General features: G+C 37.5%; 1 pseudogene; it reads right to left on the bottom strand.

Moving 5' to 3' along the window:
* Positions 1-7,561: 7,561 nt before the first annotated feature.
* LOC119524383 lies at positions 7,562-84,546 on the bottom strand (annotated as a pseudogene).
* Positions 84,547-142,043: the final 57,497 nt, after the last annotated feature.

Consider the following 142,043-nt stretch of genomic DNA (forward strand, 5'->3'; position numbering starts at 1 on the left):
GGGCAGGGCTGGAAAGGAGGTGAAGCAGCCTTAAATGGCAATACTGAAGGGAGAGGGGCTAGGATTGGTTCTGAGAGGACGCAGGAGCCGTTGCAACGGGCGGGGGTTGTTTTGGCCACGGTGCATGCGCACTGGCGGTGGCAGGAGTGGCCTTGGCACAAGGGAGTATGTGGGTAAGATAAGGAAGTGGGGAAAGGGCAGTTGGGAGAAAGGCGGTTTCCTCCGGCAAGCCTCCCTGCCAGTGGCATTTTGGGTGAGGAAAAGGGAGCTGCCCTGACCTCGCTCCTCAGGCTCGGGGGGGCTGCAGAGGGCACTCACGCCCGTACCTACTACCCTCCCCAGGTGGTGATATCAGGTCCCCTGGCCCAGGCCTGGTAAGTCGAGGCACAAGCTCAGCTACCCGCACTACAACTCAATGACAATAGTACAGACAGCCCAATTATAAAATGGGCAAAAGATATGAAAAGACAGTTCTCTGAAGAGGAAATACAAATGGCCAAGAAACACATGAAAAAATGTTCAGCTTCACTAGCTATCAGAGAGATGCAAATTAAGACCACAATGAGATACCATCTGACACCGGTTAGAATGGCTGCCATTAAACAAACAGGAAACTACAAATGCTGGAGGGGATGTGGAGAAATTGGAACTCTTATTCATTGTTGGTGGGACTGTATAATGCTTCAGCCACTCTGGAAGTCAGTCTGGCAGTTCCTTAGAAAACTAGATATAGAGCTACCATTCGATCCAGCCATTGCACTTCTCGGTATATACCCGGAAGATCGGAAAGCAGTGACACGAACAGATATCTGCACGCCAATGTTCATAGCAGCATTATTCACAACTGCCAAGAGATGGAAACAACCCAAATGTCCTTCAACAGATGAGTGGATAAATAAAATGTGGTATATACACACGATGGAATACTACGCGGCAGTAAGAAGGAACGATCTCGTGAAACATATGACAACATGGATGAACCTTGAAGACATAATGCTGAACGAAATAAGCCAGGCACAAAAAGAGAAATATTATATGCTACCATTAATGTGAACTTTGAAAAATGTAAAACAAATGGTTTATAATGTAGAATGTAGGGGAACTAGCAATAGAGAGCAATTAAGGAAGGGGGAACAATAATCCAAGAAGAACAAATAAGCTATTTAACGTTCTGAGGATGCCCAGGAATGGCTATGGTCTGTTAATTTCTGATGGATATAGTAGGAACAAGTTCACAGAAATGTTGCTATATTATGTAACTTTCTTGGGGTAAAGTAGGAACATGTTGGAAGTTAAGTAGTTATCTTAGGTTAGTTGTCTTTTTCTACTCCTTGTTATGGTCTCTTTGAAATGTTCTTTTATTGTATGTTTGTTTTCTTTTTAACTTTTTTTTCATACAGTTGATTTAAAAAAGAAGGGAAAGTTAAAAAAAAGAAAAGAAAAACAAGGAAAGAAAAATGTAGTGCCCCCTTGAGGAGCCTGTGGAGAATGCAGGGGTATTCGCCTACCCCACCTTGATGGTTGCTAACATGACCACAGACATAGGGGACTGGTGGTTTGATGGGTTGAGCCCTCTACCACAGGTTTTACCCTTGGGAAGACGGTTGCTGCAAAGGAGAGGCTAGGCCTCCCTATGGTTGTGCCTAAGAGCCTCCTCCCGAATGCCTCTTTGTTGCTCAGATGTGGCCCTCTCTCTCTGGCTAAGCCAACTTGAAAGGTGAAATCACTGCCCTCCCCCCTACGTGGGATCAGACACCCAGGGGAGTGAATCTCCCCGGCAACGTGGAATATGACTCCCGGGGAGGAATGTAGACCTGGCATCGTGGGACGGAGAACATCTTCTTGACCAAAAGGGGGATGTGAAAGATATGAAATAAGCTTCAGTGGCAGAGAGATTCCAAAAGGAGCCGAGAGGTCACTCTGGTGGGCACTCTTATGCACACTTTAGACAACCCTTTTGAGGTTCTAAAGAATTGGGGTAGCTAGTGGTGGATACCTGAAACTATCAAAGTACAACCCAGGACCCATGAATCTCGAAGACAGTTGTATAAAAATGTAGCTTATGAGGGGTGACAATGGGATTGGGAAAGCCATAAGGACCACACTCCACTTTGTCTAGTTTATGGATGGATGAGTAGAAAAATAGGGGAAGGAAACAAACAGACAAAGGTACCCAGTATTCTTTTTTACTTCAATTGCTCTTTTTCCCTCTAATTATTATTCTTTTTATTTTGTGTGTGTGCTAATGAAGGTGTCAGGGATTGATTTAGGTGATGAATGTACAACTATGTAATGGTACTGTAAACAATCGAAAGTACGATTTGTTTTGTATGACTGCATGGTATGTGAATATATCTCAATAAAATGAAGATAAAAAAAAAAAGCAAATGAGAGATTTGGAAGCCAACAAATGGTGACAGACAAAATTATGAATTATAAATACTATGGTAAAAATATAACTACAATAATAAAATAAATCCTGGATACATAGAGGACAACAAGCATAAATTGAGAGTTCCTTAGAAGTCCAGGTAAAATCACAAAGTCACTCATGCAGAGGTAAATATCAGTCTGATCTCTGAATTTTCATTAGGACTATTAAATGATGGAAAACATAGAGCAATATTTACCAATGTTCTAGTGTAGCATATTCTAAAAAGTTTATATATTCTGCAAGTTTTAATGAAATAGAAAAGTAAATTCAAATGTGTGATGCTTTGGGAAACGTAGCACCCATAAATATTTCATAATAAAACTGACGACAAACCTCAGCCTTCAAGTGGTGAATAGAAAGACTATGTTAGAGACGTTCATGATGAGGCTTAGGTTCATTAAATAATAACACATGAGGAAATATCTCTACATATTACTAAATAAATGTAAGGATGACAAAAGATGGAATATAACTGTCACAAACCACACCAATGTGGAAATAATAATACTGTATAGCAAATGAGATTCCAGAATTTGGAGAGAGATCTGGGAATTTTAAATAATGACTACTCCTCCCACTAATATACACAAGCTTTCTTTTCTTTTGTATCTCCACAAAACCAATGTATTTCTGAGGAAGCAGTTCATTCACAATTTAAGCTAATGAATTGGTTAATAGAGATAACAGTATACATATATCATTAAGGTAATTAAGTATAAGGTTTTCAGATGAATAATAAAGCAAAAACAGACAAAAAAAAAAAAAATTCCATGCAATGCAAGCAAGGTGATAAAATGCATAAAGTATTAATTGTATTTTTCTTAAGGTATACTGAAGAAATGTTTTATGAAAATGAAAGTAGACATTTAAGTATATTATTAGAACTATAAAAGTAATCAAAAGACTAAAATTATGAGCTCTCAAACACATAAAAACACATAATATCATAATTAATTTTAAAAAGGAAGAGACAAGTAAAACCAAGAAAGTTAAAAAGATATTAGAGGAAGCATAGCACAAATAACATGACACAAAGGAAATGAAATATATTTATGATATACATAATGGAAATGGAATAAATGTACCTATTAAAAGGGAAAAGATGTTATAGTGGATTGGATCCAGACTCCAGTATAACTGAGATTTCACGTGTGATTTAAATTCTAATAATTAGATGCATTTGAGGAGATTTGGATGGTGGAGACTGTCTTGTACCAGGGCTTTTTCTTCCTCTATTAGCATACAGGCATTTTATTTTTCCTACGGCAGAATTACGTTGTTCATAGAATCAAGGGTCAAGAATTTCAGAAGCAGAATAACAAGAATAATAAAATTACAACTTCATATTGAGATTTCTTTAAACTTGTCAAATATTTTGAGTAAAATCTACATGTTTACAAGGTTTAGATTTCTATCCTTCTTTATATCCATTTGTAGACTGTGATAATGCTTCATTGCAGATACCACACATTTAGTGGATATTTATTTTTATGTATGTTGTGAAGTTTGCTTTTTGGAGGAGATTTACCTTTACTATATTTTATGATTGTTTAATCTGGCTTAGAGGGAAGCTTCTGATTTACTTTAATTGGTAACCTCCTCACTAAAATATTATCAGGTTGCTTTTTAAAATTTTCTTACTCCTGATATAATGCTTCACAGCAGATTTCTCATTTAATCCTCTCAACAATCCTATGTAGTTGAAATTGTTACTGTCCATAAAAACCCTTCTGGAGTCTGCCCTAGCCTACCTCTCCAAACATCTCTTGCTTTCTCTATACTACTCTCTAATCTTCCAGGCATATTAGACCTCCTTCTTACTGGATTTTTTCTCTCTTCAGAATCCTGGCAATTGCTATCCTATACTCCACCTTACTTCCTTGATTACTCCTTCCACCAATATTTACTAGTCTATTGTTTTCTTTATGTATACATGTTCCAGTTTGCTAATGTTGCCTTTATGCAAAATAAATGGATTGGCTTTTATAAAGGGCTTTACTTGGTTACAAAGTTACAATCCTAAGTCCATAGAAGTGCCCAAACTAAGGCATCAACAATAGGTACCTTCACTGAAGAATGGTCAATGGTAACTGGAACACATCTGTTGGCTGGGAAGGCAAGTGGCTGGCGTCTTCTGGTTCCGGGTAGTGTTTCAGCTCCTGTCTCAGCTCATGCATCCTTAGCTAAGCATCCCCAAACATCCTTCTGTCCACAACTCCAGGCATCTCTGAGCATCTTAAAAACTTGGTAATTTTTTTTAAAGTAAAACAAATTTATCTGGAAAGTGAAAAAGAAAAAAATATATATGTCTACAAAATAAGTACTGAAACTACTGTGGTTTCATCTCTTTTTTTCTTGATAGAGGAACTCCTTGGTCTTTGTGGAAAGAGAGCATTTTATACCTCACTTTGCTGAATTTGTCATTATTTTAGCAATTTGATCTGAATGGCCAAAGTTCAGGGGATAAAACTTTGGTGCAGGAATATAGGTCAATTTTCTTACTGTTTTATTCTCAGATATGTTATTTCTCATATATATTTGTGACTAAAGGATTATGTCTTATAACTATGAAAAGATGAGCCCTAATTTTCTGGCCTAAGTATTAACCTATGCTAAGACTTAGCTTTATTTTGGTTAATTTAGTTCCATAACATAAAAACCTCTATCTTCCATTATAGCCTAAAACCTTAAGTGAATCTTTCCTTATGATGAATAGGCAAATATAATTCTTTCCAGGCAACAGAACTAATGTTAATAGAGCAGCCTCTTACCCAGCCTTATTTATTCAAGCCCAAATCATGTGAAAAGTTCTGAAAGGCTTGTATGTCCAACTTTGGACAGCTGACTGCTATGATCATTAGATAGGGAGATTAGGTAAAGCAACGGCACATGTGACACCTGGTTTCACTGGGAAAATATAAAGTAATTCTATTGTCCACCACTTTACAACAAGCAGAATTGAAGTACTTTTGTTGATTCTAAAAAAAAAACACACACACTCCTTGGTTTTGTCAGGATTATCATCCTAAGGGAAGCTTAATATGCAGCTAAAAAAAGCATGAAAATCAGTATCTTTTAGCCTTCTACTTTTGCTTCAATGTGTATAGATGCCTAAAGATTATGTTATTTGAGAAACTTGTTTGAGACTCTGAACCTCAAATTAGCACATAAACCTTGCCTACTTAGGAAAATTCCTCCTCTAATTGTGAGGCAATATTACTAGGCTTATGGCCTCTAATTTTGAAGAGGCTTCATATCCAATCTCTTCCATATATTGCTACAAATAGAGGATATCCAGGCCTTCAAATGGGCATTTTTCTTAATTAATTCAATGAGTGAATATGTATTATTCAGTTACTAGTTCCTGAGATGTACCATTTGCAATATTTTACTGCATAGAACTTACAAGTAATATTTATTATTTATTACTGAGATAATGATGCCCTATTCAAATAATAGCAGTTATGGACCTTAAGAACTTTTAAAGGATTATAGGTAATTTCAGAAACTTCATTATTTTTTAAGCTTGTGAACACAAACTGAGTTTTATTAACTGTAAATATCTCAATGTACATACACATTTTTCCTCTTCCAAGTTATTTAACTGCCAAAATGACCCTTACAGACTACAAACATTGTAAAATGTGTTTGATTATTAGTTTATAAAATTTACCTTTCAAATGATACATCTTTATGGAGACTTTGAAATTATATTTTAAGAGTTTATTTACAATCATTGAAATAAGAAGGTTCCATAAATCTTACAAGTAATCATAATCACAGGCTCCTTAAACTCGCAACATACATATATATTTCAAGATTAAATAGAAGCCCATTTTCTTCAAAAGTAATTTCTACTTCTTTTTCATAAAAATATAAAAAAGACTTAGCATTCATAGTGTTTACATATTGAACCCAAACCAAGATTTTTCTACAAATGATATCACTTTCCAAAAAGTTTAAAAGACATCACAGAATAATATGGTGTTACAACAAATTTCCTCATTACCACAAAGTATTTTGCGTTTAAGAAATATTGTGCAGTATTTTCTTTTAAACCTGACTTTTATGCTAGATTTAAATTTTGTATATGCCATGCAAACACATCAGGTTTAATCCAAGTCATACATATTTATGCTATAAACTGTCATATGTGAGCAGTTACCATATTCGCTGACATACAGTAATTGCAGAAATGGCAAAAGACCATATTTATGAAAGAGAAAAAAATCTTTTTAATAAAAGGCAACCAACACTGCCCTAATTTTCTGCAAAAATTACCTCTTCCTCCCACCTCTTTTCTCCCTTTAATGGTAGCATGCCATTACTCAAAGATATTTATATCACTTTTATTTAAGATAGCTTTTTACATGGTTGTTTTTTTTTTTCTGATATGCTGAAGTTATCAAAAGGCACCAAGATTAGATTCCTAAATAGTTTCTGATTTTTTACCCCTTTTTAGATTCCTCTAGAATGATTTTCCTCACGCAAGTGTTACTCTGAGAACATAAGGAACCAGAAGATAATGAATGCTACAACAATGTGAGAATTGTACCATTCAAAAGGTGTAAATATATAATAAGTTCCTTGAACTTTTCATTTAGACCAAGAAATCAGAGAACCTTTCTGAATGTAAACATAAAAATAGAGCACATTTATCAACAGTAGGAAAACTCATAACCTTACAACAGCAAGGTATTAAATCTTACAGAATAACACATAGCCAAAAGCATTAGAAATTCATTGTCTGAAATTCTGGTACATTATTCTGAAAATATGTCTGAAAGATACATACCATTAACATATAACAAAATATGGCATTTATTTCACAGGGGAAAAAAAGATAAGTTTCATCACAATAACAGATATACTGGATTTCAGCTTTGATTTCAGAGAAATATTTTAAAGATAAAGCAAAACAAAATTTCTCTTAAAATAAAAGTATATGTGTAATCAATTATTAATACTTTTTATGCTCTTACAATGTAAAATGTAAAAACATTTGGAAAATTTTGAACTTTATAATGTTTGAACAGTTAATCTTTTTGGCCTTAACATATTTTAAATTCCCTTTAGAGAATCCCTTTAATGTTTTCAGTCCTCAAGTCCAATATGGATGGACCAATTCTATTTCTTTTTCTTCTTTGGTGGTTCATCCTCAGAGCTGCTATCTGAGCTGGTGCTATTGCTACTGGAGGAGCTGGAATCTGAGTCTGAATCAGAGGAGGAGGAAGAGCTTGTGGAGGAAGCTGAAGACTTTCTCCACTAGAAGAGCTTTCACCAGTGTCACTATCCTCTGAGGGGGATGAGGTAGAAGTTTCTTCACTTTCTGATGAAGAATCACTGGCTGAACTGTCCCTGCTATTGGTACTGGAACTGGTTACACTCTTAGAACTTGTTTCCTCAGTCTCTTTTCCTACGTTAGTTTCTCCAAAGCTTTGTTGTAATAATAATCTGCTTTCTTTTTCTTTTAAAGTTTTCTTTAGTTATACTGTTCTTGAAGGCCTCTGTAGGTGTTTTTTTCCTGTACATACATAAGTCCAACTGTCCAAATTCTAAGCATTTCTGACATCTTACATGTTGCTTATTTGCTTCCCATTTTTAGCTTGCAGGTGTACAAAATCAGGTGGCAGGCAGGATTCTGCAGGCTGTGGTTTGCTGAACTGCTTGTCTCTGGGCTATGAGATGGGCATGGGAGCTGCCATCTTAGCACAACTTCATGGGTTTTATTTTAATTTCACTAAAACTTTGTTGATCAATATCAACTCCCAGGAAATTGTAACTTCTACAGGCAATGCTGTCAGTTGTGGGCCAATCAGAAACAGAAAATAATTTCCATTGATGGGATCTCTATTAATTGTACCTGGTTACTATTTTTAGGAGAATACGTCAATAGAACCTTTTCCTCAGCATCCCATAAAAATGTGACAAACTCCTTTTAGCATACGTTTCCTAAGTCACCTATGTCTTTTCTGAATACTGTAGATGACTTGCCCATAAAAAAGAATTTTTCATGGATAACGATGGCTAGAAGAATAAAATATAAGTTTTGTGTTTAAAATCACACCAAATTAAATAGTAACCATTACCCTTATTGATAGGAATCCATTTTGATTGATGTTTTTGGGTATTTTCCCGTGAATTGAGATGATTTACGATAAGGTAACTGGTAGCATGGGAGATGGAAATAAAAACAAATTTTTCATAAGAATTTTACCACTTCCATCTCCCATCTAATGATAAAGAATGCAAAATCCTTGAAAGTGACTCTTCTAAGGGAAAAGAAAGAGATAGCATTTTTCACATTTATAGATATAAGTGATTCTTTCAGCTATTCTCTGCTGTCTCTTTTATCTGCTATAGGGCTGTTTTCCAGGATTACTAGATTTTTAATAATATATTAGATAAAGCACAATAATAAAATGTTTTCTTCTTTGATGAATTTTGGTTTCAGTATACTGTTCAGGGCAATATAATAAATGTACATACTGCAATTTCAGTAGATCTTCACCTTATTTCAACTTATATTTTTAAAATTTTCTACAGATTATTTACAATTTTATATTGATTCTACAATATTTATTCCCAATGTTTGATTTTTGGTATTTCTCTTTCTCCCACATAAACAGGCACTGGAAAAAAGAACATATTTGTCACACTGCCTGCTTTATATTAATTTTTAATTTAACTACACATAACATTTGCAATATTATGTGTTAAGTAATGAACTATAGCACACCAATTTACTATCGTTTTTATTGCACATTATAAAAATATGTTACCTTGTCCTACACAGACCACCAGATAAAAATTGGTCATCAAGTAAAACCTTCTTTATTATTAAACACATTGCATCAAGGGAGAACACGAACCTTTCAGACACTCAGAAGGAGTAATTTAGGGATGATATTAAGAAAGCTAGGTGGCTAGGATAAAAAGGGTTAAGGTAGAATTTTCAAAATAGGGAGCTGCTTGAAACTAGGCAAAGTTCAAAATATAATAGCTTTTTTTTATTAAACAGATATTTATTAAGTCATTATAATGTAAATGACAGCACTTTCCTAGGTGCTGATGAGATACTGGTGAAGGAAAGTGACACAAACCTCTGTCCTCATGGAAGTTTCATTCTAGTGGGAGACACAAGGCTAGGAAAAAACAGTTGACAAAATGAAGACTCAAAATCCATTTAAAGGGGGACTGAAACCAATAAAATTGAATTTAATGGACAAAAAATATAGCATTTTACATTAGAGTCCAATAAATTAAATGGACAAATGTGAATGGGAAATAGACAGATTTATTCATGCAGTGAACATTTATTGAGTCATAGACTGCTGGGCACTGGCACTTTTGAACACCTAATATTGAGAAGCTCATATTTAAGACAAAGAGATAGACAAGGACATTAGAGCAGTGTACAATGTAAAAAATAACCAAATTTTATACTGTGCATTACGGTACCACTTAGAAGAGAGACATATCCAGATGTGTCAGACACTCTTTCTTTAGAGTGACACCCAAACTATCTTGAAGGATTGACAGGCCTAAATCAAGAAGGTGATTGTGGAATGAGAAGAAGGAACATTCCATGTTAGAGGAAGTACATGTGCAGAATTTATACCCACAAGTTGTTCCCTAAGGATGCAGCGAGAATCACAGCAAAGACTTGTCTGTCATAATAAGAAATCTCAACTTGATCTTTAGCTGTCAGGAAGTATCATTAGGTTTCTTTTTGTTTGTTTCCTTGATTTATTTAAACTTAACAGTGGGTTTATTCAAAGAAAGGTGTTATACACATTTTTATATTCATCAATAAATGATTGTGAAAAAAATCACAAAGATAACTTTATAAATAACAAGGGCCTAGAAGTTGAAATTCTTGGTGTAAAACATAGAGTGGATTTTACCATGTCAACAACAGGTACCAGAATTCTTTAGCCAGGGGATGTCTTTTTTTGTCTTTATTTTATTATTCATCTGCCCATACACTGTAAAGGGACTGTCAGTCACAAAGTTTACATAATCACATGGTCACATGATAAAATGTATATAGTTATACAGTCACCATCAAGAATCAAGTGCACTGGATTACAGTACAACAGTTTCAGGTATTTCCTTCTGGCTATTCTAATACACTAGAAACTAAAAGAAATATCTATATAAGGCATAAGAATAACCTCAGGAATGACCTCTCAACTCTATTTGAAATCTTTTAGCCACAGAAACTTTATTTTGTATCATTTCTTTTCCCTCTTTTAGTCAAGAAGGCATTGTCCATCCCATGATGCCAGGGCCAGGGTCATCCTGGGAGTCATGTCCCACATTTCCAGAGAGACTTACACCCGTGGGAGTCATGTCCCACATAGAGGGGAGAGTAGTAGTGAGTTTACCTGCAGACTTGGTTGAGAGAGAGAAGCCACATCTGATCAAAAAAAGAGGTTCTCCAGGGGTGACACAGGCATAATTACACATAGGCTTAGCTTCTCCTTTAAAGGAGTAAGTTTAATAAGAGCAAGCCCCAAGATCGAGGGATTGGGAGCCCCTAATGCTTGGGAGAATATCAGAAATTCCCCAGGTGGGAAAGTTCATGATTTCCATATTTTCCCCCAGTCCCTCAAGGGGACTTTGCAAACACTTTTTAAATTTCTGCCCCAAATACTCTGGGATGTATCAGGGTTTTACATTAACCCATACAGAATAACAAGATCTCATTCCCTATTCCAGGTTCCATGAAATAATGTTGTATAAATAAACTGACCATACAGGTTAAATTATGTAGTATGCTACAGAGAATATCAATTTTGGTCCAAATAAACATCTCTTAAATAAGAGTTAAAATTCAGAAATGGATGTGACTGCTGTAAGAGCTTACAATCAAAGAACCTTTACAATAAGCCTTATTGAACATTCTGTACTCCTGCATTGTTGATAGCCCAATCTCTGCCCAATTCCATCTCCTGACAAGCTATGCTACCAAATCCAATTCTCAGCATTTGCTCATTATAATTAGTTTATATTAATGGGGGCTTACAATATTCCTTCTTTTATTTCTGGTTTATTTCATGCAACATAATGTCCTCAAAGTTCATTCACCTAGTTGCATGCTTCACAACTTCATTCCTTTTGCAGCCATTCAATATGCTGTTGAATTTATACACCAGTTTGTCCTTCTAGTCACACATTGATATACCCTTAGGCCACCTCCATCCATTGCAAAATGTGAATAATGCTGCCATAAATAGCAGTTTGAAAATGCCTATTCATGTCACTGCTTTCAGTCTAACAAGTATATACCAAATAACAGGGTTGCAGGATCATATGACAACCCTATATTTAGGCTCCCATGAAACCATCAAAGTGCAATCCAGAGGGGCTGCACCTTTCTACTTCCTTACCAACAGTGAACATGTATATCTCTCTCTCCACATCTTCTCCAGTGCTTGTATCTTTCTGTTAAATTTTTAAACAGTTTTACTCACCTACTATACAATCCATCCTAAGAGAATAAACAATAGCTCCTGGTATACCCATATAGCTATGCTTTCACCACTACAATCTATATGAAAATATTTCCATTTTTCTGAAAAGAAATAAGATAAAATTAAAAATAAAGAATAAAAAAAAATGGGAGAAACTACAACAAAAACAAAAACAATCCTATACCCCTCACTTTTATCCCCCTTTTTATTGGTCCTTTTTTTTCCAGATAATTTCATTCAACATAATGTCCTTAAGGTTTACCCACATTGTTGCATGCATCATGACTTTATTCTGTCTTATAGCTTCATAGTATTCTATCATATTCACTCATCAGTTAATGGAGATTTGAGCTGGTTTTATCTCTGGGAACCAGGAGTAATGCCAGTATAAACACCAATGTATAAAATTCTGTTCATGTCCCTGCCTTCAGTTCTTCCAAGTATATACCGAGAAATGGGATTGCTATTCTATACTTGGCAATTCTGTACTTTGCTTCCTGAGGAACCAAAAAAACAGCCTCCAGAGCAGTTGCACCATTCTACATTCCCACCAACAGTGAGTAAGTGTACCTCTTTCTCAACATCCTCTCCAGCACTTGCAAGTTTCTGTTTTTTTGATAATGGTCATTCTAGTAGTTATGAGATAATGGCTCCTTGTGGTTTTGGTTAGCACTTCCCTAATAGCTTCTAAAGTTGAGCAATTTTCATATGTTTTAAGTCAATTGTATTTCCTCTTTGGAAAAGTGTCTCCCCACATCTTTTGCCCATTTTTCAATTGGGCTGTTTGTCTTTTTGTTGTTGAGTTGTAGGATCTCTTTACATATTCTGGATATTAAACATGTATCTGATATGTGGTTTCCAGGTATTTTCTCCCTTCATGTAGGCTGCAGTTTTACTTTCCTGACAAAGTCCTCTGATGCAAAAATGCATTCAATTTTGAGGAGATACCATGTATCTCCTTCTTATTTCATTGCTCACACTTTGGGTATAAAGTCTAGGAAACCACCTCCTATTGCCAGATCTTTAAGATTTCCCTACATTTTCTTCTAAAAGTTTTGTGGCCTTAGCTCTGATGCTTAGGTCTTTGATCCAATTTGAGTTAATTTTTGTTTAAGGTGTGAGATAGGTGATCTCTAATTCTTCTGCATATGGATATCCAGTTTTCCAAGCACCATTTGTTGAAGAGGCTGCTCTGAACCACTTGTGTTGACTTAACCACCTTATCAAAAAACAATTGTCTGTAAATGAGAGGGTCTGTTTCTGCACATTCAATTCAATTCCATTGGTCAGTATACCTATTCTTATGCCAGTACCATGCTATTTTGACAACTTTTGCTTTATAATATGTTTAATATCAGGTAGTGTGAGAACTCCCACTACATTTTTCTTTCTCAAGATATTTTTAGCTATTCAGGGCAAACTTCTCTTCCAAATACATTTTATTTTTGGTTTTTCTATTTCTCCAGGTAAGTTGTTGGGATTTTAAATTGTATTGCACTTATTCTCTAAATCAACTTGGGCAGAACTGACATCCTAACTATATTTAGTCTTCCACCCCATGACCACAGTATGCCCTTCCATTTATTTGGGTCTTCCTTGATTTCTTTTATCAACTTTTGTAGTTTCTGTATATAGGCATTTTATGCCCTTCATTAAATTTTTACTAAATATTTGATTTTTTTGCTTGCTTTTGGAAATGGAATTTTTTCTTGAATTCCTCCTCAGGTTGCTCCTTACTAGTGTATATAAATACTCTTGAATTTGGCATGTTGATCTTTTGTCCTGTCACTTTCCTGTACTCATTTATTAGCTGTAGTAGCTTTGCTTTAGATTTTTTGGGATTTTCCACATATAGAAAATATCATCTGCAAACAGTGAAAGTTTGACTAACTCTCCAATTTGGATGCCTTTTATTTCTTTTCCTTTCCTAATTGCTCTAGCTGGAACTTCCAGCATAATGTTGCATAATATTGGTGATATGTGCCTACTTATCTTATTCCTGAATTTAGGGGAAAGCTTTCAGCCTTTCCCCATTGTGTGTGATGTAGCTGTGGGTTTCTCATATAATCCCTTTATCATGTTGAGCAAGTTTCCTTCTATTCCTGTCCTTTGATATGTTTTCATCAAGAAAGGATGTTGACTTTTGTCAAATGCCTTTTCTCCATCAATTGAGATGATCAAGTGGGTTTTCCCCTTTGCTTTACTGATGTGGTGTATTACCTTGATTTTCTTATGTTGAACCACCCTTGCATACCTGGAATAAAACACACCTGGTCAAGGTGTATAATTCTTTTAATATGCTGCTGGAATTGATTTGCAAGTATTTTGTTGAGGACTTTTGCATCTGTATTCCTTAAAGAGATTTGTTTGTAATTTCCTTTTCTTGTAGTATCTTTGTCTGGCTTTGGTATTAGGGTGATGCTGACTTCATAGAATGAGTTAGGTAGCTTTCCCTCCTGTTCAAATTTTTTGAAGAGTTTGATTGGTACTAATTCATTTTTGAGTGCTTGATAGAATTCACATGTGAAATCAGCTGATGTGGATTTTTCTTTTGGGGGAGGTTTTTGATGACTGATTCAATTTCTTTAATTGTGATTGGTCTGTTGAGGTTCTGTGTCTTCTCAAGTCAAGGTTGGTTGTTCATGCTTTTCTATGACACTGTCCATTTCATCTGATTTTTCTATTTTATCTTATGGTCACTTATTGCATTGTCTCTTGTCTCTTGTATTTCTGTGGGATCAGCAGTTATGTCTGCCTCCTATTTCTGATTTTATTTATTTTCATCCACTCTGTCTATGTTTATCAGCCTAGCTAAGGGTCCATTGATTTTCTTGATTTCCTCAAAGAACCATTTCCTGGTATTGTTGATTCTCTCTATTGTTTTCATGTTCTCAATTTCATTTATTTCTGCCCTAGTCTTTGTTATTTCTTTCCTTCTGTTTGCTTTGGGGTTCGTTTGCTTTTTGTTCTCTAGTTTTTCCAGGTGAGCATTTAAGTCCTTGATTTTGCTCCTTATTCCTTTTTTAATATAGTCATATAGGGCAATAAAATTTCCCCACACCACTGCCTTTGCTGCATCCCATAAGTTTTGATATGTTGAGCTCTCATTTTTATTTCCCTTGAGATATTTACTGATTTCTCTTGTAATTTCTTCCTTGACCTGCTGGTTGTTTAAGAGTATGTTGTTTAGCCTCCATATATTTGTGAATTTTCCAGACTTCTGCCTGTTATTGATTTCCATCTTCATTCCATCTTGATCTCAGAGTCTTTTTTACAATTTAAAACTTTTAAAATTTATTGAGACTTGCTTTGTGACCCACCAAGTCATCCTTCTTGGAGACCTATACATGAGCACTTGAGAAAACTGTGTATGTTTCTGTTGTTGTGAGCCATAAATATCTGTCAAATCTAGTTCATTTATCATGCTGTTTCATTTTGCTAAAGCTGCTGGAATGCAATACACCAGAAAGGGGTGTTTTTCTCAATGGAGATTGATTAGGTTACAAATTAATAGTTCTAAGGCCATGAACATGTCTGATTAAGGCATCAAGAGGAAGATACCTTCTCTGAGGAAAGGCTGCTGGCATCCAGGGTTCCTCTGTCACATGGAAAGGCACATGTTAATGTCTGCTTGTCCTTCTCTACTGGTTTCTGGTTTCAATGGCCTTGTCTCTCAATTCCTTGCTCATTTCTCTCAGGACTATTCTTTTCCAGTTCTCTGGGCTTTTATTCTCTTTTATCCTGTTCACAAATTACTCCAGTAAAGGATTAACACCCACCTTGAATAGGCTGTGTCACATCTCAATTGACGTAGCCTAACCAAAAATGTCCCACCCACAATATGTCTGCCCCACAAGAGGGGATAAAAAGTACTTGGCATTTTTCTGAGGTACATAACAGTTTCAAACAAGCACACTCCACAACTCTGGACCACAAAGACATGTTCTTATCATACACAAAATTCATTTATTCCATCACAATATCACAAAACCTTAAATCATTTCAGTAACAATAAATGACTGCAAAGTCTTATCAAAATCAGGATGGCGTGGTCAATCACAAGACAAAATTTTCCTCTGGTTGTGGACCTGTGAAACTTAGAACAAGTTATCTGCTTCCAATATATAAAAGAGGGAGAATCATAAGATAAATATTCTCATTGCCAGTATATAAAAGATGGAAAGTCATAAGATAAATTTTCCCATTTTCTGTTTGAAATGAAAATGGGTACCTGGTCCAAAACAGTTCTGAAAACCTTTAGGGCATACTTCATTTTATTTTAAGGTCTTAAAGTCATCTATAGAATGACCTTTTATCCTCAGAGCTTGAGAGAGCAGCAGTTCCACACTCTCCAAGGGTTTATGCTGTGGCCTTGCTGTCTCCAAAGAGCAGGGTGAGGGTTCCAACATCAAGCATTGGGGGACCATGTTGTTCTTGGTCCCACTTTCTTCAAGCATCTGGGTGGCAGTTAGACCCCCTGCCATCTTTGGGGCACACTCTCAAGCCCCTTAGAATAGTAGGGTGGTGGCCAGTCTCTGCCCAATCCCTGGGTAACCAAGGGACAGTCTTTGTATTACTTAATACCAGAAGTGCCAGTACATCACTTTTTGCTGTACTCTATTTCTTACAACAATGACTAAATTCAGCTCCCTTCAAGAAGAGGTGACAATACATGAATACCAAGAAATGAGGTTGATTGGGAGTCATGTTATAGTCTACCCACCACACCTCCCACCTATAACAATGAAAGTAACCCATGCTATGTGTCTGTCTCTCTATCTACCCACCTACCATTTTCTAGGTGTGCTGATTTGAATCTGTTTTGTACCATAGAGAAGACCATGTTCTCTTAATCTACTATTGTGGATGCAGACTTATTGTGTTTGGGATCTTCTGGTTAGGTCATTTCAATTTCAGTTAAGAGATGACCCAGCCTATTCAAAGTTGGTCCAAATACTTTCCTGGAGTACTTTGTGAAGAGGATGAAAGACAGTAAAATCCCAGAGAACTTAGAGAGAAACACCCTGGAAGAAACAAACAATAACCCACAGGAGCTGACAGAGAGAGAAACATTGAAACCAGAGAAAGACCAGCAGACATTGCAATGTGCCTTACAGTGTGACAGAGGAACCCAGATTCCAGCAGCCTTTCCTCAGAGAAAGTATCTTCCTCTTGATGCCTTAATTTGGACTTTTATATGGCCTTAGAACAGTAAATTTGTAACCTAATAAAACTCCATTGAAAATGCCAACACATTCTTAGTGTATTGCATTTCAGCAAATTTAGCAAACCAAATCACTAGGTATATACTTGGAAGAACTGAAAGCAGGGATATGAGCAGACATTTGCTCACCAATATTTCTAGTGGCATTATTCATGATTGCCTATAGATGGAAACAGCCCAAATGTCCATCAACTGATGAGTTGATAAACTAATTGTCTTATGTACATAGGATGGAATATTATGCAACTGTAAGATGGATTCAAGTCATGACACATGTAACAGTGTAAATGAAACTTGTGGACATTATGTTGAGCAAAAGAAGCCAGAAACAAAAGTAAAAATATTGTATGGTCTCACTAATATGAACTAAATTTAATAAGCAAACTCTGAGGGTTAAATTAGAGAACACAGGTTACCAAGATATAGAAAGAGAGCAGAAATTGGGCAAGCAATGCTTAAGGAGTACAAATGTTCAATAATGTTTATTGTGAAGTTCATAAATGGAGAGCAGAATGCTGTGTGATGGTAGCACAATACTGTAAGTGTAATTAAGCAAGCTGAGTGTGATTATGGTTGAAAACAGTAATGCTAGAGATATTTGTGTCACCAGAAGGCAAGCTAGAGGATAAAAACATGACTGTATAACTTAGCAAAACCTAGAGTGGAAAATGATGGTGGTTAATTGTACAAATACAAGAAAGTTTTTACATGAATGAGAGCAATGTACATCCCTATTACAAGATGTTAAAAATGGGAAGGTATTTGGAAAAAATATGATTGATATAAACTAAGACCTATAATTAACAGTAACACTGTAATATTTTTCATTAATTTTAACAAAGGCAAAACACCAAAGCTAAATGTAGATTAGAGGGGGCTATAAGGGAGGGGTATGAGATTTTCTTTCTTTTTTTTTTTTCTTTTTTTCTTCTTTCTTTTTGGAAGAAATAGGAATGTTCTCATATATATTGCAGTGGGGAATGCATAACTATGTGATTATACCAGAAGTCATTGATTGCACACATAGGATGGATTGTATGCTGTGTGAATAAAACTGTTTAAAAAAAATAAGCAGAAAACTGCAAGTATTGGGGGAGATGTGGAGAAAGTAGTATTCCTATTCACTGTTGGTGGGTAAGGGGAATTGTGCAGCCCCTCTGGAGGGTAAGGTGGCAGTTCCTCAGGAAGCTGGGTATGGAGTTGCCATGTTATCTAGCAATCCAGTTCCTAAGTATGTGCCCAGAAGAATTGAAGGTAAGGATATAAATAGACATATGCACACTGTTTTTCATGGTGACATTATTCACAATTGCCAGTGTATGGAGGTGGCCCAAGGGTATATTGACTGATGAGCAGAAGGACAAATTGTGGTGTATACATAAGATGGAATATTGTGTAACTACAGAAGGTAGTGAAATTGTGAGGCATGCAACAATGTGAATAAAACTTGAGGACATTATGTTGAGTTAAATAATCCAGAAACAAAAGGACAAATATAGTATGGTCTATAATATTTTCTGTATGTTAAAACTTCAACATCTGTGTGAGACCAAAAGGAAAAGACGTTTATTTTATCCAAATTTTAATTCTCTGTAGCACACTATCTAATTTATCCTGCCTGGTCAGTTTATTTAAACAACCTAATTACAAGGAACACAAAATAGAGAATGAGATCTTGTTATTCTGTACAGGTTAATGTAGTACTGTGATACATTGCAGAGTATTTTGGACAAAAAATAAAACAGGTATTTCCAAAGTCCCTTAAGTGACTAGAGAAAAGATAGGGAACTAGTAAACTTCCACACCTGAGGAACTCCTGAAACTCCCTCAAGCATTAGGGACTGCCAATTCAGTAAGCCAAGCCCTCGACCTTGAGGCTTGCCCTTATGAGAATTATTTCTGTAATGATAATACTAAGCCTACTTATAATTATTCCTAAGAGTCAGTGCAGAGAACACTTCATTAAAACTCCTCCCTCTCATGTGATCATTCTCTCAACCTTCAATGATATCTGGGCAATGACAATTCTAATTTCTTCTTGCTAAAAAGTGGTGTTGAGACATTATGGAGTAGAGGAGTGAAGCTGGCTGATGTTCTCTGGATTTGAGGGCTTATCTGGCATAGGGACAATCTGATGGCTTTAAGTTTTTAAAAATTAACTGAAGTAAAACTTTTATGGAGTCTTAGAGCCCACTGTATTCTTTAGGGTTTTCAGAAATACTGTTGGTTGGGGCTTGGCATGTGGTGGCAAATTGCAATATCTGGCTGAAACTTGCATAAGACTAACCTCCGGAAGGAACTCTTGACTATTTAAAATCTCTTACTCACTGAAATTTTATTTGGTTCATTCCTTTTCCCTTTTTTGGTCAAGATAGCTTTGTCAATGTCACAATGCCAGGGCCAGGCTCATCCCCGGGAGTCATGTGCCATGTGTCCAGAGCCTTGTACTCCCATGAGTCATGTCCCACACAGGAGGGAGGGTAGTGAGTTTATTTCAAGAGTTTGGCTTAGAGAGAGAAGCCCCATGTGAGCAACAAAAGAGGTGGTCTGCAGGTAACTTTTAGGCATAATCACAAGTAGGCTTAGCTTCTCCTTTTCAAGAATCAGTTTCAAGATCAAGGGCTTGATTTATTAAATCGGAATTCCTTGATGCTTGTGGGAGTATCAGGAATTCCCTAAGTGAGGATGTTTAATATATCCACATTTTCCCACTGTCCCTCAATAGGACTTTTGCAAATACATTTTTATTTTCTGCTCAAAGTACTCTGAGGAGTATTGGGTATCATATTAACCTGATCAGAATAACAATATCTCATTCTCCATTCTAGGTTCCATGCAACCATGTTGTTTAAATAAACTGACCATATGAGTTATGTTAGAAAGGCTGCTACAGAAAATATAAATTTACTACCAAATAAACCTCTCTTCACTAATAGTCAGAACTCAGGAATAGAAGTGACTGCTGTAAGAGCTTATGATCTATGGCCTTATACAACAAGCCTTGTTGAACACTCTGCACTCCTGCATCAGCAATTGCTGAAACTCTGTCCATATTCTATACCCTGTTACCTATGCTCTCAAATTCAATTCTCAGCATTTGCTCAATATAGTTAGTTCATATTAATGAGGCCATACAATATCTTTCCTTTCATTTCTGGCTTGTTTCACTCAACACAATGTCCTCAAGTTTCATTCATCTAGTTGTATGCCACATGACTTCACTCCTTCTTGCGGCCATTCAATATTCTGTTGTATGTGTACACATCAGTTCACCTTTCATTCACCTGTCAATGGGCCCTTAGGCCACCTCCATTCACTGCAAATGATGAATACTGCTGCCATAAGCATCAGTGTGTAAATATCTATTCTTGTTCCTGCTTTCAGTCCTTTGAAGCATATACCAAATAAAGGGGTTGAAAATCAAATGGAAACCCTATACCCAGCTTCCTGTGGAACCACCACACTGCCCTGAGTAGGGTCTGCACCATTTTATTTCCCTACCAACAGTGAATAGGTACATGTCTCTCTCCAAATCTTCTCAAGCACTAGTATCTTTCTGTTTATCTTTTAAACTGCTTTATTTTCACACTGTGCAATCTATCCTGAGTGAATAATCACTAGCTACTGGTATAATCACTTGATTATGCTTTCACCACCACAATCTATATGAAAATACTTCCATTGCTCCCACACACATACACACCAAAAAAAGAAAAAAAAAGAGGAGAAAAAAAGATAAAATAAAAAAGAATAAAGAATAAACAGTAAATAAAATTAAAAAAAGAAAAACAACAAGAATCCATACCCCTCCCTTATATCCCCTCTGTTGATTAATGCTGAGGAGCATTGTGTATTGTCCTTATTACAAATAATGAAGAAATATTACAATGTTATTTTTACTGTAGACCCTAATTTTCATTGATTGTAATTTTCCCCATATACCATCCCACAATCAACACCTTGCAATGATGAAATTCATTTATTCCCCCTCATGTAAAACTTTTCTTATATTTCTACATTTAATCACCATCATTCTTCACTCTAGGTTTTGCCAAGTTATATACTCCCAGTTTTATCCTCTATCTTTCCTTCTGGTGTCACACATGCCCCTAGCCTTCCTCTTTCAACCATACTCACACTCAGTTTTGTTCACTATACTTACAACATTGTGCTGCCATCACATTGTATTGTGCTATCCATTTCTGGATCTTTACAAGCAATCCTGTTGAAAATTCTGTACTCCTTCAGCATTAAATGTCCAATCTCTACCTCTTTCTATCTCCTGATAACTTGTGTTCTTAGCTCAAGCTTCCAGAGTTTGCTCATTATAGTTAGTTCATATTGGTTAGACCATACAGTATCTGTCCTTTTTTTCTGTCTAATTTCACTCCATATAGTGTCCTCAAGTTTCATCCACATTGTTATACATTTTTTATGTTGTCTTACAGCAGCATAATATTCTATCATATGTGTATACACAGTTTGTTTATCTACTCATCCATTGATGGACATTTGGGCTCTTTCCATCTCTTGGCAAACATGAATATCAATACTATAAACATTGGTTTACCTATGTCCATTTGCATCCTAGCCTTCTATACTTAGCTGCCTGAGGAACCACCAAACTGCCTTCCAGAGTGGTTGCACCATTCTGCATTCCCACAAACAGTAAATAAGTGATCTCTTTCTCCGCATCCTCTCCAACACTTGCAGTTTTTTGTTTTCTTGATAATGGCCATCCGAGTACCTATGATATCTCAATGTGGGTTTTGAGCATCTTTTCATATGTGTTTGAACCCTTTGATTTTTTTTTCCCCTTTTTTTTATCATCATTTTATTGAGATATATTCACATACCACGCAGTCATACAAAACAAATTGTATTTTCGATTGTTTACAGTACCATTACATAGTTGTACATTCATCACCTAAATCAATCCCTGACACCTTCATTAGCACACACACAAAAATAACAAGAATAATAATTAGAGTGAAAAAGAGCAATTGAAGTAAAAAAGAACACTGGGTACCTTTGTCTGTTTGTTTCCTTCCCCTATTTTTCTACTCATCCATCCATAAACTAGACAAAGTGGAGTGTGGTCCTTATGGCTTTCCCACTCCCATTGTCACCCCTCATAAGCTACATTTTTATACAACTGTCTTTGAGATTCATGGGTTCTGGGTTGTAGTTTGATAGTTTCACGTATCCACCACCAGCTACCCCAATTCTTTAGAACCTAAAAAGGTGAACCCTTTGATTTTAATTTGATTCATCATTTTAGTTTGAGTAAATTTGGACTTTTTCAACTTTTTCCTTCATTTATTATGAAGATCTTATCTGTCCCTTTTGTTCTGTAACAGTGATTAAAGACATTATTTATGAGTTTCCAATATTCCTTTCCAAAGATAAATACAACTTGATCATGATGTATTATTCATATTTATATATTTCATTAGAATCAATTTGCTTTATTTTGGTAAGAATATTTTCAGGTATGTTCTTCCTATATTTTTCCTTGTAATTTCCTAATGAAATTGTTTTTGTTTTTTTGTTTTTGTTTTTTACAAACAAACACAAACATTTCACCCCTCTCCATCAATCTCACCTCCTATAACCTCTAATCTGCTTTCTACCTCTGATACTTTATACAATTTTTTGTCTCTTATAAATGATGCCATGCTATTTTGTCTTTTTTGTCTTGATGATTTCACTGAGTACATTTTTAAAGTTATTCCACCTTGCAGTGTATCTCAAAAGTTCAATATTTTTTTCTTAAGGAAAAATAATTTTCCATTATGGTATGAACCACATTTTGTTTATAGATTAATTTTTTATGTACATTTGGGCTTTATCTAGGTTTTGGTTATTAATAATGCTTCTATGAATATTGGTATACAAGTCACTGCTTGTTACTCTTTCACTGTCTTTGAATATATTCTTAGAAGTGGGATTGTAGAATTTTTTATCATATTAAAAACATTTCATTCACTTTTCATGAGTGTTTTTAATTTTGTCTTTATCAATTTTTTCTTTTATAATGTGAAAATTTAATAATTTTTCTCCTTTATTCTGTAGCAGAGATTAAAGATCACCTTTTGTTTACTTTTAGTTCAGTTTTATTGAGATATATTCACATACCATGCAATCATCCATGGCATACAATCAACTGTTCACAGTACCATCATATAGTTGTGCATTCATCACCCCAATCTAGTTTGGGACATTTTCCTTACACTGGAAAGAATCAGAATAAGAATAAAAAATAAAAATAAAAAAGAACACCCAAATCATCCCCCCATTCCACCCTATTTTTCGTTTAGTTTTTGTCCCCATTTTTCTACTCATCCATCCATAAACTGGATACAGGGAGTGCTATCCACAAGGTTTTCACAATCACACTGTCACCCTTTGTAATCTACATTGTTATACAATCATCTCCAAGAGTTAAGGCTACTGGGTTGGAGTTTGGTAGTTTCAGGTATTTACTTCTAGCTATTCCAATACACTAAAAGCTAAAAAGTGTTATCTATGCAGCGTGTAAGAATGTCCACCAGAGTGATTTCTCAACTTCATTTGAAATATCTCAGCCACTGAAGCTTTATTTCATTTCATTTGCATCTGTCTTTTGGTCAAGATGTTAAAGATTACCTTTTAAATGTTTTTCAGTATGGCATTTCAAAAATTACATACTAGGTCATGATGCATTATCATTTCATCTTTCATTACATTCAATTTGTTTATTTATTGGCTAGGAATTTTTTTCCACATATGTTTTTCTATACATTGTTCCATGTAATTTTATTGTGTAATTATGATAAAACATGTTTGGAAAATATTCCTCTTTCTTAATCTGTGTAACATTTATGTTATTCTTTCATTTATTTTTTGAAATAATTTTCCAATTTGCTATTGAAGCCATGAAGACTTCATTGTATTTGTGGGTAGATATTTAACTGTGGGTTCAAAATTCTAATACATGTAAAACTACTTGGAATTTCAACTTCTTTTCATATCAACTTAGCATTTTGAGGGTTTTCATTTTATTTTTGTAGAATTTGTATATTTTCTGTAAATTTTATAGTAATATCTAATCTTTAGTACTTGATATTGGCAGTCTGTCTCTTTTTTTAGTCATTTTGAGAGTGATTTATATTAGTCAGGATTCTCCAGGGAAACAGAGCCAATAGTTTATCTATCTATCTATCTATCTATCTATCTATCTATCTATCTATCTATCTATGTGCTAGTCTGTCTGTCTACATACTATGCAAATATTGTGAGACTTATTATAGGATTTGGCTCATGAGATTGTGGAGATGGGGAGTCTGATTAGTTCCTTAGGGCAGGCTGCAAGCTGGGAACACCAATGAAGATTTCCCATGAATCCCCCAGGAGGAGCTGGCTAGCTGAAGTAGAGATGGAAATTCTTCCTTCTGACTGCTGAAATCATCAGTTCTCCTTTACAGGCACTCAACTGATTGGATGATACTTCTCTCACTGTGGAAGGTAATTGTCTCTGTTGAGTGTAATTATAATCAGCCATTTGTAATCAACTTACTGATGATTTAAATCTATGAAATATCCTCACAGTAACAATTAGGCCAGTGCTTGTTTGACCAAACAACTGGACACCGTAACCTTGCCAAGTTGACACATGAATTTAACCATCACTTGGTTTACTGACATTACCAATCATTTCAAAGAACCAACTTTTATCTCTGTTGATTTTTTTCTATTGAGACTATTTATTCATTTTATTAGTTTATCCTCTTTTTAAAATTGTCTCCTCCCTTCAATTTTTTTTTTGCATCTTATTTGCTCTTTTTAATTTTCTCCTTTAGATGGGACTTTGTTCTTTCATTTTTCATCCATTTTCTTTTCCCAAATATACATTTAAATTTATAAATCCCTCTCAACACTGTTTAGCAGCATCCCAAGAATTTGTGTATTTTGAATTTTCATTATCATTTGGTTGATAATACTTTCTAAATTCCATTGTATTATCTTTTTTACTCAATTTTTATTCTAGGAATGTGCTCCATGATTTCTAAACATTTGAGAAATATTTAGATACTTTATTGTTTTGCATATTTGGCTCATTTACTTTTGGCTATGAGATTGGCCTTGTGTGATTTTAATGCTCTGAAATCTGTTGAGTATTGGTGTAGTGTTTAGGCTACTGATTTATTTTGTATATTCTCCAGGTACAGTTGAAAATAATACTAGACACTGTTTTAGAATATAAATTATTTCACTTTTTAAAAGAGTTATTTCATCTTATATAGCATTATCAAATTTTATCTGCTTCTTATTTCTCTTGAAGAGATATGTCTGTAAATATATTTAAGTATGTTTGTGGACCTCTCTTTTTCTCAATTCAGTTTTCTCAATTTCATTCATTTTATATTTTGAAGCTCTCTCCTTATGTAAATAGAAATTAAGTACTGTTATATTGTCATATAAAATTGAATTTGTTAGTCTGACAAGGCCCACTTCATCTTGTAATACTTTGTCTGATCATTTACTCAATTTGTTTTCTTTTCTACATAACTCTTTGACTCCTTTTACTTTCAGCTTATCTTTGACATAATATGGATTTGGCTTTCTTATAAAATGTCTATAGTTGGGTCTTGTGGTTTTAGCCACACAGACTATCTTGACTTTTAATCATAGCATTTTTTCCATTTATACTTAATTCAATAATTGATATAGTTTATATCAGTAATAAGCTAACCATTTTGATATTTTTGGTATTTGTCCTGATTTTGTTAGTTCACTTCTTTTTGTATTATTTTTTTAGTCAATTTGCTATTTCATTTTTCATCTTCTTTCCTCATTTAGCTTTTGTTGTTTTTTGTTTGTTTGTTTGTTTATAACAATGAGTATCATTATTTACTATTCTGCAAATTATAGAAATGCATCATTAACTTTAATATAGTCTACTCACCTTAGTTTGCCATTGCTTCTAGGATGAACACCAAAAACTGTCTGGCTTAAATAACAGGCATTTATTGTCTCAGATTTTTGGAGACTAGAAATCTAAAACAATGGTCCCAAATGTTCATGCTGTCTCCCTAAGACTGTAGCATTCTGGTGCTGACTTGCAGCAATTCTGCGGTTTCCTTGGTTTTCACCCTGATGACACCTTGATTGTGGACTCCTACCCAAAATGGTGAGGCAATAAATTCTTACTGTTTAAGCCAAACAGTCTTTGGAATTTGTTATAGCAGTCATGGTGAACTAAACAATCAACAAAATTGTAGTCCATGGGTTCACATGACTCACAAGAAAAAACAAAAAGTAGCACTCACATACCAATTCAAATATCTTAAATCTCAGTACACCTGTAAAAATGTTTTGGGAATTTTATGACTATCCATGTCATAGTGCATCCTCCCAATTCCTCAAAAGCACATCGTTGTCATATTAGCTTTCCTGGATGGAAAATTCTGTCTTGGGTGGCCTCAATTTCCACCTGTGCATTTCTTAATTGTTGTAATCCTTTTCAAAAACTAATTATCCAGGAGGAGGAAGAAGGCAGTGACATAAAGAGGAGTGGAAGTTAGTTAGTCCACCTGGAACAACTAAAAAACAACCAGGAACAACTAATAAATAATCTTAAATAACTGCTGGGGGACAACCATGACTGTCCACACATTGTACACCTACCTGGATTGGGAGGAATGCCCAAGATTGCAGCATAAAATCTGTAAGTTAAAACTGCAGGAATGAGCCAGGAGCTGCCCCCCACCCTGCATGGCAGCATGAACTGCAAAACCTCACTGTGGTAGAAAGCATCATTCCTGGAGTGAGCAAATATAGCTCAGTGCATCCCAAACTTGGGTTTTAACAAATGTGGAGTGCTCAATACCAGCTATGACTCCCAAAAAGAGGACAGAGGTTTTTGGTGACAACTGACCTTGGAGAGCCAAAAGACCACTCTGGGAGGGAGGGGGAGCCCAGAGAACCAGGTGCTATCTCTGGCCAATGGGTAAAACTGAGGAGGGTTGCAGACTGGCCCTAAAGGGGGGCTTTCTGTCCATTTTTTCAGTTCAGTGGAGAAAGCCTCAGCATTTTCAGTTCCCAGCACTCTGACCCAGACAAGGATGGAGATAGCAGAGTCAGAGAGACTATTCAAATGCAGTTGATATCTCCCTGGGGGCTCTCTGCTAAGAGGAAGGAGGTGGTGCCGAGCTCCGTGACCCATATTCCATTCAGAACCAGACCCCAGAGCCTGGGGAAAAACAGCCATGGGCCACACCTCATTACACCAGTCCAGAGTGACAGGCTGACAGGCACCACCTGCTGGGCAGAAAAGCAAAATGGCTTGAGGCCTCACAGGGAGAGTCAATCTTCTAAGACACACCCTCATGGAAACCTGATACTACTGCCTCCTTCTGAGACCTGATCTGGTTCTGGTCTGGGAAAACCTGATTGGGGTATCCAAGGACACCAGATACCTTGACAGCAAAAAACTACAACCTACACTAAGAAAAATGAAGTTATGGCCCAATCAAAGGAACAAACTTACACTTCAACTGAGATGCAGGAATTGAAATTAATGCTAAATCAATTCAAAATGTTTAGGGAAGATATTGCAACAGAGATAAAGCATATAATGAAAACATTGGCATACATAAGATAAAAATTGAAAGTTTGAAAAAAAAACAACTGGAAGAATCTACGGAAATGAAAGGCACAATACAAAAGATGAAAGACACAATGGAAACATACAACAGCAGCTCTCAAGAGGCAGAAGAAAACACTCAGTAACTAGAGAACAAGACACTTGAAAGCCTACAAACAAAAGAACAGATAGGGAAAAGAATGGAAAAATAGGAGCAACGTCTCAGGGGATTGAATGACAGCATGAAATGCATGAATGTACATGTCATGTGTGTCCCAGAAGGAGAAGTGAAGGGAAAAGGGGCAGAAGCAATAACAGAGGAAATAATCATTGAAAATTCCCCATCTCTTATGAAAGATATGAAATTACAGATCCAAGAAGTGTGGCATACCCCAAACAGAATAGATCTGAATAGGCCTATGCCAAGACACTTAATAATCAGATTATGAAACATCAAAAATAAAGAGAGAATCCTGAAAGCAACAAGAGAAAAGCAATCTATCACATACAAAGGAAGCTTGATAAGACTATGTGCAGATTTCTCAATAGAAACTATGGAGGCTAGAAGGCAGTGGTGTGATATATTTAAGATACTAAAAGAGAAAAACCACCAACCAAGAATCCTATATCCAGCAAAACTGTCCTGCAATTATGAGGGAGAGCTTAAAATATTTTCTGACAAACAGACAATGACAGAATTTGTGAGCAAGGTACCTGCTCTGCAGGAAATACTAAAGGGAACACTACAGACAGATAGGAAAAGAAAGGAGTGAGAGGATTGTCAGTATGGTTGAAAGAGGAAGGTTACGAGCATTTGGGACACCAGAAGAAAAGAGGAAAGATAAAGACTGGGACTGTACAACCCAGTGAAACATAGAGTGCTCAACAATTGTGATAAAATGCACTAATATGTTTTTACATGAGGGAGAACAAATGAAAGTCAACATTGCAAGGTGTTAAAAATAGGGTGGGATTGGTTGGAAAATACAATGAATGCAAACTAGAGACTGTAATTAACAGAAACATTGTATCATGCTTACTTTAATGTAACAAAGGCAATATACCAAAGCTACATGCATATATGAGGGGGACATAGGGGAGGGGTATGGTATTCTTCACATTGGTGATGTTGTCTGACTCTATTCTACTTTAGTTTAATGCTATCTTTCCTTTTGTTGCTTCCTTGCTGTTATGTTTTGTGTGTGAGTGTGTGTGTGTCTTTTTTTCTCTTTTTTTCCTTTTTCTTTTGTCTCTCTACCTTCTTTGACTCTTCCTCCTTCTTTGTGGAAGAAATGGAGATGTCCTTATATAGATACTGGTGATGGTGGTTAAAACATAAATATGTGATGATACAGGAAACCATCAATTCTTTACTTAGGACAGAATGTATAGTGTTGAAAAAAAAATCTTAAAAAATGGGCTGATGAAACCTTGAGTGCACTATATTGAGTGAAATAAGACAGACATATAAGGACAAATATTGCAGGGTCTCACTGATATGAACTAATTATAATATGTAAACTCACAGACATGAAATATAAGTTACCAGGATATAGAATGAGTCTAAAGAATGGGGACTGGTTGCTTATTATGAACAAAATGTTCAACTAGGGTGAACTTAAATGTTTGGAAATGGACAGAGGTGATGGTAGCACGTTGTGAGAATAACTAACAGTGCTGAATGGTGTGTGAAAGTGGTGGAAAGGGTAAGCTCAGAGTATGTATGGCACCAGAAGGAAAGTTGGAGGTTAAAAGATGGGAATGTATAAAACAGTGAATCTTGTGGTGGACAATATCCATGATAAACTGTACAAATATTAGAAATCTCTTTCATGAACTAGAACAAATGTATGACACTATAACTAGAAGTTAATAATGGAGGGGCATACCAGAAAAAATATACCTATTGCACATTATATACTACAGTTAGTAGTATTTTAACATTCTTCCATCAACATTAACAAATGTACTATAGCAATACTATGAGTCAATAACAGAGGGGAGCTGATTATGAGTATGGGAGGATTTGAGTTTTCCTTTCTTGTCTTCATTTTTTTTCTGGAGTAATGAAAATGTTCTAAAAATTGAAGGAAAAAATTGTGGTGATGGATGCACAGCTGTATGATGGTACCATAGGCAATTGGTTGTACACTTTGGATCTCTGAATAATTGTATGGTATGTGAACAGTCTCAATAAGAAATTAAAGAAAACTAATTATCTAAATTTGACATCATAACCTGTTTTGAAGACAAAGCTGGAATTTTTGCTAATCGCCATGTAAAGTTCTGCAGTATTTCAAAGGGAAAAAAGTAATGTCAGAATTTATTGAGAATTGGAAAAGGTAGAAATTAGGATGCAATAGGAATCAGGTGCAGCAGTTTAGGATTGATGCAAACAGGAAGGCATATATTTTGATGTGACATTTGAAGAATCACAAGGGATAAATTATATGCTGATATTTTCCATTGAAGATTTGATGGGCTTCTCAGGAATTTCACATTAAAAAATGATGAAACCGTTTCCTTAGGCAGAAGATTCCAAGAAAAATAAGGTTGTGGCAATGAAGACATAGGAATATCAGTCATTTCAATGTAGATAGGAGAGTAGCAGAATTGGACAGGAAGGGGTGGTTTTCATTCTTAGTGCCAGCTTGAGCTTGATGGCAGAGAGTTTAAGTTCTCACAGCCTACTTGATTTTATCTTACCAATAATTTATAAAAAATGTTTACTTCATGGTACAATATGTTTTTGGTTTGAAAATTATGAAATGGTCTACTTCCATCGTATGTAACAAGAAGTTGAAAACATTATTTTAAGTTCAAATTAATTCCTCAAAATTATAGGTCTAAACAATGAGAAATATGGTAGTATATTTTCCTAATATAGCATATTCTGAATGTTCCAGTGACTAAAATATAGTAAAATAACAGACATTTTGTTCTTCAATGACATAAACCTGATTTAGTATTGCTTCAAAGTATAAGAATTAAATTAGTATAGGCACATGGACTATTTCCAAAACCACAGATAGCAAAAACTAGATTCTAACTATTAAAAAGTTGTGTTTTGGCTACCAAGGACAAGCTCCATATTTTATTCCTCTATTATCCTTCTAGTCCTCTTACCCTCTACCTCTGTCAATATTAAGGCCAGAATACAGGGGATTTCTCTGTCTGACCCCTCTCTCCCTTTCAGCAAGGAGACCAATGTAATTGGGGAAATCTTGGCTTTTCTTCCTCAAATTGTGTCCTAGGAGACCTGGTATCTAGTGGATAAACTAGAAGTGAATCTCCTGGGCTGGATAAAAATAACACGTTTCAATTCTCCTAAGAATATTTTTGTTCCTAAAATATTTCACCTGACTATCATCCCATGATTAAATATTACATACTTGGCTTTCAGACTGTGAATTCTTTCCGGATCTTCTATCTGAATATTGCAGTGCTCTGGCCACATTAGTCAGGGACTGTTGTTTCCTTTTCAGTGTTTCAGGACCTCTCATATGAGTAGTAGGTAAAAGAGTAATAATGGAAACACAACTCAAAAGTCAAAATGCCTAGTGATATTAAGAAAGGTTGAAGCTTCTGATCAACATTTAATGAAAAATATCTGAGGTAAGCCAAGAAAATTATGCTCAAGAGATAAGTAAATTCTTCTTTATCCATAAGCATTTCTGAATTGAAAACCTTATCTACATGGTGCCTTTCATTTCCTTTTTCCCATTCATGGTTTATGTATTTAACTGTTTTATATTGCTTTTGTGCCCACAGGTATTTGTTTTTCACTATAACTCATACTACAGAAATCACTGCCTCCATTTTTCATTATGATATTAAAACTTGTGATTAAATGTCTTTTCTAAAGTCCTGTGCAGCTACTAACATGGTCACTATCAATATATGCTGTCTCGATTAATTTATTATTTCAAAATGTGAGTCCACATAAACTACTGCATAAAGAAAATCACTTAATTCCAACAAAATGCCAAATCATTTTGGAAATTGGTGGTACAAGGAATTCCATCCCTTCTTGCTATAGTGCTACCCTTAGCACAATGTGTTCTGAATCTCTTCCTTCAGATATTCTCTTGTATTCTGCAGAGGGAGGATGTGAAAATCTGATGGATGCAAATGGAGAGTTATGATACTCCTTAGTTTGTAAAATGACTAGTTCTTGGCCTGATTGTGAAGTTTTCCTGAACCCTCAAACTCCATCTCCTCTTTCTCACAGCGTGAACTCACTGTGTAACCCAGAGATGGTTGCTTCCTAGGGGAAGCAATGTCCCAATCCCCCCTGTCACTTAACTGTGAATTCCAAATTCATTCCTCTCAGCTGAGATTGACTTCACTCTCACTAAGTTCCTTGTCTTTAAATGTGTAAATTAGGTCACTTCCTATTTTCTCAAATTGTGGTTTTCCTTCATATGAACTCTTCTTCATCATAGTAATTACTGCTAGCTTGTTACTCAGTTACTCATTATTCAAGGCCAAGTACAAAGTTCACCTTCTTCACTATGGCCAAGTTTCCTTCTTCATCCTTCCAATTATTACACTTATTATTCTTATTTTTAATAGTGTTCCCAAACTCTTTGGTTTGTTTGTTTGTTTGTTTGTTTGTTTTATCTTCATTTTATTGAGATGTATTCACATACCACGCAGTCATACAAAACAAATCGTACATTCGACTGTTTACAGTACCATTACATAGTTGTACATTCATCACCTAAATCAATCCCTGACACCTTCATTAGCACACACACAAGAATAACAAGAATAATAATTAGAATGAAAAAGAGCAATTGAAGTAAAAAAGAACACTGGGTACCTTTGTCTGTTTGTTTCCTTCCCCTATTTTTCTACTCATCCATCCATAAACTAGACAAAGGGGAGTGTGGTCCTTATGGCTTTCCCAATCCCATTGTCACCCCTCATAAGCTACATTTTATACAACTGTCTGAGATTCATAGGTTCTGGGTTGTAGTTTGATAGTTTCAGGTATCCACCAACACCTACCCCAATTCTTTAGAACCTAAAAAGGGTTGTCTAAATTGTGCATAAGAGTGCCCACCAGAGTGACCTCTCGGCTCTTTTTGGGATCTCTCTGCCACTGAAGCTTATTTCATTTCCTGTCACATCCCCCTTTTGGTCAAGGAGATGTTCTCCGTCCCACGATGCCAGGTCTACATTCCTCCCTGGGAGTCATATTCCACATTGCCAGGGAGATTCACTCCCCTGGGTGTCTGATCCCACGTAGGGGGAGGGCAGTGATTTCACCTTTCAAGTTGGCTTAGCCAGAGAGAGAGGGCCACATCTGAGCAACAAAGAGGCATTTGGGAGGAGGCTCTTAGGCACAACCATAGGGAGGCCTAGCCTCTCCTTTGCAGCAACCGTCTTCCCAAGGGTAAAACCTATGGTAGAGGGCTCCACCCATCAAACCACCAGTCCCCTATGTCTGTGGTCATGTCAGCAACCATGGAGGTGGGCTAGGCGAATACCCCTGCATTCTCCACCGGCTCCGCAAGGGGGCACTACTATTTTTTTTTTTTTCTTCAGTTTTTTTCTTTTTTTTTTTTTTTAACTTTCCCTTCTTTTTTAAATCAACTGTATGAAAAAAAAGTTAAAAAGAAAACAAACATACAATAAAAGAACATTTCAAAGAGACCATAACAAGGGAGTAAGAAAAAGACAACTAACTTAAGATAACTGCTTAACTTCCAACATGTTCCTACTTTACCCCAAGAAAGTTACATAATATAGCAACATTTCTGTGAACTTGTTCCTACTATATCCATCAGAAATTAACAGACCATAGTCATTCCTGGGCATCCCCAGAACGTTAAATAGCTTATCTGTTCTTCTCGGATTATTGTTCCCCCTTCCTTAATTGCTCTCTATTGCTAGTTCCCCTACATTCTACATTATAAACCATTTGTTTTACATTTTTCAAAGTTCACATTAGTGGTAGCATATAATATTTCTCTTTTTGTGCCTGGCTTATTTCACTCAGCATTATGTCTTCAAGGTTCATCCATGTTGTCATATGTTTCACGAGATAGTTCCTTCTTACTGCCGTGTAGTATTCCATCGTGTGTATATACCACATTTTATTTATCCACTCATCTGTTGAAGGACATTTGGGTTGTTTCCATCTCTTGGCAATTGTGAATAATGCTGCTATGAACATTGGCGTGCAGATATCTGTTCGTGTCACTGCTTTCTGATCTTCCGGGTATATACCGAGAAGTGCAATCACTGGATTGAATGGTAGCTCTATATCTAGTTTTCTAAGGAACTGCCAGACTGACTTCCAGAGTGGCTGAACCATTATACAGTCCCACCAACAATGAATAAGACTTCCAATTTCTCCACATCCCCTCCAGCATTTGTAGTTTCCTGTTTGTTTAATGGCAGCCATTCTAACCGGTGTTAGATGGTATCTCATTGTGGTCTTAATTTGCATCTCTCTAATAGCTAGTGAAGCTGAACATTTTTTCATGTGTTTCTTGGCCATTTGTATTTCCTCTTCAGAGAACTGTCTTTTCATACCTTTTTCCCATTTTATAATTGGACTGTCTGTACTATTGTCATTGAGTTGTAGGATTTCTTTATATATGCAAGATATCAGTCTTTTGTCAGATACATGGTTTCCAAAAATTTTTTCCCATTGAGTTGGCTGCCTCTTTACCTTTTTGAGAAATTCCTTTGAGGTGCAGAAACTTCTAAGCTTGAGGAGTTCCCATTTATCTATTTTCTCTTTTGTTGCTTGTGCTTTGGGTGTAAAGTATAGGAAGTGGCTGCCTAATACAAGGACTTGAAGATGTTTTCCTACATTATCTTCTAGGAGTTTTATGGTACTTTCCTTTATATTGAGATCTTTGGTCCATTTTGAGTTAATTTTTGTGTAGGGGGTGAGGTACGGGTCCTCTTTCATTCTTTTGGATATGGATATCCAACTCTCCCAGCCCCATTTGTTAAAAAGACCATTATGACTCAGTTCAGTGACTTTGGGGGCCTTATCAAAGATCAGTTGGCCATAGATCTGAGGGTCTATCTCTGAATTCTCAATTCAATTCCATTGATCTATATGTCTATCTTTGTGCCAGTACCATGCTGTTTTGGCAACTGTGGCTTTATAATAAGCTTCAAAGTCAGGGAGTGTAAGTCCTCCCACTTCGTTTTTCTTTTTTAGAGTGTCTTTAGCAATTCGAGGCATCTTCCCTTTCCAAATAAATTTGATAACTAGCTTTTCCAAGTCTGCAAAGTAGGTTGTTGGAATTTTGATTGGGATTGCATTGAATCTGTAGATGAGTTTGGGTAGAATTGACATGTTAATGATATTTAGTCTTCCTATCCATGAACATGGAATATTTTTCCATCTTTTAAGGTCCCCTTCTATTTCGTTTAGTAGAGTTATGTAGTTTTCTTTGTATAGGTCTTTTACATCTTTGGTTAAGATTATTCCTAGGTACTTGATTTTTTTAGTTGCTATTGAAAATGGTATCTTTTTCTTGAGTGTCTCTTCAGTTTGTTCATTTCTAGCATATAGAAACATTACTGACTTAAGTGCATTAATCTTGTATCCTGCTACTTTGCTAAATTTGTTTATTAGCTCTAGTAGCTGTATCATCGATTTCTCAGGGTTTTCTAGATATAAGATCATATCATCTGCAAACAGTGACAGTTTTACTTCTTCTTTTCCAATTAAGATGCCTTTTATTTCTTTGTCTTGCCGGATTGCCCTGGCTAGCACTTCCAGCACAATGTTGAATAACAGTGGTGACAGAGGGCATCCTTGTCTTGTTCCTGATCTTAGAGGGAAGGCTTTCAGTCTCTCATCATTGAGTACTATGCTGGCTGTGGGTTTTTCATATATGCTCTTTATCATGTTGAGGAAGTTTCCTTCAATTCCTACCTTTTGAAGTGTTTTTATCAAAAAGGGATGTTGGATTTTGTCAAATGCTTTTTCAGCATCTATTGAGATGATCAATTGATTCTTCCCTTTTGACTTGTTAATGTGTTGTAATACATTGATTGATTTTCTTATGTTGAACCATCCTTGCATGCCTGGAATGAACCCCACTTGGTCATGGTGTATGATTTTTTTAATGTGTCTTTGGATTCAATTTGCAAGTATTTTGTTGAGGATTTTTGCATCTATATTCATTAGGGAGATTGGCCGGTAGTTTTCCTTTTTTGTAGCATCTTTGCCTGGTTTTGGTATTAGATTGATGTTAGCTTCATAAAATGAGTTAGGTAGTGTTCCATTTTCTTCAATGTTTTGAAAGAGTTTGAGTAAGATTGGTGTCAGTTCTTTCTGGAAAGTTTGGTAGAATTCCCCTGTGAAGCCATCTGGCCCTGGGCATTTATTTGTGGGAAGATTTTTGATGACTGATTGGATCTCTTTGCTTGTGATGGGTTTGTTGAGGTCTTCTATTTCTTCTCTGGTCAGTCTAGGTTGTTCATATGTTTCCAAGAAATTGTCCATTTCTTCTACATTATCCAGTTTGTTGCCATACAGTTGTTCATAATATCCTCTTATAATTTTTTTAATTTCTTCAGGATCTGCAGTTATGTCACCTTTTTCATTCATTATATTGTTTATATGGGTCTTCTCTCTTTTTAATTTTGTCAGTCTAGCTAGGGGCTTGTCAATCTTGTTGATCTTCTCAAAGAACCAATTTTTGGTGATATTTATCCTCTCTATTGTTTTTTTGTTCTCTATGTCATTTATTTCTGCTTTAAACCTTGTTATTTCTTTTCTTCTACTTGGTTTAGGATTGGTTTGCTGTTCATTTTCTAGCTTCTTCAGTTGATCCATTAGTTCTTTGATTTTGGCTCTCTCTTCCTTTTTAATATATGCATTTAGTGCTATAAATTTCCCCCTTAGCACTGCTTTTGCTGCATCCCATAGGTTTTGGTACGTTGTGTTCTCATTTTCATTCGTCTCTATATATTTAGCAATTTCTCTTGCTATTTCTTCGTTAACCCACTGATTGTTTAGGAGTGTGTTGTTTAACCTCCAGGTATTTGTGAATTTTCTAAGTCTCTGATGGTTATTGACTTCTAATTGTATTCCATTGTGGTCAGAGAATGTGCTTTGAATAATTTCAATCTTTTTAAATTTATTCAGGCTTGTTTTATGTCCCAGCATATGATCTATTCTGGAGAAAGTTCCGTGAGCACTAGAAAAGTATGTGTATCCTGGTGATTTGGGATGTAATGTCCTGTATATGTCTGTTAAATCTAATTCATTTATCAGATTGTTTAGGTTTTCAATTTCCTTATTGGTCTTCTGTCTGGTTGATCTATCTATAGGAGAGAGTGATGTGTTGAAGTCTCCCACAATTATTGTGGAAACATCAATTGCTTCCTTTAGTTTTGCCAGTGTTTCTCTCATGTATTTTGTGGCACCTTGATTGGGTGCATAGACATTTACGATTGTTATTTCTTCTTGCCGAATTGCCCCTTTTATTAGTATGTAGTGGCCTTCTTTGTCTCTCAAAACATCCCTGCATTTGAAGTCTATTTTATCTGAGATTAATATTGCTACACCTGTTTTCTTTTGGCTGTAGCTTGCATGAAATATTTTTTCCATCCTTTCACTTTCAGTTTCTTTGTGTCCCTGTGTCTAAGATGAGTCTCTTGTATGCAACATATTGATGGTTCATTTTTTTTTGATCCATTCTGCGAATCTATATCTTTTAATTGGGGAGTTTAATCCATTTACATTCAACGTCATAACCGTGAAGGCATTTCTTGAATCAGCCATCTTATCCTTTGGTTTATGTTTGTCATATTTTTCCCCTCTCTCTATTAATATCCTTTATTGTACCCATACCGAATCTCTTTCTTACTGAACCTTTCTCCAAGTCTCTCTGTCCTTTCTTTGTTTCTCTGTCTGTAGGGCTCCCTTTAGTATCTCCAGTAGGGCAGGTCTCTTGTTAGCAAATTCTCTCAGCATGTTTGTCTGTGAAAATTTTAAGCTCTCCCTCAAATTTGAAGGAGAGCTTTGCTGGATAAAGTATTCTTGGCTGGAAATTTTTCTCACTCAGAATTTTAAATATATCATGGCACTGCCTTCTTGCCTCCATGGTGGCTGCTGAGTAGTCACTACTTAGTCTTAAGCTGTTTCCTTTGTATGTGGTGAATTGCTTTTCTCTTGCTGCTTTCAGAACTTGCTCCTTCTCTTCTATGTTTGACAGTGTGATCAGTGTATGTCTCGGAGTGGGTTTTTTTGGATTTATTCTATTTGGGGTTCGCTGAGCATTTATGATTTGTGTATTTATGTTGTTTAGAAGATTTGGGAAGTTTTCCCCAACAATTTCTTTGAATACTCTTCCTAGACCTTTACCTTTCTCTTCCCGTTCTGTGACACCAATGAGTCTTATGTTCGGACGTTTCATATTATCTATCATATCCCTGAGGTCCATTTTGATTTTTTCAATTGTTTTCCCCATTCTTTCTTTTACACTTTCATTTTCCATTCTGTCATCTTCCAGTCCACTGATTCATTGTTCAGCTTCCTCTAGTCTTGTACTATGAGTGTCCAGAATCTTTTTAATTTGGTCAACAGTTTCTTTAATTTCCATAAGACCATCCATTTTTTTATTTAGTCTTGCAATGTCTTCTTTATGCTCTTCTAGGGTCTTCTTGATTTCCTTTGTATCCCGTACTATGGTCTCATTGTTCATCTTTAGTTCTTTGAGTAGCTGCTCTAGGTGCTGTGTCTCTTCTGGTCTTTTGATTTGGGTGCTTGGGCTTGGGTTATCCATATCGTCTGGTTTTTTCATATGCTTTATAATTTTCTGTTGTTTTTGGCCTCATGGCATTTGCTGAACTTGATAGGGTTCTTTTAGGATTTGTAGACCAATTGAAGTCCTTATCTCTAATTTATCAGATCTACAGCTTCATGGGGTACACTTTCTCTAACTAACCAGCAGGTGGCGTCCACGAGCCACCTGTTCTCCACAAGCCAGTTCTCCCCTGCTTAGCCTTTTTGGTGAGTGGGGGAGTGAGTCTTGTGGGGTCCAATTGGTGTACCAAGCTTGCATGTGTAGTTGGTGTTGCCTGCCCTGTATATGGGGTGTGTTTCTGGGCAGTCAGGGAGGGGGGGTGGCCCTAACAATCAAATCTCCCTGGTGATCCTAGAGTTTTAAAGCTGCTGCAATAGTCTAATCCTTCAGTTCAGTCCTGCCACAGTTTGTCTCTGCCACTGACCCACAAGTCCTTGGTATTGGCGTATGGCTCCTGAGACTTGCAAGTGGGCCCCTCTTCCAGGCTGTGCACCCCGGGTCCTCTGTTGAGGGATGACTGTGCTATGTCACAGGTGAGTGCCATCCCCTCAGGGCAGTTCTGGGCTGCTGGGCTGTGTAGGGAGGCTCCCAGTCTGCTGAAATGATGGCTGAATGGGGCTTTGTTAATTCACACTGCTCCACCTTACCAACTCTGGGACAATCAGCTGAGGTTGCAGGGAAGGCTAATGTCCACGCCCAGTTTTGTGGTGTGTGCCTGTTATTTGAAGCACTTCCATCACACTGGGTTCTCTGGGGCAGCTCTGGGCTATGGGGCTGGTGATGGGCTGGAGTGTTTCCTGTCCACCAGGATGATGGCTGTGAGCGGACACCCCCCTTTTCTTGGGAAGTTGTGGTGTTTAGTGAATTTTCTCAGCCACTGGATTATTGCCTTTTGTCTCAGAGCTCTCTTAGTTCTGCTCTTGAATTGACCGGCCCAAATTGCAAGTCTTTGAAGCTTTCTGTATTGGGCTTCTTAGAGTAATTGTTTTAGAAGAAGAAAAAAGGTTTTTTAAAAAAAAAAAAGGGCCCTCCTCAGAGATCTAATGGGTTATTGAAATGCTAAGAGACAAAGCAACCAGGGCCATTAAGGAAAGGTCCACAGGGCAGAGAGATCAGCGTTTCTTCGGGATTTGCATATGCACCTCAGGGCCTGAGCTCTGCCCTTCCCCTTTCTATGTTCACCAGAACTCCAAAAATACTCTGCTTTTATTTTGGAGTTTTTCGTGTTGTTTTTTTTTTTCTATGCCTGTCTCCTCTCTGCTGGGCTGGCTGCTCTCAGATTCTCTGGTGTCTGGTCTCAGTCTATCTATGGTTGGAGTCTGTATCAGTAGAATGAGTTTCCGATAAGAGCAGCCACTGCAGTTCTCCCTTCTCCTTCCCGGAGCTGACAGCCCCTCCTCCCACGGGACTGAGCCTGGCAGGGAGGGACGCGGGTCCCCTGGCCGCAAAAACTTACAGATTTCGCTGATCTCAGCAGTTCCACGTTTTCATGAGTGTTGTATGAAGTATGCCCAAAGTCAGATCGCTCTGTGGTGTCCAGTCCACGCAGTTCCTGGCTTTCTACCTACTTTCCTGGAGGAGTAACTAAAACATACAGCTCACCAGTCCGCCATCTTGCCCCGCCTCCTCCCAAACTCTTTTAATAGAAAAAAAGCAACTATGTAATTGATATTTTTAAAAATGGATAACACTGTTAGTTTTCTACTCCTCCTTTCTCTCAGCATGGGAAAAATTTCCTGGTATCCCTGGATTTCCAATCATTGAGAATTCTTGCAAAATGCAAGTAAGTATTATGCTTTTGGCTCCCTCAGCCATGCACTTGCACGCATACATGAACACATATACACACTTGCACACAGCACAGAGGTATAAGTGCTATGTGTAATTTCTTAGTTTTCTCTGGAATGATTTATCTTATGGAGCAAAGATTCTCTTAATCATGTTTATGTCTGCTAATATCACCAAAGCAAGATGACTGATTAAGGAAAATCATTGAATTTTTAAAATCTGCTCAATGCACACATCTTAAAGCATTTATGAACTCTCCAAAAAAGATGATACTCTTTTCTATTTGTAAAGAACATGGTAATTTAGTAATATATTTTAAATTATTAAAGACCAGTTGATCATCACATCATGTCTGCTATGTGGGCAGAAATTGATATTTGACTTTTATGGATGAAGTAATGGATTTCAAAAAGATGATAATCCAAATCCAAATTACCACTAAGAATAGGAATGGAAAAAAGATACACTACATTTTAGGACACCTTTTTTAAACTTTTTTTGTATTCGTTACTTCTTGCTGCCTCTACATATGTGCCTTCTCATAATGAATACAGTTAAGAATATTCTTTTTCAATTACAAAAGGAGACAAAATGAAGAAACTAGTAATGAAATGGTCACACATAATCCTAATATTTAGGATATTCATCATTAGCTATTCTATTTCTTCATATATTCTATTTTAGTATATTTTATATATTCATGTTCATAAAACATGGGACAAGGAATGAATTAGATTGCTTTTCAGAACCATAGAGCATTTTTTTTCCATAAACATGGTAAATTCCACAGGACCATATGGCAATATTAAGATAAAATTAAAAATCAATGAGAAATCTGTCATTTAAACTCACCACTGAATAAAATTTGCTTTATACTTCATGGTCTTTTAATCACAGATTTCTTTTACTTCATTGTGATCATGTTGGAAATATGGATATTTATGTGTAAGTAAAAAGGAACAATTTTAGCTTTTGACTAGAAAATTACATAAAAATATAAGAAATCCTGCTTTAAAACATCTACATGTGATGATTCAAATAAAGTTTTTTGGTTTTCAATACAATTTTTTGAACTAAAACAGAAACAGATGAATAAACATGTATATCCAGTATCACTCAAGAGTTCTCTCTTTGTCTATATACTTGTATAATTTCAGAGAGAATGAAAGTTGGAAAGAAAAAAAAAATTGTGAGAGGAAGTACGGTAGGCATATAGAAGAAATTCTGTACGCTACAATTCATTTTATAAACAAATATGTAACAGGAATGTGGGACAAGAATCAATTGAAGCTAAAACAAAAGAATTGACACAGTTTGTAAATCAGTTACTAATCTTTATCTCCATGTGTAAACAAATGTATTATGAAATAAATGCTTAAAAAAAGTATTCTTTTGACTTTTTAAATATTTCAAATCTATTTATTCTGTTATGAGGGATTAAAGAAAAAACTTTCAAGTTATAGTTTTCATCTCCTTTTCTTCCACCTAAAATTATATTATTATTTGAATATCATATAAATAATGTTTAATTTCCAATTTATTGTAATTTATATGATTACTTTGTCTTCTTCCTATATTAAAAATAAGTCAATATGCAACAACATTTACCAAAAAATATAGGGATTACTGCCATTCCTTCATAAATAACATTTTTTTTTCTTCTAGATTGAATGAGTACTGAAAACCCTGATTTTAATACCTGAGGATTTTCTAACCTTGGCTGGTAAGAAAATTACTGGAGGAATTTGTCACTTTCCTTCATTAAATTTTACATAGCGAACATAGCTATTACCTTCTCTCAGATATTTTTTCTTTCTTTCTTTCTTGTTTTTTTTTTTTTTTTCCTGTTCCTTTTGTGGAGTTCCTTAATCCCAATGTAACACTTGCTTGAGTGACTTGGGTGATGTTTCATGAATTATTTCCACATCCCAATGTTGTTTTATTTAAGTAATATTTTGCATTTTTTCCCATTTCTTTTCTGAGCTCTACTTTTGTGAGCTGGAATCCATCTTATTCTGTTGTCCCCAGATTAAAAGGTTGACCACCTATATCTTTGAGTATTATATTAGTTGTTATCCCTTTCAGAGATCATGTAAGCCATAATTTATTTTGACTGTTTACAATTATTTGACTGAAAACTTCCCATGTCTTTGATATTTTTCTTGTGGTGTGTGCTCCCAGAGATATCACTTGTAGCACTATTCACCCATCCCAAGCAACTGAATAGTGTCATATCTCATAGGCAGGCTTTGGAGCAGAATGAATGAGCACACTCCAACACCGTCATTCACTTATTCCCTGATTCTGGGCAAATTAACTATCCCATCTGTACATATCTTACTCCTCTGTAAAACTGACATAATACTTATACCTGATTCTTAGGAGAGTTTTGAATATTGATTCTAGTGATGCACTTATAGTGCTTAGAACTAGTATCGAGACTATTGCAAGCAAATCATGTCATCTGTTTTTATTCTTCCCCCTACAGAAGAGAAAATCCACATGTCATATCCAAGGGAACTAAGAAAGGTCCTGTTGTCTGAGGTAGAGGATTGGCTACAGACATATGGAAACATTCTTTGGAGAAGGAGGATGGACTAAAATTAAAACTGCTGTGCAAGTGAATCAGTAGCAATACTGGTAGAGATAGTTCAGAGATTTTGGTGTGAGGATGGATTTTAATCATCCCCAGCTATAAACTGGCATACTTTTGGTTATTGTTTGTGCCAGAGAAGCAAGCAGATGCACATTTCCAAAGTTCCCAAATTAGAACTTGAACTTCCTGCCCACATATTTGCTGAGACAATTTCTGCTTTAGCATTTTAAAAACTGTTTCTGATAATGTATACATTTATTTAAAGAAGGCCACATGCAAACTTTGAGAAAATAACAATACTTTCATAACTAACATTAATGTATTCTTGTGTGTGCAGAAGTGAGCATAAGACTTTGCATCCCACCTTTTCAGATAATAATAATGATGAATGCAAAGGTTATATATCTTTCACAGCTCACCCATCTAAGTGAAAGAGAAAAAAATTAACCAAGGAAAAAATTAATCTGAGGGCATTGATCTTAATGACTGCAATTTCCCTTTTTAGACTTCCCATTTAGATAATCAAAATGCATATTATCCATATTAAACCCTCACTTAGACAAAATGAAAATTATATTTAAACTCAGATTACACCTGTATAAAAATTTATTATTTTTATTAAGTCCAGTATTTATCAAGTTTATTTCAGCACAAAATTTTTCTTCAAGAAATACATATTAGTATACTCCAAGGAAGTTATCTATAGATTGTAAATGAGTAAATGCTTTTTCAGCTTCTCTGTGAAAGGACATATCCATTTAGAATCTAATGGCTCTATAAGCTGAGGTAGCAAGATCCCTTTTAGAAAGAGTGTCCCTGGATAGAATATTATTACATATTAATCAATTCTTTTGTAGTCCTGAGTATTGTATGGATTTAAAAAACCTGAGAGGGTCTATGTGTTTCATCTTCTTGTCAAAGTGATTCAAGTTATCAGACTTCCTCTCTAGTTTCAGAAAGTGAATTAAGCCCTAATGTCAAAAGATCTCCATTGCGTGTTGTGAATGAATCTCCTACATATATAAAATGGTAATAGTTATGTAACATCCTTATAGGATTTGAGATAGTTGTAACCCTAATAATTTTTGCCTCTGTGATTCAGATGATGTAACACACAGGTGCTCCCATATTTTGAAGATGTTATTTTGTTAGGGTGAAGATTATTCTCCTACTTTGTTTCAAACTCTTGGCAGTTTACAAATATGCATAACTAAAATTGGGAAACTAAGAGATATTGGTTAATTTGTATTCATACAGCAATTTTGATTTATGAAATTCAACAGAAATAAACAAGTTTCAAACTATAATATTCCACAATAATTAGTTGCAGAAAAACAATCTCACAATTTCTTTCCTTTTGTCCAGCTTATGGAGAATAATGTCATGGCCAATTCCACAAAATTGTTGACTGAATTCATCCTCATGGGATTTTCAGATATCTGAGAGTAGCAAATCCTCCATGCTGTGCTGTTCTTAATCATGTACTTGGCAGCTCTGATTGGCAAATTTCTCACCATTACACTTACCATCTTGGACCACAGCCTCCACAGCCCCATGTACTTCTTTCTGAGAACCCTATCATTGTTAGACCTTTGTTTCATCTCTGTCACAGTTCCCAAGGCCATCATTAAAATCCTAACCCAAAACAGTTCCATATCTTTCATGGGGTGTGTAGCACAGGCCTTTTTGATTGTTTTGTTTGCTTGTGTAGAGCTGGCCTTGCTGACAGTGATGTCCTATGACCGATGTGTAGCCATTTGCCGCCCCCTCTATTATCAGGCCATCATGAGAAGAGCTTCTTGTGAACAGATGGTGGCTGCATCATGGCTCAGTGGGGTTATCTCTGGGTTCTTGAACACAGCTGTGACCTTCTCGTTACCATTTTGTGGGTCGAATGCTGTCCATCAGTTCTTCTGTGAGATTCCCTCATTACTCAAACTCTCTTGCTCAGAGAAGAACCTTGCTGAGATTGGAGCTATAACGGTCACAACATCCTTAGCTTTTGTGTGTTTTATTTCCATCATAATTTCCTATATCCAAATCTTTTCCACAGTGCTGAGGATCCCATTGGTGGAAGGCAGGTCAAAACCCTTCTCCACCTGTATTCCTCAACTCATGGTTGTCACTGTTTTCCTCAGTACAGGGTCCATTGCTTCCCTAAAGCCAATGTCAGAGTCCTCTTCTGTTTGGGATCTACTAGTGTCTGTCTTCTGCAGCATCGTGCCACCCACCCTGAACCTCATCTACAGCCTGAAGAACAGGGAAATGAAGGCTGCCTTCTGGAGACTTCTGAGAAAAACTGTCTTTAAATAACAACAGCACAGATATTTTATTCAGTTCAGAGAAGCAAGAGGCCAATTTGATTAATGATAACAGGCTTTCTGTTGTTTAAAAAAGACTTGAACATTTACACTTATATAGGCTGGTTGATTTCATGCTTAACATTTCTTTAATCTAAAATAAAATAGATTTTCCCCAAATCAATGGGTTTTAGGCAATAGAAAGTTTTTTTAAATAAGTTTTATGGACATATAGTCACACTCCATTCAATTGATCCAAGTGTACAATCAATGGCTATTAGTGTAAACACAGAACTGTGAATTCATCACCACGATTTTAGAACATTCTCATTACTCCAAAACAAACAGAAAAGAAAGAAAGAAAAACAATAGAAAGTTTAATCTGGGAAGCTATGATTTTCCTCTTATAAGTGTGTGTTTTAAACTTAAACAAATGGATTCATTATATAGGTATATTTCTGCAATTCTTTCATTCAGAAATATGTGTTTGAGATCTATCCATGTTATACTCACTCCATGATGGACATCATATTGTTTCCAATTGTTCTTCTTTTCAAACTTCAAATAATTATAATGAATATTCTTCCACTGTTCTTCCTATGCAAAAGGAAATCAAGTTGGTTAACAATATTCACCATTTTCAGTTCTATAATTTGGTCAGTTTGTTCTTGAGTGTATATATATATATATATATATATATATATATATGCTGACTTTCATTCCTAAGAATAGTGGATAAAAGTGTATTACATATTTTTTTCAGTTCCACTTGAGTATTTAATATATTAAGAATATTTTTCAAAATATGCACCCCTTTGAATAGTAAAATAAAAAAGGTAACTTGACATACTATTAATTTTTATTTTCTCAGGTTTCTAATTAAGATGAACCTCTTTCTATGCAGTTAGATTAGTAAAAAGATAATAGATATAAAATCCAGTATTTCTCATCTATAAATTCACCTTCCATATGCTTTGCCCATATTTCAGTTGGTGCTCTCATGCTTTTATATTTAATAGACATTCATCAATTCTTAATTCTAGACTGTTTCTTCTGTATCATGCAAAGATTTCTCAGACTCTCATTTGGTATTATTCTGTTTTATGGTGTATTTTATAAAATTAGGAAGAATTACTCTGATCAGCTTACATTTATTCATGTTTCTTTATATGGATTTTGCTTTTTATTTACTTGTAAAAACCATTAATGTATTCACTAATAAAATCTTCTATCAATATTTTACTTGTTTTATATATATATTGTCTTTGCCCAACCTGATATCACCACAGGAAGTCTGAGAAAATAAGATGTAGGAATCCATTATCATAAGGGAGATGGCACACAGAAGATCAGTCAGGCATCTCACCAAAGGAGGAAAAGAGAATTATAGGATTTAGGTAATGGGATGTATCTAAAGGGGATAGACATTAGGTCTGGACAAAAATAGGACCTGGGTCCTGCTTCCTTGGAAAAAGCAAAGTTAAAAAAAGATATGAACAGCTGAACAGAAATCCGTTACTTGCCCCAGGGGAGGAGACTGAGGCTCATTCTGTGCATCAAAGTGACCAAGTTCTCTAGAAAGGAAGAGAATGTTTCATTCTTACTGATGAAATTCCAATCAGAAAAATGTCTGCTAATCTAGGATTTTAGTCAGCGAGGCTTCTCCATGAGTGAAAAAGCTATAACCACTGAAAAAAGAGGGTTGTATGATACTTAAAGCTGGACAGTGTCTTTGGGGAGAACCAAGGCATTCTGCTAACTTTGCATCTGGCTTTATCTGTATCTGTCATCCCAGTCTGATGAATGGCCAGGCGATGTTTACTTCCTCATTATTAAAGTCTTTAATTTACCTGAATTAATGGCACAAGGGGATATTTTCATGTTAATTTTAATGTGAAGAAACTGACGAAATTACATCATCATCTCTTAATGCTACTCTCCATTTTCAATGCTTTGTGATGCTGCCACAATTGTATTACCTAAATGTTTGTCTGGTCTTCTTTGTTTTCCATTTTTCTGTAGTTATTCAGCACCAGCCCATGTTTTCCCCCTATTAGGGATTCATAGCAACAATTAGGATCTCTAAGACAAAATTCCCTTCTGAGTTATTTTCCAATATGGCCTTAGCTATTATTTTACCTTACTTGAGGACTCTTCATCTTTAAACAAGCATATACATGGCTAAAGATAACATGAAGAATGCTGACTATATAATGACGAAGTCAACAGTTACTATATCCCACTCTCAAAATATTTGATTACTTGCTCCTCACCTTTTGCACATGTTTCTGGCACCTGGTCTCACTTTCTCCATTTATTTATTTATTTATTTATTCATTCATTCATTCATTCATTATCAGAACATCAAGTGCTCTGGATTAACAGGAGTGTTACCAGCCCCTTTTGTGTTTTCTCCATTAAAGCTAAAATAAAAGACTCTGAGGTTTCAAAGAAAAGCACTCAGGTGGATGGTCAAATAACAATTTGTCCAGGCCAAGTGACAACTTATTGAGGGCAATGAGTGCAGAAGGCTGCTTTCTTCTATTTTCATGGCCTGAGTTACACCAGCTAAGAGGGAGATGAGTAGGTCTCTGACTTTAACTCTCCAGAAAACTTTATCAATTCCATCCATTTTTTTAAAGATCAAATTGTATTTTCTTTCCATTTTAAATTGTCTAAATTCTCTATTTTCATTAACATGTCTGAAATACCTTACTCTTTACACCCTTCTTAACAAATATTTTGGGTCCATTTATATATATATATATATATATATATATATATATAAAATAATATGTGCTAATATTATATATATATACAGTGTAATATGTATGTATGTATTATACTTTTATTATTTCAGTTAATTCCCTAAATAGTCTCTGTGTTGTAGATTTTATTTTACCCATCTAGTAGATGAAACTCTAGCGATAAATGGAGTTCAAGTAACTTGATCAAAGCCACACCTCCAGAGCCTTGTAGAACCAGGTTATAAACCCACGCTGGTTTTGCTTCAAAATTACCATGTGGAGCAGTACGAGAACCTGCAGTTCTCTGAAACTAGTTCAAGTACAAATACTTTTGAATCCCCCTTGCAGTGACATCTTCAGAGAACTGTCTCAATCTTGAGCTCTACCTGTATAGAGGGTGGCTGTGCTTGCTGAATGCTGGGCAAATACATTGTCCGGTGGCTTTTTTATTTGTGGACATGGCTATTGCATCTCATTTAAAACATTGTCCGTTGACACTCAATGTCTTTATGTATGGGTTTAACAAAATAATTCCTTTTTGAATTTAATTATAGTAAAAATCATGAACTTGCCACAAAGAGGAATAAGCATTTTCCATTCCTAGTAGGTGAAGGCTGTGCACCCCAGCATGTTGCCATTTTTGCCTTCACTAAAACTAGTATTTCCCAATTTTATGCCTCCAACTATGTTCTACTATTGCATTCCTCAGGATGGCTCCATTTACCTTTCTCTTCCATGGTTTTATTTCTCATAAGCTAATTGGGGCCAAGAGGCAATGGTCCAATGAAACAAAACAGGGACTAGTGAACTGACATGGGTAACACTGGAGAATTCTGTACTGGAAGGTAACATTGCCTGCTTCGTGGAAATAGGTCCAGCCAAATTTAAGGAGCCAGAGAGAAGTCACTCATCAGATTTATGTGCTAAACTGTTAGGTAGACAGGTAAGACAGGGAGTTTAATCAGAGGATGCAGATGCAAAGCCAAATAAAAACCACAATAACACTTCACATTATTTAACAAAAGGAAAATAACCAGTTCTGGAAAGGATGCAGATAAATTGGAACTCTTGTGTATTGTTGGTGGGAATGTAAAATGGTGCAGCAGTTTTGGAAAGCAGAATGGATGCCCCTTCAAAAATTTAAATATAGAATTTCCACATGATCTGGAAATTCCATTCATAGGTATATACCAAAAGAATTTGAAAACAGAGATGCAAACAGTTACTTTTACACCAGTGTTCATAGTAGCATTGTAGTCTTTGGATATATTATGTCCCCCACAAAAAGCCATGATCTTTAATCCAATCTTGTGGGATATTGGAATTAGGTTGTTTCCATAGAGATGTGACTCACCCAACTGTAGGTGAAAGTTTTGACTGGATTATTTCCATGGAGGCATGGCCCTGACCATTTGGCATGGGTCTGGACTGGCTTACTGGAGTCCTTTAAAATTGCTGGTGCAGACCCAGACGCTTGCTTGCTTACCTCAGGGATGCTTGGAATTGTGGACCCCTGATGTGGCTACAGCCAAGAGAGACATTTTGGAGACAGCCGTTGAAAGTAGACTTTTGCTAGTCTGGAGTTTGCCTGGGAGAAACTAAGAGAACACCCCCAGACACCTAGAGAGAAACATCCTGGGAGAAAGCCATTTTTAAACCAGAACCCTGGAGCAGATGCCAGCCACATGCCTGTCTTTTCCTGCCTAATGGAAGTTTTCTGGTTGCCATTGGTGTTCTTCATTGAAGGCATCCTATTGTTGATGCCTTAGTTTGGACACTTTTATGGCCTTAGGACTGTAACTTTGTAGTCGAATAAGCCCGTTTTAACAAAAAAAAAAAGCCAATCCATTTCTGGTATTTTGCATAACAGCAGCATTAGCAAATTGGAATAAGCATCATTCACAATAGCCAAAATGTAGAAATAACCCCAATGACCAGAGATGAATGGGTATATATACATATAATGGAACATTATTCTGCTATAAAAAGGCATGCAGTTCTGATGCATGCTACAACATGTATGAACTTTGAATGCATTATGCCGAGTGAAATAAGCAAGGCACATAAGGATAAATTCTGTATGGTTCCACTTACATGATATAATTAGAAACAGCAAATTCACAGAGACAGAAAGTAAATCAGCATCTATCAGAAGGGGGAACAGAGGGAAGGGGAAGTTGTTGTTTGATGGATACAGAGAACTTGTAAATTTTAGAAATTTAGAAGTAAAAAAAAAAAGGAAAAATAAAAAGGAGAAGGCAGAGAAGGATCTAGAGTTGTTGCATCAGTTGTTGGATGATCTGAAGCCAAAAGAAGGATTTAGCACATGTTTTGTCAATAGAATGATTGAAAAATTCACCTCCCTTTCACTCTATATAGTCAGGCATTTGGGACACTGACCTCTGATTTTTTAGCTCTGGGGCTAAATTTTACATCTGTGAGCAACCAAAATGCTTTTTCTACTTGCTGCTGTTTAGATTCTTTTTTTAAAGAAGGATAGGTAAAGAGCCTTCTTTATATCCATTTGCATCTATACCACTTATGAAAGGTAAGTATGATTTGTTTACTGTCCCAAACCATCTGATCCCAGAATCTCCCATTAGATGAATAAAACAGGCATTTTCTTATTCTATATGTACATTTTCTCTGTCAAAAACAAAACTGGTCCTTTTCTGGGAAACACAGAGGCAAAAAGATATTTTAGAAGGCAAGAGATATAAATTCTGGGCTAATTAACCATATCTGGGACTATATGAAAAGTATAAAATGAGTGCAAATATACTATGTTCTCAGTAGTAGTAAATGATCATCATTTGAAAAAAAAACAAACTTGCAGATTTTTTTTTGATAAGGGAATGGAATTAGGGAAGGATGATGGTGAGTTATATTAATATTTCCAACAGACAGTCTTTTCTCCCAAATTGTAGCAATTCATTTTTTTAAGCAAAGCATTTTAATAGATTTTTCTAACTCCTTGGTTGCACTTTTATTATCTAAACATTACAGGACTAAAAAATTATCTTTGTCCAACTCCATATCCTTTAATTCATCCATGTTGAGTATGATTCTACTCCCAAAGTTTTGCAAAAGGAAGTGTTTGTGGGTGATAGAGGGGCTCCTCTAGGCTCTCAGGACCCACTGACATGGTACAACTGCTTCACTCTATGGGCAAAAGAAGCCTAAAACCTCTCCATGCCCAGCTTGTAGTGAGGTGTTGGGGTCAATGGGGAGCCCAACATAGTAGCCCCTGAGCTTGGAGCTTGAAGTCAGGTGGGAGACAGGCATTAATCAAATATTCACACTGATGAATGTGTGACTATGAAGGGAGAGGGACAGGAGCATGTATGTGTTTGAGGGGCATGTGAGCCGGGAACTGAGACCAGAAAGAAGACTCAGGGATTGCCTTTGTGGGAAATTAATAGTTGAGAGCAGACTTGCTCCCTCACCATCTGAAAAATCAAGGCTTTGGTTTAACATGGTAAGGCTGTAACCTGTATGAGATGTGATTGAATCCACTAAGGGTCCTTGAGGTGGCTGGGCTGTCTGTCTGGAGGCTGCTGTCAGTTCAGGCCAGGTGGCCCTGTTCAGTGGCCCAGTCCTTAGCTGACTCAGCCACAACCTGACAGCCCCTTGCTCCATGCCCAAGTCTCGTGCCTCACACCTCTTCCCTCCTGTTCCTGAGATACAGTCTGTGCTCTCAAATTCACAACCTGAAAGCGTGGGGTGTCAACAGATTGTGGGAGTTAACAACTGTGATCAATGAAATTCTCTCCTTCCTTCCTCAACACTCTGTTAGAAAATGCAGTAGCTTCATAAGGTCAGTCTGAAGCCATTTGAAGAGGTCCCAGTAACTGGCTTAACCTGAAGTTCTGGCCAGCTAAGGAACCTCACCCCTTATGACAGCTTTCCATGTCTCCCTTCCTTCCTTCCCTCTTCCATCACTCCCACTTCCTTGGGATTGCATTCCCCAAAGAGTGCTACTCTGGGCCTTTATTGTTGAGACCACACTGGCTAAGACAGGAGGGCTATTAACTAGACTCAAATTTGACCCCCATTCTACTTGTTTTACCTCAAGGAACAAATTCAGGGTTTAAAAAAGAAGAAAACTCAGGTAGGAGTAACAGCTGCTAAGAAAATTAGCAATGGGGGTTAGTGGCCCAAACCGCCAGCACATGGCTGTTTTGTCCCCAGCAGGAGAGCAGAGAAGATGACAATTCCCTTGCATTCAGCACTCATCAGGATCCATTTGGAGTGTGGGGTGGTGGCACATATTTAGGGGAACACCTACAGAGCATGATCAGAAGAAAGAACAAGCCCAAAAAGACATTTGGAAATGATCCATGAGGAGCACAGAAGGAACAGAGGCAGGTTGTACTGTGTTAAACACACAAAGCATAGGGAAGAGTGAAAGGGAAGACAAAAATTACCATAGAATAATTATTGAAGACAGATACAAGTTCTTTCTGCCTGGGATTAAACTATAGAACTTGTCCAAATTGGAAGAAGTTAGTATGAGAATGATTGCACTCAGAACAATTTAAATGTTTTCTTCGGAGTAAGTGTTGTTCAATGGAGGAAGAGACTGCTTGATAAGGTAGCCACATCATCATGCTGTGAGTTTTCAAGTCTTTGCAAGGATGTTACAGAGGAGAAGATTCCTGCAGGGCATAAGAACTGGGTTGGAAGATTGCCAAGGTCACTCACAATGGGAAGAGCCTATGAGTATGGTTTTCTCACAAGATTGGTGCCTCATTTAGAGGAAACCTGTATTGCAAGCCACTTCAAGTCATGGACCTCAACCCCTTATGAAAAATGGCCTTCACACAATGGAGAAGGTATTTGAATAGCATTGTTCTTGAGCCTTAGGGAACTCTGAGCAGCTATTGCACAAATGCAGGTTTTTTGTTTCAGGAGATGGGATGAGAGTTGAGGACAGTGCAGTATAATCCATCACTGCAATTCAGAGCCTGCTGTCAGCTGACAGTACATCTCCTGGTGCATTCACCCCAGACAATTCACATGCTCACTCACTCATTTATTCATTCTACAAACACGGACACTGTGTGCTGGACACCATGGAGATACAGGTGATTTTCTATGAATCCATAGCCAAACAGAAGGAAATGGACAGGTAAAGATGCATCATCAAGGTGCATGATAAAGAGGATAGTGGAGACTGGGCATAGCACTGAGCCCCCATCAGGGTGACAGGGCTCAGAGGACACTTTTTTGGGAAGGAGCATACTGACCTGTCTCAAGGTGTCTATGAAACTGTTTTGGTTCAAGAAGATGCACAGGTTTGTTTATTTTAGCATTTGAAATGCTTAGGGAGACCTGAATTGTATCCTGATCCTGTCCCTTAATTGCTATTTAAACACTAGTAAAAGCAGATTGACTTATTTAATATATGTATATTTGAATGCTTACTCATGCACTAAGCATTGTGCAAACAGAGTTATGACAAGAAAGACACGGACACTGTCCCCATAGAGAATCCACTCTTGGATCCAGTAGTCATTAATGGCAGATTTATTTGCTTAAATACTTACCTAGTGCACCTGTGAAAAGAATGTGGGATCTGACCTGGCCAAGCTGCCAAGACTAATGTAGGAGTCAAGTGAAATGAGACATGCAAGATGCCAAACCTGCTGCTTGGTTCACAACAGGTGATGGATACATGTCCATCATTTACATAATGCCAGTGATGATGAAGATGCTTACTCTTCTCCCTTCAATGCCGCCACAGGGAAAACAAACACAAACACCACCTCCCCACATCCACCAACAGGTCTTTTTCCCTGATTTTCAAGCTGAACTTTACTTGTGCATGTACGAAACTAATTCATTCCTGAAGCCCCTGTCCAAATGAAAATCTCTTGTAACAAAGACTGATGTTGGATCTCTGCCTTGGCAAAGTTACCTCCAATCTTTTGCTAAGTACCAGTTGCATCTGTGGAAATCCTCAAGCTAGCAAGGCAACCATGTCCCACACTGGAGTTCATATGGCACCCGTATCTTCTGGATTCTTCACCTGTCCACATCTCACCTGTCAGGACTGGAGCCATGGGTGGGAAGGTAGCCAAGGAGGGGTGGACAGGGAAGGATGGGCAGGGCAGCTTTGCACCTGAGCTCATACCTGCCTCCTCTCCCTTTGTGGTTATAAGACTGAGGAAATTAAAAAGCAGAGGAATAACAAAGCTGAGCAACAAGAAATACATGGCTTATTCAATATGCCTTTTACTGTTTTTCTACTTAATCAGAGGAAAGAAATAGGTTTTGCATTCTGACAGACTTGAAATGAAATCTGTATTTAATCTGTAATTAAGTACATTTTATGACTTTAGGGAATTTCCTCATATTTTCTAAGCCTCAGTCTCCTCATCTTCAAAATGAAGACACTATGTCTTTCCCTAAAGGAGATTAAGATACAACCTTTAAAAGGAACTCACAAATGAGAGTTACTCAGTAAATGTCTTCTCCCTTCCTTACTGCCCAATGTTTGCTTCCTTTTGCTATTCTCTAGCTTGCATTTTCATTAAAATATATCTTTCTAAAACAACTAAACTTAACTTCCCAATTTTCCACTATGACAACACATAAATATGGAATTAAGTAAGAGTAGAGCATGAGATGATGAGTTTTATGCAAGTGAAAATTTTATTCAATATGACCATGTAAATCGAGGATAGTCAAGAAAACCCATTTTTCTTCAGTACACTTGGAATACTTATAAAAATCAATTCTGCCTAAGGCCATAAAATAGCCCTCGATGAATTCCAAAGAATTAGCCACATGCAGACATATGTTCTTTGACCACAATGCAAAACAATAAAAATGCATTAAAAAGAATACATTAAAAATAAACATCTGGAAACTCAATACTCTTTTAATAAAAAACTATATTTTAAAGGATGATTAATAAGAGAAATTACAATATTTTAGAGCTGATCACCAAGTAAAAGACTCCATATGAAAGTTAAAGCATCATTTAGAGGAAAATTTGTAGCTTGATTCAGAAATGTGACAGCATGAAGATGAGTGAGCTAAAGCCAAACCTAAGAATTCAGTTCTTATAACGTGATGTCAGTCATATCCTGAAGGACCTAGTTATTCTAAAGGAAAGAAGAGGAAATTCACATGAAAAAATTAGCAAATGGTAAAATACAGGTTGATTATAACTCATGGGTTATAATTCATCAAGTGCCCATACCTCAAATTAGGTATGTATTTTATGCATGGTAGGGACTATGCCTATGAGGCAGTTTGTGTAAATTAGCCTTAACCTTCACAACAGCTCTGCCATAAGGAAATGGAGGCTCAGTGATTTTAAATAAAAGCTAGAAAATGGTGAGGGGTGCTTGAAGCTCAAGAAGCTGATGGGAGTTCTTTTCATTCTATGGGGCCACACTGCCTCACCCTGGGCTGGGATACCAAAGTGCACAGGGCTCTCAGGGATGTCCGCACCCAGGGATCAGAAGCAATCAGCACTGTGCTTCTCAGGGAAGGTTCCATTGGTGCAGGGAGGCTGCGATGGGCCTCCAAGACTGCTTGAAGCTACAGTGCGAGGAAGAACATCAAAAGCAAATAATATGGCCGTGCTTGTAAATCCTGAAGACCTCAGTTTCCCTGTCCATGAGTCTAATTCTAATGTTTGCATCAGGACATGGCTGGGAGAGCAAATCAAGTAATATGAATGCAGATCATAAGCTCCAGGGAACACTGGCACTCTGCAAACCTAAGGAACTGTTATTAGTACTCCAGAGATAATGTTTGCCAAGTGCTCTAAACTCCTTGAAAGAAAGGTGACATGGAAATATGCAGGACCATTGTGATGGAGGAATTGGAATGTGGGGCTGGAGCTAGGAAGTCTGGTGCTTAAATGAAGGTGTGTGTGCAGAAGGCATGAAAGCAAATGGGGCGACTTTGCAGCTGGTCTGCAGGAGAGGAGTATGTTTGAAAACTTAACATTTCAAAATACATACCTAATTTTATTACATGAAAATGCCGAAATTGGTGGAATGTTCTGCGCACTTTAAAAGAATAGGAAAAAAAAAGGGGGGGAGGGGAATGGCAGTCTTCTCTGTATTAAATATCTTGTTTTGCTTTAAAAGAAACACAGGCTCAACTGCCAAACTTCAAATATAGGAATTAAACCAGAGGGATCCTAAGCAGCAAACACCAAATGGTTTAAGCTAGGTGTTTGAGTTTGCTAAAGTTGCTGAAATACCATATACCAGAAATGGGTTGGGTTTTACAATGGGAATTTGTTAGCTTACAATGTACAGTTCTGAGGCCATGAAAATGTCCAAATCAAAGCATCAATAAGCAATGCTTTCTCCCCAAAGACCAGCTACAAAACCTCTGTTCTTCTGTCATATGGCCAGGCTCATGGCGACACCTGCAGGTCTCTTCCTTCTCTCCCGGGTCTTGTTGCTTCCAGGTTCTGGCTTCAATGTCTTCCTGTCTGTTTTTGTGGTTTATCTTTGTTTCCTGGATATCCTTTCTCAGCTTCTCTGGCTTTTCTCTCTGCAATTCTCTGTGTGTTTTTCAGAATTTCCTTCCTTATAAAGGACTCCAGTAAGAGGATTAAGACCCACCTGGGACATGACTCAACTGAAATAATCTAATCAAATGGTCCCACCCAAAATAGGTCCACTCCAACAGGAATGAACATAATCTTAGATTAAGAACATAATCTTTTCTGGGGTCCATAAAACATCAAACCATCATTCTAGGTTTTACAGCTAAGGATACTAGTAGCAAAGTATTTTAAGTGCCTAGTTTCAATGCCCATTCACATATATCTCTCTCTGTGTGTACATGTATATACATATATATATATAAATACAGTTCCTCCAAATAATTTCCCTTCTAGTAGCACCATTAGCCCTATTTTCTAGGTTAGATAGGAGGGTATATAGGAAGGTGCCTGCCATCAACAAAACTGGTATATAAAGGTGCTCAGTAATTGTTATTTTAATTCTACTGATGGGGAAACTGAGTTAAAGGGTTTAAGCAATATGTTCAAGATAATGGAACTGGGAAATACACTAAACCTGAGTTTCATATCTGTTGTTCAGATTTTTAAAGTAACCCACAGATGCTTCCCTAGGTAAATTTACTCTCTTGCTATCCAATAAGACATTCTCATGCCATCTTCTCTCTCCACAGATCCCCATTAACTCCTCAGCCCCACAGTTAGATGATGGCATCCCTCATGGTTTTAGACAGAGAGAAACTGACCAGAACTACTGCACCTACTTAACCCCAAAGCCACTTCCCTGCCTGATCCTGCACGCACATGCTACCTTCCCCCAAAAGCAGAGAGTAGGGACAAGCACCCCTACTTCATATGGCAGGACCAACCTATCCACTTTTGTGGCTTATCTTAAGCCCCTGCCTGCTCTGCTCTGCTGTTACCCCTTCATCATCAATTATTTTTCACAAGTATGCTTCCAGAATGCTCATCTCATAATACAAACAAAAACACAAGCAAACAGGAAAAATAAGCTCGATCCCACTTCCCCTTGCTGCTACAGACCTGTTTCTCTGCTTTACTTCATTGCTTTCTTGAGACCACAGACATCTTCCATGCTTTCCTCCTCCTACACCGTCTCTCCTTCTCAGCTAGCTTCATGGCTGTGCCACTTCTGTTTCTAACTGGTGGAGGCCCATGGCCTCTTAATTCAGAAGAAGGCCTTTTCTGAGGTGAGCCCATTTGCACCTGTGACTATAACTACCATTGATATTCTCGAAGTCCCCTACTTCTATCTCTTCTTCCCTCTAGTCCCTTAGTGTCCCTTAACCAGTGACTGCCTTAAAACCCTCCATTTTACACAGCCTGAAGCTATCACCTCCACTATTTGAATCCTATACTTTGTTTTTCATATACAAGCACAATAAAGTATCTGGCTCTAAGTGACCTCTCCCTTTGGATTTCTATTACTTGGATCAAATATTACAGAGCTGAAACACAACTTCCCTCCTCCCCCTGACAAAACAGCTCTTGCTCAACAATTCTCCATTTCAATAAATGGCACCATCACGCACAGAGAAGATTCCTGGAGAGGCTCAGTTTTAGGAGCCATCCTCAATTTTAATCTTTCCTCATACCCCAGAGATAATCCATCAGCCTGTCACATTGGCTCTATTCATACCTGTGATGGTTAATTTCATGTGTCAACTTAGCTAGGTTATAGCATCCAGTTTGGTCAAGCAAGCACTGACTGATCATTACTGGGAGGATACTTCACAGACAGATTTGCATCTATAATCAGTTGACTGCATCTACAATCAACAAATGAGATTGCCCTCAACAATGTGGGGAGTCTCTTCATTCAAACAAGTGGAGGTCTTAAAGCCAGAACTGATTATTTCAGAAATCAGAAAGAATAATTCCTGCCTCTACTTTAGACAGGCATCTTCCCCTGAGGAATTCAACTTGATGTTCATCAGTGTTTCCAGATTATGCCCACCCTACATTCCAGCTCGAGGTCTGCTGTATGGAGTTCAGACTTGCCAGACCTGACACTCAACTTTATTGGAATTTCCAGCTTATATCCTGCTCATAGGAATTTGGCTTTCCCATGCATGAGCTAATTCCTATAAGTCTCTCTCTCTGTATATAATATATATATATATGATCTCCTGATGGTAATGTTTATCTGGAGAACACTGAACAGTATAATATCTGATCTTTTTTTATTTACTTTAGTTTATACATGTTTATAACCCTTGTCCAAGCCATAATCATTTATTTCTTACAGCATAGCAATGGCTTCCTAACTTATATCACTTCTTCCATTCTTGTTCTGACTGCAGTCCATTCCTACAAAATCAGTATAATTGTTTCAACAGGCAAAACAGATCAAAACACTTCTCCATGTAAGAAACTGCATTGGTAGCCCATTCCAGTGTGAATGAAGTTCCAGCTCCTATCTCCTTACCAGGTCCTACAAGATGCCTATATTATTTGGTAGCTACATCGCTCTCTGACTCTGTCATTACCATCTTTCTGCAATGTTCACGGTCTCCAATCACCTAGCTATGTCAGTCACTAAACACACCCAGCTTGTTCCCATGACGGATTCTCTGTACTTTATGTTGCTTCTAGGTAGAATCCACTCTCCCTGATCCTCCCATGACTTCCTGTTCTGAAGAGTCAAGTCTCAGCTCAACTGTAACCTTCTCATGGATTGCAACCCTTCCATCCCTGGTGAAATACTGTCCCAACCTATCCCATGTTGTTTTTAATCACATTGACCAGTATTTTACTTTCTGCATGGCATATATCATTGTCTATAATTATTTTGTTTATTTATATGATGGCATGTTTATTTTCTCTTTTCTTTACAGTAGAATGTGAATTTCTGGAAGGTAGATGTTCTGTTTTGATTGATGCTCTCTCCAGACTTCACAGCAGTGTTTTGTACCTTGTAGATGCCCAAAGGGGAAAATATTTATTAGATATAGTCTTCATTATGTATTTAGGAAGAGACAATATAAATCCATGGAAAGGAAAGCAGTGAGTACAAGGATATGTAATTAAATGCTTAAATACATGATATGTATGGCAGTGTTGTAAGGAATATGCTAATTTGATGGAGATAGAAAATGGGCTGAAGTCTAGGCTTCTGTGATATCCAAAGGATCACAGCAATTATCTGTGCCTTTCAAACATAGTATGGAGACACTATTTTCCCCATAAGCCCCAAGGACAAATTCAATAAAGAATGAGCAGTTCAGGAAGACAAACCCGAACACTAGCTCAGCCATGTGCCAGCTCTAGAAATTTTCATTCTCTCTCAGATCTTTAGTTTTCTTATCTTATAAGATTATTGTTAGGATTAAACAGGATGCTATACAAAATGCTTAGTGCAATCCCTGTCACAAGGTTAGCTCCAGTAAATTGTAGCTATTCATAGATGGCATAATTCCTTCAAACATTGAAATGCACATGAAATTCACATTAATTTCAACAAATGGGAGAAGTGTTTTGGACATACAAGATGAATGAACTGTGTTAAGAGAGATAGAAGATTAGTTTTAAGGAAAACAGTAAAACAAACAGATATGTTATCCCATGTCCTAATTCTTTGCATAAACCCTGATCCATGTGTCGAATATGGGAAGAGTTTCCCACAACCAAATTTCCAGGAACAATGTATTTAAATTCTAATAGCCCTGACTATCTACTGTCCCTGTGTATCTTTCTGGTATCCCATAATATATCACTTATGTTTCTGCCCAATGATGTATCCATTTTCAGAATGGACTTCATTAAGGAAGCTGCAATTTTACTACCAAGAGGAGAGAATCCCAAGGCCAGATGCAACATCTGACAGGTGGAGAGTTTTCAGGGCAGCCAGTGACAGCATGCTGTGCTACCTCACAAAGAAGCTATGCCAAAGTAATAAAAAAGTAGCAGCAGCTATTTTAACAGGGCATGGGAGGAAGCAAGCCTCCTATACAAAATAATTTGAATGGAAAATGAAATTTCTGAGACGGAATGTCCTTTCCCTCTATTGAAATGAAAACAGGGACAAACAAATGTCAACAAATGGTAATGATAACTGAAATCATCAATACTTCAATTCAGAACAATGTAAACAAGACCAGATACATAAATGCACTCACCCTGTCCCTCAACATTTCACTGCTGGGAATTGATCAATGGACTATTCTCACACAAGTATGCTGCGATAAATGCACAAGGACGGCAACGACACTATTTTTGAAATACAGAAACATAACTGATGTCAACCTGACTGTCCAAAACTCAAGGGCTGACTAAATAAAGGGGGTAAGACCATAAAATGGAATTCTAAGCAACTGTTGAAAAAATTAGGCAAATGTACATGCAGTAATAGGAAAGCTCTTTAAAAAGTTTTATACTTTTATATTTATATTTGTATAATTATGTTTGTATATCTGGAGGAAAAACTATGGAAAACCATATGCAATACTAAAAATGATGACCTTCATAATCCTACCTATAGGAAATAGGGGCATAGGAGGTTATGCAGAACGGGAAATGGAGAAATTTACATTCTCTTATATTATTATCTAATATGTGCTTTAAAATTCTTCACGTTACTTTCTCTTAGTACATATGTAGTATATGAGTATATTACTTTCTTTTAATATATATGATATATGGTTTATTCCATAGTGTGAGTTCAGTCCTTTTCAATGTTTCTGGTCTTCATGAAGTTCTTCATATACACACACACACACACACACACACACACACACACACACACACACATATACATACTTGGACTTGGATCCCAGTTCAATCTTCTCATCTAGTAAAAATTCTGACACCTCAAGTGAGCCACACTAAGTAAGCATTGGTCCTCACTTACAAAATCCTGTGAGCCTACGATATATGATGGAGCTGAAAAAGGTACAAAATAAATTGAAACCCCAAAATAACATTTGCAGAAATTAGCATTGGCTACTAGAATCACTAGTGGCAAAGAGTATGGATCCAGAAGCTAGCTATCTACCGGCTCAAACAAGAAGACTCTCATGAATCAACATGGCACTTAAGATTTGCATTCAAAGTGGATATGAAAGCTTACTCTCAAAGTCCATTAACAAATGTAGAGTAGAATACCCTGCATTTCCTTGAATTAAAAAAAAAATAATAAAAAAATTAATTTGTAGATACTGCATTCTCTGGTAACCATGAATTTTTCCAAAATCAATTCCATTTTTTTCCCCAGTAAATTACATCACTATTCTTAAGATACATTATCCCCATTTTTTGTTGCAGATATTATCAATGGCTCTTACTATGATTTCTCTTTCCAATTCTGTAGTTTCCACACACTACCACACTCCTCCTACTTTCTATCTAGTACTGAGTGACCCATGTGCTAGCTTTAAAATTATGGGATGAGACCCTTTTTTGAAGACTAAATCCTCCTACTAAAGCAAATAATTATTTTTCAAGTGAAAGAAGTTGCTCATAATGTAAATAACCAGTGAGCTTGAGTTTTGCCTACCACATTATCATTGAAAGCTGAGGCAGTTACTGCCTCTGAGGTTGCTTTAAGGCTATTAGCAAAGATTTTTTTTCCAGCCTCATTCTCCCTAAGGCCTTTTATTTTTAATCCCTCACGCTTCTTACTTTAATGCCATAAAATCCAAATCTTATTTTAATTCAAATACAAGGCACAGCCTCACATCCCCGAAACCTCAGGAGAAACCTGTTACAGGTATCAATATTTCCATTTGAATACAGGAAATGAGTTGAAGAAAATAAATTGATAGTGCTTTCCCCAGCAGTTCTCTCCAGGCATGAAGCCTGACTCATCAAAGAACTCTAATTCATTTCTCATTACTTTCTTAAGCCTAACAGAAAAAAAGGTTGGGCCATCTGGACCCTTTGTGGAAGGTCACACCAGAGTAAATATCTTCATTAAAATAGGAGAAATTGGATATTAACATGGAATGGCATGCTTATAAAAAGACATTTATGCAATCAGTACTGCTATGGCTACTTCCAACAATGTTGGCTCCTCAAATGCTGAATTTTTAATACTAATAATGCTAGTACATCCAACTTTGTATTACAGAAAAATAAATAAAACAGTGTATACTCTATTGTCCCAGCATCATGGAATTTTAGTTTAGATGGATTCTTAGGAATCATGGAAAACTCAACTTAGCACAGTAAATCTTGGCTGCATTAGTGCCAACAGTGGCCTCCCTAGTCTTCTTGAATACCTGCATCTACCTGGAACTTGGCATTTCATCAATATCCATGGCAATGGTTTCTTATTCTGAACCAACATTTACTACCCAGTAACCTCTACTCTCATTCTTACTTTTTCCTTTGAAAATAATAGGGGGAAGAGAATGCTCCATACTTCTCAATATAGACTTTTCCATCAAGCAAGCTCAGTTTTGTTAAATGCATAGCACCTGTCACTCATGCATTTTATTTCATCTGAATTCATGACAGGCAGCTTCCTTCCATTTCTATACCAGTGTGGATGGTTGTTTGAAAACTAGGAGCAGCATTTCCCTTAATTCCTCTTAAAGTCAATTTGTTTTTATGAACCCAACTCTTTCAGTTAATGAATTTTGGCATCCAAGGATCCTTTATATACTGTATTATGCCTCCTTCCCAGTTTATGGCATGTGAAAAACTTGCAAGTTTTATACTTGTTCCCAACCTGATTATGAAGTGGAGCAAGATGCCACACTCTGGAATAGCCTGCACCTCCTTCTTGAGGACTGCCCTAAAGGTGAGGCACCCAGCAAAGCATTTTGAGAATTCCATGGTCAACAGTTTTGAATTTATCAGAGGTACTGTCTAGGACATTACTTCATTTGACCTCCATGGGTATATGAGAATATGTTAACCTCAACTGATCTATTCTCTTTTTTTCAACTCTTTATTTTGAAATAATTTTAGACTTACAAAAATGTCACAAAAGCAGAACAGAGAATTCCTGTACACCATTCAGCCAGTTTTCCCTAATGTTAACATCTTGCATAACCATGGTATAATTATTAAAACCACAAAATTAACATTGCTGATTCTTATTAACCACAGTATATTTCACATTCAGATTTCACCGGTTTTCTCACTAGGTTATTTTTTGTGATTCAGGATCCAATTCAGGATTACACATCCCATTATTTATCAGGTAACCTCCAATCTGGGACAGTTCTTCAGTGTTTCCTTTTCATGACCTTAAGACTCTTATGGGTTACATATTGATGAATGATTTTCTAGAATGCTTCTCAATTTTGGATGATCTGATGTTTTCTAATAGTCAGATTGTGGCTATGCATTTTTGTCAAGAAAGCCATAAAAGGGAAGTCACATGTGGGTCAGTGCATTGTATTGTGGGATCAAGACCCCAATATGTTTTATTACTGGTGATGTTAACCTTCTTTATTTGCTTATGGTGGGATGTGTGAGTGTCTTCACTAATTTACTATTTTCCCTTTGTAATTAATAAATACCTTTGGAGAGATACTTTCAGGTGGTGCAAATATCTCAATGTAAATGGGATGCAATTTCTCAACATGATGTAAATATCTCAATTCAAGAGATGATGCTCCTGAAAATTTTACCCACTAATTCCAACATTCAGGGATATTCTCAGCTGCAACAATCACTACTGTGGCATTCTCAGGGTGATTCTCTACTTCACTCACTTTTTCTACATTTTGATAGATGTAATATTATTAATATACAATTCTTCTTTAAGGAAGAGCTGTCCTTTCTCCCACTTTTAGTTATTTATTCAATTATTTATTTATATCAGGAAAGAGTCGTGGCTATTTAGATTATGGGTTATAATCTAATATGGTCACATTTTTTGTTTCTCAAATTGTTCCAGCTTTGGGAGATTTTTTAATCTGATTTCTGTGGTCTCTTGATATGCACTTCCTTACTTTTCTGCATCATAGCATGTTTCAGGCTCATGTTTTCTCCCTGCCCCAGCCATAATTTCAATCACTTCTCCCAGGATGCCTGGTTCTCTTCATTGGAGGATGGTGTTTAGAAACCAAAATCTTTCCATTAGATGTGCTCATTCCTATAGGAGTAGGATTGACCTCTTGCTTGACTGTAGTGATCACCATTTCACTTGATAAATGCTCACACATCATTTATTAAGTCATTCAATAGTTTGGGCCAGGAAAAGTATTTCACTCACTTTCTCATATTTTATTAACTCTAACATCTTTACTTTACCAGAAATTAGGATAATTTGGGGCCATTTCCAGTATTCCAGTCAATTTCTTCTCTTTTCTTCTCAGAGAATGTTATTGATTTCTTCTATGGGCACCCAGTGATGTAATGTATCTGGAGAACTGGACCCAGGAGATAAAAACTCATTTAGAACAATGAGAATTGTTTTTTGCAATCTATCTACCATTTAGGAATCAATTCCCTGTTGACTATGTTGGTTCTACTCTTTCCAATTTGAAGAAAATTCTCTTTGATAGGAAACAAGAGATATTTTGCTTTCTATTTATTTGTTTTTTGAACTTATTTATCCTCTTTATATAACCACATTTTTCCCTATTGTAATCATTTCTTAATATAACAAATCATAACTTCATTTTATATTAAAATTTAGGAATTTAACTTCATTTAAAAATAGTACCCTATTTTTTAATTACAAAAAGTAGTATAAGGTCACTGTAGAATTAAAAAAATCCCATAATTTGACGGCCAGAGGTAAATATACTCTACTTACTATATACACAAAAACACATATACACACATACACACAAATATGAGATTACATTGCATATATATTACTATACCTTTTATTTTCACCTAAAATATAATGTAAAAATTTTCACATATAAATTACATGTAGCTATAATTTTAGTAATAGCATCATAGGCAATTTTATGTGCTCATTTAAATTCATTTAAATCTCTTCTGTTAGATCTTACTTTTCTTTTAATGTGCCATTGTAAGTAACACTGTAATAAACATCTTTATATAAAAATACTTGTCCACATTTATAATCTCTTCCTTAAGATAGATGCCTAGAAATAGAACCACAGCTATATTCAGAACCATTGATCTAAATATAGCTGAAAACATAGTCAACATAATTCTAAGTATTGGCTTTATTTTGTTTTTCTTTGCACATTTTTGTAAACCTCCATTATTCTGGGCTTTGAGCTTATGAATAGTATTCTTATCATCCTCTACCATGCTCATGTATTTATCCTTTATTACATGCCTTTCATGTCTATGTAATTTGTAGACATCCTCCTAAAATCTGAATTTATCCTCATCCAGTCACTTCAACCACTTTACTTCGTCCTTGTCAATTCATTTTACACAATCATAGAGGATCTTTTTTTATTAAAATGGCTTTATTGAGATATAACTCACACCCATACAATCCACCCACCTAAGTATTCAGTTCAATGGTTTTTAATATATTCAGACTAGTGCATCCATCAACACAATCAGTTTTAGAACATTTTCATCACAACCCCCCCCCAAAAAAAACTGTACCCAGTAGCAGTTACATTCCATATCCCTGAAAACCTTCTATAATAGACAAACATGGATCTATTTACTTTCTCTAACCATTTGCCTATTCTTGGCATTCCATATAATGGAATCATACAGCATGCAACCTTTGTGACTGGCTTGCTCTAATTAACATAATGTTTTTTGGATCATCCATGTTATAGCATGTATCAATATTTCATTTAATTTTTTATTTTTTTTACTTTTTTATTATGAAATATACAGAATAGTGATAACTTTCAAAGTACAACTTACAAGTAATTAGAGAGCAAATTTTGAAGAATGTTATAGGTTACAGATCTACAATTTCAGTTATTTCCTTCTAGTAATTCTAATAACCTTGCATCTAAAAAAAATTTATATGGAGATTTAGTATTTGTAATCCTTTGTTAAGTCCTATTTTGTCTGTTTTTACCCCTTCCTTTTGTTTAATCAGTTTCTCAATCTTCAGGGATGCCTAGGCAGTGACCACCCTAACTTGTTCATATTTAAAAGTAGGGTTGGCATTATGGGGAAGGGAGCTGAATCTGATTGATGTTCTTGAAGAGGCTATTGCCTCTGATTTGGGGGACTTATCTGGCATAGAAGCTCTCTGGAGGATTTAAGTTTTGGAAAAATAAACTTAGTGAGTGAAATTTTTATAGAGTCTCAGATAGGGACCTAGGTATTTTGAGACTACTGTTGGTTAGGGCTTGGCATATTGTGACCATTTGGGATATCTGGCTGGAGCTTGCATAAAAGAAATGTCCAGGATAGCCTCTTAACTCTATTTGAATTCTCTTAGCCATTATAACCTTATTTTGTTGATTTTCTATTCCTCCTTTAGGACAATAAGGCATTTTCAGTCCCTCAATTCCAGGGTCAGTCTCATTCCTGGTTATCTTGCCCCATGTTTCCAGGAAGATTCACTCCCCTGGAAATCATGTCCCACATAGGGGAGAGGTTAATGGCTTTATTTGCAGAGTTGGGCACAGAGAGAGAGAAAGGCCACATCTGAGCAACAAAAGAGGTTCTCTGGAGGTGCCTTTTAGGCATAATTATAGGTAGGTCTAGTCCCATTCTCACAGCAATAAGTTTCACAAGAGCAAGCCTTAACATCCAGGGCTTAAGTTATTAAGTAGGGGGTTCCTAATTTTTCATAGCATATGTTATGTGAAAGATAAACAATCAGTGTCTCACATTATCTTCACTTAGTTGTACTATCATCATAACTCTCAATTTTAAAGAATTATCCTAACACCAAACGCCCCAGAGCTCTTATCAGCCCCTAATTATTTATTCTTAGTATTAGTGTGGTACTGGTAAGGTACCTGTATAAATCATAGTCTATAATATGAAATGGGTAGTTTTTTCCCATATACCACTCTGTTGTTAACTCTTCATACCAGTGTCACACCATAGAAGAAGATTATGCAAGCAAGTATTTATATTTGTAATGCTAATCTGTGGGATAGATGCTTTTAAACAACCCCTTTCAATGATGTTCACCTTCAATGTGGCACTGATACTTACAATCACATTAATAAACCATATTCACCCCTGTCCATTCCCATACCTTTAAGTTCACCACCATTAACATGTCTGTACTTATTAGGTAATTATTCCCCCTTCACTAGCTTCTGTCTACCTCTAGGTCCATTACATTCTACATTATAAAACACTGATTTTACATTGTTCAGGGAGTTCATATTAGTAAAAACATACAATATCTCTACTTTTGGTCTGACTTATTTCACTCAGCATTATGTCTTCAAGGTTCAGCCATGTTGTCATGCATTTCAGGACCTCATTCCTTCTTGCTGCTGCATAGTATTCCATCATATGTACATACCACATTTTGTTTATCCACTTGTTTGTTGAAGAACATTTGGATTGTTTCCATTTCTTGGCAATTGTGAACAATGCCACTATGAACATTGATGTGCAAATGTCTGTTCGTGTCTCTGCTTTCAGAATTTCTGGGTATATACCAAGAAGTAGAATTGCCAGATCTTAGGGTAACTTGATATGTAGTTTCCTGAGGACCCGCCAAACTGTCTTCCACAGAAGTTGTACCATTATGCAGTCCCACCAACAATGAATAAAAGTTCCAATTTCTCCACTTCCTCTCCAGTGTTTGTAGTTTCCTGTTTGTTTAATGACAGCCATTCTTATTGGTGTGAGATGATAACTCATTGTGGTCTTAATTTGCATCTCCCTAATAGCTAGTGAAGATGAACATTTTCTCATGTGATTTTTACTCATTTGTGTTTCCTCTTTGGAAAAATGTCTTTTCATATCTTTTGCCCATTTTATAATTGGGCTGTTTGAACTGTTGCATTTGAGTTGTAGGATTTCTTTATATATAATTGAATATCAGTCTCTTATCAGATATATGGTTTCCAAATATTTTCTCCTATTGAGGTGTCTGCCTTTTCATGTGGTCAACAAAGTCATTTGAGGCACAGAAGCTTTTAGCTTTCAGGATTTCTCATTTAACTATGTTTTTTTCCTTTATTGCTTGTGCTTTGGTGTAAGGTCTAAGAAGCTATCTCCTATTACCAGATCTTGAAGATGTTTCCCCATATTATCTTCTAGGAATTTTATGGTGCTGTCTCTAATATTGAGGTCTTTGATTCACTTTGGGTTAATTTTTGTTTAAGGTTTGAGATAGGGGTCATTTTCATTCTTCTGGATATGGATATCAAGTTCTCCCAGAACCATCTGTTGAAGACTGTTCTGTCCCAGTTCAGTAGATTTTGGGGCCTTATCAAAAATCAGTTGATCATCTTTCCAAACTCTTGACTTGCTTCTTTCAACAATACATCTATCTTTGTGTCAGTACCATGGTGTTTTGACAACTGGGGCTCTATAGTAGGCTTTAAAGTCAGGAAGTATAAGTCTCCTCACTTTGATCTTCTTTTTTAAAACACTTTTGATAATTTGAGGCACCTTTCCTTCCAAATAAATTTGATAACTATCTTTTCCAAGTCTATAAAGTAGGTTGTTGGAATTTTGATTGGAATTGCATTGAATCTGTAGATCATTTTGTATAGAATTGACATCTTAATGATGTTTAGCCTTCCTCTCCATGAACAAAGAATATCTTTCCACCTAATTAAGTGCTCTTTGATTTCTTTTAGTAAAATTTTTTAATTTTCTTTGTAAAGGTCTTTTACATTCTTGGTTAAGTTTATTCCTACATACTTGATTTTTTTTAGTTGCTATGGTGAATGGATTTTTTTTCTTGATTGCCTCTTCAATTAGGTCATTACTAGTGTATAGGAACATTACTGACTTTTGTGAATTAATCTTGTATCCTGCCCTTCTGCTGAATTTGTCTGTTGGCTCAGGTAGCTTTGTCATTGATTCCTCAGGATTCTCCAAATACAAGATTATATCATTTGCATACAATGACAGTTTAACTTCTTCCTTTCCAATTTGGATGCCTTTTATTTCTTTGTCTTGCTGAATTACTCTGGCTAGAACTACTAGCACAATGCTGACTAACAGTGGTGACAGTTGGCATTCTTGTGTCATTCCTGATCTTAGGGGGAAAGCTTTCAGTCTTTCACCATTGAATGCTATGCTAGCTGTGGGTTTTGGAAGGTACTTTTATTTCCTGCCTTTTGAAGTGTATTATCAAAAAGGGATGTTGTATTTTGCTGAATGCTTTGTCAACATCAATCAAGATGATTGTTGGATTTTTCACTTTTGATTTGTTAATATGTTGTATTATATTGATTGATTTTCTTATGTTGATCCACCTTTGCATGCCTGGAATGAACCCTATTGTTCATAGTGTATAATTCTTTTAATGCACCTTTGGATTCAATTTGCAAGTATTTTGTTGAGAATTTTTGCACCTATATTCATTAGGGAGATTGATCTATAGTTTTCCTTTATTGTAGTGTCTTTAGTTTGCATGGAATATTTTTTTTTCCATCCTTTCATTTTCAATCTCTTTGTGTCACTGGATCTAAGATGAAAATTTTGTAAACAGCATATTGATGGATCATATTTTTTAATCCATTCTTCCAGTCTGTATCTTTTAATTGGGGAGTTTAATCCATTCACATTCAAAGTTATTTCTGTAAAATCAGTTTGTGAACCAGCCATCTTATCCTTTTGTTTTTAACTGATGGATCCATTTTTCCCTCTTTCTCTCTTTCTCCTTTAAGTTTCTCTTACTCATATTTTTCAGTTCAGTGCCCTTCTCCAGACCTCTCCTTTCTTTTATTCTCAGCTGGTAGAACTCCCTTTAGCATTTTTTGTAGGGCAGGTCTCTTACTAACAAATTATTTTAGCATTTGTTTATATGTGAATGTTTTAAACTCTCCCTCAATTTTGAAGGAGAACTTTGATGGATAGAGAATTTTGGGCTGGCAATTTTTTTCATTCACAATCTTAAATATGTCATATCACTGCCTTCTTGCCTCCATGGTGCCCACTGAGTAGTCAGTACTTAGTCTTATGTTGTTTCACTTGTATGTGATGAATTGCTTCTCTCTTGCTGCCTTCAGGACTTTCTCCTTCTCTTCAGCATTTGACAATCTGATCAGAATATGTCTCAGTGTGGGTTATTTGGATTTATTCTATTTGTTTTTTTTTGGTCTTCTTTGATTTGCATATTTATGTCATTTATAAATTTCTCAGAGTGGGTCTATTTGGATTTGTTCTATTTGGATTTATTTGATCTTCTTTGATTTACATATTTATATCATTTATAATGGTTGGGATGTGTGACAGTTTGTATATATATTATTTCCCCAAGGAAAAGCCGTATTCTTTAATGAAATCTTGTAGGGGCAGATTGATTAATCTTTTTGATTAGAGTGTGACATCTTGATTGAATTTTTCAGTGGAAATTTGACCCCACCCATTAGGGGTAGGTCATGAATAATTTACTGGAGTTCTTTAAAGGGAGCTCTCTGAGAGAGCAAAGAGAGGAAAATGGGATATGCTAAGCCAGGACACACAGATGTTAGACTCTTGGGCATTGACAGAGTTGCTAGCTAATGCTTTGAGATGCCAGCCCAGAGTTTGCTCTGGAGAAGCTAAGAGAGCAAAAATGCCCCAAGAGATGCTTAAAGATGCTTAAAAGATTATTGGAGGGGTGGGGCAAGATGGCGGACTGGTGAGCTGTTTGTTTTAGTTACTCCTCCAGGAAAGTAGGTAGAAAGCCAGGAACTGCGTGGACTGGACACCACAGAGCAATCTGACTTTGGGCATACTTCATACAACACTCATGAAAACGTGGAACTGCTGAGATCAGTGAAATCTGTAAGTTTTTGCGGCCAGGGGACCCGCACCCCTCGCTGCCAGGCTCAGTCCTGTGGGAGGAGGGGCTGTCAGCTCCGGGAAGGAGGAGGGAGAACTGCAGTGGCAGCCCTTATCGGAAACTCATTCTACTGATCCAAAATCCAACCATAGATAGACTGAGACCAGACACCAGAGAATCTGAGAGCAGCCAGCCCAGCAGAGAGGAGACAGGCATAGAAAAAAAACAACACAAAAAACTCAAAAATAAAAGCAGAGGATTTTTGGAGTTCTGGTGAACATAGAAAGGGGAAGGGCAGAGCTCAGGCCCTGAGGCACATATGCAAACCCCGAAGAAAAGCTGATCTCTCTGCCCTGTGGACCTTTCCTTAATGGCCCTGGTTGCTTTGTCTCTTAGCATTTCAATAACCCATTAGATCTCTGAGGAGGGCCCTTTTTTTTTTTTTTTAATCCTTTTTTATTTTTCTAAAACAATTACTCTAAGAAGCCCAATACAGAAAGCTTCAAAGACTTGCAATTTGGGCAGGTCAAGTCAAGAGCAGAACTAAGAGAGCTCTGAGACAAAAGGCAATAATCCAGTGCTGAGAAAATTCACTAAACACCACAACTTCCCAAGAAAAGGGGGCTTTCCGCTCACAGCCATCATCCTCGTGGACAGGAAACACTCCTGCCCATCACCAGCCCCATAGCCCAGAGCTGCCCCAGACAACCCAGTGTGACGGAAGCGCCTCAAATAACAGGCACACACCACAAAACTGGGCGTGGACATTAGCCTTCCCTGCAACCTCAGCTGATTGTCCCAGAGTTGGTAAGGTGGAGCAGTGTGAATTAACAAAGCCCCATTCAGCCATCATTTCAGCAGACTGGGAGCCTCCCTACACAGCCCAGCAGCCCAGAACTGTCCTGGGGGGACAGCACTCACCTGTGACATAGCACATTCATCCCTCAACAGAGGATCTGGGGTGCACACCCTGGAAGAGGGGCCCACTTGCAAGTCTCAGGAGCCATATGCCAATACCAAGGACTTGTGGGTCAGTGGCAGAGATAAACTGTGGCAGGACTGAACTGAAGGATTAGACTATTGCAGCAGCTTTAAAACTCTAGGATAACCAGGGAGATCTGATTGTTAGGGCCACCCCCCTCCCTGACTGCCCAGAAACACGCCCCATATACAGGGCAGGCAACACCAACTACACACGCAAGCTTGGTACGCCAATTGGACCCCACAAGACTCACTCCCCCACTCACCAAAAAGGCTAAGCAGGGGAGAACTGGCTTGTGGAGAACAGGTGGCTCGTGGATGCCACCTGCTGGTTAGTTAGAGAAAGTGTACCCCATGAAGCTGTAGATCTGAGAAATTAGAGATAAGGACTTCAATTGGTCTACAAATCCTAAAAGAACTCTATCAAGTTCAGCAAATGCCACGAGGCCAAAAACAACAGAAAATTATAAAGCATATGAAAAAACCAGATGATATGGATAACCCAAGCCCAAGCACCCAAATCAAAATATCAGAAGAGACACAGCACCTAGAGCAGCTACTCAAAGAACTAAAGATGAACAATGAGACCATAGTACGGGATACAAAGGAAATCAAGAAGACCCTAGAAGAGCATAAAGAAAACATTGCAAGACTAAATAAAAAAATGGATGATCTTATGGAAATTAAAAAAACTGTTGACCAAATTAAAAAGATCCTGGACACTCATAGTACAAGACTAGAGGAAGCTGAACAATAAATCAGTGACCTGGAAGACGACAGAATGGAAAATGAAAGCATAAAAGAAAGAATGGGGAAAAAAAATTGAAAAAATCGAAATGGACCTCAGCGATATGATAGATAATCTGAAACATCCAAATATAAGACTCATTGGTGTCCCAGAAGGGGAAGAAAAGGGTAAAGGTCTAGGAAGAGTATTCAAAGAAATTGTTGCGGAAAACTTCCCCAATCTTCTAAACAACATAAATACACAAACCATAAACGCTCAGCGAACTCCAAATAGAATAAATCCAAATAAACCCACTCCGAGACATATACTGATCACACTGTCAAACACAGAAGAGAAGGAGCAAGCTCTGAAAGCAGCAAGAGAAAAGCAATTCATCACATACAAAGGAAACAGCATAAGACTAAGTAGTGACTAATCAGCAGCCACCATGGAGGCGAAAAGGCAGTGGCACGATATATTTAAAATTCTGAGTGAGAAAAATTTCCAGCCAAGAATACTTTATCCAGCAAAGCTCTCCTTCAAATTTGAGGGAGAGCTTAAATTTTTCACAGAAAAACAAATGCTCAGAGAATTTGCTAACAAGAGACCTTCCCTACTGGAGATACTAAAGGGAGCCCTACAGACAGAGAAACAAAGAAAGGACAGAGAGACTTGGAGAAAGGTTCAGTACTAAAGAGATTTGGTATGGGTACAATAAAGGATATTAATAGAGAGAGGGGAAAAATATGACAAACATAAACCAAAGGATAAGATGGCTGATTCAAGAAATACCTTCACGGTTATGACGTTGAATGTAAATGGATTAAACTCCCCAATTAAAAGATACAGATACGCAGAATGGATCAAAAAAAATGAACCATCAATATGTTGCATACAAGAGACTCATCTTAGACACAAGGACACAAAGAAACTGAAAGTGAAAGGATGGAAAAAAATATTTCATGCAAGCTACAGCCAAAAGAAAACAGGTGTAGCAATATTAATATCAGATAAAATAGACTTCAAATGCAGGGATGTTTTGAGAGACAAAGAAGGCCACTACATACTAATAAAAGGGGCAATTCAGCAAGAAGAAATAACAATCGTAAATCTCTATGCACCCAATCAAGGTGCCACAAAATACGTGAGAGAAACACTGGCAAAACTAAAGGAAGCAACTGATGTTTCCACAATAATTGTGGGAGACTTCAACACATCACTCTCTCCTATAGATAGATCAACCAGACAGAAGACCAATAAGGAAATTGAAAACCTAAACAATCTGATAAATGAATTAGATTTAACAGACATCTACAGGACATTACATCCCAAATCACCAGGATACACATACTTTTCTAGTGCTCACGGAACTTTCTCCAGAATAGATCATATGCTGGGACATAAAACAAGCCTGAATAAATTTAAAAAGATTGAAATTATTCAAAGCACATTCTCTGACCACAATGGAATACAATTAGAAGTCAATAACCATCAGAGACTTAGAAAATTCACAAATACCTGGAGGTTAAACAACACACTCCTAAACAATCAGTGGGTTAAAGAAGAAATAGCAAGAGAAATTGCTAAATATATAGAGACGAATGAAAATGAGAACACAACGTACCAAAACCTATGGGATGCAGCAAAAGCAGTGCTAAGGGGGAAATTTATAGCACTAAATGCATATATTAAAAAGGAAGAAAGAGCCAAAATCAAAGAACTAATGGATCAACTGAAGAAGCTAGAAAATGAACAGCAAACCAATCCTAAACCAAGTAGAAGAAAAGAAATAACAAGGATTAAAGCAGAAATAAATGACATAGAGAACAAAAAAACAATAGAGAGGATAAATATCACCAAAAGTTGGTTCTTTGAGACGATCAACAAGATTTACAAGCCCCTAGCTAGACTGACAAAATCAAAAAGAGAGAAGAAACATATAAACAAAATAATGAATGAAAAAGGTGACATAACTGCAGATCCTGAAGAAATTAAAAAAATTATAAGAGGATATTATGAACAACTGTATGGCAACAAACTGGATAATGTAGAGGAAATGGACAATTTCCTGGAAACATCTGAACAACCTAGACCGACCAGAGAAGAAATAGAAGACCTCAACCAACCCATCACAAGCAAAGAGATCCAATCAGTCATCAAAAATCTTCCCACAAATAAATGCCCAAGGCCAGATGGCTTCACAGGGGAATTCTACCAAACTTTCCAGAAAGAACTGACACCAATCTTACTCAAACTCTTTCAAAACATTGAAGAAAATGGAACACTACCTAACTCATTTTATGAAGCTAACATCAATCTAATACCCAAACCAGGCAAAGATGCTACAAAAAAGGAAAACTACCGGCCAATCTCCCTAATGAATATAGATGCAAAAATCCTCAACAAAATACTTGCAAATTGAATCCAAAGACACATTAAAAAAATCATACACCATGACCAAGTGGGGTTCATTCCAGGCATGCAAGGATGGTTCAACATAAGAAAATCAATCAATGTATTACAACACATTAACAAGTCAAAAGGGAAAAATCAATTGATCATCTCAATAGATGCTGAAAAAGGATTTGACAAAATCCAACATCCGTTTTTGATAAAAACACTTCAAAAGGTAGGAATTGAAGGAAACTTCCTCAACATGATAAAGAGCATATATGTAAACCCCACAGCCAGCATAGTACTCAATGGTGAGAGACTGAAAGCCTTCCCTCTAAGATCAGAAACAAGACAAGGATGCCCGCTGTCACCACTGTTATTCAACATTGTGCTGGAAGTGCTAGCCAGGGGAATCCGGCAAGACAAAGAAATAAAAGGCATCCAGATTGGAAAAGAAGAAGTAAAACTGTCATTCTTTGCAGATGATATGATCTTATATCTAGAAAACCCTGAGAAATCGACGATACACCTACTAGAGCTAATAAACAAATTTAGCAAAGTAGCGGGATACAAGATTAATGCACGTAAGTCAGTAATGTTTCTATATGCTAGAAATGAACAAACTGAAGAGACACTCAAGAAAAAGATACCGTTTTCAATAGCAACTAAAAAAATCAAGTACCTAGGAATAAACTTAACCAAAGATGTAAAAGACCTATACAAAGAAAACTACATAACTCTACTAAAAGAAATAGAAGGGGACCTTAAAAGATGGAAAAATATTCCATGTTCATGGATAGCAAGGCTAAATGTCATTATGATGTCAATTCTACCCAAACTCATCTACAGATTCAATGCAATCCCAATCAAAATTCCAACAACCTACTTTGCAGACTTGGAAAAGCTAGTTATCAAATTCATTTGGAAAGGGAAGATGCCTCGAATTGCTAAAGACACTCTAAAAAAGAAAAACGAAGTGGGAGGACTTACACTCCCTGAATTTGAAGCTTATTATAAAGCCACAGTTGCCAAAACAGCATGGTACTGGCACAAAGATAGACATATAGATCAATGGAATTGAATTGAGAATTCAGAGATAGACCCTCAGATCTATGGCCGACTGATCTTTGATAAGGCCCCCAAAGTCACTGAACTGAGTCATAATGGTCTTTTCAACAAATGGTGCTGGGAGAGTTGGATATCCATATCCAAAAGAATGAAAGAGGACCCCTACCTCACCCCCTACACAAAAATTAACTCAAAATGGACCAAAGATCTCAATATAAAAGAAAGTACCATAAAACTCCTAGAAGATAATGTAGGAAAACATCTTCAAGACCTTGTATTAGGCGGCCACTTCCTAGACTTCACACCCAAAGCACAAGCAACAAAAGAGAAAATAGATAAATGGGAACTCCTCAAGCTTAGAAGTTTCTGCACCTCAAAGGAATTTCTCAAAAAGGTAAAGAGGCAGCCAACTCAATGGGAAAAAATTTTTGGAAACCATGTATCTGACAAAAGACTGATATCTTGCATATATAGAGAAATCCTGCAGCTCAATGACAATGGTGCGGACAGCCCAATTGTAGAATGGGCAAAAGATACGAAGGGACAGTTCTCTGAAGAGGAAATACAAATGGCCAAGAAACACATGAAAAAATGTTCAGCTTCACTAGCTATCAGAGAGATGCAAATTAAGACCACAATGAGATACCATCTAACACCGGTTAGAATGGCTGCCATTAAACAAACAGGAAACTACAAATGCTGGAGGGGATGTGGAGAAATTGGAAGTCTTATTCATTGTTGGTGGGACTGTATAATGGTTCAGCCACTCTGGAAGTCAGTCTGGCTGTTCCTTAGAAAACTAGATACAGAGTTACCATTCGATCCAGCGATTGCACTTCTCGGTATATACCCGGAAGATTGGAAAGCAGTGACACGAACAGATATCTGCACGCCAATGTTCATAGCAGCATTATTCACAATTGCCAAGAGATGGAAACAACCCAAATGTCCTTCAACAGATGAGTGGATAAATAAAATGTGGTATATACACACGATGGAATACTACGTGGCAGTAAGAAGGACGATCTCGTGAAACATATGACAACATGGATGAACCTTGAAGACATAATGCTGAGTGAAATAAGCCAGGCACAAAAAGAGAAATATTATATGCTACCACTAATGTGAACTTTGAAAAATTTAAAACAAATAGTTCATAATGTAGAATGTAGGGGAACTAGCAGTAGAGAGCAATTAAGGAAGGGGGAACAATAATCCAAGAAGAACAGATAAGCTATTTAACGTTCTGGGGATGCCCAGGAATGACTATGGTCTGTTAATTTCTGATGGATATAGTAGGAACAAGTTCACAGAAATGTTGCTATATTATGTAACTTTCTTGGGGTAAAGTAGGAACATGTTGGAATTTAAGCAGTTATCTTAGGTTAGTTGTCTTTTTCTTACTCCCTTGTTATGGTCTCTTTGAAATGTTCTTTTATTGTATGTTTGTTTTCTTTTTAACTTTTTTTTCATACAGTTGATTTAAAAAAGAAGGGAAATTTAAAAAAAAAAGAAAAAGAAAAACAAGGAAAAAAAAGATGTAGTGCCCCCTTGAGGAGCCTGTGGAGAATGCAGGGGTATTCGCCTACCCCACCTCCATGGTTGCTAACATGACCACAGACATAGGGGACTGGTGGTTGGATGGGTTGAGCCCTTTACCATAAGTTTTACCCTTGGGAAGACGGTTGCTGCAAAGGAGAGGCTAGGCCTCCCTATGGTTGTGCCTAAGAGCCTCCTCCCGAATGCCTCTTTGTTGCTCAGATGTGGCCCTCTCTCTCTGGCTAAGCCAACTTGAAAGGTGAAATCACTGCCCTCCCCACTACGTGGGATCAGACACCCAGGGGAGTGAATCTCCCTGGCAACATGGAATATGACTCCCGGGGAGGAATGTAGACCCGGCATCGTGGGACGGAGAACATCTTCTTGACCAAAAGGGGGATGTGAGAGGAAATGAAATAAGCTTCAGTGGCAGAGAGATTCCAAAAGGAGCCGAGAGGTCACTCTGGTGGGCACTCTTACACACACTTTAGACAACCCTTTTTAGGTTCTAAAGAATTGGGGTAGCTGGTGGTGGATACCTGAAACTATCAAACTACAACCCAGAACCCATGAATCTTGAAGACAGTTGTATAAAAATGTAGCTTATGAGGGGTGACAATGGGATTGGGAAAGCCATAAGGACCACACTCCACTTTGTCTAGTTTATGCATGGATGAGTAGAAAAATAGGGGAAGGAAACAGACAAAGGTACCCAGTGTTCTTTTTTACTTCCATTGCTCTTTTTCACTTTAATTATTATTCTTGTTATTTTTGTGTGTGTGCTAATGAAGTTGTCAGGGATTGATTTAGGTGATGAATGTACAACTATGTAATGGTACTGTGAACAATCAAATGTACGATTTGTTTTGTATGACTGCGTGGTATGTGAATATATCTCAATAAGATGAAGAAAAAAAAAAGAGTAGGTGGGGAGATAAAGGTGTATAAAAACAACAACAAAAAGTTATTAAGGGCATGTGTCTTCATAAGCTCTAGATATTGAATTTTGTTTTTTAAGGGTCAATGGCTTTGGGTAAATTTGTTTAAGAAGCATAAAGAAATAATAGCATTTTATAAGTGTGGAGGTTTATGAACTGATGATAAAGAAATGATGGATTGTTAACAAATAAGCAGCAAACATTTATAATATTGACATAAATAACTCTATATTTATACATATGTATGTAAATGTATCAGAAAATACAGTGTTTATTTTAGCATTCTAGTAGCCATATTGGGGAGGAATTCAATTTTCCCAGTAATGCTAACCTTGCTTAGAAGAGTTTGTGACTCTTTTTCTTTCTAAAAAGTTAATTTTACAACTAAGATCTCATTCTTTCGAATACTATCAATGTCAGCAAATGTTTACCCCTTGAAGGTGGATTTAAGTATAGAAACAACCAGAGTCATTTCAAAAGTCTGGGGAATAGGCTAGTGAAAAAGCAGAACTGGGTTTATGATGTCAAAACACACTGGTTTAATTTTATGGCTTGCATTAAGCTCTTAAGAACCATCCAGAATAAAAATATCTCACAGTATTTTAATACATTTAACATCATTAAAATAATTGCAATTTCCTATTGTGACCCTTTGTAAAGAAATACTACTTATTGCATGTCATATTTATTTAAAAAAGAATCCATTTTCTTATAGGTGTGGGAGACAAAGGATTGTTTTTATTACATAAAGAGCCCAAAAAAATAAAGGTACAGGACTAATAACCTAACAGATAGATATGTAAAACCCATGCACAGCAATTCACAAAGGAAGAAAAACAGATGTCTCACACAAATGGGAAAATATTTGGCTCAAAATAATTTTTTAATCTGGAGTTGTCAAACCAAACCAATGATTGCTTATAATATCTACTATTTAAATTAACAAATAGTAAATACAAAATTTCAAAATTTGGCAAAATATTAAAAGGAAAACACACACTTTGGGAGAGTAGACATTGAAACAAGAATTCTGGGAAATCAATTTTAATCTTGTATGCATATTTGCACACACACACATAGAAAAAGAAAGCAAGCAAAAGAAAGAGAATTTTATACACTGATGGACACAGAGAATGAGCAAGATTGACACACACCTACACATACACGTATACATATGTGCTATATTTATTTCCTTTAACTCCATAACACGATTTCTAAGAATTTTCTTTCAGAAAATAATCTTTAATAATGGAAAAAAATGGTTACTCAAATACAGTAATCACAATACCTACAAAGTGAAAACTAGGGAACCAATTTTAAAATCTAATATCTTACTCTGGATATCTCCCATACTAAATACTTGCAATGGTTTTGTTTAGATGATGTGTTTATGGCTTCTTTAAAATCTTCTTTCTACCCAACTGTCTTTTCCAAATTTAATATAGTGATCATATGTTCTTAATACAATCAGCACAACTAAGCTTTATTATTAGAATGCCCCTTAAAAAACACACTTCTTAAACTTCCTCAATTTGATAAAGGGCATCTATGAAAAACCCATAGCTAAAATCATATTTAATGGTGAAAGACTAAAAGTTTTTCCTGAGCATGAACAAGACAAGGATATCCACTCTTACCACCTCTATTCAACATATAATGGAGGCTCTAACCAGAGGAATTAAGCAAGAGATTCAAATTAAATGCATCCAGATTGAATAGGAAAACTACTTCTAATTGCAGATAACGTATCTCATATATGGAAAACCCCACAGGAATACAAATACACACACACACACACATACATACACACACACACAGCTAATAAATGCATTCAGCAAGGTTATAAGATACAATGTACAAAAAAATAATATATTTCTACACATTAGCACAGTAAATAATCCAAAAATGAAAAAAAGAAAGTCATTTTTTCATTTAAAGTATCATCAAAAAGAATAAAACAATTAGTAAAAATATAACTGAGGAAAGACAAGAAGTGTTGACTGAAAAGTATAAAGTATTATCAGGAGAAATTAAAGAAGATCTAAACAATGGAAAGACATCTGGTATTCATAGACTGGAGGAGAATATTGTAAAGCTGGCAATACTCCCCAAATTGATAAGCAAATTCAATGAAATTCCTATTATAATTCTATCTTTTTTTCCAAAAATTGACATACTGATCCTAATATTCACATGGAAATGTAAGGTATCCAGAGTAGCCAAAATAATCTTGAAAAAAGAAAAACAAAGTTGGAGGACTCTCATTCTTTAAAACCTACTACAGAGTTACAGTAATTGAAACAATATGGCCAGACAATAAAAATATAAATAGAGATAAATGGAATAAAACTGAGAATTCAGTAATAAACACTTACATTTACATCAATTGATTTTCAAAGCAGTCATAAGACAATTCAATGGGGAAACAACAATCTTGTTCAATCTTGTTTCAAAACAAATTGTGCTGGGACAACCAGACAGCAACATGCAAAAGAATGAAGTTGGATCCCAACCTCATACCCTGTACACAAATTTACTCAAAATGGATCAAAGACCTAACCCAAATAGCAACACTATAAAACTTTCTGAAGAAAACATGTATGCATATCTTTATAGGTTTGGATTAGTTAATAGTTTCTTACCTATAACACCAAAAGCACAAGTGACCAAAAAAGATAAACAAGACCTCATCAATATTAAACACTCATGTATTTAAAGGGCACTAATGAAGGTGAAAAGACAATCCATGGAATGGGAGAAAATATTTGCAAATCATCTATCTTAAATGGGACTAGTATCAATTGTATATAAAGAACACTTACAACCCCAAAATAAAAAGACAAACAACCCAATTTAAAATGGACAAAGGATTTGAATAACCACTTAAGCAAAGAAGATAAATGAATAGCCAATAAGCACATGAGGAGTTGTTCAACATCATTCATCATTAGGGAAATGCAAATAGAAATGCAAAAAGAAACCACACCAAGTTGCTGCCTAATGGTTAAACAACAACAGATATTTACATGTGTTTGACAAAGATTAGATTACATTGCTGGAGGAATGTAAAACAATGCAGCCACTGTGGAAAACAGTTTTGCAGTTCCTCAAAAATTAAACATGGGGTTACCATGTGGCCTGGCAACTCCACTCTTAGGTGTATGCCCAAGAGACTTGACAACATAAATTCATGCAAAATCTTGCAGTTGAATGTTCATAACATCATACATAATAGCCAAAAAGTAGAAAAAAATCCAAGTTTCCATTAACTGATGAATGGATAAATAAACACGGTGTGCCATGCCCTGGAATTCTATTTGGTCACATAAAGCAATGAAATACTGATAAATGCCACACCATGGATGAACCTTGAAAACATTATGCTGAGTAAAATGAGCCAGACATAAAGCGCCACATATTGTATGATTCTATTTATATGAAATATCCAGAGTAGGGAAGCCCATAGAGAAAGAAAGAACTTTAGTGGTTCCAGGTTATGGGGCTAGAGGAATCTGGAGAGTGCTGCTAAGAGATGTGGGTCTTTGTTCTGGAGTAAGGGAAACATTCTTCATTTAGCAGGTGTTGATGGTTCACAACCTTGTGAATCTACAAAAACACACACACTGAATCATTTACTTTAAAATGGTTAATTTTATGATATGAGAATTACATCTTAATACAAATCATATGTACCATTTCAAAAAATAAAACTAGTTCTTATATATTCACACACAGACACAGATACACAAGCACACACGCGCACACACACTTATATATTCACCTTTTTAACCACATAAGGTGTTGGTGGTGAAGGACATTATCTATAATGTTAGCTATAAGTTATCAGCTCATAAAGCATCTGGATTAAATAACATGTAACATTAAATAGATATTTCAATCAAGGTGGGGAGCTCTGAGTACAAAGAAGTTGTGTAAGTAGAGGGAACCACATGTCCCCTATCCTTGGAGCACTGCAATTCAGTCTCCAGCCGCTGCAACCCAACTCATAGCTATACTTATATTTAAGTCATGGAAAAGCACCTTGAGGGAATGACCCCACACAGGGGAGCTGCATAGTTTTCTTCTGCTCAATTCTGCAAGCCTAGTCCTCCCCCTTGTCTTCTGCCTCTGAGGCCAGGACTCCTCTTGGAACTGTGCTTCTGCCTGGGAAAAGCTTCCCCAACACCCAGCAATCAGCCCTTAACCCTGAGTCATCAAAAAGGTCAGATGCTCTCACCCTCTACTCTTCCAGAATCCTTTGTGTCCTCCAGTTATAAAGAGGTAGGAAGGTATGGAAACTATAAACTTCAGTCAGATAAGACCCAGCCTGTCTCTATCAGACGACCCCAAAAGCCTGCCTTGGAAGAAAGCCAGGAAACCATTCAGACTTGCTGACTGCATTAGTTTCCTACCACTGCTGTAATAAATTACCACAAACTTAGTGGCTTAAAAAAACACAAATTCATTATCTTACAGTTCTGGAGGTCAGAAGTCTGAAGTGAGTCTTACCAGGCTAGAATTAGGTGTCAGTAGAGCTGGTTCCTTCTGGAGCCAGCTAGGAAAAATCTACTTGCTTGCTTTTCCAGTTTGAGAGGCCGCCTGGTGGTTGCTTCATCCATATTCAAAATATGTCACTCCAACCTCTGCATATATCACCAAGTCTCCTTTTGCTGACTGCTCCCCATGCCTCCCTCTTATAAGGACCTTTGGGACTATATTGACTAACCTGGGTCATCCAGGATAACCTTCCAATCTCAAAAACTTTAACTCAATCACACATAAAGTAACATGTACACAGGTTTTGGGGACTGGGACATAGACATTAGAGGGGCTATTATTCAGTCAACCACAGTATTCAATTGAGATGGGGCAATGCTGCCAGCAGTAACTTCAGTGTTTCCTGAAAGAATACTTTCAACCTACTTTATATTTTTCACTCCTCTACTATGATATGTGGCGATGACTGAGGATACATTTCTTCACACTATATTGAGTTCAGACTGATGACGTCCAGCACTAGACAATGATTTTTCTTTTTTTAGGAAGCATAGAATGGCCACTGACCTATATTAGGAAAATAGAAGGAAACCAAAGCAAACAACTGACAGGGTGGAAAGTATAGGTGTTTTCCGGTTGGTTTGGAGTTTGGTGTTTAAAAATTCAGTCATCCAAAAATACCCGTGCCCTCAAAGAGTCCCTGAACATTAATTAGTGCTTGATCAACCATGTTATTTATTTACAGTGGGTGTTAATGGTAGTTCAGAGGGAGGACTGGAAGAGATCAGTAACTGTGTCATTCAGGAGTTAAATGATGATAATAAAAGAAACTCCAGTAGGTATTCTTATTTTTACTAACATTTTATAAGTGATCAAACTGATGCACAGAGCACTTAAGTGACAAGCCAACATATCAACAGCAGAAGTAGGCTTTGATCCATGCCAGCCTCTTAGGTTCCTTGGTCCTCTCCAGCCTGGCCTATGCCCCAGTCAGTTTCTGAGTGTCTGGTCATATGATTAACCACCCACTCACCTCTGCATCAGGATCTGGCCATGCTTCTCTACTTATCATGTCCTCCTGAACCTCCCTGCTGACCTTCACCAACATTTTCCTTGGATGCATGTTCTTCCTGCACATTCAATCCAAAAGAAGCCACACAGGCTGCTATTTATTTGCTGCCAATATGAGCATGAAGGTCAGGCAGACCTGAGATCAAATCCCAGCTCCTGACCATGCTCTTAGGAAGGATGCTTCAGCATTCTAAGCCTCATTCACCCTTATGTTTAAAATGAAAGAATCTGGAATACAGATGAGGTGGGTATATGGAATAGGGATTTAAGACTTAAAATGTACAGTTTCTATCTGGGATGATGAAAATGTTTTGGTAATGGATGGAAGCACAATGCTGTGAACGTGATTAACAGCATTGAAATATATATCTGAGTGTGGTTAAAGGAAAAATGTTAGTTTGTATATATAGTACTAGAATAAAAGTGTTTTAAAAAATTCCATGGTACTGCACTCCACAAAGAGCGAACCCTAAATTAAGCCATGGAGTATGGTTAATAGCAGAATTATAAAAAAGAAGCTTTCATCCATTGTAACAAATGTTTCACATGGAAGCAAGGTGTTAATAATAGTATGGTGGTATGGGAAACCTGCATTTTATGCATGATTGTTCTGTAAACCTACAACTTCCCAAAAAAAAAAAAAAAAGAAGAAGATAAGGCTAGGCTATCACTTAATTCTCCGTAGGAGAAATGAAAGTTATAATCATAATCCCCTGCATTTGTAAATCCCCCACAGAGCTGTTTTGCAATATGTCTTGTTAGAGAGGAGGGGAATCTGAGGCTCAGAGAATAAATGTGGCAGACCAAAGGCATAGAGTGGTACAGTGAAAGCTGCAGCCTAGGACAGACTCCAGGGTGAGGCTAATCCCACCCACTACTAGTTGAGCAATTTACACAAGTTCATTCACCATTCCAAGCTCCGGAGAACTCTGCTTAGGGAGGGTGGTAGCTAACAACAACAACAAAATCTATCTATGGTTAAATTGAAAAGAGCAAAGAAACCTAAGTAAACCAAAACAGTCATGAGTCACAATCCATGCTAATGGTTTTGAACTTTGCAACTAATAATATGTATGAGTAACATTACTTATACACTGCTGGAGCTTTAAGCAGTTCCCCATTTTCTACTTTTCCTGCAAAGCTTTTGTTCTTCCCACCCAAGACATCACATGGAATTCACTTGAAAGTGATTCAGAATAATATTCTTGATATATTATTGAGATAAACTTGAATCTATCTTAGTTTTAAATGTAAATTATTCCCAAACTTTAGTGCTCTATTATGATAACAAAGTATGTGCGGGACACTTCAGAAATAGTTTCAACTCACTGGTATTGCAAATTGATTTAAAACCCACACTGAGATTCACACAGTTAGGCCTTGCCTCTTGTTTCACCATTCTCAGAAAAGAACAGCAAGGTCAAGCAAATTTTTCTTATTGTTACTACTGAATTTTAGCAAGTGGTTCAAACCAATTGGAGCTTTGGATAAATGTAAGGGAGTGGGAGGAAAATGGCTGGAAACAGGAGGGGCAATGATAATTTGGATGAATATAGTAAGAAAACAAGGCCATGCTGAAGCATGAAGAGGTTTGGCTGCACAAGGGTGAAGTCACCTTAACACTGGTCCTTGTTTCCTCCTCTGCTGGGTCTAGTTCAATAAGTTCTGCTGAACAAATTGAGGTATGAAAACACTTTGAAAACTAATTTCTACAATGCAAATGTCAGCATATATGAAGAAAGTTAAAATGTAAGGACATATTATCATTGCATCCACTTTATTATTTTATTTATGAATGCTGACAATAAAAATGTTAAATTTCTTTGTCTATGTTCACATTTTCATAAGTACGTCTTTCCATTTCTCTTCAGTTCTCAACTCTTGCTCAATTTTGCCACATAATTCCTCTTTGGGAAAGTCAGAATTTCAGCATCTGTCTTCCCCCATGCTAATGACAGCAGTCTCCACCTCCACACAACAGATAATGAGCTTGCCATGATGTTGTCCTGGTTTCCACTAAGTTTTTATTTGGGTCCCAGTGATAGAGGAAATTATGAGTGAGAGGAAAACTGTTTCTCAGAAGCCTGCCTGACGATCCTATCATGGAGGTGGTGAAAATTCATGTTCTGACATGGTTAAATATTTTAGAAGGAAGAAATTTAAACCCTATTAGTTATAACAAAATGTTCTGTGGCTTGAAGTCAAAGGACTTTAATGCCTTCCACCCCAAGCCTTTGTAACTTGTTGATGCTTCTCACAATAATCTTTGACATCTGCAAAAGTAGTTCAGGCCCAAGGTGCCATATGCTTGTCTTACAGTATTATTCTTTACTCTGGTCTCCCCATTACTTCTCTTTCTCTTCTCCAACTCAGTCTACTAATTTCTACCAGCTCAATCTTCTCCATTCATAACTTTAATCTTATTATACTCCTGTTTAAAAATTGTCAAATACTAACCATGACTTACTATTGAACAAAGTCCAAACCCCTTCCTGACCTTTTATGGTGGATGGAGGCCAAAGAGATCTACCAATTTCTAGCTGAGTGATCTTTGGCAAGATTTTTAATACTCTGAGGATTTCCTTCATGTAAAATAAGTATAAATCTTATCTCTCAAATTTATGGTGTGATTGGATAAAAGTAATTATAAAGCACTCATCTCAGCTGACAGTTCTCCTCTCTTTCTTGCCAACCCACCTAATTCCATCCATCTCCATGTATCCCAAGCCCCGGACCAAAAGAATTATTGATTCTTCAGTACACATGATACCTATTATGCTCCACACCTCCTCTTGCCTTGTTCATGATGTTTTGCCTGCCTGGCAGACCCTCCTCAGAGAAAACATCACCTGACCAAATCATGTCCATCTCCAGGACATGGTTTCAGCACACTCTTTTCCATCCAGTTTTTCTTTCTCACCTGATCCAGGGTAAGTCTTTCTTCCTTGAAGCTCTCTAGCATTTCTCTTGTACCTCTCTTATAGAAACACTTGCCTAAGCAAGTTGTTCAGCCAAAGTTTTATTCTCCCAGTGAGATTGCACACTTCATTCTTCTCTTTATCCTCTGCGGTGACCAGCATTTCATCGAGGAGAGGTTTTGCAAGGGAACAATACTCATAAGTATTAAAGGAAGTAAAAGAGAAGGGACCTCTAATCACCCTCCTGGGATGGGAGGAGGGGGGCGAAACTAATTTATGGAACAACAGGAGAGGGTTGGGATGGAGCTTTGGGATAAGAACAAGAAATGAGTAAGCTCATACAACTATGAGGAAGAAAATAATTAGCCCAGCCAGATGTTATAAGTAGTACCCATGATAAGGACAGAATCAGCTGTGAGCTCAGAACCAAATGGAGTATGGGAAAGAAAACAAAACTACTGATTTGAAAAATGGAGAACACCATAAAATCTGATATTTAGAAATCATCCCCCACCATGACCTTCTAGCTCATTCACTTTGCATATGATATAAGAAAAAATGAAAGCAAAGTTTCATCCCTCAAAATAGATATATTTTTGGACTTAAAATTAAGCATAAGTGAAAAAAGGGCTTCTTTGTTTCTGCTAAATTTCTGCTTTTTAGTTTTCTTTAAAACTTCCTTTCCATAAAACTTTTCAGTTTTGAGTGCTTAATATATGGCAGACCTTATTCCAAGTTTTTTTGTTTTTTTGTTTTTTTATCTGCAATAACTAAATTCTTGCAACAATCTTATGAGATAGGCATTTCTATAATGCTCATTTTACAGATGAAGAAATTGAGGCACAAAAAATTTAAGTAACATGTCCATTGTCACACAATTAATGTTTGTCAGAACAGAAATTAACCCCCCCAAAAAAAACTGCCTGATTTTAACCACTTTAATAAGTTTTATTTCAAATATAATATTATGTAAATTGACTCACATTCTCTCCTTCTCTCTCAAGTATAGAACTTATCCTCATTGATTAGGGCCATATAAAGTTAAGAAAAAAATGTAATGCTTTACTTTGGATTTTTGCTCTTTGCCAGCACATATGTGTGCACACACACACACACACACGTGCACACACACACACACACCACTAGCTCCTGGCTGAAAAGCAACCATGGTGCTTTAAAAATCATTCTTGAAACTTCAGAATGATAGCATTATTTTAAGGAGAAAGCACATCTTGCACAAGCCATACACATAGTTTATCAAGAGTTTTAAGCCCCACGAAAGATTCCTTGGGGGCGAATTCTTCATCATGAGCAAAGAAACATCATTCTCACAAACCCTCCTGTCTCTAAACTTAATGTTCTCCTGGCTCCCTCTCATGACTGCACTCACCCTGGTACATCCTGCAAATATTTGCTCCTATTTATTACTTATCTGTTATCTGCATTTATCCTCTTTAGACTCATTTAAGTTTTACTTTGTTGGAGCCAGAGTGGCTACACTTGAATCTTAAGCTTCTGGGTGGTATGGTTCCTAGATCAGGCTCCCAGTACAAAGCCCTGGAACATTCCTTCCACTTTACAGGGATGTAAGCCAACTCACCTCCCCCTCTGGTATAGGTTTACAGTCTCAATGTCTCTAGACATATTAGATTTGAGGCAGTCAGTCTCCTAGTTAGAAACTCTCATCCTTATTTGCAATATGAAATAGTTAGAATGTAAAATATTCAGTTGGGAAGGGATCTTAGACATGACCGCAAGTCACTCTCCCATTTTGGAGATGGGAAATGGAGTCCCAGGCATTAGAAGTGATTTGAGCACAATCCTGAATTATGCTAATGAGTGCCAGAGTTGGAGCTTGCGGCCAGTGTTTTTGGCTACAAGATGTATGTTTTTTAACAAGTTTCACTGTATGCCAAAACAAAAAATAGTAATGCTTCATGGAGACACCATATATGTCAGATACTTCATTGATGAGATTAGGCTTTTATATGATTCCATAATATGATTGCATATTGGTCTCTTCCTTTATGTATTAGTAGTCATGATACTGGTTCAAATTCTGAGCTGAGTTCAGAGGTAAGTCAGCACCAGGCCAAAAAGGATGTTCTATGCTGCCCAAAGGGAGCTGTCCATTTTATATAGATCATTCTGTACCGAGGTGGAAGATGCATAGAGAGACACAGGAGGTAGGAGCTCAGAGCCCAGGGATAAGAAACTCCACCCATTCAAGACAGCAGAGGGATTATTAATATTTACTGAATGGAAACTTTGGAATGGAAATCTATAAAACACTAAAAGTTCTGTACCACAGAATTCTTGCATTAATTTCCACTTCCTCTCTGCAGTGAATACTGGGACCCTTGGTTGAGAGGAACTAAGGGAAATAAACAGGCTCCCTCTGACTCCTTCATCTCTGGTTCTTTTGTTAACTCTTGTCTGGAAATTTCTCAGCCTGTGGCCTCCATGTCCCTGTGTGCATGATTATTTCCTTGGATCAGATTTTTTTATAATTCTCATTTTCAAATAATGATTCGTCTTTCTATTGATTTGCTTGAAGTATGGGCTTTGAATAGGGTAACTCAAAGAACTCTATTCTTAATCAGATTGAATTAAAGAAAAAATGATGTGACTGACTTCTGGGGAGTGCTACTCTAAGTATGATCTGCAGACCAGAGCAGGTCCAGCCACCCTTAGTCAGCTGTCCATGATAAGTGCAAAATGAGATAGTAAGCATCAAGGTTTCTGGAACAACTTGACAGTATAATTTTATCTGTGTTGACTCTAATAATGACAATCTGGCTTGTATGGTTCATGTCTTTGGTATTTTCTTCATTCTATTTTTCTAGTAGTTCATTTAATTTTACTTTACAAAAGTATTAGTCTGTGATACATGGGGCCAGAGAGAGAGGGTCAGGAAGGGGTGGTCCATCCCCAAAGATAACTTGAGAAGCACGGCTCTAGCTTATGTTGCATAATGACTGTAATGAGAACAGAAAACAAAACAAGCAACTCTAGCATTCTTTGAGTGCCTTCTATGTGACAGGCAGGTAAACATGATGCCTTAGTTGATCTTTACCAAAACTCTACGATACGGACTTTCATAAAGTCAATTAGAAAATGAGGAAACTGGGGTCAGGAGAGTCATTTGATTATTCAGGTTGGAATTTAACCTCAAATCTAAGCCCATACTTCAAGAAAATCTAAGTAATCTCAAAAGCAGTACTCTTATTAATCCTCCTGCATACTCCTGCTACAAAACATATAATTTGGGATGAGGCTTACCTTCTCTAAGTGATGATAATTTCAGTAAGATCAGCATCCAGATCATATGCCAATTTTAATGTCTGTAATCCCTAGCTTAGCACTAGAGGCAATTTCCAATTTTCAATATATTCTGGGTAATTGGTGCTACACGAGAGTTACCCTTGCTGTTAAAATGCTTCATTTCAGGTAAAAGGAACCAAGTATTCTGGGATGAACCAAGCAAGATCCACTTTCCAGTTGCTCACAGCTTCTATCAGGGAGGAGTCTTTGCATAATATCTTTATCTAGAAGCAATTAAGCCTTAGACCATCTCTTTGCATCCAACAGGATGTTTTGTTTGTATCTATGAGCTCTGTGTTTGTACATGCTTGTGTAGTTTCAGGAAAAGAGGGAAGAAAGGGAAATAAACTAGCCAGGACTTGTAATTTTTAAGGCCTCAGATTACTACAGATGAACTCAAAGGAATAACAGTACTGCAATATCACCAGGAAACATTTTGTCATATGTCATTATCTCTGATCCCAGTCCACCTCTGATATCTGTAATGCTAGATGAACCAAATGATTGAGTGCCATTTTATTTTAGATTTTAAACGTGAACATTTAACACACCACAGTGCAGGAGAATTCTCCAGACCGCTAAGATTAATCGCTGTAGATTTTCTCCCTGTGTCTATTTCATTCAGAATGAACGCACTTTGAAGAGAGTTTATCTCTCTGCTCTGGCCCCTACTATAAACTATATTTCAGCACTTACCAGCACCCCAAGCAGAGTATGCTAAGTGTAACCAAAGCCGTAGACAGTTGGTGAGATTGATATTTCAGAGAAATTGAAATTCAGTAGAATGTATTTTTCATCAAAGTGCAAAGCTATACCCTGGGATCCCAGAGGAATCAGGAACCTGAAACTGTGCAACTTTTTTGACAGCATGTCAAAGGCACCACTACAGATGAAAGAGCAGTGCAAAGGTAAGAATGAAGAGAATGGAGTGAGACCCCATACCCTGGGGGATTTGAAATCAGGGCAGCCCTAGAAAATCCAGATGTCTAGTTACTTATCATTGTGACATGCCCTTCTCCCCAATTTACCTTTCCCAAATGCTGCCATCTTAGCCTAGTTACTGCAATGTTCTTAAGAATCATAATCTCACTAAGAATATCCACCATTGAGTGGATGCCCAATGGATATTAAGTAATATGCTTTAGGTGTAATATAAAGGTTAGCTCTTTTTACTCTCCCCTTCATCTCAGAAGGTAGGTACTTTTACCATCATCTTTTAGATGAGAAAACGGAAGCTCAGGGTGGGTAAGTAACAAACCCTGGTCACAGAACCAGTGAGTTACAGAGCCTGTATTTAGAGTCAGACTCAATGAATGTCTAAACTGCTGTCTTTTTGCCATTACATTTTCCTCTAACAGGAAGTCTAGTGGACCTGATAACAATATTCTGGCTGGAAAAATGCAGAGCTTTACACTGGAAAGTCAAAATCGTATGTCAAACTTTTGGCTTCTCAGTTTGAGAATGGGCGTTGGAGTATTCTTTGCAAGAACATTAGCTTTAAGATTTGCACAGGCACTCCCACACCTCTGTTTGTTGCAAGGGGATGCAAATAAAGCACACAGCACCCGCTCCTTGAACATGTGGCATTGCTTCCCTTCAAAGTCCAAAGGGCAAGGTAAGGGTTCATAGATGGTAATAAATGTCCTACTCCATCCTCTTCCAAACCACTGCAGAACATTCAAAGGCAATAAAAGACAATAACCCAGAGGTTCATGGTCACACCAGACAAAGGCAAGTACAGGGACAGGAACAGCTACATCAAAAAGCTCGCAAGTCGCTATTTCTCCAAGTGTCCTCTGCAGTGCAGCCATCCTGGCAAATGAGATATTAGGCTAAGCCAATGGGGGAAGCACTGCTCTACCCATATTTTAGAGATTCACTTTTGCAAATTAATATACCAAAAGCTCTGGGAGACTCTACCATTGAAGAAAAAACAAGCTTTTATTTGATGTAGCCCAACACCTTGCATAATGCCCATAAATAAATATATTTGCTTTAATGATATGTTGTAAGGAACAACAGCTTCACTTTCTCCTATAGGCTTATTAGACCACTCAAAAAGCTGTAGGTTCTTGGGGTACCCAAAGGAACATGGGTTTTGCCATTGATCGCCATCTCCTTCTCTGGATATGTACACTAACATCATTTCTATCCAGGTGAACCAAGTGAAAGGAGAAATAAAAGGCAGGTTAAAATGGAAAATAAATGTAAAAACATAAATGATAGGGGCCTATTAACCATCTCGTTTTTGGACCTGTAACACTTTGAAAGTATGATGACTGAAACAGGACATGCAAACTATTTTGCAAATAATTTAAGGAAATTTATGGACATCCAATAGGTGTCCATTGGCACTCCATCCCCAGCTAACAAACCCCTAAAGAATCATTAGAGGCATATAGAGTATTAAGACTTTAGCTCTCAGTTAATACCTTGGAAAGAATCAGCACTTACTAACTGCAGAAAGAAAGGAAAGAGCAACCAATTAAAGAAATATGAGTATTGTGCCTGGTAGTAATATGCACAATAAATATTAAGAAAAGAAGACTACTTATTTACTGACAGGATGGGGGGCAGTTAAGAGATTTCCTAAGGTTATAATCCTATGACAGAGCTAGTATTTAAGTCTAGCTTTGTTTGAGTTTCAAAGCATGCCCTTGCTATACCATGTGGCCAGTTTAATGAAAGATGGGTATGCAGTGGTTTCTAGTTTCAAGGAGTAATCTATCAAGGGGAGTTAGAGGTATGCATATGACAGGAAAACTAAGAATACAGACAGAAGAATACACTAGTGGCCCAATGAGACAGTATGGTATGAAAGAGAAAGGAAGGTTCAGTTCATGCTTTAGGAATGAAAGAAGAATTCTTTGATGTGTGTGTGTGAGGTGTATACGCATGGTTTGTGTTTATGTGTACATGGTGTGTGTGTGCATGTGTGTGTGTGATACAGTGGCACAGCCGGTATGAGAGCAATGAGAGCACCAGAATCTTCCATGGGTGTCCCTAACCATGGCCTGTAAGGGTCATGTGGACAGGAGCTGGACTCTTTACCACTGTCTACCCTGCACATGGCTGCACACAGTAGGAACTTAATAAATGCACACTGAGTGCATGAAGTGGCGTGGCTGAAAAGAGGGGCCAGCTTGTAGGAGACTGTATATGCCTACTGGCCATACTTGAATGCACCACTAACCCAGGAGAACACTAGATAGGAGTGAGCAGGAGTCCGTGGGATGTTTCCCAAGCGACAGTCTTAACATACTGAGTCCAGTCAAGCTGTAGCTTTTCTCTTTGATGGGTGCAGTCACCAGAGTTAGAGACCAGTGTCCTTCCCAGGGCTGAAATCCAACTCCCAGCAGATGCAAGATGGAGCTTCTGTGAAATGGTGTAGAATAGGGAAAGTACCATGGGTTTTGCAGACAAACAGACAGACCTAGAATCAAGGCCAAGTTCTGTGGCACCAGTGATGCACCTTGGGGATAGTAGGGTTTTTCCCTGGCAGAGTTTCATTTCCTTCATTTTCCTTTTTTTTCTTTTTTTTCTTTTTTATTTTTAACTTTTTTTTTTTTGAAATAAATTCAAAGTTATACGAACAGTTGCAAAAACAATACTAACCCCATACAAAGAATTCCATCATACCCTGATGCCCCTCCCCCGATAGCTCAATCCACCAACCTTAACATGCTGTCACATTGCTATTTCTTTCCCTCCCTCCCTCCCTCCTTATCTATCATCCATCATCTATTGCTCTGTCTTCTGAACATATGAGAGCTAGCTGCACACATCCTTGAACATACACTATAATTCACGTATACACTTCCCATGAACAAGAACATTCTTTTATGCAATCCCATTAAGTGCAGCTACGAAGTACAAGAGATTCAACAATGATACAAAGCTTACATTCTATATTTCCTTTACCTTATGTCTCAATTGTGTCCCTTTGAGCCACCTGTCCTCTATCCTCCAATCCCATCCAAGTTCATCCTTGGCATTCAATCATCATCTATTTAGAGTTTTTTTTATTTTTATTTTTATTTTTTTCAGTTGTGGAAACATATATACAGCCTAACTCTTCCCATTCCACCCCCTTCCTAGCCTTCCATTAGTGGGATGAATCACCTTTAGAATGTTGTAATTCTCTTTCCCACCATCCATTACTAGAAATTTCCCTTCACCTCAAACGGCAACCCCACCCTCATTTCTTAACTCCCCATTGCCCCTTCCCCCATTTCTCTTAACCCAAACTCTACATTTCATCTCTATGGTTATATTCTCTGATAATTTCTTTGTGTTTACCGTGGGGATTAAAATTAACCTCTTAAATCCATATCAATCTTATTTTTCTTTGATACCACCTTCACTTCAATAGGACACATAAACTATGTTCCTATACTCCTCCATTCTCCCACCTTTATATAGTTGTCTAAAATGACATATTTTACATTGAGTTCAAAATCACTGATTTGTCATCAGAGTTTGTGTAATTTATATGATGTAGGAAGTAAATAGTGGAGTTACAGTTCAAAAATTATTGACTTCTATTTGTATTCCATTGTGGCTGGAGAATGTGCTTTGAGTATATTCAATTTTTTATTTATTTATTTATTTTAATTTCTTGAGGATTGTTTTATGTCCCAGCTTATGGTTACTTCTGGAGAAAGATCCGTGACCACTAGAGAAAAAAAAAAAAAAGCACATTCTGGTGCTTTGGGATGTAAGGTACTATATATGTCTGTTAATATTCTCTATATCTCTTTCTCCTTTCTGTTGTTTCTCTGTTGGTAGGGCTCCCTTTAGAATCTGAAGTAGGGCAGGTCTTTTATTGGCAAAGTCTCTCAGCATTTGTTTGTGAAAAATTTAAACTCTCCCTCGAATTTGAAGGAGAGTTTTGCTGGATCAAGTATTCTTGGTTGGAAATTTTTCTCTCTCAGCATTTTAAACATGTCATGCCACTGCCTTCTCGCCTCCATGGTGGCCACTGAGTAGTCACAACTTAGTCTTATGTTGTTTTCTTTGTATGTGGTGAATTGCTTTTCTCTTGCTGCTTTCAGAACTTGCTCCTTCTCTTCAGTATTTGACAGTCTGATCAGAATATGTCTCAGAGTGGGTTTATTTGGATTTATTCTATTTGGAGTTCGCTGGGCATTTATGCTTTGTGTATTTATATTGTGTAGAACGTTGGGGAAGTTTTCCCCAACAATTTCTTTGAATACTCTTTCTAGACCTTTACCCTTCTGTTCCCCTTCTGGGACACCAATGAGTCTTAAGTTTGGACGTTTTATTTTATCTATTGTATCCCTGAGATCCATTTCAATTTTTTCAATTTTTTTCTCCATTCTTTCATTTTTTCATTTTCTGTTCTGTGGACTTCTAGGACTTTGAGTCTTTGTTCAACTTCCTCTAATCTTGTATTGTGAATATCCAGAATCTTTTTAATTTGGCCAACAGTTTCTTTTATTTCCATAAGATCTTCTATTTTTTTATTTACTCTTGTAATGTCTTCTTTATGCTCTTCTAGGGTCTTCTTTATGTTGCTTATATCCTGGGCCACTGTCTTCTTGATGTCCTTTAAATCATTTGCCACATTTTCATTCCTCGATTGAAGTTCTTTGATTACTTGAGCTAAGAATTGGGTGTCTTCTGATATTTTGATATGGGTGTTTGGACTTGGATTCTCCATATCATCTGGTTTTATCATATGCATTGATATTTTCTGCTCTTTTTTGGCTTCTTGGCATTTGCTTTGCTTGATAGGGTTCTTTCGAGTTGTTAAAAAAAAATGCCAATCTAATTTTTCAGAAACACAGGTTGGTGGCGTACACTTTCTCTAGCTAACCAGCAGGTGGCGTCTGTGAGTCACCTATACCCCTCAAGTCAGCTCTCCCCAACCTTGTCCCCGCGGTGTGTGGGGAAATGATTCTTGTGAGGGTTCAGCTGGTGAACTCAGTTTGGGTGTGTTGCTACAGCCGTCTGCCCTGAATGTGGGGCTTGTGTACGGGTGGCCAGGGAGGCAGGGCAGTTTAAATATTCAATCCCCCCAGGTGTTCCTGGAGATTCAAGGCCATCACAAGAGTCTAAGCCTTCATTTCGGATCCGCCCAGAACTCTCTCTCACTGACCCACAAACCACTGGACTTGGCGCAGCGTCCCTGGGTTTTCCGAGTGGGCCCTCTTTCTCAGCTGTGATCTTGCAGGAACTCTGCTGAGGGAGGGCTGTGCTACATCACAACTGTGCACCGTCCCTCAAGGGAAGCCAGGCTGCTCTGCCGTGTTGGGGCACTCTCAGCCCGACGCAAAAATGTTGAACGGGGCGTCTCCACAACCCTCTCTCTTCACGCAGTTCCTCCTTCCCAGCTCCGGGACAACTGGCAGGGCTCTGGGCTGTGGGGCAGGAGTTTATCCAGCCCTCCCGGGAGTGAGCTGCTAGCCACGGGGTTGCTTTCAGCTTCTGGCTCTTCCCTCTGTTCCCCCGGCCCCAGGGATATCTGCAGCGGGCTATCTTCCAGGCCAGACACCGAGAGGCCAGCCCAGCCCCCTCTTGCTGTGTTTTACTGCTCCTTCATTTTCAAATGGGGCTCATAACACCAACTTTCTGACATGAAAATTGTGGGCACTGGGGCCAGACAGACAGTGGTGACCCTCCTTACTTTCCAGCCAACTGATTTTACCTCTCTGTGCCTCTGTTTCCTTATCTGTAAGGTGGGTTCAAACTATACTTACCACTTAGGGGTATTATGATGATTAAATATGCTGATAGATGTAAATGCTTAGCATGCTTCCTGGACTGTAATAAGAATCATCAAAATACCAGAGGTCCTTTGCAATTATTATCCTTGCTATTATGGCTTTTCAATAATAGGCACTCAATCATACATTCTTAGGTCATGGTTGATACACAGCAAGGGTAATTTGTACAAGCCACTCACTCTCTACAGCTCAGTCTTTGGGATTTTCGAGATATCAGTATCAAAGGAGTTTCTTAGAATTGAGACTCTAAATGCCAGCCCAGTATCAACCCAACAGTAAACTTGTGATCAAGATTCCTTCTCCCTCCCTATGCAACTTCAGCTTCCTTCTGGAAGAAGCATTGGATTATGCAGGTAGTTTCAAAGCTGACCAGTGGAGCCTTCCCCTATTGTGAAATCCATTTTCATCTCTCTAACTTCCCCTTAGCATTTCACAATCCAATTATATTCTTTTCTCCTATAAAATGTGCCTCTTCTTATAACTTGACCTGATAGGGGTGTGATTAGTTAATTGCTGTGAACACCTGACAGTTGAAGGAAAAAAATGGATACCTCAGCCATCCTTCTTCTGATGCAATAGAAAATGATTAAGGTTCAGTGGGTTCTCAGTAGGGGGCAGCTGTTTGCAGGTGGATATTCAGAGACTTGCAAATTGTAGATATTAAGATGTCCTTTTCTGTCTTTTTATTTTTTTTTTTTTTTCTTGAGGGGATGGCAGGAGAGCAGGAGGAAAGGACAAAGGGGCAGGCTCTGTATAACTTTTTAAAAATGTCTACTCTTTGTAATGAAAATGTTCATCCATTTTAATTCTAGATTGTTTGCAATATGCAGACTGGGCCACTGGCAAAACTGTGAAAGTGCCAAACTTTCCCTTTCCAGCCCTTGACCTTGGCATCCTATATGCCATTTCCCCTTTTGGGGGCTCTTTCTTACTCCCTTCAGCCCCCCAGAGCTCACAATCCACCCTTGGAGGAGCTGGGAAAGGCTATGCTGAACATTCACATGTAGGTAAAAATCACTGGCATTTAAAGTAGGACTGTCCCCTCCTCCCCTCCTTTAGGACACGCAGGGTGAAGTAGCCCCTGGAGACTTCCCATCATCATCTTTTTTGGGTCATGGGCCTGCTTTGGAAACCAGGTGAAATATAAGGACTTTTACCTATGAAAAATGCACAGATGCACCTATGTCCATGGAGATTCATGCCAAATTTCAGGAGATTCTCAGCACCTCTGAAACCCAGAAAGGAAATCTCATGGTCCTAAAGCATCAGACTTTCAGTCAAAACCTGAGAAATGGGGGGTGGGGGTGGGGGAGGTATGAGGAATGGACTTTCTATCAATAGCACTGCATTCCACTTTCTGCCCCAGCACAAAAAGCCAATACTAGTGACGTGCTTAAATAATTGGAATTCAAATAAAAGAGAGGTAGGTATTGATATTACCATTGCCCACACAGTACCTTTTAATCAGAGGATGTTAAGAAATAAGATTCGCATACCAGGATAACAACATTCTGGGTTCTAACACTATCTTTTAACTGCTTTTTGCAAAAATGTTGAGAGAAGAGCATTTTAAACCAGAGGCCAATCTGAAAGGCTTGCTATAGGCCCGTAGAAATTCATTCAAGTCTACTCTTTACAAAGTTTTCCCCCAGGTGTCCCTAAGTCAGAGAAGAATGAACTCATTAACCTCGAACTTCTGGTTATTTTGAAAGAGAAGCCAGAGACGTGTTCAAAATTTCATGTTTTATTTGAAAATTCTGTAGGATTTTTCTACTTTGGAATATATTTGTATTTGGGTTAATATTAAAATAATGTGCATTTCTTCACCTCTGTTTGAAACCCATGCCCCAGGGAGATGTGCCTTGCCCATTATTCTCTCTGCATATGTTTGAGTGTGTGGGGGCATATGGGTGCATTCCCTGATCACCCTTGCTCAATTCCTTGTTATGGGAGATTCTTGGGTTCAGAGATGAGGCCACCCAGAAGGATATGTGTCCCCAAAACATGCTGTGATAATTCCATAGCCTCCAACCTCATGAAAGTTGAAGGGAAATGAGCAACCATATGGCTTTAGGAAAAATTTAAACAACAGTAAAAGCAAAGAGGGGAACTGCTGATTAGGGGCCAATATAAATCATCATCTCTCCATGGCCTTGGAGGTAGAATCCCAGGTCTGTGGAAACTCTGCTTTCCACTAAGAAAAGTAGCCATGGCTCATAAGATCAGTTTCTGTGCTGCAACAGGTACTCAACACATATTTGCAAAATGAATGCAATTTCCTTTGATCAACCAGAGAGCTATATTGAGAGTGAAGACAGGTGGCTTGATGGTACTTGGACACCGACTTGGGTACCATGGAAAAAAGCATGTCCTATTAATTAAAATTTTTGTTGATGAAATGGGCTGTCCTGTGGGATCATATTTCTGAACTGAAAAGAAGTTAAGCAGAATGGAGTAGCCGACTGTCTGGAAGGCTTTTAGAGGATGTGGAGACATACACGGTTATGTAGATCATGACTGGACTACATAACTTCAAAGGTCCCTTTTCCAATTTGGTTCCTCTGACTTCTGATCTTAAAACCTGCCTTGTTTAAGAGGCAGACATCCAGTAGAGGTCAAATTCAACCAAGCCATTTCCACTGAAAAGACAAACTAAAGATTATATTTATGATTTAATTGATTTTAAAATTTGAAGATTGGATTGGGGCTGATGGATAATCAAATCCAGGGTCCTTATATTACTGATCTTTGAGATGCTAAATGAAGCAGAACATGTCATCAGAATAATTTGTTCATGGGCCATGGGGCTATGTCACTTCAAAAGTCCTTGAATAGCCCACTTTGACAACTGTAATTTTATCCCAGAATTTCTAATGTGTATAGGGGGCCCATGGAAAGAAAAAATGGCAAATCGTCAGAAAATGCTGTACTATAAAACAGACTTTAGCTATTGCAAGGCGGCACATGGTTCCCTGCCAAAGGTGGCCTGGGCAGTTGATTTTCAAGAAGAGATTGAAAGTTGAACCTCAAGGGACCTAGGAAAAACTGAAACAAACAGTGTGAAATTTATCTTTGCAGTTGCCAAACCAGGAGAAGTCCCTCAGTCACTCTCCACAGCATGCCCATGTCATCTGTGTGTGTTACCCCCTGACAATCTCAGGTCTTATAAGGCCAGTACAGCCAAATCATTATTCTCCAAATAATAAAAATTATACTGAATATCAGTTCACCACTATATATATATATATATATATATATATATATATATATATATATATATACACACACACACATACATACATATAGCTTCCTACAAGAGACTCCCTATCACACTTATTATATACACCAGCTGATAGGGTAGGTATCATCACTCTCATTTGGAAAAAAAAATGTAATATGGAATGATGTGCCCAATGTCATATAACCAGTAAGTGGCAGAATCAGGAATCACAACTTATTTCTTCAGAAGGCTCTATCTACAAGGCTAGATGCTAGAAGGAAGGCTTTTTTTTTTTTTTTTTTTTTTTTTTTTAACTCATGATGTTGCATAAATGACCAAGAGGTCCAACCCAGAATGTCTCAAAGCTTGGCAATCTTGACATTTTGGGCCAGATCATTTTTTGTCATGAGGGACCACCAAGTTCATGTTAGAGAGCTTACAAGCACCTCCGGATTCTTTGCACTAGATGCCAGCAGCAAACTGCCATTTTGGATGAACAAAAATGTCTCCAGATACTCTCAAGTGTCCCTTGTAGCAAACTTTCTTCCAGTTGAGGATGCTCATTTAACCCAGGTTTAATTTCTTTTAAAAGAAGAGCACAAACCAAATTAACTGACAGTGTGGGTGAGTGTGCTGTGTGCTGTGTATAGGTATGACTGCACAAGTTCAGGTAACTGATGGATAAGGAAACTACCTGATTCCATTGGGCTCTTCTAGTAACCCACCCTTCCTGGTGAGGAAAACAAAAAACAGTGGTGCCATCTTGGCTTTGATTTCTAATTTAGGATAAGGATTGGATGGCATGGAAAACAAAACTTTCATTGACCATAAATTGAGATATTTTTATTCCCTCATATACAAAATCATGTCATAAGTCCCAAAGAAGCCAACAAACACTCAGCTATAGGAACCCAATCAGTCAAATTGAATTTGCCAACAAAAATTGATATTTGTGCAGAAAACAGAAATCTTTACCCCAAACAGTGTATCAACAAGGGTGAGAACATCAATAGTTATACATTCTCCCCTTGAATTGATTTCGTTTCACTTACTCAGATGTTTCTTGGATTAATTTTACTAATGAATTTTCACAGTGGTTTAGCCACTTGACTACTAAGCCACAGTCTGTGCTTAATTATGATATTTTTTCCTTTAAGTCTAGGACTTTTATCAGACCATTAATGCCTAGAGAGGATTTGCTGAGAAGACAGCTATTCTTATCTATCTTGTTTGTATGGGGCAAAATCAAAATGCAATACATGTGTCAGTATCTTTATAGAAAAGTATATACACATTCAATGCACGTATAACATGTAGTCCCTGTCACTGACATACTTTTATTTAAATATCTGATCAGCTCTTTTTCAGCTGGAACATGAATCAGTGCATGTTGCTACTCAGTATCCAAAATTGATACAGAATTGACTAAGAGCAACAGGAAATATTTCTACATGGACTCATAGTTTTAGAAAGAATTTTTCATCCCAATTTGATATACTACAAGATCTCCAAACATGCATTACCAACTTCTGCTAATAAAGAAGTGAACACAGTTGCAAACACACACACACACACACACACACACAGGCACATGTACTATGATTTCAAGACACACGACATACCATAAGGTTGTTTCAAAACAAAAAAAAGATCAATATCTCCAAACCAAAAGAACCACTTTGTAATTTTATGTCTCTTCCTGTATTCTTCATTTAATTAGATCATTGTTGAAGGAGCTTTGTATTTCTCAGGTAACAGCATCTTGGCCTAAATAGATTGCAAGGCCAAGGTGCTCATTAACCCAATGTACTCGTATTATTCATATGCTCAAGTACCTCTGTCTCTGATTATATTACTGAAATGTCAAGTTGAATATACTGGAAGTTTTGCATTCTGTCCATTAGCTAAAAGAGCACTGTGAATGAGCTATAAAAAAACAACCACTGTAAATCAAAATGCAAAGGATGCTTCCTAAACACCACCCTGAAACAGGGGCAGCCATGGTAGAATGTTCCCACACACCTCCTGGCAGCATGTATGCCAAAACATTTAATTTCAGAAAACAGATATTAATTTCCATCCAACTGCCTATTTCAATTCATTATCTCGGAGGTAACTATTCACAAAGGTGACTCGCAAGTCAATATTGACCTTGGGGGATAATAAATCTTGACATTCACCAGAACAAGCAGCTTGCATAGAGGGTTTACACATACACAATTCTACCAGCCATATTGACCAAAATAGAATAATAAATCATTACCATTAAATATATGCATATATTCTCATGCATATATGTATATATACTGTCTTAAAGTATTTATTCTATTAAATTCTATTTGAAATGCAAAGCAGGGGTATTTGGGGTCCATTAAGGGTTTATTTTCATATACGAGAACAAGCCAGGTTTTTCTGATGTCTGGTACACAAAGTGAACACACAGAGATGCAATTAAAATGAACAGTCCATCCAGAATCAGAAACCAAGACCAAATCCAGGCATGCAAGAGTTTTGTTTGATTTGTGTACCTCCCCTTTCCTAGTCACATTGATTAAGATCAGCAGTCATTGAGAAAGCCTCACTGGTGGAGGATCATCCCTCTCATAAAGATCAGGAGGTGGTAGCCAGAGATCGTAGGGGGTGCACTGAACTGGGAGCCTACGGGGTCCCTAAATCCAGTCTTGCTGCCTGTGTCTGGGGTCACATAACCTCTCTAGGCTTTACTTTAATCCATCAAGCAGGTATTCTGCCATTCACTGTGCTAAACACTGGCAATTTTACCATAACTTAACATGAGACCTCTTCCTTTTAGGATGTCCCAAGGGAATGTCTTAGATGACGGTAGATAATTTAAAAGCCTCCACAAGATTCTTCCTCTTTAAAATAAAAATAGCTGTTGACTATGAGTGAAGGAAATGAAAATGAGGAGACTTGTGTTTAAATCAGTAAAAACTGATGAATTTTTTTTTGCCCTAAGATGCATACATAATAGCAGCAAGGAACCCCATGATTACAAAGGGTTAGACATCAGCACCTGTATATTAATTGTGATTTAGGACAGAGGTGACATTAAAAATATGGACAGCAAAACAAACCAAACAGATATGGGTGGGAACACCCAGTGTTGCCTAGCTGGCACATGCCAGCCAAGCACTGGCTTTGACTGAGGGCACATCCCCACCCCTCATCAAAATCTTGTTATGATTAATCACTTTTGCATAAAATCATAAACTTAGAAAATCCTGCAATTAAGAATAAAGCAGGGATTGCCCCACAATTCCCCTTGAAGAATCAGAGTGGGGGAATAAGCTAAGGAGTAGAATCCTGCACCACCTCTCCCTGTAGTCTCCAAAGCAACTCTCTTTGTAATTTTTGAAATTTTTTATATACTGAAATTCTATGTAAGATTCTACCCAGGAAACCAAGAGGTTCTGATCCTAAATTAAAGTTTAAATATCTCAGGCCTCATTCTTTAATTCGATCATTTTAAAGAGCTTATACTTTGCACAGCATTTAACAAGTGCATCAGTGTGAATGAATTCAGGACCCTGTATTCCCTGTCTTAACAGCAGCCACTGATGGGGAAGAAGGACAAGACTTTCAGAGCACTGGGCAATTGATGGGTGTTGTAAAAAGATCCACTGAGTCAACAATATAGCTCAGCAAGAGGACACAGGAGACACAAAGGCTAGAACTCACTCCGAGTCACACCAAGCAGTAGCTCAGGTTGAAGGAACAAACTCATGAGAGCTTGAGAACAAAACACAGAATGCACCAACCTGCCCTTTCATACAGCTTAGGATGAAGGGAAGTCCACATATAGGATGCTCCTCCTCTACCAAGTGCATGCTCTGAGAACAGCAGGGTAGGAGCTCATCACTGCTCTTTGTCAGTGGTATTGAGTATGCACTTACTTGTCAAAACCCACTCTCCTAACTATCTCCACTGGACGACAGGATGAACTCTAAATCCCAAAGATAGAGGACCTCACAGACAGGTTGCTTCCAGATCCAACTGTCACCCAATCCTTGCTTTGCCCGACACTATGATTTATCTAAGTACCAAGAAGAGAGATTTCCTCATTAGCACTATATATATATTAAAGGCAGAGCATCCATTCAACAAAATCTAGGGGGAGAGAAAAAATGATGGATTGATGAAAACACTGTCCTTAGCGAGGGTCTCAGTGGAACATAAAATGGGAACAAACACACCGAGTGGGCACTGAACCTGGATTGCACAAGGCCATCACAAGGACACTTGGCCACAATTCATATAGCCTGACCTGGAAGAGTTGAAAGAAAACCAAGCTTGAATGAATAACACCACTAAAACTTTAACAAAGGGTTAGACCTAACAGTTAAATAGTTAGGCACTGGTTGCCATAGTGACTTCTAAAAATGGGGAAAGAAAAAAGACCACATGCAAGGTTAGGATAAGATGATCTGCACACTGCAGCAGGAATCTGTGGGTCTGAACAGATTAGGCTTTGCTCGCCCTGGATCACAGAAAATGATGAAGTCTGCACAGGTGAGCATCTCCTCACTGTTTAAGGATAGCCCAGCCTTAGCTTTGAGTTCAGGGAAACAGCAGGTCAGTGGAAAAAGTACATATTTTTATGTCAAGTGGATTTGAATCCCACTGCCACAACGTACTAGATGTTTTGTCTTGAGGAAATGACCAAGCCATCCAAGCCAGCACATCCCCACTCTAGAATGGGAAGAACAATCACTTTATAGTATTGTGGTAAGGAATCAAATGAGACCCTACCATGGGGAGTCGGTTTGAAATCCTGCCAAGGAAGCAGCCCATTACTTAACTTTATCTCTAATCGCCAATGTTCCAACATTCCAATCTGCCAGATTCATTTATTTTGATTGTGTCAAAAGATTCCCAATTGTTGCAGAGTGAGAGGCATTATTTCTCTTTTAATATCCTGGTGGTTTCAGCCTGTCTCCAATCTAAATGAATCTGTCCTCATTGACTCTAATCCTGTAACCTGGCAGGGCTCATTCACTCACATGTAAACATAATGGATGTACTTCTATATTCTGAGGTCCCTGGAAAGAAGGACAGTGCAGGTTTGGGGTGGAGGTGATGATTTTACTTGCCCTCCACCCCTCCAATATGGCCCCATTCTGTTTGCTGAGCAGGCATGTGGATTTCCTTTCCTCCTGCAAGTTAATAAGCACTTCTCATTTCCCATTATTGATTAATCATAATCTGCAGCTCACAGATCTGTTCTAGCTGACAATAGGAAATAAAGCCACCTCAACCAGTTTTTCTGAGTTGAGGGAGAGCCAGTCAACATTGTTCTTTCTCATATGGAATCCCAGAAGGCATGACTAGGGAGGAAGGGCCAAAAACATGGTCCGTGCTCTTGGGTATGTTGCCCTCAGCCAGGAGTTAAGGGAATAAATTTAGCGCATCAATTTTAATTGGAGATTTTTGGGAAATATTTTTTATCATAATATGAACAGGGATATGATATGAAGCAGAATGCAAATTTGCCTGAGTGTTTAAGATAAAATTCAAGACATTTCATGCTTCGGTGCCTGCTTCAAGCTGAGCTCTTAGATTTCCTTGGGTTTCCATGCACTCTTTTTTTTTTTCTAGTGAGCTGAACTTTGGTGGAAAAGCTTGAAAAACATTAGCTTAGGCCATTATATATATATATATAACAAGTCATTTAGCAAGAGTCAATCGCAATGGGATTGGGAAAGCCATAAGGACCAAACACCACTTTGTCTAGTTTATGGATGGATGTGTAGAAAAGTAGGGGAGGGAAACAGACAGACAAAGGTACCCAGTGTTCTTTTTTACTTCAATTGCTCTTTTTCACTCTAATTATTATTCTTGTTATTTTTGTGTGTGTGCTAATGAAGGTGTCAGGGATTGATTTAGGTGATGAATGTACAACTATGTAATGGTACTGTAAACAATCGAAAGTACAATTTGTTTTGTATGACTGCGTGGTATGTGAATATATCTCAATAAAATGATGATTTAAAAAAAAAAAAAAAAAAAAAAAAAAAAAAAGAGTCAATCGAAGCAGGCAAAGTGAAGGGAAGAGATAGAAGGGAAAAACAGATGGGGAAGCGATAAAGGAAAAAAAGAAAAGTAGGAGGACTTGAGGAGAGAAAAGGGGAAAGAGGAAAGAAAAAGAAACAGGCTCAGAAAGAAGGCAAATCAGAGAGGAGAGGATGAAATGTTGGACATAAGAAAGCAGAGAGAAAAGTCTTAGAGAAAGGAGAGAGGGCTTAATAAATAGAGCAAGGAAAAATGGAGGGGTTTTCAGTTCCATGGCTTTGTTTTGAAGCAATGCTGGTACTTCATGCTGTTCCTGGAGTTATGTTGAAAAGCAGTCCTAATGCTTCCTTCCATGGACTGTGCAGAAAAGTGTACAGTGGGCATTTCATAAATATTTGTGAATAAAAGAATTTAAAAAAGGAATGAATGAGGCACTCAGCAGAGTAAGCATTTATAATTCATTGTATCACATCTGAGTTTTTTTACACCCGAAATCAATAAGACCAAAAGATCCCTTCTATTTATTCACCAAAAGCAGGCTTCAGCAGTTCACGGAAGGGTAACTCATCTCTCCCCCACCTTCTGGTTTTAGTCCATCTACCAGGGTCTCCTGCAAATGAAGGGCTTCAAGAGCTGAGTACACATCACATGTATCCCTCCCCAGTTTCATTAATGTTCTGAAGGATTTTTTACAGATCCTTCGCCTGTAACACTGACCTCGTCTGCAAGGTCTGCTCAATTTTCTGGAGATTTACTCATTACTTTTCTAGATGAGCTGTTTTTCCACTCTCTGATGAAGCTCCCTTCATGAGTTTTTCAGCAACCAAGTTCACTGTCCTAGAAGCAGTAGTCATTCTGTGACAGCCCAAGAACCAAGTGAGAAATCCAGAAAGGTCACATTTCACTGTTAGATTGCACCTGACTCTACGCACAGCTCCTCTGACACAGGAGATAAAATGAAAACAGCTTTTTTCCATCTGCTGTGGCAATCATTCAGCTCTCTGACTACCCAGAATCACTCTATCTTTGCTTAAGAATGGAAATGCAGTTGTCCTTGCCCTATGTTGTATTATAAAAGATTTTGAGAGATTCATGTTGAAATTCATACTAATTATAACAATATGTATAATTACTGAATGCCCACATAGTGTGCATTTTATACAGTGTAACTCATGTTATACTTAAAGCTAACTCTACGAGGTCCATGTTAGTGCCTGAAGTGAAAATGCAGCCAGTGAGATTTAAATCAATCCAATACCACGTTTCTTATGTCCTTTCCACTGACCATTACCATCTCCCCATTGCCCACCTATGGTGTCTTCAGCTTTGTGATATGGACAGTTATGAAAAAAAATCAGGAAGTTGGCCACACTATTCTTGGATGCCCTTAACATTCCTACTCTTTCTTTGCCCTTCCCCAACTTAGAATATCCTCTTCCCCTCCTCCAGATACTCAGTACTATCTCTTCTGTCAAATTTTCTTCTGGAAAGAGTCTGTTTCTCTCCGTAAAGTAGAGTTCAATATAGATTTTCATTCCTCTATTTTCTCTCATAGTGGGTAACTGTGTCTTACAGTTTACTTCTATGAATTCAGAGGATGAATGGAGTAGGTAGGAAAGCTGTTTGGGGACAGATGGGTGGAGGTATTGAAATCAAGTGGGTTTTCCCAAGTGCCATGTGGGTGGAAGATATATGGCAGGCTTGACCCCATATTGTGCACTGTTGGGAGATTTCACATTTGGTGACTGTGCCCACGTAGTTTAGGAAAGCAGCCCTTGGATCCAACAGACTTTTCACTTCCCTCCTCTCACATTCTTAATACATCATAACTCAAGGAAAAGCCAATGGTAATACAGAAAATACATGGCCAAATGACAGAGAGATGGAGTGGGAAAGAAATAAAAGAAAGGTGAGAGGGAGGAAGGGAGACTGAGAGAGAGAACTGAGTGCATGTATTCAGCAAACTGGCCTAGATCAACACCTACACAACATCTGTCTGTTAGGCAAATTTCTTTAGACTGATATTTGCTTTGGACAATCTTCAGAGGGATATTTCTACTCCCAAAGTTGGAGAGTTAAAAATAATACACATCACGAGCAGTGTTTTGGCATTGTCCTTCACTTTCTATCTTCAACATTACTCTTGTCAGCCTTTAAATCAATCAATTCAGCTGATCCACTGAACAGATGGCATTAATCAACCCCTAAGAACAGGCAGAAAAGCAATTAGAAATGTAGAGACATGGAGTTTATGCCGACCAATCAATCCAATGAGAGCAAATCAACATAACACATCCAACTTCCCCTTCTTTCTCTTTGCTCTGAGCAGCCACTGATGGCAGTAATGAAGCCCTGCTTTATCCCCCTGCCTGAGAGGAACTGAGAATGGGCATGTTAAGGTTTAATTACACATTCCTTAATGAGGAGTTCTCACTCAGCTGACAAATACCAGCATAATTGACAGACTATAGGATGCATCAGGATGATGGATATAGACAGCAGGTACTATATGATGTCATGCAAATATGAAATATGCTGCACTGAGAATATGGTTGTTTGGTATTCCCAGAGATGAACTTCATTTCAAAGAACAGAGCACCTTTTCTAGCATCTATAGGGTGCATTTGTCGAAAACAACGGAAACAGCTATAGAATACATTTTAAGCACAAATTTGTTCCTTCTGTGAGTTTATGAGCTCGTATATCCCTATGTCTTGAATTTACTTGGCTGTTGTTTTCTTTCTGAGACTGTGCAACCCTTGCAGATTCTGAAACTCCTTTCTTTAGGTCTTTACTAGTATCCCTTGAGTTACTGTAATAATCTCTTAATTGCTCTTCTTACCACTAGTCTTGACCCATTCTATTCTTCACGTATTGTGATTAAAATTAAAAACTTAATTGTGATGTCAATTACATATATATAAAATCCTTCGCTGTCTCTCCATAGCTTTAAGAATCAAAAGAGGAAGCTCCCATGCTTACCTACTCTAGTGTCTTCTTCTGTCCATAAGCCTATAGACAGAACAGCTCCTACAAGCAGTCACTAAAACAAAATTAACTCTCACACCTTCATACAGGAAGCCTGTAAAAACCTCCCCCTATTTCTCTAACTAGTTGACTTAACCAGCTGAGTTTGTTTAGGCATTAGTTTACATTATGCTTCCCTCAAAGAGCCTTCCTTGATGCTACAGGCAGGCAAAGATACTCATTTTATGTCTCACATATTATCCTCTGCCTGTGTTTGTTATAGAATTTATCATTCTGATAGTTATCATAGATTTATTTATAGGCACTCCTGTGTAAAAAAGTCCTTTAGGTCATGGACTATATCTTCTAATCTAAGTTTGTATCTCCAACTTCATAGAAAAATTTGAGATTAGGAAAAAGATACTTTTGTTGGGACTCATCCAGTCAATAAGTCTTTGGGATGAGTAACACACACACATTGGACACTTAAATAAATCTTCTTTAAAAAAGAGTAACACTGAATACAATACGTTCTTCCTTAAGGGATGACATGGGGGCCTGAAAATACTTTAAGATTACGTGGGTTTGCAGTAAATAAGATCTTTACAGAAGTTCAGTACTAAAAGCCATTGAATGGGATCTAAATTTTTCTTTCTTACATGTTGGGCTATGAGAAATGATTTTTATAGCATTATGCTTGTGAATATTTTCAGACTACATAGGTAATAACACTCATTAACATTATACAGATCACGTTAATAAAATTAGGTCAAACTTAGTACCGAGGTCATATGATGAACAGATTTTCCTCTTTGAGGGAAAACTGGCCATTTTAGCACATAACAATATTGCCTCATCATTGCAGTCATGGATGTCGTAGGCTCCTATAGAGGCCAGAGCCCATTCTCCAGCTCCTACACCCAGTCAAGTGGTCAGAACTTCTGCTTTTTCAATTAATGGTCCCACAAGCTACCAACTTTTTGACATTCTCCAGACATTAATGTCATACCTTTTACTTTAACAAAAACAAACAAAAAATTAATTTAAAAAGTAAGACTCTAGAAACAAGGCCATAGAAGAATTTTAGTTTAGAAATGGAAATTCTTGGATGGAAATCATTCAGTTATTCCCTAATCAATTCATTTGCCCAATGGTCTAGATGTCAGATATAGATATTTATATAAAAGATGGCCATTGGGAAACTTTGTACCTAGTTTGAGTAGAGGGATTATAGAACTTGTTACAGAAATTTAGCATATAAGGGGAACTCTACCCAGTCTGGGGAGATGTGTGTGTATTGGTGTGAGTGTGTGTGTGTGTGTGTGTGAGAGAGAGAGAGAGATGGAGTTGAGGGAAATTAAGGGAAGATTAAAAATGAGAAAGAATATTCTAGACCAAACAGGTAGCATATACAATAAATGCAAGGAGCTGTGAGATAACGTGGCCTGTTTGCGGAATGTACAGGAGTTCCATAAAGTTGGAAATTAGGGATGTGGGGAGAGCAATGAGGATGAGGTTTAGAGAATTAGAAAGGGCCAGATTGGAACTACCTCTGTGCTGGGAAAAGGAGTTTGCATTTGTTATTTAATTAATATTCCTTGGAAATCTACAAATTTCCAAGACATGATGTCAACAGAGGTGACTTTCATGGTATTGCTATGTGTTTGCGTTTGCACAAGTCTTCAGCAGGCTGTATCCTTTCCTTATTAAGTTTTTATTGAAACTGATAAAAGAAAAATAAACCATCAGTTGCTCTCCCAGATATAAGTCTCTTTGCTTTGACCATAGGGATGTTTGCTTCCTTCCATCAAAACTAGATCCCAGATGTTTGTTTGTTTTATTAAGCATTTATCAGGTCTTGGCCTTGATAGGAACTGCTATTTCCATACCTGTTGCCATGGATATAGATACAGACCATATAGGTAACCCAAGGCAACTTTCCACAGACGCTCATATACTCAGCCTAACTGAAAGCATGAGAGTCAATTCCATACATTTCAGAATTTGGTCTTTGGAGACAGATATTCATTTAAATTCTGATTTTTTTTTCATTGCTTATCTTTGTGACCCTGAGGATATTATTAACTTTTATTAACTTTGAATCGACTCATCTGTAAACTGGATTTAGTAAAGCCCACCAGCTGTGCCATCTTGCTAAATTCCATGGACACTGTATGTGAAGTGAGAGATGAAAAGTGAAAAGCCATTGGTAGGAATTAAATCCTACTATTTTTGTTATTGTAAATATAATTGCCTAACAATTTTGGAGTATCCAAACGGAATGACCAGTATGCAGCATCAGCAGTTGAAGGCAAAAACAAATTAGGACTAGATATGACCTTAACAGTCACTTGATCTAATTCTTTCATACTTGATCTATTCTTTCATTTAATATGTCAAGATCATCAGAAGAAATATATAACCTTTACAAGGTCACGAGCCATAAAGTGGCAGAGATTTGATGAATGAGCTCAGCTTCCCTTTTGAACTAAAAAGGTCACTGTTGGCTCCAAATGAGTCCACTCTAACTTCACAATAAAGTCCTTTGCATGAATCTCTATTGTACTCTGGCCTTTTGGGTAGGTAGACCCCTTTCCACCTACCTATCAGAGAGAAAATAATTGGCATGATATATATAGTCTATATTTCAGCAGAGTTTTGGCTTATAAGCTAAAAGGCATTGTATTGCCAACTCTACGTTTTGGGAATATTTCAGATCATATCCCATTACTTTGTTTTATAACAAAGGAACATTGTAAAGCAGAACAATTTGTTAAAGGAAAATGAGGTCCCACTAAAGAGAGCAAATGCAATTGGGCAGAGGAGCAGGGAAAAAAGAAAACTGCAATTTAGAAGACAGTCATTCGTTGGAGCAAGAAAAAAAAAAAAAAAGAGGGACAGTTTAACTCTTTAGAGTTGTTCCTATGGAAGTTAATTTTCTCATAATTGTGTACTCTTGTGTAGAAACTGCTATTCAATTATTTAATCTATATTTTCCAAATATGAATATGGGTTGGAGATGGGGGAGAAGGGATATGGGAAGAGAAAGTGAAGAGGCATCATATTAATTGTCAAAGATAATCCCATTCAGCCATGGGGAACTCTTAGTACTGTTTCAGATGGATGAGCTTTATACTGCTTCCTTCATTTCTACTGACAATATATGCTACCAAAAAAGTGTCCTCAAACACTCTCTTTCTGTAAAAATCAGCCCGATCTTTGTTTATTTATAGTATTGCCTATTGATTGGTTTAATGCATAAGCTTCAGTCAATTCAAGGCATGGTAAAACACTTTATTTGATGGTCTTTGATACCCTAGGATATTTTAGATACACTTCTGCCTGTGAGCAAACAGCCAGAATAAAGAGTTTTCAAATCTTTACTCAGCACTACCTCTGTGTGAACCAGATATGTAGCAACCAACTTGTATAGGTGCTTGGGGATCATTTGAAGTGATTTATTGTTCAAATTCAAGGCTTTTCATAAGCATATAACACCCATGTATTGTTAAAAAGAAAATGAATAGGGATCCTACACTTGTTCCATCATTTCCTATTATCTTCTGAATACAAGTTCTACTGTTACAATAGCCTTTTGGCATAACTAATACTTGAAGAATCTTCTGAGTATAATATTGAGGTGCTGCTATCTTTTGGAGTAAATATATATTCCAATTGCTGTTTTATACCAAAACCTGTGAGCACAGGAATGATACATAATCTGACGGATCTTTGACGCCTTAGCCATGGCATAACTAGAGCTAGAACTCTTAAAACTTCTGACTTAATTTAAACCAACTATCAAGTCAAAGCACTTTTTCTTGTGACAAAGGAGTTGATATGATATGTAAAGTGGTTTTTCATTTAACATTGGCCTAGTATATCTACATTTGAAATTGACTAATACCCTCTGGGAAAACCCAAAGGAAGTGTTGTAGCTATTTAATATCCTGAAAATCTGGAATGGTGGAATTTCTGGACTTTTTATTACTGGTAGATAATTATGCTCTCTGCACAGTTTCATAATATCCATACTGCAGCTGCCCCTTCTCACCTGCCTTTATTTTAATTTTGTTTAATTAGAAACTCATGAAATCTGTTATTGGATAGGAACACATTTTTTCCCCAAAGATAAATTCCCCTGTTTTGGTCATATTATAAGAAAATTAAGAACACACACACACACACACACACACACACACACACCCTGCACATAACACCCCCCCACACACACACACACAACAATAAAGTCAACAGCAGCAGTAGGAGCAGCAGCAGCAAATAATTTTAAGAAGAATGGAAAAAATTAAAAGTTATTTTTGTTTGAACAAAGTCTGCTGGTATAGCTAGATACCATGGAGCATCTTGGGTAAATAATCCACTTTCAAGGTTACATTCTCAAATGATTTGAAGTATTGTGTCAATATAGCAAGAACTGAAATACTGGGAAAAAAAGAATTTCTCCAGTTCATTCATAAATTGTGCAAATTTACTCTCTTTGAATGGAAATTCCTATTCCTCAGTATAAGCATTAAATTTTCACTGATTCCAGATAAAGAATAAACCAAAGTCCTATAGTTCACAGATAAAGTGTGCAGACAACAGACATCTGGACTAATTGAATTGTGGGAAATTATTATTTTTTTCTTAGAGGTGCTACATCATAAGTTTTGAAGACCACCAATAAATACTGAGTTCTGAAGTAATCTTCAGCTATTCTATTTTTTTCACTGAATTAATACACTTTTCACAGCATAATAAAAACATTTATCAATATTCCTTAAGGACATTGACCCCAAAATATTTAGCAAGCAGCGTGCATTCAATTGAAATGTTGCTGGGAAATGGGGAAATTAAACTGTCACTGATGAAATAGTAAAGCTCATTATCACAAAGTTTCCTTTTAAATGTTCAGAATTAGCTTTATTGCTGCATCAGTAATGATAACCATGAGCCTTAAATCCATGCTCTTTAGGTTTTATGAGCATTACTAAAACATATTAACCATAATTCAATTAATTTGCCGAATGCCATTTTACAATTAATTTCTTGGTTATTTCAGAAAAGGTGCTGCATGAGAAAGTTCATCTAGCATTCCTATAGAATTTGTTCTATTTATCTTTTCCTCACTCTACCTTTGTGAATCTTCAAAGATTCACTGTCATCAGAGAGGTAAATGTGCTAGACAGAAAACACAGGTATTTTGTTACCACCCCTTTGCATCATTAGGACAATACTGACCTCTAGCGTTCGCGGAGGTAGAAAAACTACCTCAGCACCATGCCTAACTTCATATTAAACTACTTAGATGTTTTTCTAAAGCACTAAGGGAACAATTTCATTAAATTAAAAAAAAAAATTGCAGCAAAGAAGATTCTAACCTGTCCCTATCTATTTCCCGAAATAATATCTGTACCAAGGGCCTTTCACTCTTCCCTTTTAGAGACATTGACCTCTTTCCTCCTCATTCAGCATACAAACTTGAATAAAATCTTCCTAAGACATTACCACTAACTATAGATTCTGGACCTCCAGAACTTCCAGTCACAGATATAAATCCTGGCTAGGTTTGGGGCCATTTTCAGGATACAGCATTTGTCTAATTGTGTTCCCTTGAGGTATAATTCTGGAAAGACTTATTCTAGGTCCCCTAGGAGGGTTTGCGGTGGGGGCACAGGGGGAGGGCATAGAAGGACCCTAAAGTAATAACAGTGTGTGTGCTGATTCCAAAAATAAAAATAAAATCAAAGTATTCCAATGTGGTTTATATTTCTGAGGTTCCTGGAAGGGATGAGGGATAGGGGAACAAGTCCAGAAACTTGAGGGACCTTGATAAACCATCTTTGGAAACAACACAGATGGCTTAATTGCATTCTTTCTCATTTAGGAGTTCCCAGAGCTGGAAAAAACTTCCCTTCCTCTGCCTAGAGACGCAGCTGAGCAACTGAGTTTGAACCTCTGATCGCCCTAGCCATTTATTCAAGTTTGACGAACTGGATTCTTTAAATACACACTGCAGGTGGCGGATCCCCGGGTGTCCAGCCTTCCTGCCTATTAAATTAAATGTCCTGCATTTGCCCGGGTTAGGATTTGGACCCCAGATTATAGACTCACGGCACACATTATGTGTTGGTTGGCACGAAGATTTTGGGGGTGGGGTGTGCATCAACTGGGTCTCCTGTAACAGGGGCAGCCATTGATCTGGTTTGACAATACTGGGGCCATGACTCTTAGGCCAAAATTCCCAATCCTGTGAAATCGATACCCCTTGGTTGCAAGACACCCCAAATGTAGTCTTCTGCCTAGCGGAGAGTGGAAAGCCATGAATTGTGGGGCGCTGGGCAGACTGCAAACCCAAGGCAGCCGCATTCGGAGACGGAGACGAACTGCTGTCATCGAGGGCGGTGACTGGGAGCATTTCTCTCGCCGGAAGCTCAGCTCCCCAGTGCCTGCTGTCAGAACCAGGGGCCCTTCTCCGGAAAAGCCCTGGCTGAGACTAGGCAGGAGGGAACGCGGAGCTAGTGGAAGGCTGAGCGAGGAGAGCCACCCAGTCTCCCCTGAACTTTGCGATTCGGACAGAATGGCAGGACAACCAGCGGGGCTGGCTCTTCTCAGCCCTGCTAACTTTTGGGAAGGTCCGAGTGGTGATAGAACTACACCCATCAGCTTTCCGCCCCTTTTCCTCTGTTCGGAGCAGACACAATTGAACACGCTTGGACAGTTGAGTGCCTCTCCGAATGCTACCATTTCCCACCTCCTCTACCCTCCCCCAGCTCCTGGTACTCACAATTTGTCGCTGTTAATCCTAAATGCCACAAGCCGGAGAACAGTAAAGTCAAAACGCCGGTCAGCCGTGTTACAGAATCCATTTCCCCGGAGTGAGCGGTCCCTTCCGATCGAATCCCAAATTCGCAGGCGCCAGCCGCGGCTTCTCCCCTCTCTTTCTCTCCTCCGCACCGCCTGAGCCCCAACCCTCCCCCCTTTGGAGAGGCACTCGCTGCTTTACTCCATCCCGCGCCCATTCGCTCCACCAAACCGTGACGGGGGCTTCCAACCAAGCTGCGGCTGAGGCTACAGTCCCTGCAACCGCGGCTCGCTGGATTCGCCTTCCTCGCCCGCCGCTTCCTCCTCTCCACCCACTCCTTAAAGGTGCAAATCCAACCCCAATTGCAGCAACAAGCGCCGAGCTCCGTGGGCAGCTTAATTCCACCTCGACGGGCGCGAGAGCTGGAATCAGCATCCGCGCGGCGGACACCTCCTTATAGGCGAGCGCGGCCGCGCGGCGCCAGGCCCGCCCCCCGCTCGCCTATAAGGGCCGCCTGGGCCGGTCCTCGCAGGGCTCCGGCGCGTTTCCCCAACGGCGCAGCTCGGCTGCGGTGCGCCTCGGCTACCTGAGAGGGAAAACGAAAGGAAATCCCTCTATCTTTCTCCTTCTCTGTCTCTCATTCTGTTCTCTACCTCTCTCTGCCTCTGTCCCCTCCGCCCCTCTTTGGGGGACGAGTAAAGGTACTGGAATTTAAGGCAGATTTTAGAAGAACGCTGCTGAAAGGGCTACCAAAAGGAGTGGAAAGACAGAAGGTTTTAGGAAGAGGGCATTGCCCACGGAAAGATTTGTAACAAGCTAACGAGGTGCATTTATTTATTTATTTATTTGTTATTTTTTATTTTTGAGGGGAGACTTGAATTATGCGGTTTGATTCTCCCTGCGTTTGTGCCCTGGTAGGGAAGGCAGATGGGTATTGATGTTGTTGGGGTTTCTGATTTAGCTGTTTAACACGGTGTCCAGTCTCCGGATTTCTGAGTCCGCATCCTGTTTCCATCGCTCATCCTTTCACTTGCTCTCCACGTCTGCCGTCTCTCTCCTGGCCGTTGGCGTGTGGCTTCTTGGCAAATACTGCACGGTTGGTTCTTGGTGCTTTGATTCTGAGCTTCACTGGAGCCTGAGAGGGAGGGAGATAGGGAGACACACAGCGGGTGTGGTAGTGAGGAGGCTTAGAGTGGGGGCTCGGCTTGAGGGCTTTAAATTTTTAAAAGAGAGAAGGAGGTAGCTTTGCTTTCTTCCTAGAGGCTCTGTGTTAGAAATCCTGCTTCTGTCTTTGTGTTCTAGTTGATAACTGGGGACTCTCCTGCTGTACCATAAATCGACTTAGTTTGTCTTTATTGGAAGCTTTCAGAAGGCTGTCAATCTTAACAAAATAAAGGACCATAATGATTTCTCCTATGTAAGGCTGAGAATCAAGTTAGAGAAAGGCTCTTCCCACTTCAGGACAAGTTGATGTCGCCCTCTCCCCCGAATAGTAGCAATTATGCAAACTTACTTTCCACCTTAGAGTCCACTCAACCCCTGGTCTTCAGTGAAAGTCCTGCTTATTGCAGATTGGAATGGGTTTCAGGCAGCTCCTCCCTGAATCTTGAGGTTAACCTCGTAGTTCTGGTTAGAACTGGATTCACATCATGAAATACTGAAAGATCGTTGAACGACAGTTAAGATTAGTGGCCACATTCTTTTATACCAGAGGAGAGAATTTTGAGGGTCTTCTCGCTTGCAAGTGAATGCTGCTACAGTCTCTAAGCTTCTAACTGAAAATAATGATGAAAGAGTCTAGATTCTTGAGAAACCCCAGCCGAGAATTCTGCAGCAGAGGGTTTGGTTGTGGGGGAAAGACCATGCCTAGGAGATGATGAATCACAAAATAGCAAAGCTGAAATAACCCATGGAGCGGCCCTGTTGGCAGGGAGAGGGACATGGAAGGAACTGAGGTTCAAAAGTCAGCCTTCTGGTCTCCCCTTGTCCTTTTACCCAGGGTCCTGAAGGATTGTAACCCAACCCCTGGTGTTTGAGAACCATCGTTTGAAAAATACCTATCTGGCTAGTTTAATCACACTAAAAAGTCTAGAGAAAACTTAATGAACGATAATCCAGCTTTGCCAATTCTTTAATCCTTAGAAATTTTTTAATGAAATAAAATATCATAGATATAATTTAAGCCCCCTTTGCATTCTTGCCTGACCCCATTCTTCTTCAAACATAACTAAAGGTAAACACTTTACCAATTTGCTTTATGTCATTCCTACACAGGTTTTTTTACTTTTTATACTGCATATATCTACATCTCTAAACAACATATAACATTGCTTTGATTAACTTAAAGCAATATATGAATGGTATCATACTATTTAATTTTGCACCTTACAATTTGCTCGATTATGTTTTCGAAATGTGTCCACTAGGATACATGTAGTCCTAGTTCTTTCATTTTAACTGCTGTATTATATTTCACTTTTATTAATATGCCACAATTTATTCATTAATTCTTCTGTTTATGAACCTAGAGATTATTGCTAGCCCCCCACCCCAGAAGAAAGCATACAACCTTGTACCAATTTCCTAGTTTTTCCTGGGATATATATATATACTTAAGAGGAGATTTTTTTGGAACCCAGAATTGCTTATCTTCAATTGTATTAGATGTTACCAGTTGCTGTATGAAGTCATAGAACCAATTCATAATCTCCAGCAACATGTGACTGTCTGCTAGCTCCACATCCTCACCCAAACTTCAAGACCTCTCTTTTGACAAATGGGAGGATGAGACCCAGATAACACAGGTCTTTTGTCACTAAATTTAATGCTCCACTGTATCATCCCACTGTCTGCACTGCCACCCCTCCAAAAAAAGGTTAATTAAATAAAATATTGCAAGCATTATAGAGAAAGCTGACTTCATGTTCTGGCAGAATGACTTACAACAAATGTATCTGTGCCAGTAAAATGTGATGGGAATATATATTAAAAGGAAGTCAGGGAAATTTGTTCCCATGAAGCCTCCAAATTGTGGATTATCTTCTAAGCATTAGTAAATGTTGGAATTCTGCATTTGGATGTCTGTATGTAGACTCATTGTGTAGTATATAAATTTCACATCATTTCAAGTCCTATTGACAGTTGTAGCTTTTTCTCTTCTATCAAACACACCTGTTCTCAGAGCAACATTGAGCCATAAACAGCAGATGTTTTTCTGAGATTTGTTAACATTTCAGTAAGAATACTTCATCCCTGAATGTAGTGAAGGGTAAACAGCTGTTTCTCTTAGACAATAGTGTAAGCAATGCCATATTCTGGGGCATTTTGCCAGCAAGTTTTTATTAGCAGTAGAATATTAATCACTATTAAAACCGTTTTCTGCAGACTGATACTTACGTACTGAAATTCTTTTGTAAACCTTTAGTCTGATAAATCCACCTTCCAAATGGTGGAATAGAAGCTGACTAATCTCCCTTTTCTTCCCATATTGCCTCCTTATAGGGTAACTCATATTTGCAGAGCACCTTGTTTGTTTTGTTTTGTTTTGCTTTTCAGAGAGAACTTGCGGATTTACAGAACAAACATACATAAAATACAGAATTCCCATATGTCATCCTATTACTAACAAACTGACATTTGTGTGGTACATTTGTTGCAATTGATGAAAGCACATTTTTATAGTTGTGCTATTAACTGGTAACTTAGGATTCACTATTTGTGAAGTATAATTCCATGGGTTTTTGTTTGTTTTTGTTTGTTTTTTTTTTGCGCACCTTGTTTTGAAGAGGCTTAAAAGTCCTGCTGGGGTAGAGCAGGTTAAATGCTAACAAGAAATAGGGAAATAGAGATAATTGAAATCCTAAAATGTCTATATTTGAAAATGCTAAATCTTACCACCTGCTGAAGCCAAATTTTATCTGATTTTTCAAAGGTTTAAATGGGTAGGATTGAATTTCCTGTCTGTTTGATTTTCCCTTTAACACTCCCACTTCTTTTCCCCTTATTGGAGCAGAAGGAAAGGTATCATTCATTAATCAGAATGCAAGCCTTTGCATATTCAACAAGTGGTCTCCCTCATTGATTTTATAACTCTCCTGTGAGGCATAGAGAACCTATGTATGGTCATCTTCATTTTATTGAGGGCTTCCTAAGAAGAGACAGATATTGACATGTTAAATATCACACAGAATTAACAGCCCCTAACCCATAGGGCACACAAAAATGAAAAACAAACAAACAAACAAACAACAAAAAAAAAACTATGGCATATCCTTTATCTTTAGAAAGCTTATAGGGAAAAGAAGGAAGGTCCATTCACTATGACTTATGGATGTAGGAGAAAAGAGTTGCATGTGGTCACCATAGGCTACTTTGTTTGGAGTGTCATTTTGAATTATTTTGACTTCATGTATTATGATTTTTTTTGCAACGATTGAAAGATGCCTCCTTTTGCCACCCATAACACTAGGATAGTTTTTTTATTGATGTGACAGAAAATTGATTTATCTTTCATTCTTTTTCTTTCTTTACGTTTTATGTTGTGTAGTTTTTCTTTCTTTATTAAGCATATGGTATTTCACCAGTAATATCCTACAGGATATAGGAAATGAGGGGAAAAAAAGGATTCCTGCTCTCATGGAGCTAAAATCGATTTGGGGAAATGAGATGTAAACACATTTAAAAGTTAAGATAGCAGCATAAGTTAACATGTAATTATGTGCCAAATGGCTCAGATAATAAGTGCTATAAGAGTTTTAAAGTTGACAAAGATTGCTTCCTCTGGGAAGGAAAACTTGCAGTTAGCATAATGAATCAGTTCTTTGTCTCTTTAGGGGTAAAGGGATTTGACTCACCCTGGGCCATGAAGCTCATTATTTGGGTCATGTCAGGTATATTTACTGTAACAGCAAAGCCAAGTCTTAGAATAATGGAGGCAGAAGTCTACTTTTTTTTTTTTTTTAATCTTCATTTTATTGAGATATATTCATATACCACACAGTCATACAAAACAAATCGTATTTTCGATTGTTCACAGTACCATTACATAGTTGTACATTCATCACCCAAATCAATCCCTGACACCTTCATTAGCACACACACAAGAATAACAAGAATAATAATTAGAGTGAAAAAGAGCAATTGAAGTAAAATAGAACACTGGGTACCTTTGTCTGTTTGTTTCCTTCCCCTATTTTTCTACTCATCCATCCATAAACTAGACAAAGTGGAGTGTGGTCCTTATGGCTTTCCCAATCCCCTTGTCACCCCTCATAAGCTACATTTTTATACAACTGTCTTCGAGATTCATGGGTTCTGGGTTGTAGTTTGATAGTTTCAGGTATCCACCACCAGCTACCCCAATTCTTTAGAACCTAAAAAGGGTTGTCTAAAGTGTGCGTAAGAGTGCCCACCAGAGTGACCTCTAGGCTCCTTTTGGATTCTCTCTGCCACTGAAGCTTATTTCATTTCCTTTCACCTCCCCCTTTTGGTCAAGAAGATGTTCTCCGTCCCACGATGCCGGGTCTACATTCCTCCCCGGGAGTCATATTCCACGTTGCCAGGGAGATTCACTCCCCTGGGTGTCTGATCCCACGTAGGGGGGAGGGCAGTGATTTCACCTTTCAAGTTGGCTTAGCTAGAGAGACAGGGCCACATCTGAGCAACAAAGAGGCATTTGGGAGGAGGCTCTTAGGCACAACCATAGGGAGGCCTAGCCTCTCCTTTGCAGCAACCATCTTCCCAAGGGTAAAACCTGTGGTAGAGGGCTGAACCCATCAAACCACCAGTCCCCTATGTCTGTGGTCATGTTAGCAACCATGGAGGTGGGGTAGGCGAATACCCCTGCATTCTCCACAGGCTCCTCAAGGGGGCACTACATCTTTTTTTTTTTTTTAACTTTCCCTTCTTTTTTAAATCAACTCTATGAAAAAAAAGTTAAAAAGAAAACAAACATACAATAAAAGAACATTTCAAAGAGACCATAACAAGGGAGTAAGAAAAAGACAACTAACCTAAGATAACTGCTTAACTTCCAACATGTTCCTACTTTACCCCAAGAAAGTTACCTAATATAGCAACATTTCTGTGAACTTGCTCCTACTATATCCATCAGAAATTCACAGACCATAGTCATTCCTGGGCATCCCCAGAACGTTAAATAGCTTATCTGTTCTTCTTGGATTATTGTTCCCCCTTCCTTAATTGCTCTCTATTGCTAGTTCCCCTACATTCTACATTATAAGCCATTTGTTTTACATTTTTCAAAGTTCACATTAGTGGTAGCATATAATATTTCTCTTTTTGTGCCTGGCTTATTTCGCTTAGCATTATGTCTTCAAGGTTCATCCATGTTGTCATATGTTTCACGAGATCGTTCCTTCTTACTGCTGCGTAGTATTCCATCGTGTGTATATACCACATTTTATTTATCCACTCATCTGTTGAAGGACATTTGGGTTGTTTCCATCTTTTGGCAATTGTGAATAATGCTGCTATGAACATTGGCATGCAGATATCTGTTCGTGTCACTGCTTTCCGATCTTCCGGGTATATACCGAGAAGTGCAATCGCTGGGTCGAATGGTAACTCTATATCTAGTTTTCTAAGGAACTGCCAGATTGACTTCCAGAGTGGCTGAACCATTATACAGTTACACCAACAGTGAATAAGAGTCCCAATTTCTCCACATCCCCTCCAACATTTGTAGTTTCCTGTTTGTTTAATGGCAGCCATTCTAACCGGTGTTAGATGGTATCTCATTGTGGTCTTAATTTGCATCTCTCTGATAGCTAGTGAAGCTGAACATTTTTTCATGTGTTTCTTGGCCATTTGTATTTCCTCTTCAGAGAACTGTCTTTTCATATCTTTTGCCCATTTTATAATTGGGCCGACTGTACTATTGTCATTGAGTTGTAGGATTTCTTTATATATGCAAGATATCAGTCTTTTGTCAGATACATGGTTTCCAAAAATTTTTTCCCATTGAGTTGGCTGCCTCTTTACCTTTTTGAGAAATTCCTTTGAGGTGCAGAAACTTCTAAGCTTGAGGAGTTCCCATTTATCTATTTTCTCTTTTGTTGCTTGTGCTTTGGGTGTAAAGTCTAGGAAGTGGCCGCCTAATACAAGGTCTTGAAGATGTTTTCCTACATTATCTTCTAGGAGTTTTATGGTACTTTCTTTTATATTGAGATCTTTGGTCCATTTGCAGTTAATTTTTGTGTAGGGGGTGAGGTAGGGGTCCTCTTTCATTCTTTTGGATATGGATATCCAACTCTCCCAGCCCCATTTGTTGAAAAGACCATTATGACTCAGTTCAGTGACTTTGGGGGCCTTATCAAAGATCAGTCGGCCATAGATCTGAGGGTCTATCTCCGAATTCTCAATTCGATTCCATTGATCTATATGTCTATCTTTGTGCCAGTACCATGCTGTTTTGGCAACTGTGGCTTTATAATAAGCTTCAAAGTCAGGGAGTGTAAGTCCTCCCACTTCGTTTTTCTTTTTTAGAGTGTCTTTAGCAATTCGAGGCATCTTCCCTTTCCAAATAAATTTGATAACTAGCTTTTCCAAGTCTGCAAAGTAGGTTGTTGGAATTTTGATTGGGATTGCATTGAATCTGTAGATGAGTTTGGGTAGAATTGACATCTTAATGACATTTAGTCTTCCTATCCATGAACATGGAATATTTTTCCATCTTTTAAGGTCCCCTTCTATTTCTTTTAGTAGAGTTATGTAGTTTTCTTTGTATAGGTCTTTTACATCTTTAGTTAAGTTTATTCCTAGGTACTTGATTTTTTTAGTTGCTATTGAAAATGGTATCTTTTTCCTGAGTGTCTCTTCAGTTTGTTCATTTCTAGCATCTAGAAACATTACGGACTTATGTGCATTAACCTTGTATCCCGCTACTTTGCTAAATTTGTTTATTAGCTCTAGTAGCTGTATCGTAGATTTCTCAGGGTTTTCTAGATGTAAGATCATATCATCTGCAAACAATGACAGTTTTACTTCTTCTTTTCCAATTTGGATGCCTTTTATTTCTTTGTCTTGCCGGATTGCCCTGGCTAGCACTTCCAGCACAATGTTGAATAACAGTGGTGACAGCGGGCATCCTTGTCTTGTTCCTGATCTTAGAGGGAAGGCTTTCAGTCTCTCACCATTGAGTACTATGCTGGCTGTGGGTTTTTCATATATGCTCTTTATCATGTTGAGGAAGTTTCCCTCAATTCCTACCTTTTGAAGTGTTTTTATCAAAAACGGATGTTGGATTTTGTCAAATGCTTTTTCAGCATCTATTGAGATGATCAATTGATTTTTCCCTTTTGACTTGTTAATGTGTTGTAATACATTGATTGATTTTCTTATGTTGAACCATCCTTGCATGCCTGGAATAAACTCCACTTGGTCATGGTGTATGATTTTTTTAATGTGTCTTTGGATTCGATTTGCAAGTATTTTGTTGAGGATTTTTGCATCTATATTCATTAGGGAGATTGGCCGGTAGTTTTCCTTTTTTGTAACATCTTTGCCTGGTTTTGGTATTAGATTGATGTTAGCTTCATAAAATGAGTTAGGTAGTGTTCCATTTTCTTCAATGTTTTGAAAGAGTTTGAGTAAGATTGGTGTCAGTTCTTTCTGGAAAGTTTGGTAGAATTCCCCTGTGAAGCCATCTGGCCCTGGGCATTTATTTGTGGGAAGATTTTTGATGACTGATTGGATCTCTTTGCTTGTGATGGGTTGGTTGAGGTCTTCTATTTCTTCTCTGGTCAGTCTAGGTTGTTCATATGTTTCCAGGAAATTGTCCATTTCCTCTACATTATCCAGTTTGTTGCCATACAGTTGTTCATAGTATCCTCTTATAATTTTTTTAATTTCTTCAGGATCTGCAGTTATGTCACCTTTTCATTCATTATTTTGTTTATATGGGTCTTCTCTCTTTTTGATTTTGTCAGTCTAGCTAGGGGCTTGTCAATCTTGTTGATCTTCTCAAAGAACCAACTTTTGGTGATATTTATCCTCTCTATTGTTTTTTTTGTTCTCTATGTCATTTATTTCTGCTTTAATCCTTGTTATTTCTTTTCTTGTACTTGGTTTAGGATTGGTTTGCTGTTCATTTACTAGCTTCTTCAGTTGATCCATTAGTTCTTTGATTTTGGCTCTTTCTTCCTTTTTAATATATGCGTTTAGTGCTATAAATTTCCCCCTTAGCACTGCTTTTGCTGCATCCCATAGGTTTTGGTATGTTGTGTTCTCATTTTCATTCGTCTCTATATATTTAGCAATTTCTCTTGCTATTTCTTCTTTAACCCACTGATTGTTTAGGAGTGTGTTGTGAATTTTCTAAGTCTCTGATGGTTATTGACTTCTAATTGTATTCCATTGTGGTCAGAGAATGTGCTTTGAATAATTTCAATCTTTTTAAATTTATTGAGGCTTGTTTTATGTCCCAGCATATGATCTATTCTGGAGAAAGTTCCATGAGCACTAGAAAAGTATGTGTATCCTGGTGATTTGGGATGTAATGTCCTGTATATGTCTGTTAAATCTAATTCATTTATCAGATTGTTTAGGTTTTCAATTTCCTTATTGGTCTTCTGTCTGGTTGATCTATCTATAGGAGAGAGTGATGTGTTGAAGTCTCCCACAATTATTGTGGAAACATCAATTGCTTCCTTTAGTTTTGCCAGTGTTTCTCTCACGTATTTTGTGGCACCTTGATTGGGTGCATAGACATTTACGATTGTTATTTCTTCTTGCTGAATTGCCCCTTTTATTAGTACGTAGTGGCCTTCTTTGTCTCTCAAAACATCCCTGCATTTGAAGTCTATTTTATCTGAGATTAATATTGCTACACCTGCTTTCTTTTGGCTGTAGCTTGCATGAAATATTTTTTTCCATCCTTTCACTTTCAGTTTCTTTGTGTCCCTGTGTCTAAGATGAGTCTCTTGTATGCAACATATTGATGGTTCATTTTTTTTGATCCATTCTGCGAATCTATATCTTTTAATTGGGGAGTTTAATCCATTTACATTCAACGTTATAACCGTGAAGGCATTTCTTGAATCAGCCATCTTATCCTTTGGTTTATGTTTGTCATAATTTTTCCCCTCTGTCTATTAATATCCTTTATTGTACCCATACTGAATCTCTTTAGTACTGAACCTTTCTCCAAGTCTCTCTGTCCTGTCTTTGTTTCTCTGTCTGTAGGGCTCCCTTGAGTATCTCCAGTAGGGCAGGTCTCTTGTTAGCAAATTCTCTCAGCATTTGTTTGTCTGTGAAAAATTTAAGCTCTCCCTCAAATTTGAAGGAGAGCTTTGCTGGATAAAGTATTCTTGGCTGGAAATTTTTCTCACTCAGAATTTTAAATATATCGTGCCACTGCCTTCTTGCCTCCATGGTGGCTGCTGAGTAGTCACTACTTAGTCTTATGCTGTTTCCTTTGTATGTGGTGAATTGCTTTTCTCTTGCTGCTTTCAGAACTTGCTCCTTCTCTTCTGTGTTTGATAGTGTGATCAGTAAATGTCTTGGAGTGGGTTTATTTGGATTTATTCTATTTGGAGTTCGCTGAGCATTTATGATTTGTGTATTTATGTTGTTTAGAAGATTTGGGAAGTTTTCCCCAACAATTTCTTTGAATACTCTTCCTAGACCTTTACCCTTTTCTTCCCCTTCTGGGACACCAATGAGTCTTATATTTGGACGTTTCATATTATCTATCATATCCCTAAGGTCCATTTCGATTTTTTCAATTTTTTTCCCCATTCCTTCTTTTATGTTTTCATTTTCCATTCTGTCATCTTCGAGGTCACTGATTCGTTGTTCAACTTCCTCTAGTCTTGTACTATGAGTTTCCAGAATCTTTTTAATTTGGTCAACAGTTTCTTTAATTTCCATAAGATCATCCATTTTTTTATTTAGTCTTGCAATGTCTTCTTTATGCTCTTCTAGGGTCTTCTTGATTTCCTTTATCTCCCGTACTATGGTCTCATTGTTCATCTTTAGTTCTTTGAGTAGCTGCTCTAGGTGCTGTGTCTCTTCTGGTCTTTTGGTTTGGGTGCTTGGGCTTGGGTTATCCATATCGTCTGGTTTTTTCATATGCTTTATAATTTTCTGTTGTTTTTGGCCTCGTGGCATTTGCTGAACTTGATAGGGTTCTTTTAGGATTTGTAGACCAATTGAAGTCCTTATCTCTAATTTATCAGATCTACAGCTTCGTGGAGTACACTTTCTCTAACTAACCAGCAGGTGGCGTCCACGAGCCACTTGTTCTCCACAAGCCAGTTCTCCCCTGCTTAGCCTTTTTGGTGAGTGGGGGGAGTGAGTCTTGTGGGGTCCAATTGGTGTACCAAGCTTGCGTGTGTAGTTGGTGTTGCCTGCCCTGTATATGGGGCGTGTTTCTGGGCAGTCAGGGGGGGAGGGGTGGCTCTAACAATCAAATCTCCCTGGTGATCCTAGAGTTTTAAAGCTGCTGCAATAGTCTAATCCTTCAGTTCAGTCCTGCCACAGTTTGTCTCTGCCACTGACCCACAAGTCCTTGGTATTGGCGTATGGCTCCTGAGACTTGCAAGTGGGCCCCTCTTCCAGGCCGTGCACCCCGGGTCCTCTGTGAGGGATGACTGTGCTATGTCACAGGTGAGTGCCGTCCTCCCAGGGCAGTTCTGGGCTGGTGGGCTGTGTAGGGAGGCTCCCAGTCTGCTGAAATGATGGCTGAATGGGGCTGTGTTAATTCACACTGCTCTACCTTCCCAACTCTGGGACTATCAGCTGAGGTTGCAGGGAAGGCTAATGTCCACACCCAGTTTTGTGGTGTGTGCCTGTTATTTGAAGCACTTCCGTCACACTGGGTTGTCTGGGGCAGTTCTGGGCTATGGGGCTGGCGATGGGCAGGAGTGTTTCCTGTTCACCAGGATGATGGCTGTGGGCGGACACCCCCCTTTTCTTGGGAAGTTGTGGTGTTTAGTGAATTTTCTCAGCCACTGGATTATTGCCTTTTGTCTCAGAGCTCTCCTAGTTCTGCTCTTGACTTGACCTGCCCAAATAGTAAGTCTTTGAAGCTTTCTGTATTGGGCTTCTTAGAGTAATTGTTTTAGAAAAAGAAAAAAGGATTAAAAAAAAAAAACGGGCCCTCCTCGGAGATCTAATGGGTTATTGAAACGCTAAGAGACAAAGCAACCAGGGCCATTAAGGAAAGGTCCACAGGGCAGAGAGATCAGCTTTTCTTCGGGATTTGCATATGCGCCTCAGGGCCCTTCCCCTTTCTATGTTCACCAGAACTCCAAAAATCCTCCGCTTTTATTTTGGAGTTTTTCGTGTTTTTTTTTTCTATGCCTGTCTCCTCTCTGCTGGGCTGGCTGCTCTCAGATTCTCTGGTGTCTGGTCTCAGTCTATCTATGGTTGGAGTCTGTATCAGTAGAATGAGTTTCCGATAAGAGCAGCCACTGCAGTTCTCCCTTTTCCTTCCCGGAGCTGACAGCCCCTCCTCCCCCGGGACTGAGCCTGGCAGGGAGGGGCGCGGGTCCCCTGGCCGCAAAAACTTACAGATTTCGCTGATCTCAGCAGTTCCACATTTTCATGAGTGTTGTATGAAGTATGCCCAAAGTCAGATTGCTCTGTGGTGTCCAGTCCACGCAGTTCCTGGCTTTCTACCTACTTTCCTGGAGGAGTAACTAAAATATACAGCTCACCAGTCTGCCATCTTGCCCCGCCTCCAGTTGTAGTCCAGAAGTCTACTTTTGCAGAAGAGTACATTTTCAGATTAAGATCTATCAGTTTGGGTCAAATGTTGAGAAAAAGTCGCTCAAGTCATTCCCTGCCATTTGCCTGTCCTGGTTCAAATCAAAGTCAATCTTGCCATTCGATAGTCATCCTAGACTGCAAAACTAGTCGTCTTCTGTCATCTGCCATCACCCAACAGAACAACCATTTAAGTACCTTAGCTTGAAATACATGCTGTTCAGCGGGTAATATGCCATACAGATACTGTTTACATGTGCATACTGTTATTTCCTTGTTCTCTAGGCTTCTTCTTCCAAACTGGCTAATTTTTACTTGCTGTTCAAGTCAAAACTCACCTAACACCTCTCTCTTGAGGCCTTTGTTCATTATTTGAATGTTTCTGTTCTCATATCTTTTTCTTTAACTTTGAGTATCCTTTAAGTGGACATTCAACTTCCGGTCTTCAGTATACAAAGGAGGTTTTCAAGAAGTCTTTGATGAATGAATACTGTTATAGATGAAAATACCTGTTGATCTTTTATAGAACTTAGCCCTATCCCATAATCCACTCCTCACTCCAGAATGCAGAGGCTCCTTGAAGACATTTATCCTTTCTTACCTGGGAAACAAATGTCAACTCTATGGAAATCTATGGAAACTTTATGGAAATCAGTGGGAATGCAGTTTGGGATAATATCTTGATGGTTCATTCTGATAACCATACATTTCCAAATATTTGGATTTATTTTGAGAGATGGGGTTTCACCCTCTAAAGTGTCTACATAATTATATTTGTATAAAGCCAGCCATGCCAAATCCAGAAACTTCTGTCAAAAAGGAGCTCTGCTCTCCACTTATTTCTGGCTCCAGTCACCAAGAAGCTTATGATATACAACACTTTGACAGGAGAAATCTATTTGGAGAGGTTTAATGAAAAGTTTTCTGCCTCCAGTCACCAAGAAGCTTATGATATACATCACTTTGACAGGAGAAAACTATTTGGAGAGGTTTAACGAAAAGTTTTCTGAGCTTAATCTTGTAGTATTTGTAACTTACTGTGTATGAGTTCTTGAGTATGTAAATTGGTCTCTTTGAGGTTCAGTCCCCTCATCTGTGAATTATGATTATTCCTGGCTTTGACATTTGTGCATACTGAATAGAATTATACATCTAAAAGTACTTTTGTTATAGATCCATGTTATAAGTGCTATGTCCTAACTCAAAGAATACAATTGCTTCAGTCTATATCTATAGGATTTCTCATGTATTTCATTTGCCATGTATCCTTGGAGTAAAATTAACTGCAAACATCTAAAAAGGTTCCTTATTCTAGGGGAAACATACATAAACTCCCTGTTCAAAATGCATCATCTTACTTCAATCAAGCAACACTGACTCATTGAGCAAGACTAAGACATGTGTCATTCAATCTTGGTAAATTAAGTGCCATAAATGACCTGTTCTTGCCTTTGAAGTACTTGTACTCCCCACAATTTCTAGGTGGGGAAATAACATGTACCAACATCAAGTAATGAGTGTTCTAGAAAGGAGGGAAATGAGTAAAGCCAATGTTTTTCAAGTCCATCAAAGTTGCAGACATTATTGATTTTCTGATTGTTAAGCATTTCCAGTTTCTTCCTTGATTTCAAACCAAGCTGGTAAAAGAATCATGATTGGACTCACCTACCACAGAAATCCCATTTCCCCTTTGTGAGTATCTGGTGCTTTTTATGTGGCCCAATTCTAACCAATAAAACTCAAGAGGAAGGGGAGATTTTCTTCTCTGGGAAAAGACTGAGCAGTGCAAAGAAAAGCCCTTTGCCCCTGCGAATTTTCCAATGGCCTGGACATGTGTCTTGAGGGCATGATGTTTGTAATTACAGTGGTCCACTTGGAACATGAGGCCAGAATGGCCAAGACAGTGATCTGGTAGAGGGCAAAAAGAGACATTCCCTGGGTCCTTAAATACAAAATTGAGTTGCATCCACCCTGGAATAATAAATGTCCGTATTGGTTAAGGCATTAAAGTTCTCCAGAGGAAAATAAAACAATATTTATTGAATATCAAACTGCAGTAAGAATTTTGACTTTATTTTCTCTTTCAACATTCGTGGCAAAATTCTGAGGTATTATTTGCTACATTTGGAAAATAAGGAATATGAGACCCCTGAAATTTCAGTAACTTTGCCCAAAACACAGAGCGATTAAGTGGAAGTGCAAGGAATCAAACCTAAGACTTTCAGGTTACAGAATCTTCATTATTCCATTTTCAGTGCCACAAGTGTTCAGAAATGAAATCAATCTACTAAATTGTGTGTGTGTGTGTGTGTGTGTGTGTGTGTGTGTGTGTGTGTGCATGTATGTGTTTAATCTAGAGCTCCAATATGATTGGCAAACAATTTAGCTTCTACTAGGGAAAAAAAAAACTCAAGTAACCTTACCAATGCACTGCTTTTGTCTCTCTGGGAAAAGCTGTCTCCAAAGCCGATGTGCTGTTAGTAAGTTCGTTAAAGAAAATTAATGAAGAACAGCCAGAATCCTTTTTATTCCAGGTGCTCACCTAATCTTTAGGTAAGTCAGGCTAACATCTGAGCTTGAGATCCATGCTAACCACAACCCTGGAAACTCTTCTACAGAATTATAAACATTTTCCAAAGGAGTATTGTCCAGGAAATGAATTATTTGGAAGGAGCTGATTTCAAAGGATTATTTAATTATGTAACCTAATCCCCTAGCATTTATGTCCTTTTATCTCTTGCATTTAAATCAGCATAGAAAGCATGGTGCAAAACAGCTATAATTTGCTTTTTATTGGCATTTTTAATAAGGGGAAATGAATGTTAGCCTAGAGCCAGCAGGGGATGTGTTGACTAGTTGAAAATAAAAGAACCAGAGCTTATTTGCAGCAGCAGTCTGGGAAAACTTCGTAGATTGCTGAATTACTGTTCATTTGGAGGAGGGTGGAGAGGTGATGCAGGAGAATGTAATCAAATAAAAACAAACCTGCTGATGACTTATTATAAATTTTTGCTTCCGTCTCTGATATGTCTACTAAGAAACCATAGAGGACTGAGAATAATAAATGTTTATAATCCAACACACTGAACAAAATCCATTATCTTAGTTATTATTGTTGTTATTAAAGAAATAGATATACTCCTTGCATCTTCCAATGGAGAACTTAGAGGTTTTTTCATTGTTTGAAGTTGTACAATTTAGAAAAAAATATATATTTTCATGGTTAGTGATATAGGCACTTAGCATATTTTTTCTGAATAGTCCTGTTTTTATTTCTATTTTCTAATATTCAATTCAACTATCATTTTCTAAGCACATACTCAATGCCAGCAGAGCAAGCCTGTTTGAGACACTGCAGATGTAACTGAATCAGCCAAAGCTGTAGATTTTGAGATCCCAAAATATCAAATAGCAGGAAACCTTTTTATAAGATAAGTACACTTTATAATTTGTTTAGCAGGAAGGGAATTCTATTTTAAAGGCCAAAATAAAATATAAACACGACTTAAGAAAATTTCCCTTTCCCTTGCAAAAGTGTTAAAATAGGGACGTTTGCAATAAGAGTTATATGAATTAATTTGAGTAGCATGTATCTTGATTCGATTACACATGATTTCTCTATTAGGGATCTTTCATAAATCTGATAATCTATAACTAAATGCTAGGTATACATAGGCATCATGTAATTTTAAAAGAGAGTATAGTATATAGAAAAAAAATGATATAGCCCAAGGATAGGCAAACTCTGGCCCATGGGCCAAATCTGGCCTATTGCCTGCTTTAGTACAGCCAATGAGCTAGGGATGGTTTTTTTCCATGTTTTAATGGTTGAAAAGAATCAAATAATAATAATATTTTTGATACTAGAAAATTACATAGATTCAAATTTCAGTTTGTAAGTAAAGTTTTTGTTGTTGTTTTTTGAAAACAGTCATGCTTATTTGTTTATGTATTATCTATGCTGCTTTCCAGTACAAGTTCTGAATTAAGAAGTTGACACAGAAAACACATGGCCTACAAAGACTAAATTACTTACCATGTGGCTCTATACATAAAAATTTGGCTGCCCCCTGATATAGTCTATAACTCTGGAACTGAATACAAGGTATAGAGTATGTGATATGGCCTATTCATCCATTCAGAAAGTTTTGTCAAATACTTTTGATTTGCTAGATACTGAAGAATAAGTAGATTAATCAACAAAAAGATTCAAAAATATCTTCAACAAAAAGATTCAAAACAGTGACTGATGCCTTGGAATGTATAAATTGTATATGTAGATGGTTAATGCTAATTAGAGTATGATGAAACTATTTCTACTGAATAACTTGAGTTTGGATCTTCAAGGTACTACCCATTTCACTTCCCCTGAAAATATAGAATGCTACAGAGTAGTTGTCATTCTTCTAGTCATTTGCTGATTATTGATCATTGGTCAGTATTTATTACCTTCCAATATGTTTCTGTGGCTCAGTATTGACTGCATGTTATTCTGACAAGCTTACATTTTTGTATTGTGCTGGAATTTCAAGTAACTTTTGATGTTCTTTCAAACTTACAGAAAAATTGCAAAAATAAGATAGAGAGCTACAATATACATTTACTTTCACCACTTCTTTTTTAAAGTTTTCCCTATTTACTTTAAATTCATATTCTTTCTCTCTCTCTTTACTTCTCTCTCTAACTATGGCCATATCCCCCATAGTTTCCTCAGTCTCTGACTCACCCCAATATCTTTATCAAAACAAGGAAGAATGGCCCCACCCTAGTCAAGATGGTACAGGGAGATGATTCAGAGCTCTGGTGCCCCACAGAACTTTGAACAACGAACTAGAACTGGAAGAAAACATCCTTTCCAAGGCTCTAAAAAACAGTTGAAGAACTGTAGTTACAGAGTAAGTTCTGAATCAAGGAAAAAGTTATATAAAATGGTAGGATCTCATGGCACCACTTACCAGCTCAGTGCAGAGTCAACCCATTCTCTCAGTGTGGGCCCCTGGTCCTGATTCTGGAGGAGCAGAGTAACCTTCATAAACCTACTGAGAATATGTATCCCTGGCCCAACCTGTCTGGTGGTGGCCTGAGGGAAATGCTACACTAGAACTTTCCCTGTGCAGAGAAGTCAGCTCATTGAGCTCTCTTGAAAAACACAGAGGAGGCAGTTAAGTCAAGCTGCCTAGGGCAAGGGATTGCTGGCTGTAGGACATACAGTGCAGTGCCAGCACCATGAGGAAACTGTTTCCTAGGGAAGAGGGATTCCCTGGGCCATATACACATGATCAAGACAAGAGACATGTGTAGAAAAGATCAGGGAGGGCTGTTACTCTCTGACCTCAAGCTACTCCCTCATTGACTGGATAAACCCTGATGGAGAGCATTCCCACAGGTCAATCTGAAAAAACCAGGAAGGATGTTTTCATTTTTTCCTTTTGTTTTTTGTTAGCTCCTGGCAATCAAGGAAAGCTCTCTCATAATGCTAGGTAGACAATAGCTTAAGAAAAACCCTCAGAGAATAGATTCCAGTAATAATAAATGAAAATATAAAAAAAGTCCAGGTTTCAACAAATGATTCAAAAACATATGAGGAAGCAGGAAGTGATGGTCCAGGCAAAGAGAAAACTAAATCATTACAAACCATCAGTGAGGAGAACCAGACCTGGGACAGACCAGACAGACTTTAAAAAAACAAATGGTCCTAAGTATGTTCAAAGAGATAAAGGAAAACATGGACAAAGAACTAAGGGAAATCAGGAAAATGAGAGAGAGAGATGGAAATTACGGAAAGGAACCAAATCTGCTGAAGACCACAGAGTAGAAATTTAAATTCCCTAGAGATTCAATAGTAGCTTAGAGCTGGCAGAAAAAAGAATCATTGAACTTGAAATAAGACAATTAGAGTCTTCCAATCTGAGGAAAGGAAGGAATAAAGAATGAAGTAAAGTGAAACAGAGCCTGAGGAACCTGTGGAACACAATCAGGTTTACTAATATACACTTTATGGGAGTCCCAAAAGGATAAGAAAGAGAGGAAGGATCAGAAAGAATATTCAAAGAAATACTGGCTGAAATTGTCCCAAATTTAATGAAAGACATGAATAAATACATACAAGATGCTCAACAAATTCCAAACAGCATAAACCCAAGTAGACCCATGTTGCAGCACATTATAATCAAACTGTCAAATGCCAAAGATAAAGAGAGAATTCTGAAAGCCACAAGGACACTTGACTAGTCATATACATGGAGGCCTCAAAAGATTAAATGACAATTTCTTATAGGAAATAATGGAGGCAAAGAAGGCAATAGGGATACATATTTGAAGGGCTGAAAGCACAAAAATATAAAACATACTTGTCAATCAAGAATTACATATCCATCAAAACTTTCTTTCAAAAATAAGAGAGAACACTGTGGGATGATTGTTATGGTATGTGCATATACCTCAATAAAATGAATTTAAAAATAAATAAAGTAAATTAAAATGAAATGACAAAAAAAATAAAATAAACTAAAAATAAGGGAGAGATTAAGACCCAGATAAAGCTGAGGGTCTTTATCACCATTAGACTTGCCCTATAGGAAGTGTTAAAGAGAGATATACAGACTGAAGTGAAAGGATAATGTACAATAGATTGCATCTGCATGAAGAAATAAAGATAAGGTTAATAAATTGATAAATATAAATGCCAGTACTATTGTTTTTGTTTTGTAACTCCACCATTTTACTTCCTACAGGATTTAAAAAGACCAATAAAATGCCAGTGATAAATCAGTGGTTCTGGGGCTCATAATGTATAAACATGATCTATAACAAGAACTACATAAAGGTTGGGGATGGATGGGTATAGGACATAGTTTGTATAAACTACTGAAGTTAAGTTTGTAAGAGGCAAAACAAGATTATAGCAGATTTAAGATAATAAATTTAAAGCCCATGGTACTACAAATAAAATAACAGAGAATATGCAATCCCATAGAGACCGAAATTAGAGTACAGGTTTCCAGGGGTGGAAGGCAGGGTGATTGGGGAGGAAATGCAAAATAAGTATTGGGTTTCTGTTTAGGAAATGGGAAGGTTTTAGGAATGGAAGTACTGAGGGTATGGCAACATAGTAAATGTGATTAATCCCACTGAATGTTATGCTTGGAATATTGAGGGAAAAGTTTTATTTGTCTGTTTTTCCCTGAATAAACAAACAACTAAAGAGCAACGACAATTAAAGGCAATACATGATCCTGGATGGGCTCTAACAAGCTAACAAGGAGGAGGAGAGAAGACTCAAAAGGATCTTATTATAAAAAAAAAAAAAATAGAATATAGACTGTTAAATTTCTTGATAACTACACCTAAGGCATATACAGAGGTGAATATCCTTGTTCTTAGGAAATTTTCATGGCAATATACAGTGTTCAAGGAACTTGATATATACAACCTACACTCATGTGTTCAGAAAATGGATTGATAGATATACAGATAGATGGACTGATGTATTGATGGGTACATAGATAGAATGTTATGTCAAATGAGGCAAAATGTTAAAATTTGGGTAACTGGGGGATAGAATTATGTTTGAGTTCTCTGCATGGGGTTTTATTACTATTGCAACAGTCCTAAGTTAGAAAGTTTCAGAGTAAAAAGTTTAAAATTAAAAACAAAAACAAAACAAATACAAGGAAAGCCCTGTTAATGGGGCAGAGAAGGAGATCAGCCAGGAAGGCTCGTGAATACATATGATCTAATATTTATTAGGAGAGCAAGTACATGGTGCTAGGCACTCGTGCCTGGAAGAGGACTTGAACTTGTCGTGTAGTCCGGAAAGATTCTAAGGAAATAAGTTATGAGGAGAGCTGAGGGGGGTGAGAAATGACGGTTGTTTAAGAAACTCATGGGGAGGGGGCAGAATGGTCAGAATGAAGAAGCCAGAATCACTGTGCTTTTCAAAGGCACAGGTGATTTAGCCTAGGGCCAGACCTTATAAAATTGCTAAGGAATTAGATTTTTATTGTGGGAGAAAGTTGAAAGTATTAGAGTGTTTTTAAAGGAAGGGAGTGGTAAGTGGTTCCATATTTCATAGTCTTTGGCTCCAAATCTCAGCGAGCCATGCTAATATGATAAACAAATTCTCAGGGGGCCATTAGTGTTTATGAGCTAATGCGTTACTCCTCCGTTCATTGATGTTTTCACTTTGGCTGTCCCTAACTCCTTACTCTAACAAAAGCTTATGGGGGCCAGAGTTTTAGGCACATATTAAGTTTTCACTTCATTTCAGGTGTATGACATAGGCGGTAAATTTTTATCTGTAAAATGGGATGATACCAAAATCGCAAAGCTGTTGTGAAATGTCAAAGTAAATGACAAAGCAGTGCTTAGTGCTGGATCACTCATTAAAAGGTTACTGTTATTCAAAGCTGTAACTCCCAGCAAATCCTGGTGGAGATACTTAATCCCCTCAAGTAGCAAAAAACATCATAGGTGTAGCAAGATCATAGCCATTGTCTTTATCATAGACAATTATATTCCCTTGGGGAAAGATGTGTATATTATGGCCGATGCAGACGTTTCAAGTGTTTGATATTTGTATGGCAATTTTATTTTGGAGGACAATGACTTATTTTCTGAAGAATTAATAGCAAGTTTCAGAATCTAAATGATAATGCCTCACCCTCAAAGAGAATCTGTTTTACTGGAGCCAAAGGGAACAAGCATAATAAAACCTGCCTTAAAAAAGACAGATGGAAAGCAATTTATTTAAAGAGGACTTTTGAGCAAAGCAAAAAGTAGTTCAGTGAATTTTGTCAGAGTGATAACATCAGGGAAGAACAGATTTGTAGTGTTGAAATGCAAAAGTTTGGTACTAAATTCACTAGACAAATACTTCTAAAGAAATTCCACCTCTCATAATTTACCGATTCTATCCATACCTCTCATAAACAATTCTTTTTTGTTATGATATTATTTCCTGGATTGGCAAAGAATCATCCAGTCTTTACAACTCCAGGAATCACTTGTCCTTAGCAGTACTGAGGATGGAGAAACTTCAGCTGTTTTTTTTTTTTTTTAGGAATGGTCTTGCAATACTCCTAGAATTCTATAGAGAATGGTTTTCCATTTTTTCTTGTTTGTCAGAAAGTCTGATTAATGGATTTCAAAATCCACATCTTGGTTTTCTGGCAATTTTTCATTTGGTTAAAATGAAAACTAGACTCTAAATGAGCCTATGAATTACCAGTGTGCAATTTCAGATTTGTGTGATTAGGTGGAATTCAATTAGACTTGGGGAAAAGGGTTGTATGAATAAAGGATGCATTCAATTTAATCTTGATCAAGTTTTTCATATGGGGGATTTTAATTATTCTGCTCACAATCTTTGAACCATTTGCATAACTCCAAATGACATTTGTTCTGCTATGAATCAGAAAATAACGCGAGTCCGACCAAATGTGTATAGGCAAACAGGGCAAGAAGATAGCATCATCTTAATAATGTGTAGTAACAGAGAAGAAAATTAAAGGTCTTGTAAACTTTGATTTAACCCACAAAACACCACATTTCTGCACTTGGAAAGATTTAGGAATTCATTAGTTGGCTACTGTTATCAAGTACATCCTTTTCTGCCCATGTGAGTTAATTCCACACGATGGAGATCATGGGGACATGATGATACCATTATACTTATTTTCCATAGAAATGCTCGTTGAGGCTCTTAATGCCTTATCAGAGCCCTGAGGATCTATTACTGATGTGGTTCTAAACCCTTTTCCTGTCTGTGGACAGGAGGAGGCAAATGATTTGGAGTTTACGTAGTCAACAAACTTTTTGAACACTCAATAGGTACTGGGTGCTATAATAGTTGCACTGGATATACGATGTGTAAGACTTGCTCCCATCATCAAGATGTTCACTCATGGATTGTGAAGCAGGCACAGAAACAACTAATTATATACGAAAAGAGGAATGAATGAGGGAAGTTCGAACAGGAAGAAATGGACTCTGCCTGCGTGGGACTCAGCTGCACTCAGATTTGGCGAATACAGAGCTGATAAGTAAAAGTTCATCTAGCATGGAAGAAAAAAAGGGACTTCTGGGGAAGGCAACAACCCAATGTTTTGAGCATACCTGCCACATGCTGGGGAAAATTTTAATCTTCCAGTATATTAGAATGAATTTTGTGTGCATGGAATGTGTGCAGACACAATAAGAACTATTAGTGAATGTGTCAATATTTTATGTATTTTAAGTTAATAATAAAGCAGAAATGGGGTGTAGAAGGCAAAGTGTTAATCTGAAGTAGCCGTTTTCACATTTAGGTTTGGAATACACTATAGGCATTGCTATGGAGGGTAGGGATAGAACATTATGACAATATTTTTAGATGTCTTAGCTTCTAATTATTTGCAATTACATTATTGGTTTCTCTCTTTCAAATGTGCTTATATATAATTTTAGCCTAGAAGAGAGCAAGACCACAAATATTTAGCTAGGTCAGGGAGTGATTTAGAAGGGAAAGCAACTCCAACCTTGTTTCCATAACTTCTTAAATTCCCAAAGCAGCAGAGTAGGGATACAGCCAATTGCAAAATCATTTGGCAACAATCAAGTCATTTATTTCAAGAGATGTTAAGCCCTAAAGAAAACCAATGGATATTTTTTGCTTTGTCCAAAACTGCATGAAACATTCTTTAGACCTGAAATGGCTTAGGACATGTTCTTTTACACAAAAACTAATGAAACATTTTTGTCCCTAAAGCCTATGATAACACACTTACAGAATTCCAAGAGACTGGTACAAAACCTTAAAAGGATTACATGAGTAGGACCATATCCACAGAAATGTCTCCTGCAAAATCTACCACAGGGAACAATGGTTCTGCATGTAGTTGTGAATTGGAGAGATCTGAGGTTTGCTCTAGATTCTAGCATCTTCATAAAGAGGTTGTTTGTTGTTTCATAGAGCATTTAATGCCTCTCAGGCATCTCCAGTCCTACTGTGCTTAGAAATGAGAGGTTAGGGAGATGGGTATGGGTGACTTTGTCTTCTAACTCATCTCAGTCTTGGGGATCAGTTGGATGTAAGTGGGGAAAGGAGAGAACCACAGACCTCTTTGAAGATGTGACCTGACTTAAATCTCCAGTTCTGCTTGAACCTTTCCCATTTGCCATTTGGACCTAGGGGATGGAAGTGAACTGGTGGCTCATTTTCTTCCCTTAAGAATTTCCTGAGGAGAAAAGCAAACCATATCCCAGCAGAGCAGCTTGGCGTCCACCAGTACACAACTAACTTGGCTTTCCTTTTATGCTAGAAAGCTCACAATTAAAAACCTAGAACAAAATGGACTAGCTATGGCCCACAACTTCAGAAATGTGCAAGTGGAAATGACATGTCCTCTGGGAAGGTAATAATGACAAACATTGAAAATTGCCAAAATGCTCATATTTTGTCACCTGTAATGTCACTCTTGTGGATTGACACTAAGGAAATCCTTCTAAATATAGAGTTTATTCTAAGGAAGTTTTCCTAATATAGAATGTTAAAAGTGCACAAGGATGATATTGCATTATTTTGAAATAGTAAAAATTATAAATATGTGCTTATTCAGTATTGGTAAATTAATTATAATATACATAAAATGAGATCTTACAACCACTATCAATTATAGTTATGGGAAAATGTAGACTTAAAAATTATATGGTATGCAAAGGGAAATGCAGCATAAAATATAGGTTCAAACTTTAATAAAACTGCCATTCTGTATGCAGTGGACAAAGAAAAAAAGGAGTAAGCAAACGTTCAAACAGGTAAGTTGGAATGGAAACATCATGGGATTTCCTTTTAGAAAATTCTCTTTAGGGTTATTATATCCATTAGTGATATAAAATAACTGCAATGGAGATCATAGAACCAAAGAAAACCACAGAGGATGAGTAAATAAATAATATGTTAGCCTTTTAATTAGTATTGGTTAATGGTATAAATGGAATCCACAAATTTAGATAACCTCTTGTAAGAGCTGGAAGTTCAACATGAGATTTCATTTTATGTTTTCCAATGCAGAAGATAGAATAACATGCATGGCTGGACAGAAAGTGAGAGAGAAAATTGAGAAAACCAATATGATTGTCTTGTGCTGTGTGTTGGATTTGTATTATGCCTCCTTTATAATCCTAGTTTACTAACGTGATGAATAAGAGCCATGTTCAGGTTTGCTAAAGCTGTCATTATGCAAAATACCAGAAATGGATTGGCTTTTATAAAGGGGATTTAATAGGTACAAATTTGCAGCTCTAAGGTCATGAAAGTGTCCAACTAAGGTATCAACAAGAGGATACTGTCACTGAAGAAAGGTTGACGGCATCTGGAACACCTCTGTCACTGGAAAGGCACACGACTGGTGTGTGCTGGTCCTTTGCTCCTGGCTACATTTCATAATGACTTTCTCCAAAATGTCTCTGGGCTTGTCTCTCTTAGCTTCTTCAGCTCCTATGCATCTAAGCATCAGGGTCCTCTCTTAGCTTCTCTAGAGCAAATCTGGTCTAGCATCTCCAAATGTCCTTCTGTCCACATCTCGAGCAGCAGCTTTCAAACCTTCTCCAAAATGTCTCTCTTATAGGACTCCAGTGATTTAATTAAGACCCACCCTGAATGGGGGGCCCATATCTCCATGGAGAAAATTAATCAAAGATCTAGCCCACAGTTGGTGGAGTCACATCTCCATAGAAACACAATCACAAGATTAATGTCTGCCTTCACAAGATTGCATTAAAGAATATGGCTTTTGGGGGGACATAATACATCCAAAAGGCACAAGC

Source organism: Choloepus didactylus (genome assembly GCF_015220235.1).
Source record: "Choloepus didactylus isolate mChoDid1 chromosome 11 unlocalized genomic scaffold, mChoDid1.pri SUPER_11_unloc1, whole genome shotgun sequence".
NCBI lineage: Eukaryota > Metazoa > Chordata > Mammalia > Pilosa > Megalonychidae > Choloepus > Choloepus didactylus.